We start from the raw sequence: 142,717 nt of genomic DNA on the forward strand, positions 1-142,717 counted from the left end.
AGGTAGACTATGTGAACAGTCAGGAAATCCAGCCCTAAATAGATCATTAGTACCCTCATACAGAACAGTGTAGATGTAGCCAAGAATGTGAGTCTCAAGTTTCCAAGGAATACAAAACAAGGGATGAAATTCATCTTTCCAGAAGACAGCATCAAAGTTCACACATCATTTGGACACCATTGTTAGGCCTGAAGTTTATAGTTTCACTGACACAAGGCACAGGTGAAAGATCACTATATAAGAAAGAATACTAGCCTTGCTATCAAACTGGATGGGGGGGTTTTACATTTTTGCATATACTTGACACCTGCAGTGTCCCAGTAACAGGAAGAAAAAAAAAAAAAAGAAAAGAAAAAAAGAAGCTAGTCCTCTGAATTCTATTTGTAGAGTGTTCTCCGGAGAAAGATCTATTGATTATATGTTATTAGAATATGCGATAAAATGTTTTTAAGCTTATAAACTCTGTATAGTTTATAGGAATACGGGAAAAAAAAAACCCACAAGGACAGCTATTAGAGATTACATGGTATTAAGTCTCCATTCTCTGTCTATACAGTGTGTAAAACCATAAAATCAATTTAGACAAAAATCAAAGTTCTTCTTTTAAACTATGAATTACAGTAATCAATTACATGTGAGGACATGGAATAATTCTCACTGAAACCTTGAAAAGGTTGCCTTTTACCTAAATACAATTAGGTTAGCAACAATATTTACCAAATAGGAATGCATCTGACAGTGATGCTTATTTCCTTAAAATTATAATTTACTGCAAAATATATGAAGATTTTAACAAAAGACTCAAAGATAAATAGTATTTTTTTCTTTGAGAAAACTGTTTATAGAATTTTGAATTTTTTTATGATTTGTTAATAGACTCCGCATAAACTCTTAACTGTTTATTTTAGTCATATTAGAGAGGAAAAATTTTTTTTCATGCCAAAGTTACTCTTATGGTTTATTTACTAAAGCAAGCTAAATATTTGGATAACCATTTCAGACAGAGGAAAAAGATTTGCAGTCAGGATATAGCTATAGCATTTCTTTTATACAACAGCCTTAATTTTTAACTAGTTATGCATCTCTGATATTCACTATTTCAGTATTTTATTGATAAAGGTATGCAATGTTGTCAAATTCATAAAATCTTTATATACTTGAAAGGCAGATTACTTCACATTTGGGAAAAGAAATACTTCTAGCACTGTTCTTTAAGTTTTTAATTCTTCATAGGATCTAGGATAATTTTGAACCGTAACTTATATATTTAATAGTAATGATACCCAGGGAAATATTTTCTGTGATGAACATAATACACATTAATAGCTACACATTCTTTGAGAAAAACTGTGCATGTGCATACCATCCTGCATTTATAAATGTCAGGACTCATACAAGAGATTTTTAGTTTGTTAGTACCTGCAGGGCTGTTTCATGTTCTGCTTCTGCCACACACAGAGAGATGCCATAAACACAGAGATTTGATAAACGCCCTCTTGCCTTTAATTCCCTTCAATCTCAATGAATCTGTTTAAAAAAAAAACATAACAAAACCACCCATAAGCGGTGTATTTACTCAGTAAAACTGTCCGAAAAGTTTCTCTCTCTTAATTTTCACTATAGGAATCTCCTTGTTTCCGAACTGCTTTTCAAGGGCTATCTCATTGGATCATGGAATTTAGGCTGGAAAGGATTCCAAGAAATCATCCAGCCCAACATCCTCCTGCTCAAAGAAGGGTTGACTATCAAGTCAAACCAGGTTGCTCAGCGCATTATGTCATCAGGTAAGAAACTCTTCAAGACTGCCCAACTTCCCTGGAAAACGTGCTCTATCAACACTATCCGCGTGGTGAAACGCTCTGTCCTGTAACAGGCCTGATCCACTTGGCTCGTTTTTCGCCTGCTGTCTTTCCTCCTCCCACCACGCACCACAGCCAAGAGCCTGGCTCCCTCTTCTCAGCGACCTCCCCGCAGGCACTGGCGCGCTGCTCTTTGGTTGCCCCAAGCCCCGCTCCTCTCCCGGCCCAACCAGCGCTGCTCCCTCAGCCTCGCCTCACGGGGCAGCCGCTCCCGGCCCCAGCCACCCCGGTGGCCGAGAGCGCATGCGCCGCCCTCCGCGCAGCCCCGCCCTCCCCTCGCGCCCGCCACCGCCTCCGTGATCGGGGGGGGGGGAGGGGGGAGATCGCGCATGCGCGCGCCGCCCGCCTGCAGCTGCCTTGCGTCGCGAGCGCGGAGCCGCGCGATCGGCGTGGCGGCGGTCCGCACCCGGCTCGGGAGCCGCCCTGGTTGCCCCGACGCCATATGAAAGCCCGGCGGAGGCGCGGCCGCCGCGCACACTAGCCTCCCGATCCCGGGGTTTCTTTCCCTTGGGGACCACGGGCCCCGCGGCGCGGCCCGCACGGGGCCGCCGCGCTGCCCTGCCCTGCCCTGCCCTGCCCTCACAGCGGCGCGGCAAGAGCGGCCTCTCGGCTCGCTGCGCACGCCGATCTGCGCGTCTGGCGGCGTGCCCGCGTCTGTAAGCCTACCCGGCATGCCGAGGAAGCCAGGTAGCGGGCAGGACTTTATTTATTTTTGAAAACTGTATGAAACTTAAAACTTAAGGTTTTAAGTACTTTAATGGAGAAAAACGGGGGTCCAAACAACTAAGATCGTTGTAGGCCTCTTGGTGTATCTTTTCTTTCACACACGCCCTTTTCTCTTTCTTGCGGGCTGTGCCTGGCGTGGCTCTCCCTCCGCCCACCGCTCGCTGGGTTTGCCATCGCCGCTGCGAGGGAAAGCGAAACCAACCGCCGCCGGCGGCCCCGCCCCGTGACGTCACAGGCGGTTGTTAGCACCGTCGCCATAGCGACGGAGCTGCCCGCCCCTTTAAAGGTTCCGCCCCCAGGGGCTGCCCGGCTGCAGTGGCTGACGGGAGCGAAGATGGCGGCGGCAGCGTCCGAGCTGCTGACGGGCTGGTGTCTCTTCGGCCTCGCGTTGCTGGTAAGAAGTGGCTCTCCGCGGTCCTGCTTTCCTCTCAGGCGGGCCGGCCAGCCCTGCCAGTGCCTCCCTGCGGCCGCTCTGGTGCGGGCTCCCCGGGCGGCCGGCCGCTTGCGGAGGGAGAAGGGGAGAAAGGCCATAGAAGAGAGGGCGAGGGCCGATTGGAGGCTGACACAGGTCTTCACTCGTTCTTTGCTGCTTCTCCACAGACTGGGGACAGGTCGGCACTGCCCTGGCTTTTCCCACCTCCATGCCTGCAGTTCCCCTGCCCAAGGCCAGCCAGGGGAGCTTGCTCACCTTTTCCCTTTGCCCCACATAACCCTGGCTTCCCTGGAGTGCTTCCCTGCTTCCCCTCCCAACTGGGCCCAGGGTGCTTCCTTGGCCCTTTTCTTCCTTGTACTGAGCCTGGCCTGGAGAGCTTCTCTTGGCCCTCTGTTGCCTTCCTGGCCCCCTCTGGGCTGGGGAGCTTCCCTTGGCCCTTGGGAAAAGACTCAAAAGGTGTGTTGATGCTATCCTGGTAATCAGTGCCAATAATAGGGTCCAACTTAAGTAGCTGACTTCTATCATCCTATTCATGCAACTTTATCTTTTTCTGTTTATTTCAGGCTATTCTCATTTTCTGCTGGGTTTATGTGCGCAAGTATCAGAGTCGACGGGAAAGCGAAGTAATTTCTACCATAACGGCTATTTTTGCACTAGCAGTTGCTCTTATCTCATCAGCACTATTACCAGTGGACATCTTCTTGGTTTCGTATATGAAAAACCAAAATGGTACATTTAAGGTAATGGCCTGTTTTAAAATATAACTACTTGAGGAAAAGTGATTCTTATTATGTTGAAAGAGGGCATATCTTGCTTTACCTTAGGTCATACAAATGTTTAAAACTGTTAATACCTGTTCTGTTGCTTGAAGTTCTTAGGAGGCATGGTACTAGCACTGCAAATACAAGAGTATATCTAGTTTGAGTTAGATTTCAGTGCTCACTTATATTTTCTGTCAGACTTCCCAAATTCTAGCTCTCTTTGAGCATTATATTCTCTGCTTTTGTGCTAAAATGAGTGCTTATTATCATCCTTAGGCTTCAAATCCAACTTCTAGGTATTATTCTATGTCATAACACAGCAATTTAGAACAGAATTTGGTGCTATTGAAGAGCAGACTGGATCGCCTATCTGCATCAAAATGTTACTTCAGTTCTTTTTGCTAGCTTTCCTTCTGGTTCTGAGGCACTGACATGGTAAATCTGTATTGGTCTAAATCTATCTAAATGTGGACACTGAGGTAACCTATTGGGTGTGTACTTAAGCAGGAAGAGCCAGAGAACTCTGAAGGAATGGAAAATACAGTAACCTCTTTTCTTGGTTGATAGTGCCTTAACTGAACTACTGTCTTTATAAGCTGTGGGGGTTTGCTCTGCAAACTGATATGTAATGTTTCAAGATTGTCATGAACAATTACAATGATGATGCATCATCACAACACAGTAGTGATTCTTCAGGAAAGTTTTCTGCTGCAGAAGCTTTAAACAAATCCCAAATGCACATGCAGGTCTTCCAGCATCTGTTCTAGGGAGTGATTCCAAGCATTTTTTAGCTTTATTGGAAGTAGTTTTCTTTGTCTTTAGGCATATGTTCATAGTTCTAAGCAACTTCTGCAGGGAGATGGCAAGAAAGAACTTATATTCATTCTTTCTTTTTGTGAAAACCTATTTTTGATTCTGAGGCTACTAATTTCATGTAGGGAAAGACATGAAAGTGGTGAGGGATTGACTATGAAATAAATGAGTGGGCAGGACACTAGACTTAATCTTGAGTACCAGTATGTCTTGTTTTATAGCAGTGCACTTAGTGTCTGGTACCTGTAATAGTTCTACATTCCAGTTTTAGATAACTTTGCCACTTAGAGAAGGTGGTTGAAGTCTCGCTCTCAATTTTGAGGTTTAGATGGAGATTCCTGACTCCTCTCTTTACCTAGCTTCTTTCTAGTGCTTTACAATCTTGAACTAATATAGCCTGAAAAGAGTATTCTTATGATGGATTTGTATGTCAAGGAATACTTGTGATAAACTCATTCTTAAGTGATATGCTGTTCAGTACATCCAGCTAAAGGCAAAATTTTTTTGATTACACTCAGAGCACCCTTACATTGTATCAGAGAAGCTGTTTAAACAAGATGTGAGGAGTAAATTGATAGTTTTACTAATTTCCTTTACCTATTTAGATTCTTTAGCACAGCAGTAGTCAAGACAAAGTCATTATCTAGTAGTAGAATAAATGCAGATGTAATTAAAAAGCATAGGTTTGCTTACTATCTGTCTACAGCTGAACTGGTACCTGTACCTTGAACTTAACAATATTGTTACTTTTCTCGAGTCCTGTGTTTAAAGCTGAAGTAGACATCGAATTGCTGCATATTCCTCAGAAATTTTGATTCACTAACTGGTCAGTGGTAGGTGTTTCATTGACTAAATGAATCTGATTCTGTGCTCATTTCAAACAAGTACTATTTGTGTTCCCTGCCTACTCTATCTACTCCCAAAAGTGAAACCAGGTCCTGGAACCTTGCTAGTGTCTAGAAACTAGCCTGCAGCCAGCATAATGCTTTTTGATTGGAGTTTTTGCAAATTTAAGTCATAAGAGGCTTTCAGAATTAACTATGGCATGTTTTTGTGATGTTATTGCTAAGTATTAACAGAGTAAAGCTATTCAATGCTTTGGTTAAACTTTATCTTCAAACATTATTTGTTCATAACAAATGCATGTGGAACTTGGAAGACACTTTTCATATTTTCAGTAGGATGCTTGCAGATCACTGGGAATGATAATCTAACTAGCCACCAAAATGATTTGAATTGGCCAAGCTGAAAAATGCCTGAGTAAGTCCTAGACATGAAGTGGAATTTTGCATCGAAAGGAGAGAATTGGAGATCTAACTTGCTAACATATGCATTCTTTGAGAAATTTTGGAGGGAAATAGGCCAAATGTGGTAGTAAAATCACTACTGTCTTATTTAAGGAAATAAGATTAGCAGAATGAATGCTGTGTACTTTACTGATTTTTTTTTTCTAAACTATGTTTGTTTTAATGGGTACATGCTGTGATATGAATAATAACCTGAAAGCAGCAGGCTTCCATGCTACTTGTAAAATCAGTCTCATTGCAGTACTGTTGTGTATGTTTTTGAGACTTCACAGTCCTAGTCACTTCCTGATGCGTGGGTGGTATGGTTCTGATGTCCTGTCTCTATTGAACTGAAAGTTCCATGCAACCTTGAAGAAATTTGTTCTCATTTCTGTGGTTCAGCTTAATGAGTTTCTTTTTTTTTTTTTTTTTTTTTTTTGTAGTAGTAATGAGGTCTTCCTGACTACTAATACACTTTATACCAACAGGAGTCCTGAAATCTGACCTTCTGGGTAAAGAGTGATCTGAAGTCAGAACCACAGGGACCTACATGTTAAACATAGTTTTGATTTGGTAACTCTTGACATGAGTTCTTCATGAACTCTGAAGATCTTGGCCATGTCCTGGATAGTGTTTACTTCCTTTCTCCTATTGCTTTACAGGTAGAATGGCCTAGTTTGGGCTCAATATTTCCAAGAGATTGCCCCTTTCTATTCACTTCCTCTAAGGTGCTCTCTGGGACCTACTGAAGGCCCATGAATTTGGCAAGAATAAATTGTTTTGGAAAGCCAGAGCTGAATAAGTCTTCACTAGGTTATTTACCTTGTTCTTTGGATCTGCTTCAAATACTTCCCGATAGCACGTGTAGCTAGTGTTCTTACTAGATAGTTAGTTCTTCAAGCTTCCAAAACATCCAGTTGAAAGATTCTTATTCAAAAAGAGTAGCGGTAGGTATCCAGATACTGGGTAAACAATTCTTTGCTGTACATACTCTACTCTTCCATCCCCCCGTTAATTTCCAGTGTCAGTGCTGAATCCTGTCAGAATGAAAAAGAAACAAGGATTCTCAACTTGTATTCAAAGATACTCTATGTGGACTTTTGTTTCAGGCTTATTAGTCTGATCCTACTGTCAACCTGTAGAGAGTTTCGAGAGCTTTTCTTGAACAAACTTGTACCTAACTCGCAGAAAATCTTTTTGTACTAATGGCGGAAGTTAGATTGAAGTCAAGGCTTGTCAGACTACTGCAGATGCTTGTTGAGTGCTCATTGATTTTTATGCACCTTCATTAAATAGCAGGATGTGTCCTGGATTTAAGGTTTGGCATTCCTAATTATCCTAAGTGTAGTAGCCAGACGGATGACTGTTCTTGATGCTGCTTTCTGGATGCATGTACTTAAAGCTGCTTGTTCTGCGTCCTTTTTCCACTGAGTGTTCTGAAGTCTGCTTTGGTGTGGGCCATAACTTGGCCAGACTTGGTTCACTTTGTGGTTCTGTCCATTTTGATGATAATGTCTTCTGTCTTAGTTGAATGCCCAATTAGTATATGAAGTCTATCCTTCACTATGAACAGTGGCTCCTGGCATCTGGTACCTGTTGGTTTCTATCACTGTACTTCTTTTAAGGATTGGTGCTACAGTGCTTTTATGGCAAGAGATTTGAGCAGATCTGAGATTAGAAAGTTTTGTACACTAGTTGTGTAGTCCTTAGGAAAGGAGTAATCCAGGGATCTGGCAGACTTGCTTGTTCATGTATGATGGAATTTATTGTAACACTATCTGTTCTAGAAGCTGAGGTTGCTTTGATTTGTGTGTGCTTGTAGAGTTGTTAAGCAAAACAAGTTGTTAGTGCTAGTACTAGTCAAAAGATTTCTTAGTCTTTTTCACAAGCTTGAAAGTCTTGATGGTATTCAGCAACATTTCATCCTGAAAGATTCTGCAGTCTTCGTTTGATAGTGTTTTGCTTGTGCAATAGACTTTAGTTGGAGGTGATCTGCTGCTTGATCTAAAAGCTTGTTTGATTTGATAACACTCCATGAACAGAAAATCCCACTCTCATTTAAAGACTTGAGATTGCTTTAGGAACACATGATGTCTGACCTATGAACCTCAAATAATTAAAAATTGATCCTGCTTTGCAGCAAAAAGACAAATTTGAAATAAGGAAGCTTTCATAGATGTGTTCTGCTCTTTCTGCATTGTTGAGACTGCAGAAGGCAGGGGAGATGGGCACAACTCTTTTGAAATGTGTGGGTTTTGAAATGTATGGATTTTGCTATTATGAAATTAAAAGCCAGTGATACTACTTTTGGTCTGGCTTAGATTGAACACCCCACAAAAATGGATTTATGCTTGATCAGTGTTCCTCCTTTAAACAGAAGCTGTCAGAATCCATAGTCTCCTTAAATAGATACTACTTATAGAATGTTTGGGAGATGACTTTTGTGAACAGTTCTACTAAGATAGTACAATATAGACTAGGTAGTACAGTACAATATGTACAGATAGTATAATTCTACTAAGCCTCTTGGAAGCTTATTGTATAGCTGCTAAAAGACTACAGGAAATGTTAAATTTTCTAGAAAGAAGCCTAGAAACACTTAGACTGGAACTATGCTTCCTATTCTGACTAGAAATTACATATGATATGAAACACTTGTCCAAAATGTTCCTAGTGACTTCTGTTATATTCTGTTCATGTTATTGGGGAAAACAAGTGTTTCTCAATGTTCCACAAACATAACTAAAAGCTTCTTGTCAGAACTGAGTCCTTATTAACTGATAACAGTGAAGTCTTTCGAAAGATTTAAAGGTATGTTTGTCTTAAGTTTCTAGAGTTGTAGTAATTGTGCTGACTAAATATACCAGAGCATGGGTAAAATAAGAGTTTCTGCATCTGTGCGTAGAAGAAGCTTTTATTTTTTAGCTTTTTGGGTGAACTAAAGCTGTCTTAACTTTGTTTACATCAGTGTTGTAGCAACACTGTACTAATATGCTTTTAACACTTGTAACAGTGTTTGAATTTTGTGAATGTTATAACTTGTTTTGTGTTAAGGAATGGCTACAGTAATAGTTCAGGACATTGGTCTTGTTACACATCCTTGAAATATATTGTTGATCACATACCTGTCAATGCAATACACTTTCAAGTATTCTAAAGCTAATATGATACCTGTTCAGTAAACTAGAACAGGTTAAACAGGTAAAATTTGAAAGTAATGGTTTCAGTGACCAACGTTATTCAAAGAAGTTGTTAGAACAAAATGCAGCAGAACAGTGCAGTACTAAAATTCTGCTGGTCTTAGAGAATTTCGAGTCATCTTTTCATATCTTAAACTTCAATTGAAGACTGAAATTTCACCTTAATCTATTGTGCATTGAATGAAGCTTTTTCCTGTGTGTCTTGCAAGTTTAATGTGCCCATATTCATGGAAGTTAAAACACTTGGGACTTTATCACCTCTTGGCTTTAACAAGTGAAGAGGAAAACAGACTCAGTTTAGAACTCATTTGAAGAGCTTCTAGATCAGTCTGTTTTACAAGTACAGTTCTACTTAATGTGTTAGTAACATGTTACATGTGTAAGCTGATATGTTGTTGGAATTCTAAGTGCTACTTTTGTTTCCTGTTCTAAATCTTATTAACGTTTTTCTGGTGTGTTAGTTACAGAAGCAGGAGTTGTTTGGCAGTTAAACTCATAAGTTTCAGTTATCAGGTACTTCTTTCTCAAAGTGCCTGTACCACTTTAACCTTAACCTGTGGATTTTACTGTTACTTTTCTTACTCTCTTCTGGCATGGATTTTGAATGTTACTGTTGCTCATAGGAAAGACTCAAAGATTTATGAAAGTAACTTCTGTATTTTCTGCTAAAATATTTTTCATCCTTTAAGTCTGGAAGCTCATCCTTTCTTGGTTTTTGAACACCAAAAAGTGCATGTATTTCTTCAAAAAATACCAACTGGGTTATGCCACCCAGCTTACTTCAGACAGTAAACTTTAAAAGTTTCACTTGAAGTGACTTACTGGGAACCTTATTGTATAATGTGAAAGAAGGTGGTACTAAACTTAAGATGATAGCATTTTTGTTTTCTCAGGAGAACTGTTATGTATCATCCAGTTCCTATTCCATAGGAGATAACATCATATAAGAACTTCCAGTTCAGTTCTCTGAGAGCTATCCTGTGCAATCTTAAATCTTGCTCACTTATGTATTTTATGTAACAGTGCATGCCTTATGCCTCTCTACCCCAGTTGATGGGGTTTGAACTTGTCCTTTCTCACCTCTCTTCCCCCCCCCCCCCAAAAAAAAAAAAGACATGACACATTGAAATAGAAAGCAGCTTTGGATCCCCCCACTCAAACTAATTCTGCTGTGTTGGCATGTGCAATGTTGCTTCTGGACAATTACTTTGACTGCAAGTAGCCAGAGTCCCTCAAAAGACTTACGTATGTTGTAGAATTGATCAGAACTGATTACATATGTACAGGTGGTCTTAGACCTCTGGATGCAGTCCTTGAGCTTGGCTGACAATGATCATGCTATGAACTGTCAAGCTTCCTTAATCAGTAAGTCCTGGTGGGCAGTAAGTGGGAGCAAGAATCTCAGCCTTCTTGATGGGTTCAATACAACTAGAATTATTTCCCCTGTTCTGCTGTACAGTGCTAGAATTCAGCAGAGCTGGGATAGCTTAGTTTTAGTCTGTATTGGGATTCTTGCTGAAGAGGTAAAAATAGGGCTATTCCTGCAATTTAAGCTGAAGGTAGTGGCTGAGGTTGCTTATCCTTAATGGTGAAAACAATTCCCCAGAACTGCTATGTAACTCAGTTTTGGAAAAAAAAAATGACTTCATCAAATAATAGATATTGGTACAGTTAAGTTTGAAGAACTCTAAAAATCAAAGTCCTAAATGCCTTTATAGGTCACTTGCATTCTGTACTGTGTCAAAAGTTTTCAAAAGGATTATCTGCTAATTTCTAAAAATGAACTCTAGCATTTTAATAAGCATGTTACACTGGATAGGAGCTGCAGGAAAGCAGTTTGTCCTTTGCTACTCTGTATAGAGCTTCAGTACTTGGACCTGGAAATTCTGTTGAAGTGCAGTTAGTGTCTGAGCTTTTTAGTGTCCAAGAGTAATCAAATAACTTTTATGCTTATGATGCAAGCCTTTGTCAAACTAGTTAGTCTAATAGTTCTACTGAAGAGATGATGATGGCTTAGGTTAGCTTTGTATTATGCTCTGTAGCTTACAGTCTCTGTATTTAGTCTGCTATCTGCTATTCTTGTATTTCTGCTGCTACATCCCTGCAAATTTTAGTGTCTGTTAATCTGTGGATAAACTGTGGTTAGTTACCTTAGGCACAAATATCAATGTACTGTGGGAATTAGTACAACATGCTTGGTAGCTTCCAAAGCTACTTCCTCTTCTGGTCTGTAATATCTTTAAAATCTTTCCTTTATAAAACTATCCTATACTTATTCATGTATGCTCCACTCACATTTATTTGTACTACTGCTAACAGTTCACCAGTAACTTTTTAGAAGTAGCCTTTTTATCTATTTTGGTTTTGAGTGATCCTTTTGTAACATTGTAACAAATAAAATACTGTTAGTTTTTTTTTTCAGTCCTGTTGAACAGGAATTAAATACTGGAAACATGGAGAGTTTATATAGGATCAGTATCTAGACTTCTGTAGAAACAGATGTTTTTCAAATATGCATGGCTATTTTTAAACTGTCAATTTTTTCAATGTAAAGTCCTAGCAAAGCAGTCTCTACTTGTAAAATAGATTCTGGCTCTTTCTAGTCACAGCTAGCCAAACACTTGTCTTGATCTTCTGACTTCTGGGGCAAGTTCACAAACCAGCTTGTGACCCTGTTTCTACAGCTGAGATAGTTGAGCAGATACCAAACTCGGTGTTTTGGAGCTGCAATCTTATCAATTTCCAGTATCAGCCTTACTTACATAAAACTACCTATGTTTGTGGGGTTTTGACCTAAAACAAGTTGGTCACTTCATTGGGTAATTCCATTGATGCTTTACATGCATATCCTAAAGAGCTGCAAAACAGGCCTTTAACGTCTTCATTTTCTATCTTAAGAGATGTTTTCCAGTCAAAACTAGTTTTGTTGGTGAGAATGCTAATGCTTGAAGCAACTGTATCAGATCATGGTATCTAGGGAGAAAGTGGGCCACTTATGACTCCAGGGTTTAAGATGAACAAACTTAGTGCCCACCACTTAAGCAATTCATAAAAGCAAGTTTTCCAGTTCTTTAAGGATGCTGTTGAAGTGTTCTTTTTTAAAATGCTTTTATCCTTTATTGCTAGGACTGGGCTGATGCTAATGTTTCAAGACAAATTGAAGACACTGTACTTTATGGATATTACAGTAAGTATTTATAGTTTCTATTAATTGAAAGATTAGAAGTTAATTCTTTCAAGTGAAGGCATTAAGTCATGAAGCTTTTGGGTATCATACTGGATTATTCCTTTTCTTGGCCAAATGTTAGTTTTACACTTGGACCCCTTCGATGAAGTTCTTACATTCAAGATCCCTGTTTAAAGTCAAATATACTGAAGACAATACAGGAAAAGGCAAATGGCTTTTGTCGTATAATCAGCTGAACACTTGCTCTGTGTATGTGTATTTATAGATCCATTAGGGAAAACTCTTGGTTTTCATATTTCTATGGCACTAAGCATATAGCACTGTCGCAGCTTTTTACATCGGAGGCAATCAAAAGTTGCCTACTGTATGTGAAGTCAGTGCAACTATTACTGCATCACTTTTTCTGAGAGTATTCAGCTTCAGCAACTGTATTCAAACTAAGAGCGACTGTAAATGAGTATAAAGGAGCTGATTCTAGGATAAGGTAAGTCAAATCTAGTAAGATTCACCAAACTTCTTGTAAACTTCCAGTCTTTTAAAGTTGTCTTATAAACATATCTATTATTAATGAAGGTATTTAAGAGGTAGCTTTGTAAAATGCAGTTTAAATATACTGTCTCAGCCAATGCTACCAACATCAAAACAATAGTTACCTATTAAGTTTCCTAACAATTGAAATTTTTCTCCTTAAAGAAAGATTATTAGCTCTTCTGAATATTTTTCAGATCAAGAAATACTTAATTTCAAATAGTAGGATTTTTTTGTACTAAAATGTGAAATGCATATTGCTAGAGAGTGATATTCAGGCAAATAGACTGAGAATGTGTGGTTTTATGCTGAGTGAGGTCTAAAGCCAAAAGTGATAAGCACACCTACCTTCAGAAAATGTGAACTTTAAATATTAGCTTATCTTTCATGAAGACTTTTCAGTACAGAACAGCTATATAACTTTAATTTTAATTTTTAGTTAAGTTGTTAATGGTTTGTCTAACAGCTGCAGATTTTCAGATCCTTATGTAAACAGCATTTGAACTCTTCTGTGAACATTTTTTTATAGATCTGAAACTGATAGGGTAAACTTCTATAAAAATACAGCTTAAACTGACCGTTATTCCTCACCTAGAAGGCTGGGAGTAGTTGTCAGACTACAAATGTCTTTTCTCAAATTAGAACAAGTGTATAATTGATTCAGAATCAAGCTTCAATATTTGGGTGATATGTCGAAAGGCTCTGTAACACACAAGTCAATCTGTGTAAGTTGAACTTTATTTTCACTACTCTAACATGGAAAACTCTACTTTTGCCTTCCATTTAAAGTACCATTAAGACTCAAACCTAATTTAGAGCATTCGGGATTTTAATAAATGAATCATGTGACTCAGGTCTCATGGTTATTGGGGAAAAGCAAAACATAATTTGAGATACAACAATACCCAAAGAACTGCCTGTACTTTTAAGAGTTTGGGGAATACTTTAACTCTTAAACTAATACAAGGTAAGATCTACAGAACCTGCTTTGTAGATGGCGGTTCTAGTTCAAATATGAGATTGTTAGTTTACAGAAGGCTAGGTTTCTCATTTGGTTCTATCCAAAATATCAGATTGTTTTAAAGTAGAATGCCTCTTGGTAAATTTTGAACTTGCATACACTTCCAGCTTAAACCTAAAGAACTTAAAGGATTTTTTTAGATCTATTTGGACAAGTCTACTCGCAGTTTTGTAGGACTAATATTTCACAGTATATCCTTCAGATGGTGGTAGAGATTTAGAGATGCTTTTGAAAAGTCCTCTCTTTTGTGATCTTAGTATGAGGAAATAGTAAGTCTTTTGTAACTACTTTGATTTTTGAAGTGAACGGTAACTAATGCAAGCTTTTGAAAATAAGTTACCTTTTTTATTGTCAAAAACCTGAGCCCTTCATTAGGTCTTGTTCCCTGCCGCAGTTGTGTTGTAGGAAAATAAACAGAATAGGTTCAACAAATTGCTATTCTAGTCTTCTGTAGCACAATTCCATTTTTCTACTAATCCACTTATAACAGTGCCCTATCTTGGCATTTGCTAATATCTTTGGAGGAGATGATCCACTCTGAAATTTCCTGTTGTACCCAATCCTAGTACTGAGAATGTGAATACCACTACTTTCCCATCTCTCCATAAAATGCACCAACTATATAGCATCTTAATTGACTCTTATAGCTGTATTGTACTTGGAGCTTACTCTATGGCCCATTAATGTTTAGGCCACTACCCTTGAATCTAAGTCACTAATTGTAGAAAGCTTGGAGATTGTAGATCAACCTGATGCTTTAGAATATTAAGGATTACTACCTGTATCACAATTGGGAGATGCTGTCATTAAATCTAGCAATTTTGCAGAAATCTTTTAGCCTCCTCACAGTATTCTATTGATATCATGCACCCAGTTGAGATTGCTTGGCTAGACTCCTATGGGAAAAAAAAAAAGGCAGCTTTCAGAATGAAGCTCGGAATACCTGTACTCCGAAGTAAGTAAAGCTTTCTAGAGTACTGAGGTCTTAAATGAATCTACTGATAACTTTAGTGGAATATATGTCAGTATTCTAGTAAATGAAAAATGATCAGTGGTTGACAGATGCTCTAAAATGGTCTGCCAGCCTCATTTGGAAGATATTCTTTCTACTTACTGGATCTTGCTGTTCCTAGGGTCCTTTGACCTTACGTAGGGGAAATACGATCAGAATGTGCAGCCATACAACTACTCCAGGGTTCTCTGGAGTTTAACTGAAACTTGATGACTTAGCATCTAACATGGGATTACTGAAGTTTATATTAGATTCAGAATACATTAGAACAGTCTTTCTAACACACTTTTATCTGAAATTTAATAGATAACAGCTGTGCTCACATACTTTTGAAGGTTAAAACAAGACTGTTGCTTTAAGAGCTGGTAATAGTCTTCAAGTAGCCTTCCTCATAGTTAGGGTGTCTTTGTACTTGAATAAGGTGCAGTGCAAAACAGCAGAAAACTTATTTTGGTCACTGAGATTGGAATGTGAGACTTGTTTAAAATAAGCAGTACCGAGGAATTCTTGCTGAAGTTTGTATAGACTTAAACTCTCTTGCCGGGGTTGCTGTTGTGCTGTGCTGCCTAGACTGTGGAGTCAATTTCCAGTGTTAAATTGTCTCAGTTCATTATCTAATTTCCATGCACTTTAACAAAGTTGAGTTGGTAGGAAGGGTAGACCAGGGGAGCTGGAGTTGGGGGTGCCTTTTCTTGTTTGAATATTTGCTGCTACTAGACTTTTGATTAGTTTTGAAGGTTAGCTTTCCAGGTAGATTTTTTTTACAGTCTTTAAGTAGGGAAAACAATTGGCAATTAAATACCTGCCTGTAGGTAATCAACTTATGAGCTGATTAAAGGTGCTGATCTCTTTTCTTGGAAAAAACATTCTGAAAAATAAAATCAAATGCTCAGATAAATCATCTTTGTTTTGGCAGGGGAACTTTAAGATTTGGCAAGGTTTCTATATGACAAAGCAGGAAGAAAAATGTTACTGTTTTAACTATGTAAACTGCAAGTTCCACTTTCAGTTCTAATTGAAATTTCTTATGAGAAATTTTAACACTATCTTGCTCAATGTGTGTGTTTTTTTTTTTTTTTTTTGGCTTGGGAAAAAGACATGAAAATTTGTCTTTGAAATTTATCCAGTGTATGATCCTGTAAAGTTACCATGGTAACAGTATTCAACTGAGCAAGCAACAGAGCTGTTGCAGCAGTAAGCTTATGTTGGAATTTTTTACTGCAGGTAAAAAAAGTAGTACTAAATTCTCTTAAAATGCATTAAAAGGCAATCTAGCTTCATCCTAGAAAACATTTAGGGTAAACCTGAGGACTGAGTGCTAGTAGAAAATCTATGATGGATGGAAAATTCTGGAATGAGTCTCATGCTGTATCTTTCTTGTTGCATGTTTGCAGATCTTAGCTAGTAGTATACAGCTATCAATTCTCTCAAGTTCTTTAAAGTATGAACAGCTGATACACCTTGATGCAGGGGGTGTGTCAGTGTTGGCTGAGAACTTCAATTTTTCTAGTGAAGTATAAATTTGAAGAAGTTAGGGCTGTTGAGTGGCCTCAAATCATGGCTATGGGGCAGAAAACTGCAGCTATAGCAGATTGTCAGTTTAGGTGGAGGGAAACAGTTGCCAGGCTTGTGAGCTGCCTGAAGGTACTGGTGTGTACCTGAGGATTTCCCTGCTCTCCATGGGAGAACCCTAAGGACAGTTGTTCAGAGTTCTAGAGCCCACAACTGAGCAGGAACAGTATAGAGCTAACTTACACTACCTAAGTTAGTTCTGGAAGCATCTTTGCAATACATCACTTAAAACAGTCCAAGCTTTAGTATGCAAGTGTGATACTGATGACAGAAGGATTTCCACTTCTAGCAATGTGCTTCCCCCTGCTTGAGCTAATGTTGGCATTTGGTGGATCATTGAGCTGTGCTAACCCAAAGCTTTAAGTTGGTAGAAATTCACTTTGTAATTGAATCTGAATAGAGGTCTCCTTCCAACCTCAGCTAGAGATCAGTCTAGTTACAGCTGGGTTAACTAGAGCGGGAATGTGTCTTACTAGGCTTTGAATATCTCCAAGAGCTAGAGGCTAGGGAGTCTCTCTGGGCAACCTTTTCCAGTGTCTGACCACCCTTAGTAAAAGCTTCTGTTTAAACAAATTCCTATATTCTTGTGCCTTTTTTGCTTTTGTCTTTTTGCTGGGTACCACAGGAGCTGACTCAGCTGTATTTGCCCCCTTTGCTGCCCATCAGTTACATTAATTGAGCAGATCACCCTGAACCTCTTCTCCAGGCTAAACAATCCCAGCTCTGTCTCTCTATATGACAAATGCTCTAAGTCCTAAATCATCTTCATGGCTCTTAACCAGGCTTGCTCCATTATGCCTGGAGGGCATATGGAGGTCCCAGGACTAGACACTGCATTCCAGATGTGGTCTTACCAGTGCTGAGTAAGGAGTAATTACCTTCCCTAGTCTGCTGGTGATGCTCATCCTAATGCAGCCCTGACCAATATTGACTACCTTTGCTGCAAAAGCATATTGCTAGATTTGTGGATACACTTTCTGCCAGGGTTGAAAGTTAAGCTGACTCAAAGCAAGATTTAGTAAACAGTGGAGCTGATTTAAGGGAGAGTGATTGTGGCAGGTTAATGGAGGTAAAAGGGAGATGGAACTCTTCCTTTTCTTGGATCGGATGTAACTATCATAATGCTCACTGTAGAAGGCATTTCTGCATCTGTCAGTCTGCTGTGGTCAGTTGAATATTCAGAATTCTAGTTTTTATTTTCTTATCAGGGTAGAACAGTATCAAGATGCAGTTCTGGTTCTCAAATGCTTATGATTAAAGAGGTTATCACATTAAATAATTTAAGCTCTGCTTATGCAGTCTGAACTCATAGCTAAAATTATGTTTAAACTTTAACTCTGGAAGCATGGTTTACAGTTCTAGTGCACCCTAGCACTGCTTGTACTTAGCTCTTAAGCATGGGCTTCTGTTGCATGTGTATCATAGGGTGGGGGGAGTTTTTTATATTCTAAAAATAATTCCTGTGGTACATGTTACAGGTTGAGTTCCAGTGTTAGGGATCTAGCTTAGCTGAAGACCAAGCCAAGTGCTATAAAGAACCTGAATCAGTCCAGTTTCTTGGATGAGGAAGGGAAGTGAAGATTTTACACAGATGAAACAAATGACTAAATGAGATCAGGTGATAAACATCAATATCCAGATACACTTGTGACTTTTCAGGAATACTGAATATTGAGTACTGCAATGATATCACTGGCTCCTAGCTTTGTTTTTTAATGTCATCTGCCTTCAGATGGATTTTTTTCCCCTCAGGAAAAGGGAATAAAAAGGATTGTATCTTCTAATGTTCCATTTAGTAGTTCAGGTAGTCCTGAAGGTAGACCCTGCAGAGAACCAAGCTTCTGTGCTTTCTCTGTGTGTCCTCTCCTATTGCCACTGTTGGGAGGCACATACTGGACTTGACAAATCGCTGGTCCAACTCTACTTCTTGTGTTCTATGCTGAGTGTTACAAGATGGTTTTCCTCAAGTTTGTATAGAGACTTGCAGGAACAGAAGGAGTTGGTATTTGTAAAAGCTTGAAAAATGTATTTGAAATTCTTCCACAAGTGTAGTAGCCAGTGTCATCTTTTAGTTTGAGCTGTACACCTCTGGAAAAGGAACTATGTGAAATGCCTTAATTATCTGTAATGAGATCGACCCACTGCATGCTTTTTTTTTTTTTTTTTTAACTGCACTTCTGCTTGGCCAATCCCACATCTTAGGAACTATGTCTTAGTTTTAGTCATTCATTAGATATACTTGCTTTAAGCTAGCAGCATTATCTTAAACTAACACTTTAACCCTTATTCCGCTAATTTGAAGACAGATATTTTTGGTTAAATGTGGCTTGACTATTCTGAATATAGATCAGAAGCTACCTCTCTCTCCCTCTTGAAGAGGGACAGTTAAGTGACATCTTCTAAAACTTGAATTACTTATCTTTCCTTTAGAGTTTAATGTAGCTACTTGGTGTTTTCCAGAAACTGCTGGTATTGCCAAGTAAGCTTTCAATGAGCTGAAGCATTCTGGTTTGGTGCTTGGAAGCTTGTACAAAAGGAAATGGGTAATATTTAGCCTCAGATTACTAGGGAGCTGTCTTGGCTTAAAGAAGGCTCAGTGGAATCTTTGAAAGGCTTTATCCTTTACCATGCCTTGCTTTACTCTGTTTTTCAGAGATTTCAAAAGTCTATGACTTTAGGTTGCCCAAAAGCTAGGCTAAACACTTCTGTTCTCCTGTTGATGTGACTTATTGCTAAATCAGGATTTCTTTTTTTAATTTAATAAATTCCTGGCTGCAATAATAAAATGTATGCATTGCAAGAACTTGGAGAAAGGATTGAGTTAACTGACTCCTTTGAGTATTTAAAGGATGCCACTGACAATGAAAAATTTGATGTTCTTAACTCTGAAGATATTAAACTTAGGAAGTAAGGAGCTTTTAGCTTTATCCTTTCACTTAATTAAACTCTTCTTCCTAGCTTTGTACTCCATCATATTGTTCTGCGTCTTTCTGTGGATTCCCTTTGTCTATTTCTATTATGAGGAGAAGGAAGATGATGATGGCAACACGTGCTCGGTAAGTTTGCTATGGCAAATATATCAAAGTAGTGAAAAAGATAACTGAATATGGCAAAAATGACAGATTGCCTAATTCTAATACTACAGTGGTTGCAACATTTCTAAGCTTATTACTACAATTTCTTCAATTCCTTCTGAATAATGACTCAGCTTTTTCTAACACTGTTTAATATAGTCTATTAAACGCAGTTTTACTTGAAATGAAACTTCACATATTAATTACTGAGTATTCCTAAGAATTTGCTGGTAGATCTCATACAGATGACTTTAAGCTTAGTTTCATACACAGAAGCTAATTTATGTAAGTCTTAAATTTCTGGGAACATCTGAACAGATTTTGGAGTAGTGGGCAAGAAGGCTATGCTGATTCTGAGTTGGAAACTGTTTCTAAGTACCTCCTTTCTCTGAGGTTGATACTTTTTAAAATAGGCAGCAATAACTTACCTAAAGCTGGTGCCTTTTCTTTAATATGCATGGCATTCCAGTGCACTTTTGGGAAAACTGCGGGTGCATACTATTAAGATACTTTTTTTTTAAATCAAAATCTAAAAAATCATTTTAATCATAGATCAATCCCAACTCTTAGTCTTGCATTAAAATTACTTAACTATAGCCATAATAGCCAAAATATAAAACCATGGCAATAAGGCTATGCCTGTCTTGTTTCTGTTAACTTTAACTTTTTGTTTAATATACAGCAGGTTAAAACTGCACTCAGATACACTCTGGGATTCCTCACAATTTGTGCAGTTCTTCTCTTAATTGGGTAAGTGATTTATTGAATGTTAAGGAGAATATAGCAAATAGAAATTTGTTCTGTGCAAGAGTAGAAATAGGTAGATTCAATATGAATATGATTACACCATAATCTCTTGAACTCTAATCAGCTTTAAATATCCTGAGTATTAGATACCTGAAAATCAAGAGTTTTAATTGGGAGCTAAAATGATATGCTTTCTTAATTGTGGAGGTACTTGTGCTTTGAACTTCTCCAGTTTTGTATAGTGTGAACATCGTTCAAGGATATGGCTACAATATTCGTTTACAGCTGTCTTCATGTTAAAGTGCGACAGGGATATAATAAAACTTTATTCCCCCATGTCTCTGCTTCTGCAATCTAATGCCTTCGTGAACATCCCAAATCAATGTTTTGGAGTATGAATGGATGTTGTTTGTACTTGATACCCAAATGGAAGTGCTCTGGAAAGGACCTCCTTAGTATAGTAAAGTGTTGTACTTAATGTACAAGTACCTTATGATCAGGGTTTTGCTAGTGTTTGAGATGCAGGTGTTAAACAAGTGGGGAAATAACTTTTTTTGCAACAAGTAGTTTTATTCTGAAACTCCACCCAGTATTACAAATGCTGTTGAACAACATTAAATATGCATGCACACTAATATTTAATGTTTCTAAATTATGCTTAATCATAAGCTTTCATTCTGTTTTGACTACAGCAGTGAAGTTGCTAAATACCTATAAAATGGATGCTAAAATCCAATATTTGTCTAATTGACTTGCATCATAGGCATGTGTGTTGTACAGCTTAAACTGTTTTGCAGTATTTCTAGTAGGTGATACAACTGACCACAGCCTGAAGACCTTGATAGCTGTGAGCATGTTTGTTCTTCTCCCAGTAAGATGGACCACTTAGTTCTTTTTTTCTAATTATTTTATGCTCTTATTCCTGCTACTTAAAGTATTCCAAACCTGTTAATTATAGCCAGTAGTTTGACAGCCTTTTAATGCTGTACCATATGAGAGTGAGATTGACTTGCAAACCAGATAGCTGTTGTGTTTGGGCTGGGGATAAGATTGAACACTACTGACTACTATTTTAAATCCTCCTGTAGAAAAGTAATTTAAATACACATCTGCATTGACCTGGAACTACTTTAGATCCTCATAGGAATTTCACTCTTTTGCGTGTTCTTCATAACTAAGGAGTGCATGGAATTTGCCCATCTGAGTCTTTCCTGCTCATCTCCTTTAGTCACCACATAGCTAGTTGCTAATTGAAGAGCATGCTTATTGTCCCTTGAGATGTTGGTTATAGGTAGTCTCAGCAAAGAATACTTTTACTCTGTAGTTCTTGAAATAAAAGCTAATTACAAATATCCTGGGGTGCTGTTCCACTTCATTTGTACAGTATGGTAAACCCATACTGATTTTAAAGCAGAAGGACTTGAATTTAGCTTGACAGTATCTATTTTGCTCTTGTGAAAAATGTAAACTAATTTTTTTTATTTGCTGTTGTAGGTAGACAGTTTTGCCTAATTTTTAGCAACTGATTTGATCTTGTCTGAATGCTATTCTACTGTAAGAATAGAGAAGGGCAATTATAAGAATGAAACATTTGTTAAAATCAGCAAACGTATCAATTTCAGTCAAGACTGGTCTTAATTTACCTCTTGCATTGTCAAGAAGCTAAAAACAAACACTTAAGTTGATGTTTTAAGAACAGAATCTCTTAACTCTGCTTGCAGGGCAACAGTCTTATTCTTGCAATGGTAAAACTTACAGAATGTATACACTTATTCTGTCTTGCACTAACCTCTGAAATGCACGCTTATGTTCTCTACTGGAAATTTAATGCATACTTGGATGGAAGATGCATGTTCTACTGGGATATGAGGCAGGAATTGGAATCTCCTCTGTACCTTTTCTTGCAAAAGTCTGAGACTTGTGATTGTTCTGACTTGTAGTTCTAGTTCTTACAGTCTAAATTTCTCTTTGTGCCCTTCCATGTCTTGCTTCCTGGGAGGCTGTAGGCTTTCTTTTGTCCTGAATGTATGGTTTCACTTTTGGTATGGAGGTATCTGTTTTCTGGCTGTTCCAATATAATTTTTTTTGTCTGAGGTTCTGATGAGTTAAATGATCTTAATATATTGGACTTTAGATGGAGAGACTGATGATAGGAAGTCTTCAGCTAGGAGGCTGTTATACTTTTCTCAAAGCACTCTTAAATCCCTGCTCACTGGAAGGTCACATTTATTGAAGATTTCCATCTTATAGTTCAATGTTCTCAAAACTACTAAACAAGAAACTGAATTCAGAAGATTTTCATCACTAAAATTGTAATTATGGATTATGAAAATGTTTCTTTAAACTTTAATTGAATACTTGGCATGGATATCTTGAGTTATTTTATTATAGCTTTCAGAAGTGTGAATTTGTGACCTAATTTTTAAGTGCCTTTTGGTCTTGGTGCTTTTTGTTCTCTGCCCATGAATTAACCAGGTTAGTAAATCAGAATATACCTTACTTAATGATGCTTGAATACAGGATCTTTACCTCTGTAAAGACCAGTAAACAAAACCATTTATTCATTGAACACAGTCCTGATTGTGCACAGGTACAGCATGTGAGGGGGAACGCCTAGTGAAGGGAACACTACCTTTAGAATTTTTTTAAACAACCTCATGTGATTTTTTTTTTTCTTCAGGAATAAATGGATTCCCATGGAAGTAAAATTTACATTACATTTGACTAATCAGGGTAAATGAGATGAGACCTTATTTTTTTTTTGTTACAGTGCTTTTGTCCCTTTGGATATTCCCAACAAGAAGAATTCCACAGAGTGGGAAAAAGTAAAGTTGCTGTTTGAAGAATTTGGAAGTAGTCGTAAGTTTGAGATTTGTGAGCTTTGCATGCATTACTGATTTATTTGGGCATGCTTGCCACTGATTGCAAATAAGAACTTTCTGATAAGTTAACTTCTGTAATTGTTTCTTAATTGCTTGCTTATGCTTACTTGAAATAATCTTATTTTCCTTTTATTCAGACCAAAATTTCTTTAAAGCTCAGAAAAGAGACATTGTTCTTTAGGTAGATGTAGCCAGTCCAAATTTGACAGTAACGATGATAAAGCTGTCTTTGATACTTGCAATGAAGGGACAGGGTGGGAGGCAGGCAGGTTCGTATTTGCTTCCATGCAGCCTTCATTTACCACAGCTTTCCAGTGTTATTTGAGTACCTTAAAACTAGTGAAGTTCAATACAGTGAATGTCTTGTGATATGAAAATTATTAGATGGAAGCTGTTGCTTGAAAATTGAGATCTTCATTTCCCAGTATCAGAAGAAAAGAGGAAAAAGGAAAGGATCCTGAGCCTTGCTGTTGTTGTAAACACTTAACAGTGCTTACTGTGGAGCATGTATCTGATGTCAGACAAGATGCTGCTGTTCTAGCTGTTCTAGCACTAATTTATATGCCTATGCAATAATTGAGTAGGCAGTTTAGTGCTCACTTTAGCTATCCTTATTTTTACCAGTACAACAGATGCCAACTTTTAGACAAAAAGTAACTTCAGTTTAAAATCAAGTTTAACTCTTATGGTGGTACTGTATTCACTTTTAGTTTGACAGGTTAAAAAAATTGTCCGCTCTACCTTTTGTTTCTGTTTAATACTAGAAGTAAGTAGATCTACCTATTTGCTTTTCAAAACAGGTATCATTTTGAGGCACTTCATTATCTTAATGATGTGAATGCTTGATGTCATGATCAGTTTAAAAAAAAAAAAGAGCACTTGTTAACAATTCTGGTGTGAGTAGGAGAAGCCATTGGGCTTAATCCTTGAACCAGGAGGGGAGGATGTGAGAGAGAATATTAAACAGTGGCTCAGTTTAGTTACTATGAATGGATATAAACATGAAACTGATTTCTTGAAAAGTTGCTTCTATAATTACTGTTAATGTGTTACTGTTAAGCCAATAAAAAGTTCAAGGAGACTTGCTGAGCTGTTTCCTGCAAGGCAGGTTTAGACAGGGCTGTTGCATGAAACTGCAGGTGGATTCAAGGAGTGTGCCTTCATGGGTGAGTTTAACAGGTTTCTCTACTTAGTTTTACAATCATATGCAACCTTGCTATCACTTTAGAAACAATTCTTCAGTCTCTTGACCTAACCTAGCACTTTTCCTAGTTTCTGCTTGGATATGTGATCAGATTCAAGCTGAGGCCCATGGTTTGTAGCCTGTAGGGTTTTCTGAGGTCCATGCTTGCTTAATCCACTTTGTTATAAATGAAAAAATGTACTTTCTGCAATACATGCTTGAATTGTGGAAACTATCATCAGAATCCTGTGGCAGTCAGAAGCAATCCCTGAAGGGGTAGTAGACACTTGTGAGAGCTAGGCTCATCAAGAGCTATTTGATCACTTGTCTGAAGGCAGCATCTGCGAACTTCTAGCATAGAGACTTCTGTCCTGTTCCTTACTCTGGAGGAGGATCTGCTACTGCTTTGGAGAAAGCAATGTTAGATGAGTTCTCTTCCTCTCAGTTGGTATGGTTGCTCAGACATATGTGTCATTAACTCTAATATATGCTAGCCTTATAGGCTTTCTCCTACTGCTCTGTAGCACTTGTATTTTTCTCTCCAAAATTCCATGGGCTGCTTAGTCCCAGTAGAGTAATCTTAGACTTTTCTGTGGTATCAACAGAAGTGTGATTAGGTAGTTAGTGTGTTGTGAACATTGGTTTTCTTACTGGGAATTTTGTCACTCTAGAAGGATTCAACTTGCTACAGAAAAATGGAATCATTACAGTAAGCTCCTCTACAGTCTTGTTATGTCACACTATTAAACTCCTGTCTGAGAGAACATGTCTGTTCACTTGCTTCTGGGCAGTGACAGTGATCAGTTGGTATGGGAAATCCAGTCTTGTTTCCCTTTTCCCTGCCACTAGTGAATACTGGAGCTGGTTCAAGAGAACATGGTGAATCAGTTCAGGGAGCTAGATGAGCAGATTGCCCTTTCTTCTGTAAGGTGAGTTCATAGCTTTTTAATCAGTTCTTAAAATCCCTGTGTTTGCTCACTTGGAAGTTGAGAAGGAATTCTGCTGCTGGTAAGGAGGGATCAGAGGTTGGCTGCCATTGCTGATGGTAGATGATATTAGAGTTGCTTAGTAATGATGCAAAATGTACTTTGGTACTACTTGGACTACTTGAGGAAAATTCCTGATAGCCTTTCTCAGAAAAGGCATGGCCTATGTAGCCTCTATACATGCTGTGGAGTACAAGCTTTATTTAAATTGTCTTAGCAGTTGATGTAATTGCAGCTCTAGATTTTTTCCATAAGCCTAATGAATTTAATCCTTAAATATCTCCAGGAAAGTAATACAGAGAGGAGTGTTATTGTACCTGTACAGTGAGCATTTTCAACAGGCCTTGCTTTTATTTTGCAGATGGCTTGACTGCTCTTTCATTTTCCATTAGTTCCTTGACTGTGATTGGAATGTTGGCAGCCATCACTTACACAGTAAGTTGCTATGCATATATTTCAACTCTATTACTGGTGTTTGTGGTTATCAGACCACAATTGTATAGAAGACTGTCCTTATATTAAGTAGCTTCATATTATAAACTTTCATGTTTTACAATACTAAGCTCATAGAATGTAAGGAATAGCTTTTTAACTGCAAGTTAAAGAACTACTGCTTCAGTACTTAAGCACAGTTAGATTCTCAGTTTCAATGTCTTCCTGTGAGAAAGGCCACACTATTTGTCATAACTTGGAAGACATTCACTGGCTTTTTCCTCTCTAGATCTCTCTTAATTCAGCAAAGGAGAACCAAGTATTGCTTTTTTTGTGTTAAATTATGGTGTAACTAGATATCCTTACAAAACTTTTGAATCAAAACAGTCTGGCAGAGTAACTTGATATGCAATGAAATAGGCAAAATATTCTTAATCGTAAGAATTGTTCTGTTTTGTGTGTGTGGAGGGGGAGATCTGTTATTTCAATGAAAATGGCAATGCCTTAACAGATGTCACTTATTCAGTTCTGTAATTCTAGGATTTGACTTAAGGTGAATATTTTTACGTCAAGATTCAGTTTGGGGTATAAAGAGTCTGCAACATGTTCAACAATTTAAAAATGAACGGAGCAGTAAAATTAAAGCAAACTGAGTTTGAAACAATTTGACAATATCCCTTGGGCTTTAAACAAGTTATTACTGTGGCTCAGGAGGCTTCAGAAGTATGATGTACACTCTGTAGCTGATTGTGAATCATATGGGTAAGACTAGTTCAACTGCTTGATTCTTGTTTTAGTATGCAAGGGAAAACAATTATTTTAACCCTCTTGGCTGTCACTCTTACTGCTTGCAACTCATCTTCATATGATGGCCCATTCTGTCTAATTCTTATACAGATCTAGGACTTCAGATAGTTTGTTTGACATTGGATATTCTGTAGTCACTTGCTTTTCCATCTATTCCTCCTTTTGGTCACTGTAATACATGTAGCATTTTAAGCAGGTTGATAAGTTGTCTCTATCAAAGTTTAAAAAAAATTGTAACGCAAGAAGTTTTAAAGTCTAACAGTTAACTTCACACAATGCTTTAGCACTTCTAAGAAGTCAGTGTTCTTGATAAGAGTTAGTATTTACATGTCCTTGCTAGGTGCTTTTTTTTCTTTTCTTTCGTTGTAGTCTGCCTCTAAAATAGTGGAGCTGTTTCCACATAGCTTTGTTAGTGCATTGTAAGTGGCTCTGTAACAGTGCTTCATATAGTAAAAGATCCTTTAAACCATTGGTGGTTGAGGAGATGTTTTGGAGTAGGCTGTCAGGCAAAGAGGAAGTAGGAAAAACTATTCTAGAATAAGGGGAGGAAGAAGGAAGATTTTAATTGTAGCTGGGTAAGAGGGTAATGAGTATCTGGTGGTAATACTTTTTGACTGCAAGGAACAAGTTTGAATTTGGTAACGGATTTAACAATTTTATTTGTAATAGTGACTTTCTGCTGGCATAAGTGACAGCAGGATTGTTGGATAGAGTACAGATTTCTAAATATTGTGTCTGAACTTTGACAAGTCAGATCAGTCTCCAAAGAATCAAGAGCAATTCAGCAGACAGCTAGTAAGTGTCCAAGATGAGCAGAATTGCTATCAGCTTCATTGACCATGGGCTTAATCTTGAAATAAATGGTATTATAAGTCTTACTACTTCTGCCTTTTAATGTGGGCAACTAGGTCATCTGGGCTATTTTGATGTTGAAATGATGTCCTGGCCAAAAAGATTTATACCTTCACTTCACTGTGTCAACTTTTAGGTTTCTCTTAATCATGGAAAAATCTCTTGTTCAACTATATTGCAGAGCAGATGCTTTTTAGCACTTATGAAACTATAATTAAGAATAAACTCATTAGCTGGGAGAATGGCAATGTCTTCTGTGATTTAAAACTTGCATACTACTACCCATGTATGTCTTAGCTGCTTGTAAGCATCTAAAATGCAAGACTATACACTTCAGTCTGACAATTTTGATGATACAATACAAATTTAAGTATAGCACTGAAACAGAGCTTCTTTCTATAATTGGAATATTGACCAAAAAAATTAAGTGGCATGTGTAACATCAGTCTCTATGCTATGTAGAATTCTGGTATATCTCTTTGCCTACTTTGTCACAGGACATTCAATGAAAGTTGTAGTGCAATAGTTATGCTAAGACTGTTTCTACATTGAAGGCCTGCCTTCCCTTTAACACAGATTGTGAAAAGTGTACAACAGTGCTGTGCCTTTGGCTGTACTGGTTGCAGATGGCTAATATTAGAATTAAAGATTAAATCAAAATAGAGAAGCTACTATGAAGCACTCATCCAGTAGATTCTCCTGAGATTGCTTGGAATGAGATTTATCCATTCTTACTGAAAAGTATCTGGCTGTGGGATGTGTATTGCTCTTAAGTCTGAACCTTTTTTTATAGTCTTGGCTTTTCACAGAAAAATATGAAACTAATTCTTTGAAGATATTGTATGAGGATAAGCTGAAGCAGGTATCTGATTTGTAGTTGGCAAGCTTCTCACTTATTTAAAAAGTCTATGGCAAAGTAATCTGAGAGAACTTACATGTTACTTGTGCTAGTAAACTTTGTCCTTTTTAGCTTTATTTCTAGTTTTCATTATGACTATTGCAATGAGCAGCTTTTCTAAAATATTTAATTAGGAAGTGTGTACAAAACTGAATACTCTTTTTGGAAATTTCCAAAACGTAGGTTTGTATTAAAAAAAACCAAAAAGCTAACTTGGTTTAAGAACAGAAGAAACTTCTCAGCTGGAAGGGTGGTAAAGCAGGAGACTATAGTTTACCAGCAGGACATATGCCTGAAAAGGGAGTAATTACAGGTTAGATGGATACTGCTACTACTATACCTTATTTGTATTTCTTTAATGTTTTCTAAAGTTCTGGGAGCAAGCAATGCTTTCTGAAAACAGTATATAGTGTCTTCAGAAAAGTAGGTAGTGTCATGTTCTACAAGCTCTTGCAAGACTCATGCATGTGACTTATTTTTCCTTTCTTCAGTGCCAGAAGACGGTACACTAAGTGCTGTGAAAACTAGAAGTTGAGGGGAGTGACTCAAAGCATTTAATACTTGTAATCTAAACAATACTAATTGCTTTATTCTTTGTACAAACAAATTCATGTTTAAAAAACTTGCATGCTTACATGAAAGGATGTGAAGCATTCTCAAAAGTATGTTTACAGAAGCTGTACTTTCTTGTGATTAACTTCGTGCTGATAAGTGAGGATCAATTTAGTCTTCTAGGCTATAATGCTAAAATTCAGACTCTGTGGTGCACTTGCTTGCTGAATACTGTTAAGTATTCCTCTCCTGCATCAATATTTGTAGATTCTGGGAAAGGGAGGAAGATGCAACTAGGAAAGGTGTGTATATTTTAAATTCCTTTCTGAAGGAGAACAAAGTTTTAATAGAATGTAGTTGAAGCCTGCTGCAGCTTTTTCACATGATGTGTTCTTGCCATTAATATGGACAAATTTAGATACCACTTTTCAAGTATATTCAGCTATTGAATGCATCAAGAAACAAGTTCAAACAATTATTCAATTTTCAATATAATCTGGGAAGAGTAGTTGCTGATTTCTTTAAATTTTGTGGTATTAAAGTATTTTTGTTGTATAATGAATTATACAAAACTACAACACATTTCCTACAAAACAATTTTAAATGTAATGTGAACAAGTGATCCTCAGGGGGCTCTGCAAATTTATGACCTTGATTTATACTGACAGCTTTCCATGTCTATAAATGGAGTATAACAGTAAAATGATGAATTAAGTCTGTAGTGATTTTTGATGCAAACTACATCTGTGAAACAGCTTCTATTCTTTCATTAATGTGTTTTGCATTGAAACAGCTTTACATTGCCTTAGGTATTAATACAGATTTGTGTCAGCTCCAGATTGCTATTTGAATTCAAGGCAGAGTCATATTACTTTGTGCAATGGTAGGCAGATTAATTTTTGAGTGATCTTCTACATCTCACTTAGCATGTCATGGAAGGATGACTATAATTATCTTTAATTTTTCCCAAAACATTTAATAAGTGTTTGATTTCTTATGAAACTACTATAGCTTCATAAATAGTTGTCTTTCAGGATAGAGAGAAACATTAGAAAGTTGAGTTTTTCTACAGACAAACTCAATGACCTTTTCATGCCTAATCTTTGTCCAGAGTATAACTTTTTTAGGTTGACTTACTAAAAGGAAAAAAGCCTTAAAGTTTCTTGTAATCTAACCTTAAAGCTCTAGTTTACTACCAATTTTTTTCATGAATAGGCCTCAAACATTTAAAAGCTACAAGTTAGTAGCATTCAAGGTCACTATCGCTTGCTTAATGTTATTTCTTAAGTAACTGCATTTTTGTGTTTAAGTGTTTTTAGTATTTTGGTTATTTCCTGCCTCATGGAGAGGCAAGTGTTGTGTGTATTAACAGTCTGATTTCTACTACACTTTCAGAGCTCTGCAGGGATCAAACTGCTGGCTCAGAGTTTTGTACTTTGAGATTTTAGAGATTAGTTGGAAGATATATTACCCTTTTTAGTAGCTAAGCCAGGAAAAGAGATGGAATTATGAGAAGATGGCTATCGTCATGCTCACTTGCTAGTTTTAGTACTATAACTGAGTCGACAACTTTTACAGGTAGGTGAGCAATGTTTTAAGTGCAAAGCCTGCACTACAGCAGACTGCAGCTATGTACAGCTGTATGTGCAGCAGAGGCTACTGTCTTCAAATGCTGTAGTTTTGGTTTCTGCATCTTAAACCTCAACTGTATTTTTTGTTCACTTACTAGTCTCTTAAAATGTTTCTCTGACTCTATAAGGTGGAGTTAAAGATCTTTTTAAAGATAAATGAAGTGATGAGCTGCAGAAATGGGTAAACAGGTATTCAATGCAGTATTCATGTTCTATAGAGTAGATAACACAGGAAATGCGGAACTGAACTGACATGTTTGGTAAAGTCAATCCATTCTGTGCTTTGGGTTTTCCACCACTTTTTTTAAAAGTTGTTCTTGTAGCAGCTGAAGATTGAATTCAAAAACTTGTCAAGAAAGAACTGAAGTTCTACCAATTAATATAATGAATAGTTGCTATATTCCAGTTGTATGGAATTAAGTTTTACAGAAACAATCAGTGAGATGGTCTGCCGTCTTTAGATACCTTTCAGATGCTTTTCTTTTGACAGTTTGGGGAGGTTGTATGAACAACTGCAACTTATTGCTATGTATAATATTCTGGAAATAAGTTTCTTACATTCCCCATTCTATCTTTAGAATGATAGTATGTGAAAATGGCCAGAAGTGGAGATAGCTTTCAGTCTGCTTTTCTGTAGCAGGTGCTTATTTGAAGTGTCAAAACACTTCTCAAAACTCTGCAGTCATGGTGTGTAGAAAAGGTACAATATCAAGGAAAAAGCTGCAGTCCTGGCTTTTTACAGACAGTGCTACCGAGCCGATGTTGGTGCATGTATTATAAAAGTACACTGGACTTCAGCTAGTATAACTGGATACTCATCTGCTCTAAACTGACACCAAAAAGGGGCTCTGTTTCTGTATGAAATATTGCTCAGTATAGTCATTTAAACTGTATCAGTTGCTCTAGTGGATGGTATGGGAGGGGAAACATAATGTGACTTCCTTAATACATAAAGCTTTTTATGCAGTGATTCTAGAAAACATCTTCTAGAGCAGAATATCCTTGCAATAGACTTTTCTGAAAACTTCATATTTAAACAGAAATGAACTTGTTCTGACTTGTTTTTTAAATTACTTTGTAAGGTTTTGGTTGTATCTATTCAATTAAAAAAAGCCTAACCTTAAATTTAAAGAGGTGGAATTCTAACATTTGGTTGTACCTTCAGTAGAAGTCTTGAAACAACTTGTAAGAGAACAAGAATTTTTTTGCAATTGTGTTGAGTACTGTACTTTTATACAGTAATTTAGTAAGACTCCCTGTTTTCCTTGGCTGTTTTATGTAACTTCACTAGAGGGCAGTGCTATGCAACAAATGAATGTGCAGAAGTTTGACAAATGTTTTGCACAAGATATGTATGCTTTAAAACATATTTGGCAGTAGCATCTAAAAGCCACATCTGTTTAATACATGGGCCTGTAAATAAGTGACAGGGAATCTTTCTGCTACACAGGAAGTACTTTTTGAAGTCATAAGTTTAATTTTCAGTGTCTTAAAGCTGGTAAAGTACCCCATTATGGCACTGATTGTGCTAAGATCAGAAACAATTTTAAAATCTATTTTGTCTGCAACAAGAATTTGTCCTGTTTGTGCCACTATTATTCATTAGGCAATATTAATTGAACATAGCTAATTACATTTCATATTCTAAGTCTTCAAACTAAACTGATACCTTGATGGCTGGAGGCTTTTTGTAGTAGGTGTTCAAAAACTGGCTCATTAACTATAGGTGTTTTTTTAAAGGTGTCTGCTGTATTACTCATTTCACTTAACTTTTTTGTGTGCTTATGGCTGATCTGTCTGCTTGTTAGATGCTCCCACCTCAATGTACCCTTTTCCTATGGAATATTGTGCTAGCTTGCACTGTCTTAAAGAGCAGTGGACTAGTGGTTATGATTCTCAATAGAAACTTTGTAATTTTAATACTCAAGTTTGTAATACTTGCTGCTGCTTCCGTAAAATGCAACTCTACAGTTTCTCATCTCTACTTCATTGATGTCTCTTGTCAGTCTTGTGCTTATGACAGTGACTTAACATGTGGTGTATCTAATAAGGTTATTGCTGATTTCTTATAGCCCACTGATAAAGCAACTCTATGGTGTGTTGTAGATGCTGAGTCTGCAAGAGATGCTTTGAATGTTCCTTTCAAGTCTTTATTGTCATATTCCATAGTTAAAATTAGCTAGATCTACTGATAGAGCATGGGAAGAAACATGTGACTAAAGATTACACAAATCAGAAGTAATGCTAATATATAACTGCTAAAGAGGTGTTTGGTGTTATCTACCTGGAGTATAGACTGTGTGGAGTTGTGGTATAGTATTGAGAATAGCTGGAGGAAGCTTCTTGCTGTTTCTGAATTTCTGTTGATACTGCATAAATGGTATTGAACTTATCTTTGCTGTTTGCATTTGACTTACAGGCTCCTGGCTTGCTGGTGTCAGATTTCTGTGCAAACTCTTGTCTGGTAGCTAGCTGCTACTTCTGTGAATAGCAAATAAAGTATTAGGAGCTTTTTGTGTGCTAGAATGGGCTGGGTTCAATTATCTTGTATTGTTTACTCTAGCTTTCTCCTGTCTCTTTAGAATAAAAGCCTACTGACTTCAAGAAATCTGAAGGGTAAATAAGAAATAGCTGCATTCATCCAGAGAAATTATGTGTATAACCTATGAGTGAATGGGCAAATCAAATGAGACAGTTATAGAATTATGCCTCTTAATTTTACTTACAAGGTGGTAAGCTCTTAATTTGGCTTTCCAGTCCTTTGCAGAGGCAAAACTCATCTGTGGACCATGTGTAGGGGAAGAAAAAAGTTGAACTACAAATTCAGAGTTTTTGCTTTTTTCCCCTATTCTGAAAGATGGATTTTGAAGTTGGTTGGTATTCAATAACAGCAACAACAGCACACTGCATCTTAAAGTGTACTGTCAGAAACCTGCCTGTGTAGTTAGTGATTAATACTTGTTCAGTTAATTCTCAAGAACCTATGGGGAAATACCACAGACATGTATATGCTATAGTCTCTTGTTATAAGAGAAACCACACTAAATATATTGGACCTAGCCTGTCTAGACAAAGACTAGCTAAAGTCCTGGAAACATGTATCAGTAGTATAAATACATGTCAAGGCTTAATTTTGTTGTATTAGATTCAAGTGTATAATTAAAGTCTTAAATTATCTTAACCATTCCTGATCTATTTGTGTTCATATATCGAATCTTGAATCAGTAACACTTTGGGATTAGTTTCTTTATCTTTAGCTTTAATATTTAGCCTCAGTTTTCTTGTTTTGTCTTTGTTTGAGTTGCAAATGCTTAAAATACTAGCCCATGAATAGCTTAACACTTGCACAAACCAAGAGGATTGAAACTTTGAAGAACAGCTTCTGCATCAGCCTCAAGTGCTGTTTCAGCCTTTAGGCTGGACTAATAGCAGCTTCTATGCAGGCTTGTGACACACTTTACATGAATTGACTCATCTTTGTCCCTCATTCTATGCATTAATATCTTGAGGGGCCAGTGTGGCTTATTTTCCTGCGTATGGTTGGAGGCTTATTTAAATATTCACATCACTTAGTATTAGTATCCCTTGTAGTCAAGAAAAGGACTTACTCAGGCTGCCTTTATCACTGGAGTGAGTTTGACCTTCAAGCATGTATTTTATTTCTGTGAAAACAAAACACAGCATTTTACCTGAAGATTTCCAATGTGCTTTGCAGAAACTTATAGAGTTTTAAACCTTAAATATTGCTTAGCTCTTTCCAAAAAAAACTACTAGCTGATAGTTGCTGTTTGAATAACAAATGGAGGCCATTGCTTACTGCTGAAATGTAACTGCTAAGTTTAGGCTTGTAAAATTATATAGGTCTATTGTCAGTCATGTGCTATCATTACTATATTTGTTTCTATATACAAAGTATACTTAGGTTGGAAATGCTTTGGACTCTGGAGGCAGGCTTTTGCTTGGATTGCGAACTTCATTCTAGTGATAAAGCTAGATGTATTAATAGTCACATAATTTCTGGAGTTATACTACTGGTAGCTGGTACAGAGCTGGTTCTTAGGCTCAATATCAGACCAATACTAACCACATCGTAAGTGCCCTGGATGATGGGATTGAGTGTACCCTCAAGGTTGGGATGACATCTGACTGGGAGAAATAGCTGTATCAGACAAAATAGTCTCTATACAGAGACATTAACATGTGGGGAAGATTGGGCCAACAAGATTTGCATAAGGCTTAATAAATGTTCAGGCTGCCTTTTGGGACAGAACTACCCCAAGCAGCAGTTCATACCAGGGTTTGGAGGGGTAACTGCTGAAAAGGACTGGGAGGTCATAGTGGGCAGCAAGCTGAATATAAGCCAGCAGCACACCCTGGTAGCTGAAGGGCAGACTATCCTGGGCTCCATCGAGAAGAGCTACAGCCAGCACATCAAGTGAGGTGCCTATTCCACTGTACTTGGCACTTAGGCTACCGTGTCCAGTTTTGGCCCTACAATATAAGGAAAACCTGAAAACCTGAGGGTTGGGTGGAGGGTTATGAAAGTGGTTAAATGTTTGAAGAACTTGACTATGAAGGAAGGCTGAAATTGGTCAGCCTGGAGAAGAGTACTCTACTCTCTTAGATCAAGGTGCTTTGCACTCTCCTTCAAGGGAGGAGAGAACAAATTCTTCTAGTGGGAGAACTGAACCATTCATATGGACTTCCATACCATTTATGTGAAGCTCAACCAAAGTTAAGTTCTTAGCTAAAGCATCTAATCTTGTTGGTAGAGATTGTGTGCTTATATGACTAAGTTACAGTTGAATAACTTATTCTAGAATGTGTCAAAGCATGAAATTCCTTTTTACCTTTACTAGTGTCTGACAAGAGATGTCTTTTCCTTGAATATCTTCTGCAGCATGAAGTCCTAACATAAGGACTGAGATTACTACTTACCTTTTTTTAGCTGAAGAAAATGGCATTTAACTTTACTGGGAATGGTCTGTAAATGGTACTGAAAAAAGTATTAAGTTGTACTTATGGGTGAGGAATGAGGAAACCTCAACTTTGAAGTCCTGAGATGCTGAGCAGATAGCGAATAAAAGTCAACTTTGGTCTTTAAGAATCTAAGTAAAACTGGTTCTAATGCTTTATAGCTAACATATTGCCAGTTGTTAAAGGTCTAGGCAAATAAATGTGTTCACTAATATGCACTTCAAGAAATGTTTTAAGAAAAATACTTTTCTCCTATTCCTGAATATATTTTACTGATTTACATAAATATCACTTTCCTTGGCTTCAAAGTCTATTTAGATGCATGCTGTATGCTTGTTATAATTAACTCTGGCACTGTTCAAATATCTTATAGTAGTTGTCATTCTGAACACAGACCTAATTCCACAGCAAGTGAACAATACCAGCTCGACTACTAAATGTTTGTTCTGTCAAATCCTTGGAATATCACACAATCAAGGAATACTGGTACTTGTAGAGTGAGCTTTTGGGCACAGTGGAAAAATTACTATTTAACAGTCATTTCATGAGCTACAATACCAGTAAATAAGGTCTCTAATGGTCAGAGGGGCTTGGTAACAGGATATATGGCAGGTTGAGAAGTGCACCAAACCAGATAGCCTCTTTGCGCAGAGTACAATGCCTGGAAGTTTAATTTGTTGGAGTAGGTTTTCAAGCAGGTCAGGTGAGTTTTCCTTACAGAAAGCTACTTTGATATGGGGACACTTAACTGTGTACTAGCACTAATCTTGAATGTTGTCCTTGGTGAATTGTAAAGCTATGCCCAAATGAGGGAATATCCCTTGTATCTAAAATTGTCCAATTCTGAAATTAGATGAGGTTCAGATACAAAGAACTATAACACATGCAATTTACTAGTCTAGACTGCATGTTTAAAAAGCCCTACCAATGTCCCCAGGCAACCTCCCACCCGGCAATAAAACAAAGCCTATGGCTAGTGTCTCTAAACTGTTTGGAGAAGCTTCTGATCTTGGCTTTGATCTATAAGCTTCATGGAGGTGAGGGCAGGAAGTACAGTGACTGTTCACCTCACCTGCTGTACTTATGTTTTCCTGTCAGTGGAAAAGAGCTTACAAGGCTCTACATTAGAAAAATGTGTGCATAGTGCTATACAGAAACTGGAAGAGACTTTGAATGATATAGGACTTATAACATGTAGTAAATGTCAGAGATACCTATTTACCCATAAACTAAATAGCTTTTGAACTTAACTGATTTTAGGTGTTGTCTAGTCTGTGTTTTTTTTAACTGCAGGAATTTTCTTGTAAACCAGGTTTTTGTACTGTCTTGGTAATTTCATTTTAGTCAAAGCTGAATGCTCTAGCCTACAAAAATTGTATGTATTTAACTTCTAAAACTACTTGTCTGTTTAAACTCAATCTTGTTCCTTTACTATGCAGCATCTTTATTACTGTCTAAAGCTGAGAAGTTAAGGTTTTGGGAAGGTAAACAACTTGAAAAACAGACAACCTTGAAAAACCTCAATTAGGTATGCAGTTGGGAAGTCTTAACACATAGTTTCAATAATCCTGAGAAGATTAAGTACTGTGGGAACAATGTGGGACGCTGGAATCAACATGGCATGTTTTAGAGCTGTTCTGCTCATAGAAAGATTGGTAGAATTGCTTCTTTGTTTTAATACCTGTGAAAGGGGAAGATAACTGAGATAGCTTATAGCTGCAACGTAGTAGGCTTATCAAATGAAAACATGTAGCAAAAAAATTGTGTATATGTTGTCTTGTTTTAGGCTTATGGTATGTCAGCTTTGCCTCTGAACTTGATTAAGGGAACTACCAGTGCGACGTATGAACGTTTGGAGAACACTGAAGATATTGAAGAAGTGGAACACCACATATTAAGGATTAAATCAAAGGTTTGTTGATTACTGCTCACTTATGTTTTTCTTGCTTGGCTTACCAGTGAGTTTTTATTCCAGACAAATGGAAAGGACAAGTTGGAAGTGGTTAGGTTGCAATTTTGATTTTAATTATCGGGGGGATAGGGCGGGGGGGAATGCAATAACCTGTGTAGTACAGGTCAGTTTCTTTATCAGTCAGTCCTCCAGCAACAGTTGTTTGTACTATATTCTAGCTAAAGACAGTGCTGGTCTCCAGTTGATAGGTTAAGCTTGTTAAGCTGGGGTCCTCCTTGAAGAGCTGTTTTGTTGTAGAGATCAGAAATACAAGCTTCACTTTAGGAATATCTGCTACCAGATATGGCACCTAGTTTGGTAATACTAATTTACCTTATCAGCACTAGGCATTTGCTGCATGGAGCTTCTGTGAGTTAATCTTCATACAATTTCTCCTGTTTTGAGTAACTGTCCCAAATATTCTTGCTTCTCATAAAACATGCCTTACTATTAAGAATCATTTTTGTGTGAAATAGGTATAAATCTCAGTTCTGAATCCTGAATAGCCTTAGGATGTTAACACAACACCATTTGATGTAAATCATGAGTGCTTCTCAGCTCACTGAAATGCTATATGTAAAATAAGCAGGATGGTTCCACAACCTGACAGTTCACGGTGAACGGAGTTGAGATTTCTCCTGCATTTATAGGATGCTAGGGAAGACTTCCCAACACTGCTTTCCAACACACTAATAATGGTTTGACTAGTGTTTTCAAAGCCCTGAGGGGCAGAGGATGGACAAACTACCAAGTGTGTTTGTTTTCATTCTGGCAGTCCAGGCATGCAGTTCTGTGCCCAGCAGTGACAGCAGAACTCCAGCAGTGCTGAGCCAGTTACAGCAGTCTGATTGTCTTGGTACTGCTACCATGTGAAAGTAATCACGTACCTTCAATGTTATAAAAAATCCTGTTGGGTTATGAAACCTAAAGTAGTATGCTTGGTTTTAAATTCAAAAACTTTGGTTTTGTGTGGGGTATGACTGGCAGATATATCTCTATTGCTGAAACCAGCAATACTAGAGAAATGAGCACTGCCTGAAAAATAGTAATACTTGTTGCAGAAAAGTTCCAGAAAACTTTCTATATTATGTTGTGTTCTGAGCTTGCAAGCAACTTGTCCTGTTAAACTTAACTTGTAACAGTAGGATCAAAAACTACGAAGTTTGAAGTTAAATATTTATTTTAATGTGACCACTTGTACAAACCAGTTTTCCTTAGTTTATGAATTATGGTCAGAACACTGCCTCAGTGTTCAATTAAAACCGTAATTCTTCACAACTGCATTTACATGAAAACAGGAAGGTGAAAGTGTTGAATTTACCTTAATGAAAGCCTGCAGAATTACATTTGTATGCCAGTTAGTCTAATACAAAGATTCAGTATGTAGTCTGGTCTTCCATTGCTAGTCTACCTGATAGCATTGTTTTGTTAGTCTTGAACATAATTGAAAGCGAGTGGGAGCCTGGTCTGTGGGATTTTTAAGTCATTTTCAAGTGCTAAAGAGGAAATGTGGAAGATATGTTCCTATTCTTAAAACTGCGTGGTGATCAAGTTGTTACATGTAGAATGTGATCTTACTAATCTAGCAACTCTGAGAAGTTTCATCTAAAGCAATGGACTTGTTTTAACAACTTCACTGAGATATGCATTGCTGCACTAATTGTAAGAAGGCTTTCAAAATAAGAAAACAATGACTAGAGAATGAAAATCTCAGGTTTTAAAGTGAGTAGTGGTGGATATACTAAAAGAACCTTTCTCACCTAAGGATTAGTTATACAGTAGCATCAGTATGTTAGAAATGCTTGGGTCAGTTACCTGACCCGTCTTTCATTAACTTTACTTATGTGTGCAATGGAGTTAAGGAACATGTTTGCTTTACAAAGGACTGCAACAGAGCCTGCTCAGTGCTGAGGCTCAGAAGTGAGATATAGTCTTAAACATGATAATCAGCCTTGATTCTTATCTGGTACACTCAGTTGATTCTTGGTACCATGGTGCCTTTTGTTTGGATTTCTAAGGCTGTTTTTTCAGATCAGTAAGATGTCTTGTTCTGGTAAATCAAATGTTGTGAAGTGTCTGAAAGTAGTAGAGTGCTGGAAGGGAAACAGATACCAGGCTAAACATACTGGCTTAGTTGGGGAATTCTGGTTGGAACGGCCTCTGGAGATCATCAGGTCTATCTCTTATGTAAAGCAAGGCCCCCCTTTTCAAGTTGGATCAGCATGTTCAGCTTGCATCTGGGCACTTTAAATGTCCCACTATGGAGACTCCTCTCACTAGCCTAATTTTTTGACCACCCTCTTTGGGAACTTCTTTACCCTCTGCTAAGAATTTCTCCTGTTACAATTTTTAACTTGACTTTTGTACCTTGTCCTTTTGTTGCACATAAAGTGTGAATTGTTATACAACAGACTTTTTAGAGCTGTTCTAACTTGCTAAACCAGATGGTAAATCTAATGTTTCTATTCTGTTGTCGTAATCTCATGCATTAAATTTTGATCATTAGTGCAGAGATGGCCGGCCTCTATCATCAAGGGATAGACGGGCTGTACAACAACTTGAAGAGAGACTAAGGACACTTCGAAGGAGAGAGAGACATCTGGAATTTATTGAGAAAAGTTGGTGGACAAAGTTCTGTGAAGCTATCCGACCTCTAAAGGTAAGAAGTTTTGACTTTTTTTCTGAGATTGAATTACATACAACTTCAGGTTTCTTCCTCCCTTAAATCATAAGCCAAATTTACCATATTAACATGCTGAGTCTTTATTTTTTCCTTATACCAGTGACAGCCCTACAGCAAACTCAAGTATTTGAGCTCTTAGATAAGCTTTTGCTTTTTCTGAGATATGACTGTAAGATTGAAAAGGCTAACACTGTCAAGAGGTTGTTTTGTGAAATGTTTTTTCCTGAACTTTCAAGATCAAGTTGGCATATTTTAGAGGACCATTACTTTAAACCTAGCTAATACTTTTTTTTTAAGCTTGGTGGGGAGGGACTACAAGCAATATCTCAATGTTATTGCTAGTGTTCTTGCTGAATACCAGTAGAAAGAGGCTAAAAGTAAAGTTGAACAAAGACCTTCAATATGGAATTCTTGATAGAATTATTGTTCTGTGATACCTCAGATTTAGATTGTAGCCCTTTCATTTAAAGGGCAAATATGCATAACTCCTCGCTTCAGTAGTCTGGGCACTTCTTGATTCAAAGTAACATCTGCTTTAACTCTTCACATGAACCTTTTCGAAAATCTGAGAAATGCACTGGCCAAATTTAGTGTGTCAGACTTACTTTAATAATCCATTTTGTTCTCATAGGGTAGGGTGTAACAGGACTAGCTACTTACAGGTTATCAATTATAGAGATGCTGAAATAGCATTCTCACTTGCAGTCTAAATGTTTATTTTCTGGATAACTGTAGTGGTCATTATTGGAAACTGCTTTGACCTGAGAATCCTAGACTTACAGGGAGCTCCTAGTAGATCATTCTTCCTGGCAGGTTCTCAGAGTACTATTGTGTGGTGAAGCATCTTACAAAACTCAGCTTTAGACAAATTCAGAGTAAAGACATCTTATGAAGGTGATAGTGTAGTACATTAATCTTGTAAGAGTTGAGATGCTAGTAATGAGTGAACACTATTTCATTTGTCTATGTGCAAATACAACTTGTCAATGGTTAAAGTAGTATCCTTTAAAGAAGTAAAGCAATTTTGTAGTTGTGTGTTTCTGAACACTAAAAGTGTGTAAAATCTCTTGGAGCCTTGCTATTTGCTTTTATAACACCTTTGATTTCAGTCTTCAATGTAACCTTTAGTCTTACAAAAAGTTGAGCTTATCTGTTTAAGAATGTGGACCTTTCTCAAGTTACAAGAGCATCTGTAGTGAGTGACTGCTAGATATGGAAAGCATCTTGTTTTCTGTCAGGTTCATAGAGTTATAAGTTCTTGGACTTACGGGACACAATAGCAGCATATTCAGGAATAGCACCGTCTTGGGCTTTTTAGTGTCTAAATTCAGACTTCTATAACCACTGCATCTTTGCATCTCCTTGCATATTTGTCCTTTCATCTCAATCTGTATAGTTTCATCTTAGTCTTGCTTTTCAAGTTTTTTTATTAAATCTATTAGTATGTGACCTTTTCACATAAGGCCAGAGCTTAACCTTACTTTTCAGAGAGACTTCTCTGAACTAAAGTTAACTTTGAGAGTACTGTTACTGCTTTACTCAAGGCTACGTTGACCTTGAACATGAAGCTGTTTGTTTTTCAGTTTAGTCAAAACCAAGAAACTGGAAGATACTCAGATGAGTAACAACAGGGGGTTGTCAAGACATGTCAAACTAATGTGATTTCTTTCTACATAACCTTTTATGTAGACAATTGTCTATGCTTCTTTAGAGTGGCCTCTCTTTCAACTGAACCCTCAGCAGCAAGAGAAATGATGTTTACTGTAGAGTAGGTACAGATGCTGTTTAGGAAAAACTCCAAAGGAGGTAGGAGGTTATACTTGCTTTCCTCAACAGTAGAAAGCTTTGAGTGTAGTATCAGGTTTTCATGGGTTGCTTCAAGACAGATCTGAATCAACTAAAGAGATGCCTAATGTAACTAATAGGTCCTATCTTCAAAATCTATCACTATGAGAACAGAGGAAACCAACTTGAGTGGCTTGCTTTCAAGTCCCTGCTTAAGTTATCAACATCAGTCCAAATACAGGGAAGGTGCTGCAAAGAGGAGAATATAGTGCTCTCTTGATAAGTGGCACACTTCCCTTCTGGCGAGAGGGAGACTGATACTGATTTTCCCCTATCTAATTGTGAGGATTTGGTATTGTCTTCAGCCTTTCTGAAGGCCTTCAGCAACAACTAGAGTAGTACAGTTGATTCTGTCTTAAGTGTGGAGGGATAGGTTAATCTTCTCCAACCCTTTGTGTCTTTCCTGGGACTTTGATTTTTCTTATTTTTGGGGAGAGGTGGAAGGGGGAAGCTGTAGGCAATTTTAGTGCAAGGCTTTACTAACAGTGACTCTGGCAGAGTGTTAGTACAGATTGCAGGTGCTGACAGTTGTCTGCCAGTTCAGCTGTGTCAGAAGTGGTGTGGTTAAATTGACAGAGGCTTTCTTGCCACCATAGCTGCATCTACATCAGGGCATGAGGGGTGAATATTTCATGTCCTAAGTTTCCATTAATGATAACTGTAGAGCTTGTTACATAAAGCAAAACAGCTACTAATAATCTTTAACTCATGTTTCTTAAGTTACAAGCTGAAAAATGTAAATGCCATACAACAGTAATTCTTATCTGCAAGGAATCAACTTTGATTCTTGGTCAGTGTAAAACTGTTCATAGTGTTGCTTTTGTGCCATCGATTTTCCTTACCCTGTTAATGGGTGGTGCCTGCTCCTTTAAGTTCTCATGTTGCTTTGGGATTGGTTCGGAGGCATGGGATGCTATCCCATGCAATTCAGGATATAGTTGCTCCACAGACCCCTCTGAGAAATAATTGGTCAGGCAAGTATTCTTTTGGAGAGGCAAATATTAGCCACCAAAAATACCACTTAAGTTTGTATATCATCTGCTCATACCTGCTCAAAACAGATTAAGTCTTAAATATAATTATTTTAGTAATATTTTGGAACTATGTGTAGCTGAAACAAGTTAGCTTGGCTAACTTTTGGGAGCAGGGATAGGAGGTGGAAAGCTCTCTAAATACCTCAGAAGCAATGATGATGGGAGCAGGAGGAAGCTTAGAAAGTTGAAGGGAGGTACTCAATGGTATAAAGTGAGCATAAATAACTTTAGAAAAGCATGGTCAACTTGTGACTTGAATACATGCGGTTAGTGGTAGAAAAATATACTGTAACCCAACTGATTCTCTTAATCTCTTTGGCCCAGCTTATTAAATCTAATGCAATTCAGTGTTGTAGCGTGATCTAAAAATGACACACCACTTAACCTTTCCATTGTTGAGAATTGCTTATTTTGACACTTTTGTTTTCAGTTAGCTGTATCTTTTTAATCCTATGTTTGTATGTAAGACAAAGCTTTCTTGAGGAAAATTATTTCTTACTGTCCTCTACTTCAATGTTATCGACTAATGTAGAGATTTTCTAATACTAAGATGCCAGAGGAGCTCATCTGAGGCAGCAACACAAGCTTTAGTAGTAGGTGACATTTCTGCTGATTCTTTTTGTAATGACTGCAGTCTTTCATAAAAATATGATTCACTGGCAGTTATGCATGCGTACTAGCTTGCACAGCAGACTGGATCAGAAGACCTAAGCAGATAGTTAATGTAACTGTCATTGTATCATATTTTTTTTGTTGATCAGCTGTGAGAGAAAGGTGGTAGCTGTGCAACCTGTTTCATAGCATGTCTACAAGTACAGAGGGGATGGGTAGACAGGTGTTCTAATCTGTAGCTGGGAGATGTGAGGAAATGGCCTGATGGTGGAGCAGTCTTAAGTTGCCTCTCAAACGCACCACAGCATAGCTTGAGTGGGGATGGCATTGAGGTACTGCTTTCAAAAGATAAAAGTGAGGGAATAGTAGGGTGCCAAGGGAATTAGAGTGGAAAATGAGGTTGTCTTGCATTGAAAGTCAGACCTCTTAATACAGACCAAGGCTGCCTTTTTTTGAATGACCTTGCTGAATTCCTCTGTATGATGTTTAGATGGAGTGTGTGTTTCTTTTTTTTTTCCTAATACTAAAAACTCTTCATCAGTTGCTAGTCCTGTTCCTCAGCCCAAGTAGTCTTGATTAAGCATCATTCCTTGCAATGAAATTAAACATACTAATATTTTCAGGGACTTGAATTCCTCTCATTCCTTTTTTGAAACTGCAGATTTTCCTTTTCAGCTTCACAAACATTTTCAGTTACATTCTGATATCTTTATTTTAGATTGTGTGGGGAGTATTCTTTATTGTTGTGGCACTGCTCTTCACTGTGTCTCTCTTTCTGTCAAAGTAAGTATATTTTGATACTTTTTAAACTACAGTTATGTAGTTTCTATTCTAATTTCAAAATCAGTTATGTAAAGGGGTTATTTGTTTCAAGAGTCAGCATACTTTTCCTATGCTATGTTTCTGTAATTAGTGTTGCATTTCTCATTGTAATAGCATGTGTTGAAATTGAACAAATGTTTCTAAAACAAATTGGAAAAAGACTTGGTTCAGCTTGATAAAGTATATATTGCTGGAAACTTGTAATTCAGCAGAGAAATTAAGCATATATTTTAAAGTTTAATTCAGACAAATTATTTTTGCTTTTTGAATAAATATGTGTAGGTGCTGCTTGGGCTGATGTTCAAATTCATGCAATGAATGGCATGCATACTAAATGCACATCATAGTTACATTAATGATTGTTTCGTGGAGTTGAAAGTAATAGATACAGTAATACGGTGATTCTAATGAAGATTAACACTTAAGATTTCAATTTTGACACACTTGAGACTGGGCAAACAACCTGTATGGATGAATTGGGGAAAAACTAAAACACCAAGAAGATGTAGAAGTCAATATGTTTTTATAGGACAAGTGCAGTTAGGTGTGATAAAACAGTGCAGTAGATGTCTATCTGTAAAAGTGAAAGCTTTCAGTCTAGGCTTAGTTTGCCTTCTTAATGAGCTGACAGTTAATCAAATTGAAGATAAAGCTTTGGGAGGACCATAGTGTATAACCACTTCTTAATTACTGCAGTTTGGACAAGGCTCTACATTCAGCTGGCTTCGATTCTGGATTTATAATCTTAGGAACTAATCTGACCAATCCGTTGAATATGCTTTTACCTGTTCTTCAAACAGTAAGTAAACAACTGGTGATTGTGTATGTCAGGATGTTCTTCTGTTTCCTGGTAAGCTGCCTAAAGGGAAACTACATGTTCTATAAAAGAAAGATAGCTTCCTTATAGCATTAAAATATCTATTTTAGTTATCAGAGTATATTAATGTGAAAATCTTGGGTGGATGGGAATCAGTTGCTGGAGGAAGGTGGTACTTCCTGGAAATTATTGTTGCATTTAGTAAGTTCTTACTACTAAGGAAAAGTGACATTTGTGGTGGTAATGATTAGACTGAAAGGGAATGTTTTTTTTTTTTTTCTGCCTGTACACTTAAGTTTGAGGAGTTTGAGTTGTTGACAGTTCCCCCATTGTAATAAATTCTTCACTTTTCAATACTTAATGCACTTTGTTTTAAAAGTGTAATAAATTCATATCAATACATAAGATTAAGCAGTTCAGAACAAGCCTACATAAGAACAAGCCATTATTAGCATGAGTAGGGTTGGAAGACACCAAAGCCATGTATGAATTTAGCAGTCAGTCAAGAGTAAGTTAACAAAGATGAGCCTTAGTGCAAGCCAGTGCTCTTCTCTCCCTGTATTGCATTGTCTCTGTGTACATTAGCTTGGTACTATGTATTGCTCATCCTGAGATTTCTGTTTTGTAGCATGCTGAGGGAAGAAGTGTTTAACAGTGTTCAGTCTTACTTGCATAGAAAGCTGTTTTTATTATGTCCAGAAATATTCAAGAATACAATGTCTGTTGTCCTAAAACGATTATATCATTGTGGACTTTGTTAAAACCATTCTCAGAATGGTTTTAACAATTTCTAGACCTAAAATGTATAGTATCTTATTCAAAATTAAGGCAAACTTTAAGTTTGTCTGGAAAAAGCAGTTAACTCTGCTTTTCCTAACTGTTACTAACTCAATTTGCAGCTAACAACAAAATATCTTAAAGATCTTACTACTGTAAGTGTTATCAGTAGAAAGTACTTATTTAGCTTTATTTGGGTGAAGAGCTTGTCTTCTAATTTGTACAATTTATCCTTTTTTACACTGACTGTTTCTCATTTTTAGGTTTTTCCGCTTGACTATATTCTTATTACAACTATTGTTATGTACTTTATCTTCACATCAATGGCTGGAATTCGAAATATGGGTATATGGTTCTTCTGGATAAGGGTAAATATCGCTTAGTGAGTATTATAAGCTGAATTCTTTAGATGTTTTAAACTTTGACTTGAGCATATTTGATGTGGAGCTGCTATTTTACTGTTTCATAAACATTGGGTTGTTGCAAACAAGCATTCAGTCTGTTACATCACATCATAATGTGAGTGTAAGTGTATTGCACTACTTCCACTGTTTTAAAAACTGCTTTTTTTGTGAAGTTATGAAGCTAAAACTAATGCTTCAGTGTGGTTAAGCACTGTCAGCTGACTCCTTTCCCAAGTGTTAAGTCATGTGGCACTTGGCTTCTGACTCTTCTAAGCAGCAGTATCTGATTCTAATGTATACTGGAAGCATTTTAATGGATTTGATCAAAATTAGTCTGAAATGTGCATGCAGTAATATCAGACTTAGGTGGGAAGCAAACGTATCTATCTAGAAAAGTACAGTGATGGTATGAGTTAGAAATAAAACACCAAAATTAATTGATATCAAATATTACTATATTTGAAAAAGACTTCATATTCAGTGTCATTCATGCCTATGATGCTTCATTCAGTATTTTTCTTTGCTCGTTTTCCCTTTACTGCTGTCACTCAAATTGTGATGTCCCAGCACTGCCAGGACAAGGTCACTGTTCACAATGAGTTTTTAAAAAAACACACCTGGTTTTGAAGAGCTAGGCAGCTCTTTCCCTTCAGCTGATGATCTTTCTCCCCAGTGTAGTACTGAGTGTTGCAGAATTACAGAGGAGCTGTTATCTACAGGTAACAGCAGGGGATTATATTGTTCCCTATGGTATAAGGTGGAAAAGATGCCACCACTGGATGCACAAGTTTCTTAGTGCCTGGGAATACTATATCAATTATCTCCTCTGCTTCTAAGTTTGATTAGAGGGCTAGGGGTAGATAGCAACTCACTTGATCACTTGTATCAAACTGCTTTGATTTGTCAACAGTATTTAAATCTTGCTGTTAAACACTTTCTAGGAAGCCTGCTGATTTTTTTATTAATATTCTTGGTCATTGATACAAACAATTATAATTTTGGTTAAATAGCTGTGCTCTAAAATGTGGGTAAATATAGCTGTAAACTACTTCGACTCATTGGAATTGAGTTGCCAGAGGACAACTCAGCTTTAAATCCAGTGACAGAAGTGGGAGGCTGCTGCTCCTTGGATTAAAGAGAAATTATAAGTATCTTTGGCATCTAGAATCTAGAGTTTTCATCATGTTAATATTTGTATGTTTTCTTGTTTTAGCTTTATAAAATCAGACGAGGAAAAACTCGACCTCAAGCACTCTTATTTCTCTGTATGATACTTCTATTGATAGTTCTTCATACAAGTTACATGATCTACAGTCTTGCCCCTCAGTATGTAATGTATGGAAGCCAAAAGTACCTGGTACAGGTGAGATTTGACATACTTTTAAATCAAAAAGTAACTTGACCTTCTGATTTTTGATGTAATTTGAAAATGTTTACAGTAACTTTTAAAGCTAGGTCCAAGTGTCAGCAGCTTGAAGACTTGCGGTCATCTTTTTAGCTCTTGATAGGTCTTCTGGTAATGTATAAGCCAGAAATTAGCTGTATCTAATTGTATCTAAAGCAATTTAATTTCTAGGTCATCTTTAGACAATGTAAACCTAGCTATTGCTTTACTCATTTTGATAAAACAGCAGCTAGCATCTTAGATTTTACACTTGTACTAGTACATTTATGTTGCTGAACAATTGCAGTGAGGATTAGGTTTTTTGGAAGTGTCTACAGACCAGAAATAACATGTTGCTGCTCTTAAGTTGATACCTTTACTTGGTATAGCAGAACAAATAATGGTTGAAACAGTTAACTATTTGCTGATTAATACCACTTCAAACTTTTTGGACTGCATCTAATTTCAGTAAACTTACTCCAGTTCTTGCTAGTCTTTTAAAAATCTTACAGAATTAACCAGTTGAATATCTTTGCTGCTTTTGTTCATTATTTCACTTTTGAAATAGTGAAAGAAACTATTGAGTTTCTTGTTTCTGTGGTCTCTCCTGTGCTTGAAGACTTTAAGCTCTTGTATTTAACCTTAGTGAGTGAAGGCTGGGTACCTAAGGGAAAGGCTGCTGTGTAATGCATGCCCATGACCAAAAACATCTTGAGGGTTTTATAGACAGCTGCTTACCCATTCTACAGGAGCAGAAGTTAGATCTGTTTTTAAATATATGCAACTAGCAATCACGAGCTAGTTGCTCATTCAGGCATAATGCTGTCTAGATCTTAGTGTATTGTTCTGTCTTTTGTGACACTTGAGCACAACACAATTGAACTAAACTGGCTGGAATTTGAACAGGGCTATGAATAACAGTAAACTGCTTGAGCATTTGGAATATTTGTTAGACTTCCAAAAGACTACCCTTTGGGAGAAGAATGCCCTTTTTTCAGAAAGGACTTCACTAGCCAAAAATATATAGTAAAATGTGTAATTAATCACTGAGTTTCTCTGGTTAAAAGTAATTGCAGAAACTTTTAAGAAGAGTATAAAGAACTGAAGTTCTGTTTAGTATTCTAGAGAAACAATCTGCTCAGCTTGATTAATGTGCTGAGTGGATGTGGTAGAACTGTCATTGCAGGAAGTGAAACATTCAATAAATGCTACTTTTGCTGTCACTACATCCAAATAATCTGAGGCAATTCATGTTAGCTAGACCAGGACTGTTAGCTTTATTTAATTCTTTGACCATAGGGCTATTCCAAGCATATCTATCTCCAGTTAATCAAGAATATTTCCAATTATTTCTGTAGGGAACTTCAAAATTCTCTTGGGTATAGTGCCTTTACCAGTTGAGGCTCTATATGGGGTTTTGGTGAACTTGCAAGTCATGAGCTGCTGAGGAACTTCTGGTTTAATTTCTTAAGACAACTTTTTTAACATCTACAGAAAAGCCATCACAAGTTTCTTTAGTCTTTCACAAATGCAAAGAATTCTGTCCATGTCAAACTTCTCAGGCTTGTATCAGAAAGTACTCTACTCAGACTTGGTATTTCTGCTTAGGCCAGATATTCTCTTTGCCTAGAAGAAAGACTGCTGTTAGATGATGCTTGACACAAAGAGCAAGTAAGGCTTGATTGGCCTAGACAATAATACAAGGTCAGCACTTGCTGCTGGTGGCCCTGATAGCTCTCCAGTTGGAAACCAAAGCAATAGCACAGTCACTTTCCTTCCACAGCCTTTAGCTAGGTATTTCAGTGGAATAGAAGTGAGCTGTCTAATTGTCATCAGAAGGAATCCAAAATAATCCCTTAGAGCTGGATATGGAGTTTCATATGTTCTTGTTCGTGAACATATATGGCAATAAACTATGTAAAAGGCTGCAACCTAAACTTGTATATGATTGTTCTTTCCTTCAAAGTGCAAATGTACTTCCAAGAGCTGATATACTGAGTCACTATGTTCTTATTTTTTGCCTCCAACTTGCCCTTGGAATCTTACTTTCAGCTTTGGGCTGAATGTGACAATAATAAACATTAGGGTTTTTTAAAAAATTGAATGTTTATGCAGCAGAGACTTGAGTGCTCTGCTGCCTAATGACCACTAAATGATTTTGAGGAGTGATTTTGTAGCTGCATCTCTGCTGTCACTTTTGCTGCTTTTCTACTCCTGATTGGTGTGCCCGTCAGAGTTTCAGCTTGAGTTCCATGCCATGGCTTCCTTGCTGTTTCTGTTCTTGCTGACTTCTCTATGGGAAAGATAGAGTATTTTCCTATGGCCTAAACTCCTTTGCCAAGTCAGACAAGTGGAGTTGAAACAAGTCTCCTATAGCTCTCCAAGCCGTTGGAGTTGTAGAGAAAAGAGCAACACAGGTAAAAATAATTCAAAGACTTCTGCTAGGATAGGAAAAGCAGGAACTTCTTTGCTAACATGTTAGCAATCCTCGTGAGGAAAGTAGCCATCCTTGTGAGGAAAGCTGTGAAGTAAGAATGATGGAGGAAGGAGATGGCCTGCAGTCAAGTGAGGAAATGATGAAATGTAATGGAAAGCAGAGCACTGGGAGGTCAGATGAGACTTCAAACAAAACAGGGCAGAAGGGAGGGCTGCCTCAAATGACTGCAAATAAGGAAGAGCTGGGAGGACGGCATTATGGGTAAGCACTCACACTTTTGTGGGAAATCACAGCTGGGTGCCTCTCTGAAGTTTCTGTCCACAGATATGCACAGCATGAAGAACAAACAAGGAACTAGAAGTCTGTGCAGTTACAGGGCTGTAATCTCATTTGGGATCCCAGATGTGATGAGAACTTGTATAGCTGGAGTGCTGCCCTGGATAAATAAAACCTCTATAGTAAGGATAGGTGATGATGATGAGGGGGAATTTCTTTTATATGAGAGGGTAGCAGGTGTACATGGAACTTTGTCTAATGACAGATTGAGTCAACTAAAATCCTGTGATTTAGAATTAGAGGGCAGACCAACGTGGCTGTTAATGTGAGCGTCTGTTCTAGATGGCCTGACCAGGCAGTAGATGATGCCTTCAGGTGACTGAAGCCTTATGCTTACAGGCCATGGTCCTCATGGGGGAATTGAACTACCCTGATACCTGCTGAAAGGGCAACAGTGAGTCACAAGCAATCCAGGAGATTTTTGGAGTATGCTAATGACAATTGCCTGATGTATGTGATCAGTAAACTGAGAAGAGATGCTCTGATGGACCTGATCCTTAGAACAAGGAAGAATTGGTTGAGGGTGGAAAGATTAAGGGCAGCCTTGGCTGCAATAACCATGAGGTGGAGTTCAGGGTACTGAGAGGAGAGAAAGTATAGCAGGATCATAACCCTGGGCTTCAGGAGAACAGACTTTGGCCTGTTCAGGGATCTGCTTAGAAGAATCCCATGGGGATATGATCCTGGAGAAAAGAGGGGTCTGGGACAGCAGGGTTTGTTTGATTGCTTCAAGGATCAGCTCCATCCTAATGAGCAGAAAAAATAGTAAAGGCAGCAGGAGGCCTGCACTGGATGAACAAGGAGCTATTGACAGTGTGGATATAAAAAGAAAGCAAATTCCATCTGGATTTGAAATGGGTGGGGGAAGTGAAAAGCAATGAAAGGCTTCTACGGGCATGTCAGTAGCAAAAGGGAGAGTAGTGAAATGGGGGCCTACTGCTGAGTGGACCAAGGAACATAAGGTGACAAGGGACACAGTCAAAGTATTGATTGTTGCCTTTGCCTTGGTCTTTACTGATAAGATTTGCTCTTCAGGAATCCTAGGCTCCTGATGAGAAGTCTGGATCAATACAGACTTACCCTCAGGGGAACAGCAACAGGTTATGGAACACTTAAACTGGACATGCAGATTGGACCTCATGGGATGTGCCTATGAGTGCTGAGGGAGCTTGCTGATACAAGGCTGCTTTCAGCCTTTGAAAGGTCGTGAGGAGGTTGCTGACGACTGTAAAAAAGCAAGTGTTACTCCTTATCTCCAAGAGAATAAGCATCCAGAATTTACAGGCTGATCATCCTTACCTTGCTCCCTGGTAAGGTCATAGAGCAAATTCTGGAAGCAATTTTGGAACCTGTGAAGCACAAGATTGAGGGGAGTTGGCATGATTTATGAAAGGGAAGGGAAATCATACCTGACCATTTTGATGGCTTTGTATGATCAGGTGACTAGCTTGGTTGAGCAGTGGATATTTATCTTGACACTAGCAAGGCTTTTGATATTGTCTCTTCCAGACTGAAGTATGAACTAAAGTGAACAGTGAGCAGGATTGGAAAATGACTGAACTGCTGGGTTGTAATTAGTGATACAAAGTCAGCTAGAGGCAAGTAATTAGTGGTGTATTCCAGGGGTTTAAGATCATCTTTAATCTAGATGAGACCAAGTCTGCAGATAATAAGAGGAGTTTGATGGGTTTGCTACACTATGATAGTGCTACCATTCAGAGGAAGCTCAGTACTGCTGGAGAAATGGGCTAATGGGAACTTCATGATGCTCAACAAAAGGCAAATGCCAGGTCCTAGCCCTATGTCCCAGTACCTACTCTAGCTGTCTGACTGGGAAACAGCTTTGCAGAAGAGGCCCTGAGGGGAACCAAGTGGACCATAAGTCAGCAGTGTGCACTTCAGGTAAGAAAGGTCAACAACATTCTGGGCTGCTTTAGGAAAACTTACCAGCAGGTTAAGAGATGTGATCCTTCCCTTCTAGTTAGTACTGGTGAGAACTCTGGTTCTGTGCTCCTCAGTGCAAGATGTGGGTGTACTGGAGTGAATACAGCAAAGGGTCACCAGGATAACTAAGGGCTTGGAGCTTATCTTAATGCAGACAGGCTGAGAGAGCTGGCATTGTTTAGCCTATAGAGGAAAAAAGCTGAGAGGATGGGCAATTTTATCAATGTTTATAAATACCTGATGGAAGAGTTCAAAGTTTAAAGAAGGTGATGCTACTTAGTGGTAGCCAGTAATGCCCAATGGCAATGAATCACAGAATGACAGAGGTTGGAAGGGACCTCTGGAGATCATCTAGTCCAACCCCCCTGCTCAAGCAGGGTCACCCGGAGTGTGTCAGACAGGGTTGCATCCAGGTGGATTTTGAACATCTCCAGAGAAGGAGATTTCACAGCCTCTCTGGGGAACCTGTGCCAGGGCTCTATCACTATCAGTAAAATTCTTTCTCGTATTCAGGTGGAACTTACTGTAGTTTAGTTTGTACCTGTTGCTTCTTGTCCTGTTGCTGGGCACAACTGAAAAGTCTCGCCCCATCCCCTTGACATCCTCCCTTCAGGTACTTATACACATTGACAAGATCCCCTATGTCTTTTCTCCAGGCTGAAGAGGCCCAGCTCTCACAGCTGTTCATCATAGGGCAGGTGCTCCAGCCCTCTGATCATCCTCATAGCTGTATGCTGGACTGTCTCCAGTAGCTCCATGTCTCTGTTGTAGTGGGGAGCCCAGAACTGGACATAGTACTTGAGATGAGACCCCCCCCCAAGGGCTGAGTAGAGGGGCAGGATGACCTCCCTTGACCTGCTGGCAACACTCTTCCCAATGCACCCAAGGATCCCATTGGCCTTCTTGGCTATAAGGGCACATTAGTAGCTCATGGTCAATTTGTCCAATAGACATAAGCTAAAATAGAAAAATATTTAATTGTAAAACTGTTATGAGGATTAAATGCTGGGCAGGTATCCTAGAGAAGGTGGTGGAATCTTAATTTGCCAGCTTTCAGACCCACTTAATTACCTTGACTTTTTCCTTTTTTTGCTATGAGTATAAACAAACTCCTGCTTAATTCACTTTTACATAAACAGTCCCAGTCTCTTTCAGTCCTTCCATTATGTGAGTTTCCTTGGCAACTTGTACAACCCGCATAATTTTTGGAATATTTCCATGTCTCATAGTAAACAAAAAATAAGATACTTTCAAGTTCTTCGAACTCAATGTGAGTAGCAATGAGGAACACTGGTACAGGGTTAGTGAGACTACTGTTCCTCTTACCATGGCAAATGCAATTACTGTTTTTAAACACTTTATGGTATTATCCTTTATAATATTTTATGCCTATTTTGCAATTTTTTCATGTCTTATACAAAGATGCAAAATTATCAATGCACCTATAAGGTTTTGCTTGTGTAAGAAAAAGGATTGCTAGAGGAGGAGAGGCCTGTTTTATGACCTCAAGGTAGAGTCCAATGCCTTGAACTTGTAGAAAACAGTTGAATTTGTATATATGAGGAGTCTAAATCAAGTGTTCATGGACAATGAGAATATTAGACTAGGAAAAAGCATGGGAATCATAAGAGAAACTTGCAGTTCTGGCTATTCATGTTTTACTTTAAGTTTATCATGTCTTAAAGCAAAATGTGAAATGATGAAGGTGAAACTTCAGGATGGTAAGAGTCTGATTGTTATTCTGTATTCTTTGCATTCTCATACCATATTACTGTTCTACTCAGAAGCACTGAGCAGTATAAGCTGTAGTGGTGACAGCCAGCTGAAGTAATCTGATGCAACACTGTGATAAATGTACACTTTCACTGATTGAAATTTCTTCTGTTCTTATTCTGTTGCTTCTATCTACATATTGTTTTTTTTTTTTTACTACTTTGTTTCTGCTTTGGTTCCTGATTTCTCTGTCCTCTCATAATTGGTTTCTTCTGATGCTACAATGGTCTGTACTTTCATGTATTTGTATGAAGTGCAAGTTAGCTGCTTATTCAAACTGGTTCTTTTGAGGATAGGTTTAGTTCTTAAATTCAGCTTTAATTCTGAAGGTTCTAAACATTCAGTAAACTTTGAGTTAACTTATCAGACAGTTCTTAAGTACTAGTTTGTGGGTTTTAAGGACTTTTCTTCAGACTGCAGGAGAAAAGGGAGAAAAGCCCTTACTAATTCTTCAGGAGGGCTTCCCATTTAGGAAATCGTAAGTACAGCAGAGAAGAACCTGGAAGTGAGTTAGTATAAGCAGATATCAATGCAGCACAAAGGGTTTGTGTTCAACAATGCTAAAATTAATGATTCAAAAGCAAATCTGGAAAGTAAAAACTTCACGTAACCTCTAAAATGGCCAGTTTTTCAAAGGTATAAAACACTATCCAACATACTTAAATAGGCAGTGTAGAGGGAGACAAGTTACTGAAGTAAACTGTTGAGGACCTAAACATTCCCATTCAAGTATTCCAAACTTTTCTGGCTTTTAGACTAGGAAGATGCTGCATTCACAGTTTTATTATGCAAGTCTAATGTGTTGGCCTCATCACTAAAGATGAATTCCGAATTCTTGTGTAAAGTTAAGACTCAGTTTTGGAAATGAAGTTTTTGTCTTGAGTGAATTTTGAAAAACAAGCTGTTTTTTTAGATGAACACTTAAATATTTGTGTTATATCACTCTTAAGTGAGCATGATTGCATGTATACTGTTCAAGAACAATCTTAGCCTTCTGCATATTGTAAGAGACTTGCAGCTTTGTTTTATAAAACAACTTAGTGAAAGATGTTTTGGGAACCATCACTGTGTATAGATGAATACTGCTTGTAGACTAATGTATTAATCAGGCTTTTATTTATAAAGCAGAGCAATAAGACAATTGATGGCCAATCAAGGAATGTGACAACATTTATATCAAAAGAATGTGATGCAGATGCGCCTGAAGGTAAGATGCATTTTTTTTTCTTGTTATAACATCCCCTATATACATGCTCTGCTATAGTAAGCTGCTCGATATTTTAATGGTTTGAGGCATTTGATCTAGTCTAATATTAAGGCTTATTGTGACTAATTTCAGAAAACAAACTTTACCTTGCAACTTGTTTTTTTTTTTTTTTACATACGGTTTCTCCTAAAACAGTTATTCAAAAAAAAAAAAAAAATGCTTTCCAATTAATTAGTTCACAGAATCTTCCATTTACTTTAATATGTATCTAGAAACCCTTAAGGGAAACAAACCCTAGACTTCCAGTGAATAGTTTGGCATCTGAAATGTCACTTTAGTGCATGCCTTCCATACAAATGTACAAGTGTTATGCTGAATTGTGTAACACAGTAGCAAATGCAGATTTCCTTAACTGCACTGAAGTTCAAATCTTAAAAAAAAAATCAAGATGTGAATATAAGCTGTTCCATGAGCACCATTCCAATGAAACTTGACCTTGCAGGCTGCTTTTTAGTAATCTTGTCAATTTTGATTAGTTCTCAGTTTTGAGAGCAAGTACAATACTTCATCTACTGTATTGTTACCTATCACTCTATCCAGCTGCTATCTGGACAGAAGACGTGAATAACTTGGAGCTGTTTGAGTAGTGATTAGTGATTAGCAAGCAGAAGGATGATGTTGACTCTTTCCCTGATATTCCATGTATGCAGGTCTCAACAGACTGGTAGCACTAACTTTCTCTGATCTTTATTGCTCTGTGAAACTGCTGAAACTGAGAATGTGTTTGAAAGCTGTTTAATGTCAGGGCAGGTGGAAGGGCCCAGACCACTTTTGGAAAATACTAATTTAGCATGTTTACATTAGCTTGGTTTCTTAATGAAACCAGGTTCAAACCATCTGAATAACACATGGTGTTGCAATACTGATCCTGTAGCTTACAGTCACCATTAGTTTTATTGATCCCTTTAGTCTTTTGTTTAAGAAATTGATCTCAGGAAAAGATTTGTCCTTCAAAATGAAGAACTGACTGTGTTTCTAAAAATGTAGCAGGTCCTCCATTTTTCTTATTTTGTGGGTGGTATTGAGAAAGGTGGTACGTAAATTTAAGCAACTCTTATTTTTTTATACTAATAGTGATACCTAAATAGCTCTTTGTACCTGGAGTAAACTACCTATTCTTTTAGGCTGTGGTCTGTTTTCTTCAGGGCTACCTGCTCTGTATTTAAGCTTGACTTCAAATTTGCTATGTGGGTTTGTTTTTTATTTCTGATAGCTCACAAAATCTCTTAAGGATTTTCTTCCCCTATCTTTCCTGCATACCAGACTTAAAATGAATCATTCCTCTAGCTTTCTACTTTTGATGGCTGTTCTAAAGACTTCATGCAGTCTGAATTGTTTGATCTTTTGGCATAAAAGTAATAGTTCGATTCATATTCAAGCTGCCATATTTTTGTGGTTAAATACAGATATTCTGTGGCAGAGTTTAAAAGCAAAATCTTTCAAAATTAAATCGCTTTCAGCAGGTTGTAAACAGTTTTGCAGCTTAACTAATTTGCTGGAAGTAGAATATATACAGTGGTATTGATAAGCTTAGCCCATTTAAGGGAAGTGGGGGAGAATATAAATAGTCTGACTTTCTGAGGCTTTGCTGCCTAATTGAAGGAAGTGGGATTAGACTGAGAGACTTCCTAAATTCCACCAGTACCTGATACTGTTTTCTGAGGACTTTGAATATTTTCCTTATGTATCTTTCCCTAATTTGCTTTGAGCAGTGAAAAATACAGCTAATGCTTAAAGCAGTTTTCTGCTGTGCTGTACACAAGAATTGGACTGTGCAAATGATGGCTTTGGTTTGCCATTGTTAACATGCATCCTTACAGTGGAGATGAGCCATGTGCTTTTCTTAATAGGAAAGAGGTGGAGAAGTTTGTGTTGTCCTATACTGGCATAGTGTAAGCAGAAGATAAATGGCTTTTTGTAAAAGGTGAATGTTAATGTGATCAAAAGGCTATGGAGTAGTTGCTAACTACAGATAATCAGGTCTCTAAAGTTTTATAAATGAAGAAGTTTCTTTGAAATACCTCAAATTTTAAAAGAAACACTTAGTAGTGAAAACACTTGATTGTTTGATCCAGTCAGCTTGGATGGGTTATGTTAGAAAGCTAAAATGTAGTACCTGCCATTTTTAATACTTATAATAGAGACTAATAGAAATGGTTGTGGATTCTGGTTTTCTCTGCTTTATGGTCAGCTAGAAGATATTGGCAAGTAGAATTTTCAATTAAACTTCTTAATCATTAAAATAGAAACTAGGCTGTTTAATATCCTTAACAATAGAATATTTTAGGTGCACATGTTTCAGATTTGTCTAAGTTAAACTACAAATGCTTGAGCAACCTTTTAACTTTTGGTGCTAGATTTTATTTAATACTTTCATTCATTTTAGTTCAGTATTTGTTATCTTTGTTTTATAAAACTAACTTTGTTTTGACTGGTACTTTTTTCCTTAAATGTAATACCATGACCCTTTAGTAGATAAGTTGATTGAGTAAGCTTTTATAAGTTTGTCTATTATATTAAATACTCAATTGTATTTTCAGATGGTAGAGTAGTAAAGATTTGATCTGATCTGTTTTAGCAACTAATCTTAGAATAACTTCTATATTTTTGAAACTTTAACCTTCAGTGGGGTATGTTTTGTATACATCAGTTTCAAACTAGTGTTCTGGCTGAAAGACATTTATGGCTTTTGAAGAAACATAAGGTAATTTGTGTTAACAGAGGGGTATCCAGGACTCTTTCATATTCCAGGATTAATTGTGCTGAACTAGAGATCATTTGTCAAGTATATGAATTAGATTCTAAACATAACAGATGTTAGACAACACTAAAATTAACAGCAAACAATCTACAAATATAACAAAGCTAAAAGTATAGTGAAGCTAGAAATGCAGCAGAACTAAAAGGAATAGATATATATCTCTATACAATGAGCTCTACTGGTCAAACCGTGGGTTCATGAGAACTTGATATCAAGTTCAGTACTGAATGTTTGACTCTGGTCAGCCTGATAGAGTAGCTGTAAGTTATTTGAATAGTTGTGATTTAAATCCATTTTGCAGTTCATTGTTTACAGACACTTGTAGAAATATATCAGTCCTATAGCTTTTACTGTCCCTCATGGAGGACTGCTGTTAGCTTCTCTGAATTCTACCCCTCTTGTCTCTTCGGTTAAGTTTTCTTGGAAGGAAAAGGCATACTAAATACTCTGAGCTTTTAAATGGGGTTGAGCAATAAAGCTATTACAACCTTATATACTCGTCTGGAATCAGCATCCTAATTCTACTTGTTGGATTTAAGCTCAGCAGTGAACTGGAATGCTCTGGTGGTGTCAGTACTTTGGAGTTGAGGCTTGTAGTAAGTGCATATCCCTCAATCCTGGGGAGCCACAGTATAAGTGCCTTTTGAGGGGGACAACCAACATGACCTACAAAACAGTCCTTTCAATAGTGATAGTTCTAAGATGGTTCTTGAGCCTCATTTGGCCTCTGTGCAAATAGCAAGACATAACCTTTATAACTGAGAAAAATAATTACATCACCAATATTGGGAGTATTGTCAATGTATGTTTGGAGCTGCTTCTGTTGATCTAATCATATTGGTCTATTGTGGCATAGAGAGCTGATGAATTCATTATGTAACATACTCAGAAGAAACATGCAGAAATCCTTGGCAGCACCCTCTTACTACATACAGTGGATGAAGCTGAATAGATGCATTCACTGTCCAGCTTCAGATAAGCTTGCGAATTCTTGAACTGTTTAGTGTAAACATTCATAGTATGTAATTAAGTTACTGAGCCATTCTATGATTATGCAGTAGTTCCTATACTGCAAAGTAAATACACAGCTATTGAACACCCAAACTGTAACTTTTCTTATAAGATAGTTTTATGACAGATCTTATTTTACTATACTGATTCATGTTAGTTCAACTGTGTTTCCTGACTTTGTCTAGAATTACATTAGACTGTTTGACTTGTAGATATTGTGATATCCAATACCAGATGCAACTTATCTATAACTTGAGTCACTGGAAAAGCAGTGGTTCCTAAATGATAATTTGTCCCAAATACTGTACTTGAAATCTAAGTCATATGTATGATAATACTACCACAACTCTAAATTAGAACTAATCAGCACTTTCAGAGGGAATTTTACTCTGAGGCCAGTTTATCCAAACTGAAATATCTGTTGGAATGTGGCTAACTTCATTTAAAGTATTTATGACAACTCAGATATCTTTCAGTGGGAGCAGGATATGCTTCTGAGTACCTTTGCAGATTAGTAGTTCTTTCTTCCATTTCACTGATAGTAAGTCAGATTCCAATTTCCTTATTAGACCTTGATTTCCAGGCTTCCTGGCTGTATAGCTCCTGCTAATTACTTTCCTTTAACAGGGCTTGATTCCAAAGCCAATGAGCAGCTCTTCTTGAAAAATAGTTTTGGATTGTATCTAGGTTGATTAACCTATGCTTTCGCTTGCTTTCTACAATTTCTCTTTAGTTTGTTCTCATGCTTCCAACTGAAAGTTGGAATGAGACAGCAGACACCTTTTTGTGCTTGTTAGGACTATATTTAAAGCAGTCATAGCTGGAAACTGTTGTTTAACATGTGAGTGATTTGGTATCTATCTGAAACTTCTGTTCTGCACTGTAGTACTTTAAAATGCTGTAAACTTGCAACATCAGTGTTAAAGCTGTCCCTTTAAATAGAGCTGTTATAGCCACATACAGCTGGAAAGTGTTTTCAGGTCTTTGCTAGAAGCAAATGAACCAATTTCAGTAGTATATTTTTCAACATGCTTTTCAGTCTGATAAGGAATCAGTGGTTTAAGTTTGTCAAAGTTAACCTTGAGGCTAGTAGTAAGGTTGTATAATTGCTTAAGCTTTCCAGCTGTTGCTCTTTCAGCTTTTTTGATGCAATTTCTGGAAAGAGTTCACTGAGGGAAAGACAACTGGTATGTGATGTCACGAACTAGAATTGTAAAAGCTTTGAAGAGCAGATTCAGGCAATGAAACTAGAGAAACAGTGACAGAGGCACTGAATTATGAAGTGCAAAGATGGGATCAACAGCTGAATGAGAGCAGTATTAGTTATATATGTGTGTATATATCTCAAAGAATATGGGACATAGGGGGAGCTTAAAGTATGATAAACTAGTTTTAATGAGGGAACTACTGAGTAACAGGCAGTATAAGGGCATGACTCAATTTTTACCTGTCTAATCAACAAGAAAGAGCAATTATTTCAATCCTAGAAAAATACTGCTTTTTCTAAGCTAAGGCAGCTGCCACTGCCACTTCATGAAACTACTTCCAGAGAATCTTATGAAAATGATATGTGAATCTTAAACATATTTCTGTGGAAGCCTGTAGTCCTGGAATGACCTCAACACATTCAAACATACGAATAAAGGTGTTATGTTGCTAAATGACAGGTACTCTACTATTCTATGTGCATGAAAAATTGATTAAATTTTTGGTTAAATATCCCCATTGTATAGCAAAGGTAAGAATAAGATGCTCTCCCAAACTCCTTTACCTCAACTTGAACAAACACATTTCCATTGTATGTTGCTTGCTCTAGCTGTTGTAGTGGTCCTCTGCTGGTCTTGCTCCAGTGCCTCAGTTTTTGTACTGAGGAGGTCGAAAATACAGTATTCCACGTGCACTCTCAAATACAGGTGAGTTGAAAAGGAGGGGAATAATCACTTTCCTGGACCTCTTGGCTGCATTCTTGCTAGTGAAGCCCAGATAGTATGCAGTTTTTTTCAGCTGGAAATGCACATTAGCATATGCTCTACTCTGTCCACTGGCTCACTTTTGCAAAGCTACCTTGAATCCAGTCAATCCCTAGTCTGCGCTGTTACATGGTGTTCTTATCATCCAAGATGTGGGACTTGTCTTCTGTTAACCTCATCAGGACTGTTATTTCAAGGAGTTAGAGAAATGGGCTCTCTAAACAGGAGCTTTACTGTCCAGTGTGCTGGGCCACTGTGCCCCCCCTTCCTGTTTGATCTGTGATTGTGTTATCTCATCCAGTTCATTAATGAAGAGGTGAAACAGTATGGGTCACAGACTCCCAAGGAATCCCAGTGTTTTAAAATTGCATTGTTCATGCATATTTAGCACTTCCCTAACAAACTGCTTCCTTTGGCATGCTTTTGCCAAAGCTTATTGTTTGAGGGATGAGATGGACTGCATAATATGCAAAAAAAAAAAATGAGTTGTTAGTATGTGAAATCATTTCTAGGTTCTAGTGAGACTCCTATATCTGCAAGCAGTCTTTTCCTTAAAAGCGTGCTTAGATGTCACTATGCCTAAATTAGTCATACTTCTGTTAATAGTAAACATAAAGTAGCACAGAATGGTTGAGGTTGGAAGGCACCTCTGGAGATCATCTAGTCCAACCCCCCTGCTCAAGCAGGGTCACCCAGACCATGTTAGGATTGCATCCAGATTGATTTTGAACATCTCCAGAGAAGGAGACTCCACAACCTCTCCGGGCAACCTGTGCCAGTGCTCCGTCACTCTCACAGGGAAGAAATCCCCCCTCACGGTCAGACGGAACTTCCTGTGCTTCAATTTCTGCCCATTGCCTCTTTTCCTGTCACATGGGACAACTGAAAAGAGTTTGTGCCTGTCCCCTTGACACCCTCCCTTCAGATACTTGTACGCATTGACAAGATCCCCCCTCAGTCTTCTCTTCCCCAGGCTGAAGAGGCCCAGCTCTCGCAGCCGTTCCTCATAGGGCAGGTGCTCCAGCCCTCTGATCATCTTCATAGCCCTATGCTGGACTGTCTCCAGTAGCTCCATGTCTCTGTTGTAGTGGGGAGCCCAGAACTGGACATAGTACTCGAGATGAGGCCCCCCCCAAGGGCTGAGTAGAGGGGCAGGATCACCTCCCTCGACCTGCTGGCAACACTCTTCCTAATGCACCCCAGGATCCCATTGGCCTTCTTGGCCACAAGGGCACATTGCTGGCTCATAGTCAACTTGTCCAATATAAGGATGAAATTTTATCAGGTACAATTCATGAATTTTACACTATAGAACTTACCCCTTTAATTTTAAAGGTACTTGTCACTGGGCAGTTTGTAAATGTGTAGCAACCATTGAAATTTTCCATGTCTATAGCATGAATTGGCATACAGTTTACCTATCTCTTATATTGATTTTTGTGTTTATAAATTTTTTAATAAAAAGCTATGTATTAATGTAGATACTCATGAGTGTAGATACTCATAATGATGTTTCAAATAGATGAGTGACATGAGTGAGTGAATTAAGCACAACTATAATATTTTCTAATACTAGTATTTTTAAAATGCTTGGTAACTGTAGTGCCTTTGATAAGCGGATTCTGGCCCCTCCTTTTAGTTTTGTGGACTCTTTTCACATTGCCTAAACAAATATGTGGGAGTTAACTATTCTTACTACTTTTGAAACATCAAGCTTTTCCACAGTCCTCAGCTCTTTAGTTAGTTATATGTTTCAAAGTGAGTGCTTATTCAGGTGAAAATGCTCTACTGATTTTGAAAAGGAAAAGTTAAAGCTGACTTTTCTACTACAGTGGGAACTGATCAAAAAGAAATGAGACTTAAATTTTTGAAAAAATACATAGTTATGATGAAGTATGGAAAAATTGTTTTAAATTATTGCTTTATGAAGGGGAAACAGTTTTATGTTTAGTTTGTCTTCCTTAAGTAACAAGCTAATTCAGTTCTTGGAAGAAGACTTTGGTTAAGACTACCAGTAAACTGAGCCTCATGTAAAGTCAACCAATCAACATAGTGCTGACCAAGTGATAATATACTCTATTCTTCAAGTAGTGACAATTCATATATCAATCTTGGTAACTTTCAATGTGATTTTTACTCTAAATGATCAAGATATTATTAAAGGAATATTTTTAACTATCATTCTGGATAAAAGTTACATTTAATTCAGGATTTTATTATAATTTTTGATTTATCTGATATGCAGCAGAATTTAAAGGAAAAACACCATGTTACATCGTTAGCCTATTTACTAAAGTTTTAGTTCAGAAGGAATAACTAAAATGTCATTAGTTGAACCTATGACACTGAAATATTTTTCACTAAAATAGTTTTTCTCAAGGTCAAACTGTTCCAAAATATTTACTGTCTCTTTAATCTAATTACTGTAGAGAGCCATCTGAAGGTCTCTAACTGTTTAATTCAGGTAAGCAGCTGGAGAGCTGCAGATGGTGTTGACTATCCTATTTCCAATTAGGTCTTCACTTTTTTCCTATTTTATTTGAAACTTTTTCACTTTTGTTTTATGGCTGTGTCATGCTAGGAAATAATGGAATGTTGTGAACAGTATTCTACCCAATTTATTCTTCCTCTTATGTAGCATATGTACTACTGAGTGGTGTGGTGGAGGGGGAGGTGAGGGGGAAATCTCAAAGCGCTATTTCTCTTAGCTCATGTCCTTCTTGACTTTCCAAATTGATTCAGCCAAATGCCTGCTTGTGCTTCCATTCTTATGTTAGGAAGAAACTCTTTTACTACTGAAGCTTTATTTTGCTTTTATCTGCAGAATGTACCTGTTTGCATATCATATGCCTTGTTTAGTGTTTGTGAAAACCCAGAAAATAGTAGGTTTACAGTAGGTTTAACCCTAAGGAACCCTAAAGGAAAATGGAGGGAAGCAAAAAGATCATCTCTAGTTACTGCTTGATTTCCCTCTGGGTTGTGGGGAACCTTTTTGTTCAAGATATCTTGCTATGAGCAAGAGTGAGAAGTATCAGCATATGTATCTCAGTAGAACCTTGTGCTCTACAGCATGGAACAAATATAAGCTGTAAGGGACATCTTCATAGAAGAAATATGTCTGCTTTACTCCTAGCTGTTTGTACAGAAACATAACTGTAATCTACTTTGCTAAGAAGATAAGTCTGGTATGCCAACTATATCTTCATTGGTTTAATTGACTTTGGAATTTGTTCCAAAACTTTTGATTCTGACCTTTGCCAAGTAATTAAAATAGTAAATGCAGCTATATTCATCAGCTCTTTTGACCATATTGTTAGAGAACCTCTCAACCATACCTACATTGGAAAAGTATTAATGGACTACATATTTTTCATGTTAAATTTAAAACATCAGACTTTAAAGCAAACAAGTGTTAGATGCAAACACTTGTGACAGAACAAGTTATTCTCTTATATTAAAAAATCAAGGAGGATTTGTGATGTACAAGAAAATGGAATGAGTCTTTTCAGATTGAATTATGTTTTAACTGTATCTTTAGGAGTTAGAGGTAGAAGGCATGTATCCTGTGGAGTCCTGCAATATTCATTGCTTTATTCGTGTTGCACATTCTTTAGCTGCTTTGCATTTGCTGCCTGGGGTATGTACTTCTCTGGTACTATTCTAATTGTAGTATCTCCTATGTATAAACTTGAACTAAGGTAAATTCACTAACTTAATTTGCTTTTTTAGTGATTAATAAACTTTATGTAGGCTCTTGAGATAATAAAAATGCTGTTTCCTATCAACAATGTTGGAGCTTTACTATAAGATGCATTAACTGTGTATGTGTTAACATATCTGTGGAAGCATAAGCCTAGATAAAAGCATATGCTGACAGAAGTGTTTGCTATAAATAGCTTGAACTTCAGCCATCAGAAGCTTCCTTTTGTCACTTTCATTTATAACCAAAGGACTAAAAGTATAACATTGTTAGATGAAGGCATAAGAAAACATGTGACTTGGCAGTGCTGGCAGAAGCTTGTTATGGGCCTACTATATTCATCCAAAAACAGCCTTGAATTTTAGTAACTTCAGTGTGATAGTAGGTATGCAATAGTACAATAGTAACATTCTGACCTGTAACTCTTGAGGCTTTGGCCACACACCAGTCTAGGGGCTTAGTGTATACATATAATAGTGTGGAATAAGCTATGCAGCGGTAAGTGAGCTAAAAAGAAAAACTTAATTCTGGAAGATGGAAAAGAATAGAACTAGATATTCCAGTTTGATCTGAGACAAGCAACAAACTTAAAAATTAATAAAGATAAGAAACAACTACTGCTGATGATACTAGACAGACTTAATCTCTGGAGCAGATAAGTTAAGAGGATAGCTTTAACAAAGATACTAATTATAAGATAAAACTTTACTTCTTCCATCCCTGCTAAACCCTCAGTCCTGTGCTAAGCTCAAACTACTTCTGTCTGCTTTTTCATGTTCATGTAAGTTAAGAATTCTGATTCATGGGCCTCTACTTTTTAAAGCTGCCTTTCCCTTCTGGTAAGGGTAAGGTCTAGAAGGTCATACATGTAGGGGCTGTGAAAAATATTCTACAACTAATGAATGTTAGTTGGATGTTTTTCTTCATTCTGGTTTAATAGTTGACACTTAGTTTTGAAGACATCTGAAGGAATGAATAAGTATGGGGTTTGAGGCTTCTAGTAGCTCTGCTGAAAAAGTCATGGTGGCTGCTTGAAGATGTTAAGGTTTTGTGTTGGCTGCTCTGTTAAGTTTTATATCTACCTAGCATGTGAAAGTGCTAAAATGCTGACTTTGACCTCTGTTTGTCTGGGTTTACTACCTTACAGTCTGCAGGTTATTAAAGTTGGCAATATTGTCCATATAAACATCTACTCTTGCCTATGTTGCTGTTATACAGTTAACTGATTTTCTTTGGAAGGCAGTGATTGCAAAGGAAGTCTGTCTTGCAGGAGAGAGTACTTTGGCAACTCTGAGTTTTGGCTTCTAAAAAGGCTTTTAGATGCCTGCACTGTGTTTGAGTATATAGCAATGTTTGTATATGTATGTTTATGCAACAAATGAAAATAACAGTTATGCTGCAGAGAGAGATTGCAGTTCAGTTTGTCAGTTTTGTCTTATTCAGATTCTAAACTAGAATCATACCCATGGGAAATTATTTGGAGTTTACATCCTACTGAGCTTCCAATTTATCCATTCAGTTCTAGTTTTCAAAGCTGCTGCTAACTGTCCATTTGTAGTTTAGTTTTTAATACAACCTGGGGAGGCAATTTGAAGGCAGTAGCACAGGTGTAACAAATAGCATGAAAAATGTCATACTGAGTTTGACCTGTGGTCTGTTTGTTGAAATCTGTTAGACACTGGCAATAAGAGATGCTATTTAAGGAGAGTATGTGAGATTGGTCACTGTGTGTCACTCCCCATGTACTTCTGCAGTGTCCCTGGGAATATTAGGGGTGTTACTTCCCTTGTGCAGTCTAAGTATCTGTGGATCTGTTGTTCGTGAATTTGTCTAACTTTTTTCACCTACTGATACTGTTTCTGCAACCCCTCATGCTAACAGTCCAAAAATCAGACTGTTGCATAAAGTAGTACTTAACAGAAGATTGACTTAAAATTAATTTCATCAAATTTAAATAACTGGAAAACAGTTGAATGAAGTTGTTGCTCTATTCAGATACAACTGTTTTAGACCCTCTAGAGATTTGGCTTGGGGGAGGTCATCTTGAGGCAAAGTCATCTTCCTGATAAGAGCTATTACTTTTTTTCCCTGGGAAACAGCTCACTATAATATGTGGTATTGCTCAAGAAGATTGTTGAACATTAGTACTTCTAATGTAGAAGTTCTGTCTTTAAACAAAATATCTGCCCTCAGAACTGTGAGGTTATGCCTGCTACTTAAATGACTAAAAACCTAAACTATGTAGGCAGCCTTTATTTTCCCCTTTTAGGAAAGGGGGATTGTCTGTATAGCTCAAGTGCATGCAGAGAGTACTGACAAAACTGAGGCCAGAACTGGGAAAAAAATAAGCAAATTTTGGTTTACTTGTGTTGTCTAGTCCAAACTGTTTGGATGCCAATTTCTGCTGCAAAATGGGTGTTAGGTCTGGGCTGGAGCTTAGATGAGGAATAGGAGACCACACTGGCATAGGAAAGTTCTGTCTTGCATGTCCTGCTGACTGCCCTTTTACATGATCCCTTGAATGTTGCAGGCTATACAAACTTTTATGTAACCTGTCCAGAGTCTCAGAAATGCCTTAACAGAATTAACATGTCAAAATCTGCAGCTTTGTGCTGGAGGAAAAAGTATGCTGTTTAGATGTAGCAACATTTTATGGTGTTGGGGAATGAGTAAGATTAAATGTATCAGGCTTTTGGAATCGAAAGTATCTTCTACTTACTGTTACAGTACTTCTGAAATGGGAGAGGAGTGTAACAGGGCATCTGTGGTCAGAACAGGTGATAACTGACACTGTAGAAGTTATACCTGATAGTGGTGGGGTTATCTGTGTAACTGCCAGCTTCCAGTGCCATCTGTTCTCACGTTCACTGTTCCATAATCTCTTGTATGCATTTTTGATAATGCAGAGTGCATTTAACTTGAGTGGAATCATTCTTCAAGGCAGAATACTGTCTGAAACTTCAGGATTATCTAATTCCAACTGCAGGATAATTTTCATAGTAATCTTATGTTATATCACTAATACATGTTTTGTTTTCAGATCAGTGTATTGTTACTCGGACATACCTCTTCCTTCATAAATTTTGGTTCTTCAGTGCTGTCTATTATTTTGGGAACTGGGCATTCATTGCAGTAAGTACTTTGATTTAGAAATCACTGAATCAAGTTGAATTATGTACTGTAGTTCGTTGAATCACCTGCATCACAACTACATTCAATTTTACATGTATTGCCTTTGTATGATAATTGAATAACAGTAATGTACTATTGATTTAAATTTGCAGGTCTTTTTAATTGGATTAATTGTATCATGCTGCAAAGGAAAGAAATCAGTCATTGAAGGTGAAGTGGATGAAGATGATTCAGACATGAGTGATGATGAACTGTCTGTTTACTATCGTTAACAGTCTTTTGCCTTTAAAGTTAAGTGTAAGTGTAATTTAAAGTTATGTTGGAAGTCATACCCATGTGGTATCCATGTGGAAATTATGGCCAAATGGGCAGCTGTGCACCTGTAAAAATAGAAGAAATAAGTGTACTCATTTAAAGGGGGTGGAAAAACTGAATATTGTTTGAGTATCACTATCAGAAAGCATTAAAGCTGGTTTTGAATAATATATAGAAAATACTGTTTTATAATTAAATGTATATGTGTAACTTTGTACAGTTTGATAAATTGTTTGCAATTATTTCATGGTTGATGTTGCTTTTCTGTTAGCTTAAGGTTCTTATACAAGTTAGGCGTGAAAGTGTTTGACACTCTTATGCAGACTTGTTTATTAATAAAAACTAGCTGAAGTCTGACAAAACAGCTAGTAAACATTGCTAGAAACACTTGGATGAAACTTTCATTTTCAGAAGGATGCAACTTACAAAGCTTTTACTTTTACTGATGTTCAATTCCCTTATAAAACTATAGTTAAAAAGACACTATCCTTAAAGTATTCCAAAAACATCTATTTGATAAAGTGGTGAGTTCCCAGTATGTAAGGAATAAGTAGCTTCAACACATTTTTTTTTTCTCTGTTTAAGTTACTGTGGAATCTTCTCATAACTGTAGAGTAGCTTCTGCTCTACCAGGACATAATTAGTGTAAATGACAATATTCAGTGTTCTTATTATTTAGTATGGCTAAACTTTGAAGCTGCCAGGTGCCTGGCTTCTCAATAATGGAATAATTGACTTTTATATCTTAGTTTCTCTTTAATGTTGTTTAGTTTGATGTTTTTCTTCCAATATTTAGTGTAAACCAACTTATTTACAAGCCTATGTTTATATAAACACAATTCATAAAGACTCTTCATATTCTTTTCATAAAATGTTAACTACATAGTTAGTGAGCTTTATTTTTTAAGGCTGAAAATGATTGTCTTCAAATGTCCTTTGACAGCCTCCAAAAGAGACAATATTTAAAGAGACAAAAGAGACAGTATTAGTCTAAGTAGTAAGTAGTTAGTCTAAACTTCTGGTGTTGCCTGAGGGGAAAGTATGGTCCATGCAAGCACATGGAAATGTAGTTTAACGTTTTATAAGACTAATTGTTAAACAATTATTGAAGTGTACAGAAATCATTAATATATTATGCCCTGCTCGCCTGTTGGCAAACTCAAAGCTGGCAGTTCCCTGCTCTGTTATCTCAAAACCAGTCTGCCTCTTCCTATATACTTTTAGAAATTTGAAATTTTAATTCTGTTCCAGTATTTCAAGAAGTCAGTTGCGTATCTTGAAGAATTCATGAACACAAGGGATCAAAGTTTAGACTGTATTTACAGGAACAAAAAGGCTTTGTCTTTTGTGTCATCTACTCAATGATCCATATTCGTGACAACCTGACATGATGTTGCATTCTGATCAAAGTTTGAAACATAGTCAAGGTTTGAAGTAGCCAAGCAAGCTTGACCAACAGCAACCGATTAGTTCTCTACTGATGAGACATGGAAAGGGGATGAATATTCAAATGCTGATAGCAAGTAGAGACAAGGTGGTCTGTTTGAACTCTGACTAATATTAACTGAATGATGTTTGAACATGACCACATGCAAATTTACAAAGAAGGAATTATTTATAAGTTTAAATGCTTATGGTGGAACCCGATGTTGAGTGTGTGGAAGCTCCCTGCAGTCTGTATCCAGAGGACATCAAGAAGCCACAGAATACTACTTGAATGCCCTCATTGCAATAGTTCTAATCATTAGCTTAAACTTTAATGTTCTTTTTGTTGGTTTTGTTCATATTTCATATTCAGTTTTAATGCTCAACATTACTTTCCTCTTTTGGCTCTATCATATACAGGGAGTTTGTGTCCCAGGGCATAAGATTGGGCTGTGATACCCAGCTTTGCTGCAGAGTCAAGTCACCTAGTATTGAATTTCCTTCCCACTGGGGGGATCACGGCTTGTCCAGGGAAGATGGGGCAGGATGCTATGTTGGTTTCATGCAATGCAGCTGAGTTGTCAGTCCTGGATGTTGCTGCCTAAGGACCCTGGGCATCCCCAGGCATCTGTTACTATGGTTCTTGCTCATCCTCAAGCTTCTCATTGCTAGGCTCTTCGCACTCCAGCCCTGTCTTTTTTCATCTAGTTTATATGCAGAAGCACAACATGCAATCCACCTCTGAATTAGGAGTTTTGTTCCGTGTCTATTTACTGATTAAAGGATGCAGTAAGTACCCTTCTTGTTTAATCCAGGTATTGCCAAAATTTGCTGGAAGCAGTAAAGGCTGGTTGTAGAGACTTGCTTCTTACTAGCTGCACAATTCAAAGTTCACCTTCAGACATTCTCATGCATAAACAATTAACTGTTGCTTCAGCATTTGCAATCCAAATTTTTTCACCTACTATACATTCACCAAAGTTTCAGCAGTTCAGTGAACACGTGACTACATTTAAAAAGACTTTGTATACACTAATACTTTCAGTGAATATATGTCAGGAATTCATCTTTATCCAGCACTACCTTCATGCAGTTGTCACTGTTTTTAACACAGCTCTAGCTTTAAAATAGATTTGAGGTTTCTGGATGTTTGTTCTGTGCAATGCAGTCCTCAGCTGGATCAGTTCATCCAGTATTGTGTTGTGAAGAAAGCTGTTGCAGTGAAATGCAAGAGAGCCCTGTCTATTAATATACTTTTTGATCAGTACTTACAGCAGCCTTAAACAACTTCTGCCATAATCTGCTTCCTTGTCTCTTGCGCTGTCTTCAGTGTAGTACTTATAAGTAAAGCAATGAATTACTTGATTGACTTTTTCAGAATTATTCCTTCTGTGGTAGCTTTAGTGAACTATATACCAGTCCTACAAATTTGACTGCTAGCTATGAAACAGTACAGTGTTTTTTTTTTTTTTTTTTTGGTGTGTGACCAAACTAACTTTACAGTCATGTTATAACACAGTATTGTGCCTTGTAAGTAAACTTCTAACTCCTTGAATTGAATCTTCAGAAACCACCTTTTTGACTAAGGACACCTAAAATAGCACCAGAGTTGTTTTGCTGTATTTTGAAGATAAGAATTATGTTCCAAACTCACCTCTGTAGTCTGAACTTTAGGAACTTCTGAATAATTGTAGTGCTAGTCAGGCATTTTTTTAAAATATAAGCTATGGTTTCCTAGTCAATTTTTTTACCATGTGGAGGCTTATGAACACTTAAACTATTAAGCTTTAATTCTTAATTCTTACTGACAAATCATCAAAACAAGCTGTTGTCACCAGGAGTGAATTTAAGAGAATTCAGCAGCAACACATGCCAAATGTTTTTTTTTTTTCTTGCAGCCTGTTGTGTAGTCATTTGTTTGTCTGGAGTAACAAATCATTAAATACAGTAAATCCTGTAATAGTCTGTGGGTTTTATTTCTTAGCTGGGAGAGTTGACAGTATGGAGAAGATTTCTTGCTGATTGTCAAACTAGTGAAAAGTGCAAGGAAACACTTAGTACTTTTTATGCATTCCTGTCAAACTTCTGGGGAAAAAAAGCTTCTGGGTGGACTTGATTCTACACTTAAAGGAGTAATTCATTTTTAGGTAGAGTGTAATTGTACTGGAATGACGCCACACAAAATCCATTATGTGTCCAGAGAACAGGACAATGTACACTAAAAACTAATGAACTCTCCAGATGCTAGTGTTCTTGCTAGGGCAAGTTCTGGAGTACTACAATGACCTACAATAAAAACCATGAGAAATGTTACCATCTTATAAAAACTATTATACAGTTGATCCTAAAATACTGATATCTTTTGGCAAGTAAAACTGTTATGATTTGAAATATTTAAGAAAACTGGGAGAGACCTGGTTTCCAGGTAAGTAAGTAGATACTCAATCCCTTATTATGACAGAGCACTGAAAAATGCAGCTCTGTTGGTGGGCAGGGAATGAAGCACTGGTAGTGATTTAATTAAGGAAGAGAGATTCATCCTGTCCTGAAATCAGCTCAAATAATGTGATGTACCCAAGTCAGCATTCTTTTGGCTGTTAAGCTGAAGATTTTGGCTTGTATTAGTAACAAGTTGGGTTTTTTTGTTTGTTTGTGTTTTTTTTTTTATATATAGTAGAACTTATATTCTCTTGCAATGCTCTGCAAAGAAGCTTTCCTGTGGATAAAGCAAAGCAAATTTCCCCCTCTTCCCTGACACACACCCTAGGAAATCAAGAATCCCTGTGTTTTTAAAGTGTATTTTGACTATTTTTATTTTTTTAAGCATTGTTTTGCTTGTAGTAAGATACTACTTTTGGTTAAACTGAACTTTAAAGCATTCCTCTAAATCAAGAGGCTTGCCAATTCTGGATATTTCGGTGGATTAGAAGTTCTCGTGTTCTTGACTAGCTTTTTTGAGCTGTGGTTTTTATAGCAACTAGGTGAAAGTTAAAGCAATTTTAACAGTAGACTGTTCAGAGGGTTTGCAGGTATGATAGCTCTTCATCCCTAGAAGTTTATGGCTTTGAGATAATTATTTTGAAATAATGGACACTTTTAAGCACACTCAAAATGAGTTTTCTGGTTTTCTTCTAGATTCACTGCTAAGAAAAGCATGGTGTGCTTTTGGAGAGTATACCAAAGAACTTTTGATTTCTGCAGATCTGATTTTTGACATAAACTTTCCAGATCTGCATAGTTTAAACTCTTGTTTAATACCCAGGAGGGTGCATGAGGCCCTCCCTTACAACAACCTGCTTATCAGTGTTGATTGTTTCCCCCTGCCCCAATTATAAACATGGCTATTTTTCCCCCACAGAAAAAACATACAGGTAACCTTTAAAATATAGAAGTTTAAACTAGCAAGAAAATTTAAGATTTGGTATCTTGAGTGTAAGAATCTAAGCCTTTCTCATAAAGGAAGAGAAAAGGCACTGATTTGATATTAAGGGGAAAGGAAGAAAAATTCAGTTACTATAAAAGCTTCCTTTAAAGCTAGACTTTGAGAGTATTCCAAGTAAATGTGAAGTTGAATATGTGTATAGTTCCTACTGAGACTGATGTTTGAATATGAGGGTTTTCACCAGAACATATCAAGCTTCTTACGAAGTAGTAAAATATAAATTGACTCAGTAGCTATTTTGCTTCTGTTAAACTGTTTAAATATGCATTTTGGTGTTACTATCAGCCATACAGCTTGGTGCATGACTGAAGATCACCCCCAAATTACAAATGTGTCACTTCAACTGGAAGTTCTTCTGAGTGGATTTTGGAGGGGACCAGTGAAGAAAAAACTTTTCTCTTTTGAGATGCATGATCTTGAATGTGTAATGACTTCAGTCTAGAAGTTGTTCTTAACAATACATATTTTTAGTACATAGAAATAACTGATTTTTAATTACAAAGCACTAATCATCTCTAAAGGAACCCTTATTTTCTCAATCATTATGTAAGTACTTCAGTTTTTTCAGAAACTGATCTTGAAGCAACAATGATAGTTTCACTAATATCCTTGACTAGAAATTAAACCTTTTAAGTTGCACAGAGGCTGATCTCAAGGTTGCTTTAGGATTTTTCAAAAGAAAGAGATGCAGCTCCTGATGTAAGGCAATAGGAGTTTAGATCTTGGGTGATTTGGAGAATGCCACTTTGTATGTGAAGTACTAAAGAGGAGAAACAAAGCAAACTTTTCCTTCCGAGCTCATGAAGAAATTAAAGGCTTGAAGGTTTGTCTTAATGAATGGTAGTGTTATACCAGCCTGTTTTCTGTATTTGAAAATACCTTCTTGAAAGATACGAGTGTAAGACATTGCAGAACAGTTCTCAGGCCTAACCACTCACACCTCTTATTCTGGTAGGGATCAGGATAATAGGCAGACAGGACTGGCTTATTTTCAGAAATTGGGTGATGTTTATCCTGAAGTAACTTTAAGCATAATGACAGGAAACAATGATAAAGATACCATCTCCTGTAGGTAGTCTTTTTAAATATGTGACTCCTAGCCCTATGCTATTTAAAGCTTACCCAAATGCAACCTGACAGTAGATTAGAAGACACTGAAATCCCTAGGCTAACAGTGTTCTTGATGAAGCTGCAATTCTAACGGATAAGACTAAGGCTAGAAGAAAAGACATTTCTATATGCTAGATTCATGGCTTGCACCTCAGAGTTTAACACTATCTTAAATTTAAGATAGTCTAGTGTCTAAAAGCTGGATGCTACAACACTGTAGGAGAGAGTTAATGATGAAGGATAATGTGCACAAAGCCAGAGTGCTAAGATAGGAAATTGGTCATTAGAGACAGGACAGTGACATGTTCAGAAATGTCCTCCTCTGTGTAGATGTGGCTAATGAATCAGATTTCCTATCATACTTAAGATATAACTGGGACTACCCACTTCATGCAAACAACTTGCTGTAATGCCTACCCTGCACTGGTAGGTTTTCACATTACTTTCAATTTGAAGGGAATAAGCTTTGCTTTCACACCTAGAAAAGCATCCTAATAACACTCTGAGTGAACACACTATTGCTGCTCTTCAGTTTGGTCTGTTGCAGACATCTAAATACCTGTTTGCTTCATGAAAAAGTAGAAGAAGCAGTTTTTACAGCTGAGGGCTATAGAGCTGTGCTCTACAGAATCACAGAATGGTTGAGGTGGAAAGGGCCCATGGACTTATGGGTGTCAAGTTAGCCCAAAAGATCTTTAACCTGATCCTCCTTGACCAAAGTAGAGTCTTCCTTTCCCCAGACTTTCATGTCCAGGCTCTGATATTCCTGAGGGCTGCCCTTTGCAGTGAAGGCTGAAGCAAAGAAGGCATTCGGTAATTCTGTCTTCTCTCTACCCTTTGTCACCAGGGCCCCTGCCCGACTCAGCAGCAGGCCCATGTTTTCCCCAGTCCTCCTCTTGCTACCAATGTATTTGAAGAATCCCTTCTTGTTGTTCTTAATATCCCTTGCTAGATTTAATTCCAAATTGTCCTCTCACATCCCTACGTACTCTGACAACATTATTATAATCCTTGCAAATGGCTTGTCCCCTCTTCCACAGTCTGTGTACTTTCTTCTGTCTGAGTTTGGCCAAGAGCTCCTTGCTCATTCATGCAGGTTTCCTGCCTCCTTTGCTGGACTTCTTTCTGCTTGGGAGGAACCGCTCTTGAGCTTGGAGGAAGTGATGCTTGAATACTAACCAGCTCTCCTGGATCCTCCTTCCTTCTAGGGCCCTAACCCATGGGGTTCCTCCAAGTAGGTCCCTGAGGAGGCCAAAGTCTGCTCTCCTGAAGTCCAGGGTTGCAATCCTGCTTATTTGCTTGCTTCCTCCACACAGGATCCTGAATTCGACCATCTCACAGTCACTGCAGCCAAGACTGCCCCCAACCTTCACATCTCAACTAGTCCTTCTTTGTGTGTTAGTACAAGGTCCAGCAGGACACCCCTCCTTGTTGGATCCTCCACCACCTTTGTCTCTGCAGGAGCCTTCTGGACTGTTTGTGTCTAGTTGTGTGGTCCTTCCAGCAGACAGCAGGGTGGTTGAAGTCCCCCATGAAAACTAGGGCCTGTGATCATGAGGCTATTTCCAGCTGTTTCTAGGAGGCCTCATGAACTTCCTGATCAGGTGGCCTGTAGTAGACACCCACAACAGTGTCCCCCATGTTAGCCTGCCCTGTAATCTTTACCCATAAGCTCTTGGCTCACTCTTCATCCACCCCTAGGCAGAGCTTGATGCATTCTCGTTGCTCTCTCACATAAAGAGCAACTACCACCTCGCCTTCCTGGTCTGTCTTTCCTAAAAAGCACATAGCCACCCATGACAACATTCCAGTCATGCAAGCAAGCTATTCCACCATGTCTCCGCAACTGCAATAGATCATGACCCTGCGACCGCGCACAGATCTCCAATTCCTCTTGTTTATTCCCCATGCTGCATGCATTGATGTACAGGCATTTCACAGATGTAGTCGTGCATGCAGGTTTCCCAGGGCAGGGAGGGGTACAAGAGGATCTCACATAGCCATGTCTCATGTGCGCATCTCAGGCACGTGCTGGAAGCCTCCTGTCTTGAGCTATGTTTTGTTGACTACCCTGTCTTTATAACTCTCCCCTTCCCCCATCCTTCCTAGATTTAAGCCCTCTTTACCAGGCTGGCCAACCTGTTGGCAAAGACACATGTGCCTTGCTTAGTGAGGTGGATCCCATCTCTCCCCATCAGTTGCTGATCTTCAGATCCCTGTCCCATGATCATAGAAACCAAAACCCCGTTGCCAAACCCAGCAGTGCAGCCAGTTGTTGACTTGGAAAATCCATATACTCCTTCTCCTATCCTTCCCCCTCATTGGCAGGACTGCTACAAGACAACCACAAGTCAAGAATGGTGGTGGTTTGACTTCAGGATGTAGTGGCAACAAATTTAAAATTCGTATGGCCTAGAAGGTATTCTGGAAGCAATTAGATCTGTCTTACAGGATTGAAAAAAAGCTGCATCATAATGTAATCAAGCAAAGCAACATTCATTCATCTCTCATCCTGTCATTTTACTCTGCTCAAAAAAGGCTTTATCATGCTGTAGAACCAGTGCTATTGATGTGATGTGTATGGAACCAGCAATGATGTGATGGGCTTGCTGAGCAGACAAATGATGCCAGCTTTAACTGGTAACAGTAGAAATCCACATCTCACCAACAGCAAAGTTGCCTTCTTCCGGAGATTTGCTTTGGTAGATTTCTCAGATCAGCATCCCTGACAAGCTGACATCCTCCCGTGGTGGAATGAAGAGCTCCTTTAATGCCTTTTTATCAGTTTACACAGATTTCCAGTGCAACTGCAGAAGTCATGTGAGGATGGGTCTGTCTCATCCTCTTAGCTATGTATGAACAGTCTCTGTTTTGACAGGCTTGCTGTGTGTGTCTTCACAGTTCCCAGTAAGGCTCCCAGGTCTCCTGCCAAAGACACAACGATAAGTACGTCATTCTGACTTGGCTGAGCTATGACTGATGGGCTGGATGAGTAATGTGGAAAAGGGCTGCTCTTCACATATGTTGATTTCTGTCCTAAAAATGAATGTATACTTAATAAGGATGTTTCCATATTAGCATCCTGTTTTAGCCCAGTGCCTGAAAAAATTTCTGCAGCAGTAACTCTGAATTATCTGATATATTTTGAACTGAAGAGTTCATCTGATAATAATGATAGCATATTACATCCCATCATGTTACTTTAATCTTCATTCATTTCTTAAGAGCCTTGTGTAGGTTTACCTGTTCATCCTACATTAAGCATAGGACTTAACTCATTCTCATAGGATAGTATTTTAGGCTTTGTGGTTTGGCCTTTGTTTTCCTGCTTATTTTTAAAATTCTATTTCAGGGATTATCATCCACTCAGACAAATGATCTCCAAGCACTTTGAAGAATCTGCTTCATTCTGTACAATAATGTTGCAAAATTTGTCCTCAGGTAGAATCTGAGTTGCACTTCCTAATCTGGTTGCTTATTTTAGTTCTAAGTCATGACCCTCCCACTGATAAAAGAATCTATATGTTCTGTCTTAATTTAGGTGTTGTCTCTGGCATGAGTATGTGGTATGGACTTTCTCCAAAGCAGTTCTCAGTGATTTTTTTGTAAATTCTCAACTATTTAGTTGCAAAGATTATGCTGCTGGTTGGCAAATGTACTTTTTTACTTCCCATACATTTTACTGCAGCTCACCCAGCATCATTATTTTTTGAAATATGCTAGTACTCCCAAGCCTGTAATGTTCCTGTGCGAGTAATTGTGACTATGAAACTTTACATACTGGACTTGATTATTAAATTTCCTACTGGATGAGAGCTGTTCTCCGTACTGCAATGAATTTAGCTAGCTCTTCTTGTTTCCACTCCCTTGAAGGAGGTTCCCTCTCTATAGTAGCTGTCATTGATATGAAGGAGGAAAAATTTATCTAATGTGCTCCAGTGGTAGTGTGGTACAGTTTCTCTGGAGTGACCCAACCCCAGCAAGCTGTGTCTAGGTTTTAAATATTCTTAAAACATTATTAGTTGTTTATTGACATTGTGTTAGTCTCACTCAAGAGCTGGTAATGATTCACGTTGTTTGCATTTTATATGTTCATATGGTTAGTTCTTGTTTACGAAAAATGTTCTTCTATAGTGACAGAACATGTTTGATTAGAAAAGGTTCCTAGAGTGGGAGCTATTGCAGTGGTAAAAATACCGTTTTGTTGTGGATCTTTTGTATGTTTTCAATGAACAAACTCTTTATGGCATGTTTTACTTTAGCCTGACATGTATTAAATGTACGTTCTTAGGCAAGTTGATAACATGACATTTCTCACAGAGGGCTGCAGCAGCTCTCTCTGTACCTTAGCAATGTCCAGCTCCCTAGCACACAGCCTGAGTATCTAAAGGGCAAGAGACTTGCATGGACTAGGGAACAGCTGGCATGCAGCAGGGAGAAAAGCCAATCTCTTTTTGACAAGTAGCCACAAAAGTTTTCTTGGACTACAGTGAAGCGTTGCGGTACGCACTTGAGCTTTGAGGGTCAACAAGGAGTTTGTCAGGTGGATAAGTTCGTTTGTCATCACCCTTAGGAAGAAGTGCATCTGTGTTGCCCAAACAGGTCTGCTTACAGCTAGTTACAGAATAAGCCAGGCTGAAATTTCTTATGCCAAGGAGGGGCTCACTCTTTTGTGGCAAAGGTGAAGATGTACAAGGGGAAAGTCTATCATTACAGAAGAAGGAAGTAAAAGTTTAATGGACTAGTTGATTCAATTGCAGAATAGTGATTAAAAAAAATCTGAAGATAAATATGTGCTCTATGGAAAGCCTGTTATGTAATGGTATTTAATAGCTGAGATCACTCCATGTTGATATCTGTTTTGCAGAAGAAAGGTCTGAGAACTCTTAAATGGACTGCCTCTCAGCTCGTCTGGATCATCCTCAGAATTGGCTTTATTGAAAAGGAATTAAATAAAAATCATAAAGCCAAACTTATCAGATGTAGCTATATGTTTAACTTCTGCATAGGTATCTCCAAATATGTTAACTGATTCCTTTTTTTGTTAAAACGTAACTCTTTAATAACTATATCTAGCAAGAAGACCAGTTCAGGTATCTCAGACTGTGTGGATAAAAAAAAATGTATGTACAATGAAGAGTATTAGCTGTAATACTGCATGTAAGTGAGGGATAAATTAATGGAACTCTCAGTAAAGTAGAACACTTCAATCTGAAAGCTAGTTAGCTGGAGACTGCAACCCCTTTTCTGGGACCAATATAGCCTTAGATATATCAGAATAGTCCCTGCTTTCTCTTTATGAAATGCATCCTTACTTCTACAAGAATGTATTTCAGGTTATAGAACCCCATGAATATAGGGTTGGAAAAGAAGAAGAAAAAACCCTCAAAGGTTGTCTAGACTAATTAGCACAATTTATAATACAGGACTGCACAAACATCTACGTAGTGTCCTATCCGTAACTGATTTTTCAATAACACAGCTGGCCTTAAGTAATCCATCTCAATGGCTATTATCCTTTCAGACATAGCTCATCAAGTTCTTTCCTGCAAATGAAGCTGACATCTTTTTGCTCTGTGCCAAGGATATAGAAAAAGTTGCTCACTGTTCCTTTAACAGTCTCTTCTATTGGAAGACTGCTACCATGATTTCTATCATTTCCCTACTTCCTGAATTGATCTTCCTTTCTCTAAAATAAAGTATATTCTTCTGTCTTGCCCTGTATTATGGCTTTGTGAACCTCATTTTGTTCTTACTTCTCCCCTGTGGATATTTCTGATTTTGTCTATGCCTTTGTTTAACTGTGGTATTAAAAATTTCCGCATAAGGAGAATAAATACTACTATCTTTAATCCCTGGACTCTTTGCCTGAATTTCTGCTTAGTTGTACTATAAGAAATAGCTCTTTGGTCTTCTAACAGAGACATGCTTGGTATCACAAAGTGACACATCTGTGTGTTTTGGCATACAATGTTCACACTCTCTTTTACTGTAGAGCTGGTGGGGAATGTGGCCTCTGGTAATGCCATTAGGGCTTCATAAATCTCAGAGTTAAGACACTGAAAAAAAAAAAAACAAGTTTAGTGTTTATCTTTCACAGAGAGTGTTAGAAGTAGGAATTGGAAAAGTTTAGCCCAGTCAGCTTGACTGTTATTCTAAGAAAAACACTTGAATTAATAATTTGTAAGTATCTGTAAGGTTGCCAGGAGATGAATATTAGTCAGCATGGATTTGCCAAAAACGTATCTTGCAGACTGGTTTAATTTTCTGCTGTGAGAAGGTATAGGCCTTGTGGTCAGAGAAGAAACTGCAAAAGTTCTGACTTCAGAAAGATTTTTGACATGCCTTTTGACATTGCCTTGGTGACATTCTGATAAGTAATCTCAGGAAACAATATAGATGAACCTACTAGTAGGTAAATGCAAAAGAGATCAGAGAATGGTACTCAGAAGATATTCAATGATGATTAATAAATTAGGAAAATATGTCAGTTTGGTTACTGCAGACTTTCCTGTATTCAGTGCTGTACAGTAACATCATTATGGACCTGGATGATGGAATGGAGGGTTGATCTAGTAAGCTTGCAAATATTGCAAGTCTAGGGAGGATTGCAAATGCTATGGAAGAAGAGAATAAAACTTGAAATGCTCTGACAAAAACGATAGGAACGAACACTGCGGTCAGGCAGAAAGCCCATATGAAGAACAACTGGCTACTACATCTAATCTAGAAAAGGCTCTGGGAATTACTGTGCATTGCAATCTAAACAAGTAGAGCTTGTGGCCACTTTTTTTTTTTTTTTCCTCCTCCTAAAAAATTGTTGGCAGCATAAATGAGAAGCTAACTTGCAAGACCTCTGAAATCATTGTTCCATATACTTACCAATATTAAAGTCTTACCTGAAATACTTACTATTGTTTTGGGCACTGCATTTCAAAAATATGCAAGCAAATGGGAGAAAGTTACTGAGGGGGTAACAGGAATGACAGAGGGTAGAGATATGACTTACAAGGAATGAATGAACTTCTAGGAAAACCATTCTAATAGCAAGAACAGCGAAACACTGGAACTTTCAGTTTGGGAAATTTATGGAGTATGTCATGGTGGATCTTAGTTCGTAAGCATCTATTTGAAGGAAAATAAGTGCCTGCCTTTAGTATGTCAAGGACCTGCAAGATCCTGCGTTATGCCTTGAAAATACTTAAGCAGGAGGGTTTGCAGTCATACTAACCAGAACACAGCAGAGTCCTTGTCTCTACTTAACTGTCTTGAAAAGCCTCTTGTTGGCAAGCAATACTTCTAACCTGCTGTTCAAAGTTTTCTGATATTCTGTTTGTTACATTCCACAGGTGAGAGTCAGTGAGGAAGAGATTGTGGAGGAATTTTGAAGACATGTTTATAGCTTGGTGCTATTCCAGTGTTCACATTGTTCCTAAAATAGATGTAGTTATGGGAGCTCAAGGTACCTAAAGAGGCTGAGTTCACACTGCAGAAATAGCCCTTCTAAAGTTAATTCTCCATTATAGCGATTTGTGCAACTCAGTTTTTCAAATACTGTCAAGGAGCAGGATTAAGAACAAGTTATAACACTGAATCCAGCTGATGTCGCCTCTTTAAGAGGGATAACTAAGACTCAATGCCAACTGCTGGTGATTGCTGAGCAATGAAGATAAATTGGGAAAAGAAATAGCTATCTGAAAAGCTGTAAATCAATTATAGTGACATAAAATCACTAATGGAAACAGACTGATCTAAGACAATTTCTGAAACTGAACAGTTTAGAGAAAATCAGAAAGTGATAATGTGCTGCACTTAAGGGATATAACTCGACTTTATGAACTGTTCAGTTAAGAATAGCAACTTTCCTAATTATGGCAAAGTTTGCCATAATTAGGCAAAGTTTGCAATAATTTTAGGCAAAAAGGCAGCAGGGTATGTCTGTGCAAGAGCCGCAGAAAATGGATAAAGCAAAATTATAAGGCTTTTTTGTTGTTTTTGTAGGTTTTTTTAAGCCACCAGTTTTGAGAGTGACTATATGGTGCATTATAGTACCTGATATAGGAGTTGTTATTCAGGAGAAAACAGCATGGTGCCTCAGGTGTTGGTATCACAATGAGAAAACTGATGTTTTCTATTGATACCTCTTGTAGTGGAAACGTATATGTAGATCAATAACTTTGCCAGTGGGAGGAAAAGTCTTAGGGGAAAATTTTCAAGAGTGCAATTGATTTAAACAGTTTTTTAAATGTATTTATGTAGATGCTTACAACTTTTCAAAAATCTGGTCCTAGCAGCTAAAGTCTCAATGACTTTCTAGGATATTAAAATGTCGTTTTTCCTGCTAGTTTTGTGTACCCGTATTTCTTCAAGTGTGCATGCTAATGTTTCCCAAGCTTCTGCTACTACTCCATGGCTCCATGCTTAGGGCCATGACTCTCATGGCATTTGCAAAATAGGTTTTTCATCCTATGTTGCCGGTGTAGCCTGACAAACATCTATTAGACTTGAATCTGTAAAAAAATATAGAAACTGAAATTTGTCTGATGTTCACAAGACAAAAATGCACTGTTTAACACACGTGTATTTTCCCTTGATATATATGGGACTTGCTGTGTATGAGCTGCACAGATGGCATGTGCATGCATAGTCATTCTGATGTGTGCTTGAATCCATTGGCATGTGAAGGCCATCTGCACAGTAGCTTAGATGCATTAGACTTTGATCAACTGGATGTGATCTGTTGTTTTGCATAGCTGGCCATTTGCCCTGCGTTTGTCCTGCAGTCAAGTCAAAGCTATTGCTCTAGTCAGTGTGCTGGATATCTGCATGTCCTGTGCATTGGGCCATGGTCTTCATATTTGATGTGGACAAAATCTGTGATTAGAGAATAACAATTTGTGTTCATGTTTAGGAGTCCCAGATGCATCTATAACACTATGTGCTTCAGACAGATGCAATCTTCCTGTGCTCATGCTTTGAGCTAACCAAAAGCAGTATCGTATCATTACAGTACTAGTATGGCACTAAATTGGCTTAACTTAGCTGATAAGCAGGATATATAAAAAAGGACAAGAACAGGCCTGGAAGAAACTTTAGGAGGTCATCAAGTTCTTTCTTCACCCTAGATTTAATTATTTCTAAGCTTTTGACCTTTTCTCTAAACTGCTCTTACAATAATAATAATGAAGGTTCTATAACTACTTTAGGCAAATCTATTCCAGTACTCACCATTCTTGGTGAGCTTTTAAAATGTTTAATCTAAATCTTTCTTGCTTCAGTTCAAATTGATTATTTTTTGTCCTATTCAAGAGGGAGATTTTTCCCACTCTCCAGAAGCCTGGAAACCTGCATGTAAAGATTGAAGCCAAGTATTCCTTAGGTAAAACAATCCAAATCTGAACAGTCCTTTGCCCTGTTTTTTAGACCTCTAAGCATTTTCCGCTCGACTTTCTTTAATCAATCTACACCTTTTTGAGAATGCAGTGCCTGTAACTGGACAGAATATTTCAACTGGTGTCTGGCTGGGCATAACAGAATAGTTTCTTGTATTTCATAGCTGATAGTCTTGCTAGTACCTTCCAATATGATGTGATCTAGCCTCTTCTCCAGAACAGCTACTTAATTGTTCCACTTACTCTTTTTGCAAGTTGATTTGTAATCACAACATTTAGCTTTTTGTTTTCTTATTGAACTGCAACTTTTTTGACAGCATATTTCAAGTTTGTCAGGAGCTTCCAAATTCTAGTCTTATTCTCCTGTGTGTATGCAGGTCCTCTGAGTTTGTGTATATGCAGATTTAATAAGCATACTTTTCTAATGAATACATCAAACAGTGCTAGACTTAATATTTTAAGCCTGGGAACCTATCTGAATACCTCTGTCCATTTTGAGAATTGGTTGTTAACTACATTCTGACTCCAAATACTTTTACATCCATTCTGTAGATTCATTCAGACAATACTTTTCTAGATTTTTGGAGTGCGCTATGTGATACCTTCCTCAAAAGGTATTCATGTACCTAGTATGTTGTAGAAGAAAATGTAAAAGTGACTTGATGTGACTTACTCTTGCTATATTAAGTGTTTATCTAGCTATCTTGTCATAGTTTACAGATAAGTTTTCTATGTTCCAGTAATTTTCTGAGAATTGAACTTAAGCTCACTATTCTTGGACTCCTTGTTGTACCCCTATGAAATGATCTCTTCCAGCTTTTTTGGAATTCCTTCTCTTCATGGTCCTGATCTCTACCAATTCTAATATTTAAGAAGAGATAAAGAGCACAAGAATATCTGTATTATGTCAGACCAAAAGTCTGTCTAGTCCTGAATGCCCAGGGAAAGACATGAAAATAGGGCAAATGTGTAGCGGTGCTTTCCGAAACATCTTCTCAGGATCCGGTGGCCCATAGGGGTTTTTTTGCCATTCTCTCCATTTCAAGGCCGATTTCTTGCTTCCTTTATCGTTACACTTTCTTTGCTTTTCCTCTTGTTATTTTCACATGTATGGGAACATTCTTTATGATTATTAGCAAGGAGCAGTATCTATCTTACTTTGCCCTGGACTTTCTGATTTGCCTTCCCTACACTTAGTCATTTGAAGTCATTTCGATTTCATGTGCTTCTTTCTCAAATTTTAAATGGCTGAAGACCTTGCAATTTCCTGTTCTTTATCTGCACAAGGATTCTTTTTTTCTATGCTCTTGCTATCTTTAAAGAATTGGATTATCTTGGAAATTGGAACACCCTCTCACCCTCCCCATCCCCCACAATAAGCTTATCCTGTCCACCCAGGTATCTTAGCAAATCTGCTTGTAAAATCTGTGTGCTGTTCCTTCTGTGGCCAACTAAAGACACATTGACAATATCATTTCATAATCACTTGCATACAAGTTAGTCTCTTACATTTGCAGTTGGGTTTTTTCTTCCTGTTTATGTGAATCAATTATATAAGAATCTTCCTTTCTCTTTGCTTACTCCCACTAGAGTCAAAAATAATCTACCTCTTCCAAGTTCTGATGAAGAATCTGTATTCTATTGTATTTGTTTCCATGACAGAGATCTAGATATTAAATTATCGCTAGTTTGAGTACTTTGGAATATTTCACTAACTATTAAGAAAAAAGAAAAAAATGCGTCCCCCTCATGTGCCTGCTTTGGTGCTCTGAAGTAGTCCCTACCTTATCATGAAGGGCTTGCATTTTTTTCTTTCTCTTTTCCTTCTCCTCACCTCCCCTGTTTTTATTGGTTTGGAATCAGTGCCAATCCAATGTGGCCATATGGTGTTTGGTTGGTTTACAGCCTAAACAGAGTAAGGTTGTTATAACCTCATTTACTGTTTAGACATGAGTAATAATAATTGAAAAGAAAGGCATTTGAACATGTGGATTGCATATGACTGTAGGTAAAGTATTCACCTGGAAAATTTATTTTTGATTTTCCTCTTAGTCCTATTTAAGCCACAGCCCTGGTCCTATTTAAGCTACTGCCTTTATATCAGATATCCTAGTTGTATGTTCTAACTTTCAGGCTGGTGGCAGTCTAAGCTTGAATTCCAGCCCCTTCTACCTGAAATTGCTCCACTCTAGTAAAATAAATGATTACTAAATCATGGGCTGCCTCTGTTAGCAGCACCCCTTGCCTCTTACAGTCAATATTCTTTCTAGCCTAGTGAATACTTAAATAGATCTTTTCTGTATCCTTAACTGCCATTTTAGTTGTATATAGCTCATTGTTGGCAGTGAATATTGTTTTTATGCTGGTTTCTGTGTATGTTTTGTATAGAGACCTTGGGCATCTAATCAAGGCCTGAGGATTCTTCCACATACTTAAATTCCTGAAAAAAGAGGTATTGCCACCTGTTAATCTCTGGGGTTAGCACTGGATGGCTAAAGTGAAGTTACAATGGAAATCTTAGAGAAGGACTAAGTACCATTTTCTACATCTCCAGTCCAGAATGTAAGACTATCTTTGCTTTCTGATCTCTGGCAGTGTCAGATTTCCTTTAAGATTTGCAAGTTCATCCTTGAAATTTCAGGTTTGGTCTAAATTTCATTGAATTCAATCAAAAGAAAAATTTAGACCAAAAAAAAAAGAGCAAAACAGACTTATTTTTCTTTATTTTATGAACCGAAAGTCTGAGTCTTTGTCTCTTGGCTATACCCACTTTAGTGAGCACTGTGGAGTAACAGATCTGTGATGGAATAAACCACTCGGTGTGAAGACCCTCATGTCCACGTTGTGTACATTTTGGAGTAGTTTCCTTCCAGTAGGTCAGGTATTGTAGACTGAAAGTCCATTTAGAGTTTGTGTGGTGCAATCTGCTGTGCATTTTCTGGATTTGTTTAATTCAAAAAAAAAAGCCCAGTTTGTACACACTGACTGCTCTGTAGTGTGAACCAAAGAACGGTAAGTGGGATGATCAAGCAATTTACTTCAGAAATGAACTGCAGATCCAACCTAGACTGGTAATATAGTTGCATCCTTTGTCTTTAGAATCAATGATAAAAATGAATTGTTCATTTCCAAGAAGAAGTGGAGCTGTCCATTTCACGTACGTGTGAAAGAGCTAAAGAGGCTAGTATTGGTGCAAACATATTGGCTTGGCTGGCAATAAAACAAACCTTGACTGCAATAAAACACACTGTGCAATAAAACTTGTGCTGGTAATAAAACCTACCTTGACTGTTTCACCTGTATGGGGAAAACAATTGATATCTGACCCATTCTGAACCTCTCTTAGATCAGATTCCAAGAATCCATAAGGCTTATAATCTCCCTCTAGCTGTTCTATTACCTATCTGTATCTAAGGTTTGCTGCATCGTATCTTACTGTCAACAAGAGGGATGAAGAATGTTTCTCCCATCAGCTTTGATTAGCTGTTCTGTAGTGCTGAGTTTAGTGAACTTCCTCGGAAATGTTGTGTCTCTGAAAACTCTTGGGCTAAGGAAGGAATTATTTCATCCTCAATATCCTGCCTAAATTCATTTATTAACTTTATGGTGGTGATGTGTATACTTCCTCTTTTGCCCCAGGTTGTGCATATCTAAACTCCTTTTTTAGATACCTAATTAAAGTGTGTCAGGTCTGAATCCGTTTCCTGTAGGTACCCCCAATTTTCAGGAGGAGATGAATATACCATATATACCTGTCTCTGGCATTTATTGACATCCTTGACCCTAGTTAGCATGCAGGCTACTGTATGTCCCATTCTTAAGTTACTCTCCCTATTCACTGCGCACAGAACTGAAGTATGTAATTCAACCCCACGTATAACCCTCAGCTTACATTAGGATGCTGGAGTGCTTGAATATCACAATTTAAATCTGTCTTTTGGATCCGGAATAGAAGGCTTTTGATGACAGCTTGGTGGAATCATTAAGAATTCTACTAGTTCCTAAAGAAACAGAAGAACACCACATCCTTTTGTTGCAGCTCACAGCGCTCTGTAAAGCCAGAGGATCATTTGCTCTAGAGGGTCAGAATCAACAAAGAAGAAATTCTGTAAAAAAATGCAGCCTGTTTTGCCAAGGCAGCTTGACTGTCCTATTGTCTTAAGGGCTGCTGGATGCTGCAAAATCATTTAATTCTTCATTCTGAGTTACTGAAGCTATGAGGGATGAAAAGTTGTCATACTTCCTTCTATTTGTTTTGAAGTTTTATAAACTCAACTGTAGAGCCAACTGTTCATTTCAAAGCCATAGCTTATATACAACGCTTTTATAAAGTTCCTTTTCTTGAGTCTTTTGAAGTGTTTGTGCGGGATGACTAATAACATTCTCATTAAATCTGCTTTTCCACTATGTGAATGATTTACTCTGAAGGCTAATATTGTTTGCTTTGTTTGGATGGATGTTATAGCTAAAATTTTTGCACTCTTAGGTGAACTGCATTATATTCAAAAACTGTCAAACATACTCAAAATGTTAAGCTGCATGCTTAAATTCTGTTGCCATAGGAATTCATGAGCAGCAAGAATATCTTCTAATTTTAACAAAAATTTCCTGGAATCCCACTTTATAGATAGACATAGCAAAGCAGTATTTTGATACTATAAAATACTGACTGAAGGGTCAGGACTACAGGTTGGCCTCATTGCTCTTAAAAAGGGACAATGACAATGCAAAATTATCTCTGTGAAGGGAGAGAATAAACTTGGCTTTTCCATCTCCTGGGTCTCAGGTCTTTTTCTGAAGGCTCTGCTTTGGTTCCAAGATTCACAGTGATCTAAAAATGTCATGCAGTATTATTTTGTACAGAGATCATGCGTGAATGTGCTGCAAATAAAATGCAGCTTTCATCAGCCATTTCTATTCTAGTTTCTGGAAGCAAAACTAAGCCTAGCTCCACCTCATAGGAGAATTCTGAAATAAATGTGCTTGAGCTCATGTATATATGCTTATTTTCAGACAGGGCATTGAAGAAGGAAGATTGTGATATAACTGTATTTTATACAATTTCCAACTGGCTTGGGAAAAAATCCTATATATCACAAGAGATGACAAAGCATCAGAACATCTGTAATCCAAGGCAGTTTGCCTTTACCTTTAGCCTGGAAAATACCATAGCAACTTGACTGGCCTAAAAGCTTCAGTCTTCAAAATGAAGATGACAAAAACCGGTATGATTTATGGGTGGTTTGAACATCTTGTGTGCCAGATGGTCTTGTTTGCAAGTGAGGATGGTGACTTCTGTCATGAGAAGGTCACTTGTATTTAAAGGTGGCTGGGAGATACTTTATGCATAGTCAGAGATTCTGCTAAGGGTTTTGCAGTCAGTTATTTTATAAAGTGGGAACTCTTGTTTTTTATAAAGGATACCAAAGGTCAATGTAAATGAAGTAGTACCTTTACATTCTTCAAAAGTGGTACTGATGCTTTTTGAAGATTCAGGAGATCTACTGAATAACTTCTAACAGCTAGTTTTAGCAAGACTTTTTCTGAATTGACAGTAGTCCAGTTCACTGTCTCATGGTCTTAAAAATTGCTATGGATGATTTGTTTAATGGCCTGGAGTGGTGCTCCAAAGCAGTGTAAACCACAACCCATAAGACTTGCATGTGTGACCCATGTTTTGTTCATTGGGTCAGAAAGTAATTAAAGGGAAGATCTGAGTCTTGTCATAAAGTGAAAGCTATCCTGAACAAGAAGGACTATCACCACTATGATAAGCCGTATCAACCTTCAAATAGTTTTCTTGCCCTCAGATCTCATCAGTATGAAGGCTGTACTAATCTGAATAAGTTAACTGTCTTAACTGTATTAACTATGCTGCTGCAGGACTAATTCCTGTTCAAAAGTCCAAAACCAGGAAGAGTTGAGGAGTTTGCACATCCTCTTCTTTAACATCTTTCTTCCTCCTTTGTCTCCCTCTTTTTGTCTTACATTCCATTTACTGATAATCAAAAGAGGAAAAAAAATCTTTTGGTTGCCTGCATGTATGTAAGCCTGTAATAATAGTGGTACAGTTCAGATGCAAAAGGTAACAGAAACAAAATTCCTTTCATTTAAGTATTTTTTTGAAAAGTAGAATATAAGTTTTCCCAATTTTTATAGTACTCTTAAGGAAAATAAAGCTGCCAGCTGTGCATTTTTCTATAAGAATTGTCTGGTTACAGTTTTGACTGTTCTATTAGGATATGATACCTGGGTAGGATAAGGAATGAAAAAGAGTTTTCGGTCATAAGAAAACTGAGATTTATGCAGAAGGCTTTACATGGCTTTTAGGCTGTGAATTAGACAAAGCGATAATTTAGTTATGAAATCCAACTAGAGAACTTTTAACCAAGAGCAGTAAACATCCTTACTTGGTTGAATACTTTAGCAGAGGGCTACATCCTTTATTTTTTTTAATAACTTGTAGAGATAGATAATTGCTGTGCTAACTTGAATGCAACTAATATGTCTGCAATCCAACAGAGCAGGAATAATTTACTGCATAAGTGGAGGATTTGAAATTCAAAATACATAGGGTTCAGAGGAAGTGAAAAGGAATATGCTACGGTTCACTGTTGTGACATCATTCAGTGAAGGGCCATATTTTTAAATCTAGGCATAAGATACAGTAGGAGGTTGCTATAGGTCCAAGAGAACTGCTGCAGTTCTCGACTGACAGGAAGGGGGGAATTATAGCACAATTAACCTAATTTTCTTTTATCTGACTGTGGAACGATTGCACTTTATCTTTTGACCAGTCCCTCTCAAGGGAAGTTTGTCTCTGTGTCCAAGAAAAGAAAGAGTGTCCAATGCCTAGTTCCTCTTTAAAGGACTCAACATCCTTCCTCATCCTTCATCTTTCTAGATGCTTTCTCTTCTGGCTAGGTTAATTGAGCATGCCAGACACAGGAGCTCTGAGCTGATGAGACACCATTTAATCTTTTTCTTTCACAATGGTTGAGGGCTTAATCTGCCTGATGATACTCATCATTGCTTTTTCTCTTCCCTGACATCTGCTGAAAGCTGCAACTTCCTTTGCAGGCCCAAATCCTTCAGTTTCTGAGAGGAGAAGCTACTTCAGGTTGCCTTTTCTCTCTTTCCTCCCTAAAAGAAAATGGCATTAGAATGTCAAACATCTGCATTTGGACCAGATATTCTTGCTTTATAGACGGTTTCAATCAGAAAAAGGCCAATTTTTAATCAATCTGTCTGATGTTACCTTTGCTCCATTTTATTACTAGTGCATTCTTTCTGTTGCTGAGCAGACACTTCCTAAGTTAGTGGCTTTCTTGCTGAGGTAGAGGATAAGGTGTTTTTATCTTCCATTTCTTGAGAGAGGCCTGGCTCTTGCCTGTTGGTAATTATATTTTACAGAGGATATATATACATATATATATATATATATTTTTATCATTGGTACCAAGCAGGACTGACTCCTTGCAGAAGGATGTGAAGGCATTTCCATGGTTTTCTGTCCATCACTGGATACGTCCTTTTGCTAGTCAGATAACCAAAGTAGGCTTTTAGCGTAACAAACAGTTGCTCCCTCACACGTCAGGCATCAGTAAGATCATGTGGTAATTCCTCATATGGTGCTCATGAAACCAAACTATTCTGCCTGCCTCAAAGTCTCTATTTCATAGCTACCAGTTTTGGCTCTGGACTGGACAATCTCCCTCCCAGCTCAACATTGTAGTCACATGCCAAAGGTGTGTAGAAAATGGAGTGATTCCAGTCTCGATTGGGTTGCTTTACCCTTATCCAGTGAGGTAGGTTTGCAGGTAGAACAAATTCAGCTCTTTCTCTTCTTGGTGTTGTAGATCCTGTAGCTTGTCTCCTCAAAGCTTTATTTCTTCTGGCACTTTTGAAAACAGAATCTTAATGAAATTTGCCTCAAGGTATCTACTGCTTCTTTGGATGTCATAATAGAACTTCTGAAATGTGATGCTAAAATATTTACTGCTGTAATCTGAAATTATGTTGGTATTTTTCCATGTATAGCGTGGATTGAAATGATGATAACATTCTGATTAAATGATTTGGAAGTCTTAACATGCTTTAATTCTAATTATTTTCCCATTACATTTGGAAATAATTAGAACTGCAGCATTTTTTCCACTCGAGTTCTCTGAACACTTCATTCAAAATATTTCCCCAGCCCTCACTCGCACTTCATCTGGAGTTGGAAGGCACCCATAATAAAAGAATCACTGAAATGTGAAAATTAACTCCACAGAGCTTCCAAGTTCACTTTTAGAAGAATTGTTAAGACATATAAAGCTATTTGCTGTCTCTGCAGCAATGGAATAAAACCTACTGAGACCCTGTGATGGATAGATCAAAAAGAAGATGTACTCATCTTCCTTTAAGTAGCTCAGTATGGTATTTAGTCTCTACTAATGTTCGCAGAATACTCATTTGACTTGAAGACACTGAAGCTGACTCTGCAAATAAATTTTGCTCACCATTGCCTAAATCATGGCAACTTCAAACCACTTAGTTTCTATCTTCTGTGTAAGCACTGTCAGGACTGACAAAATAGACATTTGCTATTGGAGTATAAAAATTCTGATACATACTTTGATGTCACCTAAAGTGATTAAGTGCATGTCTTCCCTTCCCCATCCCCTGCTTTGCAGAACATTGATTTAAGAATCAAGGTGTTGGGCATTTTTCCACTAGTCCATGAGTTTTACTGTCTTGTAATAAATCCACTGGTATATAATCCTTAAATATTCATTGACTGAAAGACAGAAAGCAGAACAGACTGTGGCTGTATAGGCTAGCAGTTAGGGCACCCACTTGGGAAGCAAAACACCATCATTTTGTTTCCTTCTCCAATGAATACTTAATATGAAATACTGAAATATTCATTGGAAGTGGAAATGGAATCTGACCACGTAAGAGGTAACATCCTTGGTTGCATGAATTTAAAATGAACACAGTCCTGCAATGAACCTGAGGAGAAAGGTCCAACATCTGACACAATGTATGTATAATTAGCTGGTTGTTTAGAAGTGTTGGGAGAAAACTTACCATCAGTACTATTATGAAATATCTTTCTGGGTTTTAGTTAGGAATTTTGGGTATCACATATTTGTCATATTTCATGATGAAATAATTTATTTCCATTCTATTAAGCTTGATGCAACCACAAAAATAAATTGCTTTTGTTCATAATGGGTTGGCCAGTATCAGAACTAGAGAAGAGCTTCCATACATGATTTTTTTATATAAATATATAATTGGCTTTTTTTTTAGAAAAAAAATCACCAAGACACTTTCAGTGTGCCATAAAGTGATGAGCACCAAACTCATTTATTTTTGTAGGAAAATTGTTATACTGCACATGAATATTTTGATGTGTGAATCATAAAGTGCATGACAGGAGGCAATATATTACAGTGAAGTAGTGCGAATTGTCCAGGCTTTCTGTGAGTGCTGAGTGGGTGGTAACTCATGAAAATGTGTTACTTAGTTCAATCCAGGTCCTAATCAAAAGACAGGTGCTCAGATATTGGGATGATACTAGTGGTAGATAAGCCATAGATGGATGGGCCTGTCACAAAAAGTGCCATTGAAATTGCCATTAATTGGAAGCCTTTGTTGGTAGCATCAGCTGAAAGATCAAAAGCTACATGGACAAAGAAATTAATCTAGCATCTCTTCCTTGCCAGTTGATAGTAATTTGTTTGATGGATCTTTTCTTCCTTTCTATGAACTGAGGCATTGGCACTCTATCTTTCATGGTATTTTAAATTCACATCGACTGTGGCTTCTCATATGTTTGAAGCAGTGGTAGGTGGTGAGGAGGTAAGGTGAACAACAAATCAGTCATTATGCAGTTCTTCCAACCAAACACATCTGTTATTTTCCTAAAGCAAAACACTGAATACACTTTTGATCCTTTATAAACAATTTGGAGAGAATGTTTCATATAGCACAGGTAGTTAATCTTTACACGTTACACTGTGATTTGGAAGCAATGCAGTCGTTGACTTCACATGTTTTCCTCTTCACAAATAATCTGTGAAAGGTTTAAAACAAAGATACTCCTCTGAAAATGTTAGAGGATGTCATATAGGCATATTTAAAATTATGGCCTTTCATGAAGTTTTTTTAGAATTCAGTATTCAGGTTGTTATATATTCTGAGAAATTATCATTTATTGTTTGAGCTTTATGAGTAGTTGACTAGGTGAGATAGCAATTATAGTCTGTTCTGCTCTCCCTAAAAAATGAGTTTGTGTTTAGTTAACATGATGATGAGACTTTTTATATAAGTTTCTTCTTTTATTCTTCTAATGATTAAATGTGTGCTACAGGACTGTTCTTAACCTTCATATGAACAAAATGTTCATGAATTCCAGATGAAATACTATATGAATGTGATTGAGAAGAAATATCCTAGTATTTGCAAATATATCATATTTGCAAGGAGCTTTCTTTTAAGCTGTTAATCTAGGCAATATATCTCTATAAATGGGCTAAAATAAGTGATACAATAAAAGAGATTTAAATGCCTATTAATGGTAAAAAGAAATTCTGTCCTCTCCTTCTCTAAATGTTTAGGCCACAAATTGTTCAATATTGAATAATAGTAATGAAAATCTCCTTGAATATACTGATAACATGTCAATAATAGTGAATTTTAAAATATGAATATTCAGTGCAAATCTGTAATGATCATAGAATATATGCTGGTAGGAAATGTGAGGGGTCATCTGATCCATCCTCTGCTTTGAGGATCAACATAACCTAACATAAATGTTATCACTGCTGGTGACCTACAGAGGTCAAAACTCCAGAGTTCCTTAGGAAACAAAAAAGGCTCAAAATGAGATGGAGGAAGTTCATGTGAATGATGTGAAATGTGAATCAAAATTATATTCAAAATATCAAAATTATATTCAAAATTATATTATACTCCTACATGTTTCATAGGAGTTGTGCATGCTATTCAGACAGTGCTGCTCCAAATCTCATTGCAACATAACTCTGGCATCTATAGGAATGTGCACAAAAAGAGGTTGTTGGAAAGATGTGCCATCATTTTGAGGCGAGGGTGAAGGGGAAAAGGGCCTTACGGACGCAGGCATAGGAATCTTCTCCTCTGTTAAACTAGCAAAAATGTGCTCGTATCTTTACTCTGCAGATTGATTGTAAGACCCACAGGCGACAAGATTAAAACAAATTCAGATTCAGTCTGAGGTTTAAGTACATTTTAGACCTGAAGACATATACAGTACTATTAGCAATGAATAAATTAATTGGAGATTCGGGAGAAGATTCAAAAGCTAGATGTGCAGAATGTGGGAGGGGATTTGCATGGGCAGAAATAGGAAATGACTGGCAATGTAAAATAGCAGGAGTAGACATGTTTAATTGAATTACTGTGATTAAATGATGTGACTTGGAACACTGAGAGTTGGACCTTGGGAAATAAAAAATATTTAAGGAAAAAATGAAAGCTGATCTAGTTTTTGGAGCGAGAACCAGCATAGAGACAAGTCTGGAGATGTGTTGTGTTTAAATGCTTCTTCTGGTGTAGTCCTTTTTTTCTGTTATTTTGGGAAGGTTAATAAAATAAGCTATCAAGTTCTGTCTAAGCAGGCATTTAAAAAATCTACTTTTTTTTTCTGTCACAAGGTAGACCTTAGAAACACTGCAGATGGCATACAATTTTTTTCCAACTTTTGAATACTTAATTTCTAAAACATTTTGTCTATCTTTGTTAAGCAAAATTTAAATGTTTTAATAGTCTAATAATGTCCTTTAAACACTGGCATGCCTAAACTTCTCAGCTACATCCACAAATTCACAATTTCATAACTTATATTTCCCCTACAGTAGTATGAATGCCAGAACTTTAAATATTCAGCTTATTTATTCCACTTTCTCAAATAGTATTCTGGGTTTCCAGAACACTGGATACAACGACTCCATAAACTGAGAAGTACAAAATAAACAAGGACAAGATGGTCTGAGAATATCTCTGGTTTAACCCACCAGCTGAATAGGGAAATGATGGGCTTTGCAAACATTCAGATGAATAATGAATTTTTGCTCAGAATGAGGGTGAACCACTCCACCATTGGGGATATTTTTATCAGAAGACCTTTTTTCTTGCTTTTGCAATGGTTTCATCTTGGGTTCCTCAGCTATGTATCAGAACATTCAACTCAATCTTACAGTGGAAAGAATTAAAACAAGCTCACAACTTGCTTTAAAATAAGTGTACCCATTGCAAATTTGTCTATGGCATACTATGCTTTCATGGCACAATATTTTCAAAGGTTTTCTAGTGGCCTTAGAAATGAACATCAAATGTAGCCATAAATAGACTCACTTAGGCTTCTTTCAGGGCTTCAATTTAAATGATAAATGTATAGCTAAGTGTGCACAGGTCTAGAGTGAGAAAAATATATATATACTTTTCTTTCTAAATGCAGCTAAATAAAATCATAGAGACAGCTGTTACAGTACATCTCAGAACTGATATTCTGATGTTTACTTGTTTTAGACAAGGTAATTGAACTCCTTTTTACAAAGGATGATGGTTTATATTTCACCAAATGTTCCTATTTGATCTGCCAGCTCATTTGCATAGGGTGCAAGCTTGCTTTTATGTAAATCTATTCTGAATTTTTTAAATTATGCTTAATAATATACAGCAAGCAATTAGTAGTGATATTACAATGCTCACCAACAAGAGATTAAAGCAAAAGAATATTGGTTAATTTGGAGTAGTATTTGCCTTATCTCACTTACCAAGCCCAAAACTGAGACAACTGAGCAAGAACCATCCCTCACTACTGAAGTTATATGTCTGAGCAAGGCAATTTTTCTTTGATGTGAAACCAGATATGATTATAGGTGAGACTGATGACCCGTTCAGTGCAGCTATCATCATAAGAGAAGAAAAGGGATACAGGATGTTTTTTGTCAAGTGAAAAATTGCCAAGAGCAGATATGCTTGAACTGTACTTCAGAGCACTCCAGAAAACGTGGCACTGAGTCTGACAGCAGAGCTGCTGCCAGCTGACTTGTCTGTTTCTGCATTTGCTTTGGCCTCACTGCTCCTGGGAAATATACTTGTGGGACTCCTTGGGGAGCTGATGTGTCCACCAACCATCACAAACAATTGTGAGGCACTTTGGGAAAATTTCATCTCAGTACACAGGAGGATACTGCAAGAACTAGGTATATCCTAGATCCTCTTAAGCTTTATTTTGAGAATTGTATTGTTTGTGTGGTGGATAGGCCTTGTGATACACTTTATAGAGGATGGTTTCTAGCAGCCTTAAATTTTATATTCATTTCTCTCAAATCCTCTTCTTTGTGAGCATGGCAGCTGTGCAACTTCTACAAATGCTAAGTGAGTCTTCAAATCTATGCATTACTATCCTAAAGCTCTGACTTTCAATTTTCTCTTCTAGAAAAATAATATATTTCAGGAGAATCTACACTTAGTCTTTTGAAGCACTGTCTTCCAATATCCCTTAATGAGTGCAGTCTGGCCACAACACGGCAGGGATTCCAGCTTCTAAATAGAAATGACTCTCTTGGGGCACAGCACTGGCTATGCCACTGCAGATAGCTACGAAATTTTCTTGCATGCAAGAATCTCGTAGATTGACACTCTAGAATTGCATCTATGGTAAAGTTTTAGTTCAGATCAGGAATGTGATTTTGATGTGAATCTTCTGACTGCTGCTACTGAGTTGCATTGTGGAGACGTCTTGGAGTGCATGAACTGAGGTGAAGTCTGAGGTGTGCTCCAGGAGCACGCCCAATGCCCTCTAACCTCTAGCGAATGTTCAGTCTGTTGAATCAGGCCAGAGAGAATCTGAATTAAATTGAAGAATCTGAGTCAAAACATATCTACTGTGGACAGTGCATCAGGTTCTCAACACCAAATGTTTCACTCTGCAAATCTCTCCTGCTGTGCAGCATTGCTTTCCAGTGTAAATATAGCCTACAGATCTCTTTTCTTAGATAAACAGTTTACTTAATGTCCAAGAAGGACAGAACACCACAGGCCTGAGTCCTTTCTGGAAATCACATACAGCTCAAACTAAACCTTTTTCCAGGTGGCCCATTACCCATAAATCCCAACCTGTATGTCTCCAGCTGCCTGAGTATGATGCTAGAAGTTTAACAGCAGAACACCATACACATCTATGGGATTTAACCTGATTTCAACCACTGAACACTTAAGAAGGGAGAAAATTGTTTAAAATGAATCTTGTTCAAAATACACGAAACCCCATTTACAGTGATGCAAGTGAAACAAAGTGAAGTTGACATTATAGATGTTCCTATTGTTCGGTAACATTCTTTTGTCACCTCTTAACTATTGGCAAGTTGGTAAAAAGGCATTATGCTAAATTAGTCCTTTAACTGATTTGTTAGGAGACTATTCAGATGGTTAAAAGGGTTTTATTAGCACAGTGTTGATAATTCAGTCCTTTAGCAGAAAGAAAAGAATATGGACACAACTTTCTTACTATGCATGCTTCTACCTTACAAGCACAGTGAAAGCATGCTTTAAAAAATGTGTGCCTTTTAGTAGCTTTTTCAGTAATTCACCTTAACCCTTTAATATAAAGGCTGAAGCTGTTTAATTTATTTCCAGTTCCTGGTTCAAATATTGTATATCACAACATTCTCACTAACAATATGAGGCATCTTGCTGTAAAAAAATGGATTCATGCCCTACTTTAAAAATACCTGAAGCTGGCACGCAGCATGAGTACTGTAATTTTTTAGGATCTCTCTGTCTATACCAACTTCTCCTTGTGTGAGAGCTGCCAGCTCTGCTCCTTTCCATGTGTCTTACTGTGAGAATAAAAAAAAAAACATACATTTTCTTTTTTTAAAAAAAAAAAAAAGAAAGAGAAAAGTAGAGGTAAATGAGGGAGAAAATGGTAGCTTGCTACTGCAGCCTGCTTCAAAATGGGAATCCTTAAAAAGAGGCAACCAGGTAGCCTTTGCCTTTCTCAAGAACAGCCTGGGCTAGTGCTCCCTGGGAATATACTGGAAGGCAGGGCAGGATCAGGGGAAAGGTTAGGTGGGGACAGTATATTTGCTCTGTGCAAATATACTGTGGGCAGGGCATATTTGTTAATATTTTTAAGAAAACATTTTTCTTCCTTAATAGATGAGTTTTCCTATTAATAGAGTTATTTAATTTATGGTAGTTGTGTTCTAATAAGGTTTTGTGTGTCTTACAGCAGGAGTGCTATGGACAAAAGGGGATAGCTGTACTTCAAGGTTTTGGTCAACTGAAGGTCCTTAAAGAAGATATCTCTTTTTTCCTATCTGGATATCCCCTCCTGTGTCAGGTCAGGGAAATTTTAGTCCTGAGCTCCAGTCTTAGTTCTTAAAAGCAGCTGGTTAGTTTTTTACAGAGCAGCAGAGAAAGATGTAAAAGACCTTTTTAGACAACAGGACCAGCCTTTCCCTGTCAGTGTCCTTTTCCTGTTTCCTCAAACCACCAAGAAAAACAGAACTTTTGTCTCCAGAGGATAGAATGAACCACTGAAATTATTTTTGTCTTAATGGTAAGTAGAAGTGAAAACGCTGTGCCTTTAATCCCTTAACATAAGCCTTGGGTTTGTGTTAACAGTGCAGAACTGAAGCTGATGGTACACTATGAGAACTTCCTCCAACCATTCATGTTCAAACCCTGCCTGAACCTGCTTCTGAGCTCCCTTGTACCAGAAGTGCGGTATTTGAACCTCTCTGTTGAGGATTTACAATGCTGCCCTTAGTTTTCCATCTGAGATACTGCCCATTCACTCTAAGGGAGAACAGGCAAAGGTGGCTAGAAGATGTCACTTGTACCCACAAAGTTACAGGGGTAGAAGCGACATATGGCTGCCCGCAGTTGGGCAGTGCTATAAATGGAGGCCCAGTTCCTCCCTTGTGCCTTGACTCAGGACTTGCAATACTAAATTGGGAGAGCACCCTATAAAAGCCTTTCCTGCCCTAAATTTTCCCTCAGCTGGATCCAGAACTGTTAATTCTCCTTTCCCTGCTGGTGTTGTGTACTGCCCGAAGAGACATTTTGGACGGCCCTATGCAGTCAAACCAGAGGCAGCAGATGTTGCAGTTGCACTGACGGTGGCCAGAAATCTGCTGAAGGCAGTGTGGGACTCACCAGCTATGGTGGTGGTACCCCACAGGGCAGGGTCCCCAGTAGCAGCTGGAGCACAGCAGAGGCTTCTGCTCAGACAGAGCACCTGGATAACTGCAGCTCTCCAGGCATCAGATGGCAGGCAGTGCCTGCTGCCTCTTGCTGAGGCTGGGGCAGTCAGAGGTGGTGTCCTCCCTGCAGGATACATGTGCTGGGGTAAGAGTTTTTGTCAGGTTATGAAATTGTGCGAGATAAGCAGACAACACGATGTCAGGGAAGATGAAAAAGGGATTGACATGGTTTTCTTCAAGACCTCGCAGGGTGAAGACCCCAAATTCCCAACTACACAGGAGAGGCAGCCTGAGTCTGTGTTCACTGAAGCAGTAAATGCCATGATGGGGAAAACTGGAAACTTGCAACTTCTGGCAAACGGAGTATGGCTTCTTCTCCACCTGTATATCTGCAACTGCAAAATAAATTCAATGCTCCAGTAGCAGATGAGGACTAAAAGTCCATTGGCCCAGACAAGCTGCACTCAGTGGTGCTGAGAATTGATGCTGTCCTTGCAAGGCTGCTTACTATCATCTTTGAATGATTGTGGAGGTTGGGGAGAAACCTAGTGACTGGAAGAAAGTAAATGTTGTTGCCATCTTCAAAAAGGGCCAAAAGCACAATCTCGAGAACTACAAGCTAGTCAGCCTTACTTTGTTCTCTGAGAAAATCACGGAGTGAGACCTGTTGGAGCACAGTCCTGGGGACATGAAGGAGAAAGAAACTGGGAACAGGGAGCATGGATTTACAAGGACAGATCATGCCTGAATAACCTGATTGTCTTCTATGATGAAACAACTGGAATCTGTAGATCAGAAACCAGTAGAAACTCATATGCTTCTTCTTTAGCAAAGCTTTTGGTGCTGTCTCCCGCCATACTCTTGTATCTAAGTTAGGCTGTTACAATGTGGATTGGTGGACAACCAGATATGTAAAAACTAGTTGGATGATCAGGCTTAGGTGGCAATGGTTAGTGGGCTGGGCATTACCCGGAGGTTGGTAAAACGCGGAGTACCACACAGTCCATCCCGGAACCTGCCTTGTTTAACATCTATGGCCTGGAAGAGGTGTGACTAAGTGCTTACTCATGTAGTTTGCAGGTAATATCAAATTGGGGAGCACCAGTCAATATGCTTGAGGGCAGGCTGCTAGCCAGAGGGACCTAGATAGGGTGGAGGAATGGGCAATAAGAACCTAATGAAATTCAGCAAGGACAAGTGCTGTGCCTGGCACCTGCGAAGGAAGCAGCTCTTGCAATGATACAGGCTGGGGCTGACCAAATGGGGAACAGCTCTGCAGGAAAGGCCCTGGGAGTCCTAGCGGGCAGTGACCTGAGTGTGAGCCAGCAGTGTGCCAGCAGCACAAATGGCCATACACTGGGCTGTATCCATAGGAGCACAGCCAGTGGAGCAAGGAAAGGGATTATCCTCCTCTGCTTAGCATTTGCTAGACCACATCTGTAATGCAGATAGTTTTCAACACTCCAGCACGGGAAAGACATCAGTAAACTAGAGCAAGGTTTGGGTGCTTGCATTGCCTTGGGTAGCTCTTGAATCCTGTCCTGAAAAGCACACAGGTGATGGGCTTGATTCCTGAGCGAGGTGGCAGCAGCAATCCCTATCCTTGCAATGAGCTTAGCTCTTCCCTTTCCCACTTCCACCTCAGCATCTTCTTATTCGGAAAGCTATTTCCCACCTCCAAAGTGAAGTGGAATCTTGTGCTAGCAGGATGTTTTCAACAAAACAGGATTTTTAAAGGAAATGTCGTTTCTCAATTTGCTAACCTATCTCAGTTTGACCATGGTCATAATTTGGAAGCTGGTATGAAAAGATTGGCTTGAAAGAACATTTTAGGGTTGATTACTCTCTAGCCCTGTGGGGGCTGAAATTCCCAAATTGCTCCTTCAAGGCCTTAAAAGCTGTGAGTCAGACCTCAAAAAATCGTAACATGAGTTAGGTAATAGAAGTTACTTGTGGTGATACGTTTAGATGTGTCATAATACATTCAGATTTGTGCCTCTGACAAATACCCTTCTGACCATCTTGGCTTTGTGGCTCATTCTCAAGCTTTTCTCTGTAACCAGAAGGGTTAGGAATGTTAAATTATTTTGGGAGGTACTTTTTTCCAGCTTTGTTTTTTAAATTTCATTTAAATTAGTGGTAACATTTTGGTGTGTTTGAATAATTCCAAACCTAAAATTTTTAAGAAAAAGGCTCATGATTAAAGTCTATGAACTGGCAACACCAAAAATTGGATGCAAATATTGTGATTTGGGTTAATTTTAGTTGTAATTTATAAGAATGTACAATACAATTCTCATGTCTATTATCGTAATTCCTCTTACTTGACTGCTTAGTAAGTGATTAACACAGTAATTCCTGGGGTTTAATATTTAATATTTATTAACTTTGGTATTAATATTTAATATCTGTAATAAAATAATATTTGCTTTTTCTTTTCTAAGAAATTCATTGGCTTCCGCAATTGTGGCATAATTTTTCTGCATAGTGAAGAGAAGCGGCTATCAGTGGAGAATCTGTATTTAAGTAGCAAGCTGTAGCGAGAAATTATCAATTTCCAGGATGAATTATTATTTGAAGATGTATGCTTAGGGCCATAAATTCAGTGTTTGTCTGATGTCAAGCTGCAGGGAAACAGTCCTGACAGTGTTTTCCTTGTGCCCTGCACTGACTGATGGAAATTTACAGCCGACCTCACTGACAGTAATTCTGTCAGAGGATGGGTCCTGCAGGCAAACTGCCAAGTCAGACGTGAAACCCTACAAATGGAAGAATGCAGAGAGAATTTTGCATTAAAACTGTAGAGATGTAAATTTTCTCTGACAAAGCTGGCATTGCAGCTCCTTTTGCAGCTCTCTCCTTTATCAGCTTTCCTCCAAATGAGGAGAGGAAAGTGACTTTTTTTTCCTCCTCTTGGGCCATAGCCAATCATACTAAAATGCTGAGGTACTAAATGCCAAGGACTCATTACTGCTCTTGAAACTGTGTCTCCCTCATGGAAATTTGTGGCCTCTAAGAAAGTTTCAGTTAGCTCCTAATTTCAGATATCAAAATAACTTTGAAATATGAAAATAGGGAGTTTCATTACAGATTAGTCCAAGGGAAAGTTTATTTTCATTGCAAAGGTTTTACTGATAGGTCATGCCCTTAAAAGCCTTATGGCCATCAGCGTACGATGTGCTGTTACAGTGACTCAATAGGACGTACATTTTGTTAACAAATTGATATACAGGACAATTTAGCAGGCATTATGTTGTTGAAGGTGCTCTTTCTGAGCTGGGCAATTCATTAGTCCATGTAACTGCCTTAAGATCCGCTTTTTATATTGTTAACAATTTAGTTCTATATCCATGCTCTCTGCTGGATGATCCTATATCCTGTAGAATAAGTACTGCATTTAAGAGACCAGGGAAATGACTCTAGCATTCAATGAATAATTATTAATTAATAATTAACAGAATTAAATCCAGCAAGGGATGTCAAGGACAACAAGAAGGCATTCTTCAAATACATCAGTAGCAAGAGGAAGGCTGGAGAAAATGTGGGCCTGCTACTGAATGGGGCGAGGGCCCTGGTGACAAAGGATACGGAAAAGGCAGAGTTACTGAATGCCTTCTTTGCTTCGGTCTTCACTGCTAAGGACAGCCGCCAGGAATCCCAGAGCCTGGAGACAAGAAAGAAAGTCTGGAGAAGGGAAGACTTTCCTTTGGTTGAGGAGAATAGGATTAGAGATCTTTTGGGCAAAATTGACATCCACAAATCCATGGGCCCTGATGGGATGCACCCACAAGTGCAGATGGAGCTGGTGGATGTTGTTGCCAAGCCGCTCTCCATCATCTTTGAAAGGTCCTGGAGAACTGGAGAGGTGCCTGAGGACTGGAAGAAAGCCAATGTCACTCCAGGCTTCAAGAAGGGCAGGAAGGAGGACCCAGGCAACTATAGGCTGGTCGTCCTCACCTCCATCCCTGGAAAGGGGATGGAACAGCTCATCCTGGATGTCATCTCCAGACATATGGAGAAGAAGGAGGTGATCAGGAGTAGCCAGCATGGATTCACCAAGGGGAAATCCTGCTTAACCAACCTGATAGCCTTCTCTGATGGAATGACTGGCTGGGTAGATGGAGGGAGAGCAGTGGATGTGGTCTGCTTTGACTTCAGCAAGGCTTTTGACACTGTCTCCCATGACATCCTCCTAGACAAGCTCAGGAAGTGTGGGTTAGACGAGTGGACAGAGAGGAGGATTGAGAACTGTCTGAAAGGCAGAGCTCAGAGGGTCATCATCAGTGGCGGGGAGTCCAGTTGGAGGCCTGTGGCTAGTGGCGTCCCCCAGGGCTCAGGACTGGCTCCCATCCTGTTCAACTTCTTCATCAGTGACCTGGATGAGGGGACAGAGTGCCTCCTCAGCAAGCTTGCTGATGATCCCAAGCTGGGAGGAGTGGCTGACACACCTGCCATTCAGAGAGATCTGGACAGGCTGGAGAGCTGGGCGGAGAGAAACCTCCTGAGGTTCAACAAGGGCAAGTGCAGAGTCCTGCACTTAGAGAATAATAACCCCAGGCACCAGTACAAGCTGGTAGCTGACCTTCAGGAGAGCAGCTCTGCCAAGAAGGACCTGGAAGAGTTGGTAGACAGCAAGATGACCATGAGCCAGCAATGTGTCCTTGTGGCCAAGAAGGCCAATAGTATCGTGGGGTGCATTGGGAAGAGTATTGCCAGCAGGTTGAGGGAGGTGATCCTGCTGCTCTCCTCAGCCCTGGGGAGGCCTCATCGCAAGTCCTTTGTCCAGTTCTAGGCTCACCACTTCAAGAGAGACATGGAGCTACTGGAGAGAGTCCAGCATAGAGATATGAAGATGATCAGAGGGCTGGAGCACCTGCCTTATGAGGAACGGCTGTGAGAGCTGGGCCTCTTTAGCCTGGGGAAGAGAAGACTAAGGGGGGATCTTATCAATGTGTATAAGTACCTGAAGGGATGGTGTGAAGGGAATGGGGACAAACTCTTTTCAGCAGTGCCATGCAAAAGGACAAGAGGCAATGGACACAAACTGAAATACAGGAAGTTCCGTCTGACTGTGAGGGGGAATTTCTTCCCTGTGAGAGTGACAGAGCCCTGGCACGTGTTGCCCGGAGAGGTTGTAGAGTCTCCTTCTCTGGAGATCTTCAAGGCCCACCTGGATGCAACCCTGTCTAACATGGTCTAGGTGACCCTGCTGAGCAGGGGGGTTGGACCAGATGATCTCCACAGGTCCCTTCTAAACTCAACTATTCTGTGATTCTGTTATTCTATGAACCACAGATTTTGGCAAAGTGCCTTAGAAACCCCAGGGATAAAGCACCATACAGAAATACTAAACTAACAGGGTGAATTTGTCTGGAGGGCAGATGTGTTCCGATTTCAATTCCTGCTTATTTTACAGCCTTCTCAAGAAGTTACAGGTAAGTCATCAAAGCTCGGATTCACAAAAACATTTTTGTGCCTGGTGCTTGCAGCAGACCATGGGTGCTCTTCTTATATATGGTTGGGGAGAAGTAAGAGCCCCCACGGCCAGCAAGCCAGAGGAAAGCTGCATCAGGCAACAAGGAGCAGATGCTGCAATCAAAATCTTGTTCTGGGAAAAAAGGAACATGTTATATATATGAGGCTAAGAATTTATTTTCAGGCCAGAGAATGCTTTAACATTAATCAAAATACAACAAAGAGTTATTGTTAGTCCAGCTGTAGGAATACCAAAACTCATCGTCCAAATTAATAGGCTTAAAATGGTTATTACCTACAAATATCAAGCCTTTTTTTGAGTGTTATGCTTGTGCTTCCAGTGTGCACTGGAGTCCCCAGGTGGGTGGCTCCTTCCTTCCTCGTGTGGAAGAGATGGGAAGTGTGAGAGCAAATCCTCAGCATCCCGCAGTCCTCAGAGGGACAAGTGCGGTGCTCCTGCGGCGCCGCCGCGGTTTCCCTTCACCCCTCTTCCCCCACCCCGCGCCGGCTGCTCGGTGCCCGGCGCTGCCCGCGGCAGGGGGGCAGCGGCCCCGCCCCGCCCCGCGCACACAAAGCGCTATTGTTTGCCCGGCGGTGGCTGCCGGGGGGGAGGGGGCACCGCCGCCCAGAGGGGCCCGCCACGGGGATGGGCACGGCCACGGCAGCGCCCAGCCTGCGGCCTCCCGCTGGGAAGGGAGAAATCGTATTTACTGGGCTACAGCAAAGGCACGGCAGAGGGTTGGCTAGTTATTAGCCATCTCTGAGGTCTGGACATCCCACCCTGAGCTGTGCAAAGGTGCTTCCTTCCAGCTAGGAGAGAGTCCAGCGCAGCAAACTCTAAAGACAGGTGCCTGAAAGCTTTCTTTCAGAGCCAGTCAAGTGCCATTTCGCTTAAACAGAAGTCACAAAATCATGTTTTCTCCGTTTACCAAGCAGCTCAGTGAGTTCAGTCGCGATTTAGGGGGCAGTGTGGGGTGTGGGATGCTGTTCCCTTCGGCATTCATCCTTTGCACAGAGGCATAGAAAAGTTGCACTGCTAGTAGCTATGAGGGACATGGGGCAACCGTATCCTCTCCTATTCAAAAGCCCTCAAGAGAAAAGAATTCAAGGGAAGACAAAATGTCACCCTGTGGGATCATGAAACCATCAGCCCTTGGCTTTCAGCCACGACTCTCTTCCATCCTTGCTCTTTCTGGTTGTCCCAGATCCCTTGTAACCAGGGCTGGAGCAGTTATAGCAGGAAGGAAGGAGGCTGTGCCTATACCACAGCACTCAACCTGGTAGGCAAATATGAGAGGCAGATGAGAAGTTTAAACTCATGTTTTCTGTGTGCTGAGTGAGCAGATAACCGTCAAACTGCTGAACAATGTGACAGAACAATCTCTAACAACCGGCTGGGCCATAAGAAAGCCATTTTGAGTCTAGCTTGGCAAGATAATCTTGCTCCAAAATAGTTATTGGATTTAGTCCCCAAGTTGCGAAACTTGTAGAACACAATTTGTGGGTCCTAACAGGTTTAGGCATAAGACAGGTAATATTTTTGAGGAAAAGTCAGCATCAGAAATATAAATAAACACAAAGCATTCAGAGAGCTCCCTTTAGTACTGACTAAGCAAGCTAAGTAGAGACGGTAGAAACGCAGACTGTAACAGCATAAAATGGCAAAGGTGATTAAAACAGCGTGAAAATACCAATGTTTGTGCAGTGGGAAAGATCTGAGTTTAATCAGTTCTTTTCCTTCTTTCTTTCTCTCTATTTTCTGTTATTTGTTTGTAGCTTTTCACAAGTAGCCATGGTCCTGAGCCACAAATTTCTGATAAATTCAGGTCTGCCGATTTGGAGTTATACTTCTGGTCTTTGTCTAGTTTGGTAGCAGCAATGTTTATTTCACTGTTTGGTTTAAAAATTGTCAGTCCTTAGTCTGGAAGCACAAACACTATTTTGCCAGTTAAAAATACATGACAAGTGATGTCCATAAAATGTAAAGGTCATTGCTAACATGAATTGTTTAGTTCTTCTAACCTTCATAGTACAAGTTGCTGAAGGGTAGTGATTACATCCTTCCTGTAAGGTAAAATCTCATGGGATCCAAAAAGATACATGTAGAGCTTGTCTCTTGATAATTGGGTGCATTAGGACGAGCCAGGCTGGATAACAGGCAGATAAAATAGACAGCTGCAGGGCACTTCCCAGGGAGCTGTCTGCATTGCTCGTTCCTGCGAAGCTCCAGCCCTCAGCGTAACATTGGCTTTTAGGGAGTCCACACTCGGGGAGCTCGGATTGCCCACAACTCTTATCTGCCTTTGCAGCAGGTTGCATGCAAGGGAAAGGCTCTTTTACATCAGTGACAGAACTTCAAGGGGAAAGGAGGAGAGCTCTTCTCAAGGAGATAAAAAAGATACTAGAAGATAAAAAGCCCCCAAACAAACCCTAAAAATAAAAAAAAAAGAGTAGCACAAGAGCGATGGAATGAGATTTAATAACAGTTTGTGAAAAATAACTAATTTTCACAAATAGGTCTATTTACTTTTGCAAGACTACTTCTATAAAGTGAAATTAGGCATTGAATAATAATAGCTGCCAATTTCCAAAGAATTAAGCTTTTCCCCAAATAGAAGGCTGTCTCCTCTCTGTGTGTATTACACAGTTAATCAAAATCCATTTCTAGAAATTTTCTTTTTTGATAAGCATTCTTTAAGGTTTGTCTAACTGCATAGGATTAGTTAAGACTACTCAGAAATTGAAAGGAGCCTGTCTAATGATAAACGGTGCTGCTCTTTTCCACACTTAGACAGTGACAGTCTATTCTAGCTTCTTAAGACTGTACCATGCCATGACTGTTCCCTTATAACTGTTCTTTCTGTTCAGTAACTATTTTCCTAATCATGATTCAGCTTTTGAACTTTTAACATTGAAGAAAGAGAAAACAAATGAATCATACAACTACAAACCCAGCAGTCTGAATTCAGCTGTAGGTAACACTGCAGAAGTAATTCTGAAGAAAAGAATTATCGAAGAGTTTGAGGTGAAGAGGGATAAAATTCAATGTAACTTTTCAAAAAAAGATAGATTGTGCCAGACTAACCTCATAATTTCCTTTAAAAATATTTTCTCCTTAGTACCTGGAGATGGAACTTGCTGTCTGGGAAGTACCTTTCAATATATGAAATAATTTTGATTGCATGTGGAAATCCAGTTTGAAGTCTGAGCAATTAGGAAAGCTGTTACTGACCCTTTTTTTTTAATGGAAAATAAGAGAATCAAAGCAATTTGAGATTTCCTAATAGGCAGATGCCATTGGAATGAGAGCCAAGGATGGAATAGGCCCCATTTGCAGTTCAGTTACTTACAGTTTGGAGTATTTTAAGAAAGAAATTTTGTTTTGTTTTTGGAGTAATAAAATATTCTCACCGGTGCTAACTAACAAAAGCATCAAAAGCATCTGTCAAAGGGTCTTTGTAATCTATATCACGACCTGGCCAATAGAATCAGGGAACTTGAATGAGAAACTCAACTTCCAACTTTACAGAAATGTAATCAACCTTAAGATACAAGTCTGATACAAATGAGTTGCATATGAGCGATGTTGACACAGAAGTCACCTGTATTCTAGAATGAAGTAGCAGTCTTATTAAAATATATATATATATTTATGTTTCATTCTGATAGAATTGTTTGTATATGGAAAATTGCAAGGTGAATTTCTAATAATAATATTGACATGGCAGTACGTTAATGTGTTGATATCAACTTGATGAAGATAATTTATAAAATGAATCATATAATTCTTCAAGTATTTTAATGCTAATCAATGCATTAGCTAATAAAACTAAGCGATGTTTAGAAAATCAACATGTTAAAAGTAGACAAGATGGAAAACCACTCAGAAGAGGATGGTTCAGTGGAGCTCCTAGACCTTGTAATGTGTTTCCAGTAGGACATTTTAAGGTAAACAATGAAGCCAGCTCTGGGCTTTGAGCAGTAGATGTGCCACTTGATTTCTGCTAACGTAAGCTTTATTCTGATTGATCAGTGACAAAGCCACCTGGTGAAACAAGTGTTGCACGAGCCCTGCCTAATCTCGTTCTAGTAGGAGGTCAACAGTGATTTGAGCGAGTTTGTTTTCAGAGTAAATCCCAGCCCCAGGCCTTTTTTTGCTGCCAGCAACATGTTTGCAAAGATAAGTATTTTGGCCTTGATATCTAGGCTAGAGTTTCAAGCAATGTGTTAGAAATATGAGGAAGTATCATCACGACAATCTGCAGTGATGTAAGTAGTATGACAGATCTTTACATTATTGGAGAGATTTCTTTGAACTGTGTAGGCCAAATTTAGAAGAGAACTGCTAAAGTTTAAGTAGGAGACTTTGCATCTTCGTATCTTTCTCTAGAATATAATTAGCATCTTTTAGGCCATGTACCTTACAACTTTGATTTATATTATTTTTGAAATTGGACCAGGGCTATATCTGCTCAGAATGGTGTGAAATAGTCAAAGTGCGATGGCGCTAATATAAAGGAATGATCCTCAAGCTTTAGCCTTACTGTATTCTCCTCTAGTATATCATCATATAAAATATATAACAGCAGAGATAACTTTGATCTCATATGTAGTTGGCCAGATTGCAAAGGTCTTGTATAAAGGATGCAATGTATATGAGTCAGATTCTGTGGGAGTAGAAAAGAAATGAAAGTAATAGCAGCTCAGTTTCCCTTGCACCCACTTACGTTCACCTCTGATTTAAGTCCAATGAAGTTGTGTTTTAATGAACCATGCACTCTAGTCTTAAAACACTAATGTAAACTCTTCAAGCTTTGATTAGCAGAGGCAGAAATGTATTAATTTTTAAAAGGGATGTTCTCTGCAGGGAAGCTTTCTGCCAAAGTATATCTTAACGTCCTATTTAAGATGGAAATCTAAACAAGGTGTCAGAGGAAGAAATGAAATAGGATTGTCAGCTAAATTTCAGTAGGAGAGATTATATAATAAAGATTTCCAGTAATATTACATTACAGTGAAGTCCTACTCTAAGAATTACTAATAAAATAATAAAACATTTATTAGATTCAATTATGCATATCTGAAGCCATTTTGTGGAGCTCTTCATCTAACCATAGCTTTTAAATGAGTAAGAGCAGATAGATGCATTAACCCCCTCACCCTCCTCCCAAGCCTTTTTTCCACCACCAGTTTTATTAAATAGAGATCTTTGGTGCTTATTCTAAAAGTCTCTTTTCAGAGTATGGATTCAGACTTAGCTTGATGTGCTCCCCTCTCCATGTGCACAAGCACCTGAGACAGCAGCAGCGGTGCCTTGCAGTCTGCAGCCCTGGGCCACTTCGTCCTGTCCCTTACAGGGTTGGTTTGTCTTGGATTGCTCTGGGTTGTTTTATTGTTCAGAAAAAGGATGACTGTTTAAAAGTAATCTGAGGTTTAATGGCTACCATGACAAGGATTAACTTAAAGCAACTGCTTTCTTCATCACGATATGGAAGATCATATTTAGGAAGGGATTTATTGCCTTTGGGGGAGATGAAAAATACATTTCCCCCCATGATTAGGCAATTATATCTTGCAGTTCGAGGCACAAGTCTGCCTTTGTTTCAATTAGGGTAAAGAATTTTCTTGGTGATTCTTTTATGAAGATTACTATGCCCAATTCAGTTTGAAAATTCCTTAATGGAATATAATTTGTAGCCATCTGTCAGTGGCCTGGTACGGCATAATAACTATCTCCTGTTCTTAAGCATTAATACATTGCTCCTAAGAATCTTTTTCCTAATCCATACAAGTCACTATAATTTACCCTGTATCTGATGATGCTTTAATTGTCTGATCATCTGTGCAGATTATGGATTGGTATTAAAAACAGAGAGATTCATAATGTCTGTCAGAAGCAAGTGACCCTTTCTTTTGCTCCAAATTCAGCTAAGGTTGGTACTTAGAGAAATAAAAAAAGTTGTGTGAACTGAAAATCAATTAAGTATATAGGAACACATGGCAGAAAAAAATGTTTCCTTATAAGACATATTTTTCACCTTTTTATGTAGCTGTAATTATTTATGCTAATTTTAACTAAACTATCTTTCCCTTATACCACACACACACATGCAAGGCTGGCATTTATAAGTGAACTGCAACAAGAGAAACTTGTCAGAAACGAGTTGTAAATACAGTACTAGAAAATACAAGTCTTGTTATGGGAGTTTCTGTTCTCCAGGCCTGTATTTGTATTGTAGCCAGGACTGTATTCTTGCACTGCTGTGTGGAAGCATTATCACATTTTGGGCTTAGCGTGAAGGACTTTTCTCTTGCTACCTGCCTATATTGTCAGAGAATTTGATATAAAGGCCCACTGTTTTCTTTGGGTTGAACTTAAGCCAGATTCTTAGCTGGAAAAATTATCTTACCTCTGAATCCAACAGAGCTGTGCCCGTGCACCAGCTGAAGATCGGGGTGGATTGTAAAGAGTTTCCGTCGTATGGAGTATCTGGGTGCCACGGTCCCTCTGCGGAGCGGAGAGCCCTGCTGGCCGGGAGCCTTCCTCCCTCGCTGCTGGGTGGCAGGCTTTCCTGGTCCCTCGTCCTGCAGTTCCCGGGCTTGGCTCAGGAAGGTGTCTCCTCCTAAAGATTTCGGTGGTGTCACTGTTGAAGTGAAGGGCCAAGTCACCGGCATTTTAGTGCAAGGTCTTAGATGTCTGCTCTGCGGTTTTGAATCAAGTAAGAAATATTCTCTACCTAGAAAGAAAGAAGAATCAGCAGAGGGAAACTCTTTGCTACTTTTTTCAAGAAGCTAAAGGAATAACTAAGGTAATGTTGATCAAACAGAATTTTTATTTTGCTCTGGGCAAAGGTGCTCTGGTGTATTACTCAGGCTGATGCTTCATTTTTTCGGCTCCCTCAGCTGATTTTACACAAACTTAGCTGGCGGGATAGTGATGTGAAAGACAGGTAGAAGCAGCAACAAGTTAAATCAAGCTACTCTTTTGCCTGCTAGCTGTGGAAGCTGCAGCCTTTGAGCTCCAAGCGCTGCCTTTGAGGGGAGGGATGGGGTTAATTTTATTTGAATAACTCGCGTCCCATCTGCTGTTCACTTCACACCATGGCAATAACTGATTTAGAATAAACACCCATGGACTGCGTGCTCACTGTATTGCCGCAGTCATTACCGTTTCGGCTTTTTTTTTTTTTTTTTTTTCCTCAGGTGGGTGTTCGTGGATCATATGAGCTAGATACATTCTGCTGTAAATAGGGAGCAGGGAGGCCACGGTTGTGTCCCTGGAGACAGGTACCGCGTCAGATCTTGCCACGCAGGGTGGCTTCTGCCACAAGTGGCAGAGGCAGGGCTGTGACGAGGAGCTGTGGGCAGGGAGAAGCTCTGCCTGGCTCGTGCCCAGCAGCGGGGCTTCCCTCCTGCCTGAGCGCTTGAGGAGGGTTATCGACCGTACCTAGCGAGCGGCGCTGCAAAAAAGCTGTGCTGCAATCTGAGCGTAAAAATGACAAGTGCTGCAGCGAACAAATGCGGGGCGGGCAGGTCCGCGTGGGGAGGGTGGACTCTCCCTCTCTCTGCTTCTCCCTCTGCCGCTCTTGTGCTGAATGAACAATTGCACTGATGCGTAAGAAAGGAATGAGAACAGTGTTTGGCACTCGTTGTTGTGATTTTGGAGAATAACGAGATTTACTGCTGGTAGAGTTCACGGCAAATCCTGCACACGTGCCTAATGGCACAGTTCTGAGAAATTCCACCGGCTGCAATGCTATTACTCACATATAAAATATCAAGCACATTTGTAAGTATTTGATGGTCTAAGGACCATGTTACATGGATGAAATGGTTCCTTCGAATGTAACGACTGGAAAGTTTCATGGTCAAAAGAAATTCTTAATAGGATTTACCAAATTATCTGGAACACTTCACATTGTCATGTAAATTTGAATGTTTCTTGTAAAAGTGTTTATGGAGGAGAAATAGCACGTGACAGGGCAGTAGCTGATGTTAAGCACTAATTTCAAATCTACCAGACTTTAGACAAGTCATAGAATCACTTGGTGCCTTAGTTCTTCAACAGTAGAAAAGAAGACAAAAGTATTTGCTTAATGAAAGATTGGAGTTGGCAGATACTATGGCAATGAGACATAAATATTCATAAGGTATTCTCACCTTGTTGATCCAAGGACATGTGAGCACAGTAGCCCTCTGAAGTTCAGTAAAGGCATATACAGATTGGGCTCTGCATGAGCCAGCTGGTATCTAGAAGCTGTGTGTGTGTGTGTATATATATATATGTGTGTGTGTGTGTGTGTGTGTGTGTGTGTGTATATATATATATATATATATATATTTTTTTTTTTTTTTAACAAGGCACATCCAAGCTGAGATGGCCTGTTGGCTTGGATGAAGTATCAGATGAAATACTCTTTCTTCAGATCTTGCCTGGATGTCCATAATACATTTGAATGGCACCATATAGACTTACAGCCTTGTTCTACTTTGGTACTGGGATCTTTGTATCACCCTCCCTAGATGAGAGCAAGTGTCTGCAGGAAATGCAGCTATAGATTTATGCATCAAGTAATATTAGCTTGAACTGGAGCATAAAGGAATAGATCCTGACCTCTGTTAGTCTTCTGAAATGAAGAAAAATTCCTGAAAGAATACTACTGAAGAATCCTATCTAAGCTGTGTCCTATCACATACATGTTATTTTGATTTAAATTATATTTGAGGTATTGATAGCTGGTTGTATAAGTGAATTTAAATAACACCATACGTTTACATGTCTCCTTTGATTATATGCCTCTGTATCTTTAAAGGATATTGGATCTTGTAGACACACTTGTGAGACACAATATGAACCATAGGTTAGTGACCTAACTATTATTAAGTGCTGGGTTAGGTTTTAAGGAGAGCTATCACAAACAGATGGAGAAAAATGCTGCAAGAGATTGAGTAACGTACTGAAGAACAAACAGCAAAGCAAAGGTCTTTATAGTTTGTAACCCTTTGGAGCTGCATCTTATATTTGTTTGCATAGTGTCATACTTTGCATCTGTTCACAACTTTATAAACATATGATTAATATTAATTACAATTCATGATAGTCAATGCTAGTCCCAAAAGACTATTTGCTGAGGACAAGTAGCTAAAATGAAAAGACAAGCTCCAGATGAGTTGCTTGCCAAGATAAAATAAATTCATTTTAAAAGAAGGAAATAAAACTTTTGCAAACCTGGCTTACACATTATTCCATCGCTTCCTACAAAAACAAATAACAACAGCACAAAATTCCAAACTTCCCTTTTAAAAAGTCTTCTTCACCAGTTTCAAGGATTTGTTCAACTCCCTAAATGCTGTTGAAAACAGTATGCAGGAGATAATAAATGAGTGATTCAATGCGTTGGCACATTCCTGAAAATGTGAACAGTTGGGACCACAGCTAACAGCAACAGATGGGGAGTTCTCCAGTTTTGAATGTTCAGTAGGAGACCACAGTAATGCTGTCAGATTGCCAAAGAAAACACCAAGCTGGAAGAAATAATTATTAGGTTTGCAGTCTCCTAGACTCTTCAGTCCCCAGACTTGCTGATCAATACCTTCCATTATGTTCTGCTGCAAATCTTCTTATGCATCTGATTATTCGGCCTTCATGATCTTTCCTATGATAGGCAGTGGCAAAACTTGCCTCAGGACATACAGAATCTCTTGGTTTCCTAAAATTTCCTAAAAATTTTCCTAAATTTTTTTTTGGTATATTTGTTTTGGAGATAGGCTGAAGACATTTCACATGAAAGACTCAAATTGGATGGACTGTTTCTGACAGCTTAACAGCAGTCTATGTGGCCATGCTACTTAACTCAGTGCTCCAATCGTGAATGTTCCCAGCAGTTTCATTTATATTTTACCCACTCTGCTTCGTGTCAGACTGTGTGCTAAACACCACATCTCTGTATCAGGCCGCAAGAGAGGGTAACAATGTGGAATGGATTGCAGAGGTTTAACTATTCTATGGACACTCCGCTTTCTGTCACCATGTCAACCAATAGGAATGAAATCCTTAGATCAGTGTCCAGGGGTGACCAAGGCACAGATGACAGCTAGCCAGTTAAAAACCATACTGTGCTGGTGCTAATGAGCTGGAGAAAGCATCAGTTAGGGAGGAGAGGCTGAGATGACACTTCCAACACTTTTTGATCAAAACTTGTGTTTTGATGTTGTGTCTGGCTGTGACACTGAAACCTTATTTTCTCTTAGGTGATCATTTTGCAGCATTCAGGGTAGGATTTTATAGGCAGTGTAGTTAGTGTTGTCTGTGCATGGACCTTGCCCCATGAGCCATGAATCTACCACTTCAAGGCTTCTTAGCCCTGGAGGTAGAACCACAAGTAGAAGTTGTTTGAAACATAAATAAACAAGACAAGTGCAACCCATACATGAAGCAGCACCTTGCAATGCTGCTTATTACAAGGCTCACTAACTGTTTATGGTTTCCAGATGATTGCAAGTTGTCGGTTTTCACTAACAGAATGCAGACAGCTCGGGAGTAGCCAGCTGCAGATAATTAAGGCAGGATTCAGCCCAGATTAATGGAGACCTAGTCAATACTGCTAATCAAGTTTAAAATGCAGTTTAGCTAACCAAATTTAGCTGTCTACATTAAGTGATTTGAACTTCTCCCTAGTCACTACTGACTGTGCTGGCTAGGCCTCCATTGATTATAATGAGAGCTTAGACATAGAGTGCGTCTGTATATATTCCCATGTGAACATCTAAAGGTAAGTGTCTTTGTTTGGAAATGAATTCCACTCTGCCTTTCTGGATCATATTCTGACACAGAATCAGCAGCAATGGTTGATCCCTAATGAAAAAGAAAGGGTCTGCAGCTAGAGCTAATTCTCTTCAGCTTCTTTTCTGGTTCAAGGTTTAGAATATCTGATGTTATGTGAAGCTCCATACATTCTGTAAAAACACCTCATTTAGTAGGAATTGTAAGAAGATTGAGGCAACTGAAAATGGCATTTTTGACTAAATGTTAAAGTGGCTGCTTGTACTTTTTGGCTTAAATATCATTTGAATAGGAAAACTTGAATTTAAGTTTATAAAAATGAAAATCTCAATAACTAGCTCTAGCAAGTCTTCATTTCAACCTATGAAGTTAACAGCAACAATAAGCCTGGATTTGATAGTTTATCAATATCTACATATAAATCTATGTCTATATGTAACTAGATAAAAAAAAAATACATGAATTCCTAACAATTAAATATTGTTATTTTTCCCCTATGGTATTTTGGAAAAACATGATATTAGGTTTAATTGCAGGATTATCATGAAAAGGAAATTCTTTATACTGATCCTTACTTTGTTGGTTAAGTATTCCAAATGGCTAAAATTTATATGAACTCTCCTCTAAAATCTACCATAACTCTATACATAGAGTACATCTCGCGTACCTGGCCCAAAAGCCTCGGAGACTGGTGGGTGCTCTCTGGGTGTGAATTGGTAGAGAAGTGAATTTTGGATCCTCTAGTCCCCTTGTGATGAGCAGAGGGAGACCTACAGGCTACATGTACCTGCCTGACTGCTCAGCTGCTCCTTCCTTCATAGTCATGAGCCTGGGAAGAAATATTTTTCCTTAAAGAGCGTAGAATAAATAGGTATAACAACAGTCAAAAGAAGGAGGATATTTTTATCTTTTTTCTGAGGCACACAGCTTAAGCAATCTTGTACAAGATAGACAGAGGAATTCGGTGGCAGAACAGGGAAATGACTTCTGATACCCTGAATCACAGGGTGCCAACAACATGCTTTTCCTCCAGTGAAAATTTTTCTCTTTCTCCATCAGAATACTTGCTTATCCTGGATAAATAACACGATGTTAATTCCCTGCTGCTTTTTAATATTTCTGCTGTTATGCTGCTGCTGGTCAGGCAAGGAATATCAAATACATGAAAGCACCTCCACATGCCAGTAATGCATTTATTTACTAATCATACTAAAGATAATTACTTTAAATGGGCAAATCTTAGTTCTTCAATTGATGTGCAAAATGAATGATTAATTTCGGATTGCGAAGAAAGTAAAGTACAGGATGAAAATGATCTGAAATCTATATATTCCATAAAGAGTGAGGAAAATAAGCAAGAACACTGCCAATCAGATAATGAGTCTGTAGGAGGTGGAAAATATCAATAAAGAGTCCAGAAAAGCTGATCTAAGCAATGATCTAATGAAGTTCTGTTTTGCAGCATTAGACTGTTTTATTTTAAAGGGACATTGTCAAATAAATAATCTTCAACACAATCATATATTAAGGTCTTTCTAATCTTGTAGAAATGTCCCTAGTTGTACAGGGTTTTTTGTTTGTTTTGAAATCTTTCTCTTTCAAATCTGAAAAGATTGAAACTGCTTATAGGCTGTTATGTCCTTGTTCTTCCTCTAATGTCTGTACAGAAGCCAAGAAATGTTCCCAGACTTTAGTTTTTTTTTTTTTTTTTTTTAAGGAGTCTTAGTAATTTCATTAGGATGAAACCAAATTACTTGCTAGTAGTCAAGTGGGAATTAAATATAATTCAGATATTAGTATTTTAAATAGGCTATAAATTTCTTTCTGAATATTGACTAAACAGTAAGAGAAGTGTTTCATCTAGAAATTTCTAGTTTCAGAAGCACCATGAAAATAAATAAACATGAAAATAAATAAACTTAAAAAATCACATTTTGATTTTTTTTTGTTTGTTTGTTTCATTTAGGGCTTGCTACTGTGACATCTACCAAATGTCTTGAGCTGAAGTTCTATTGCTGCTTCTAAATCCCTGCCTCTCTAACTTTTCCAAGCATCTTTACTTTCTCCCCCCTCTTTTTTTTAATCGTTGCTTCCTAGAGTGTTATCCTTCAGGAAAGGGAGGGGGAGAAAAGAAGTGACCTGGGAAAAATAAATGCTTTTCACTTCAGTTATGACCCTGTTGCAGGAACGTGTGTAATGGTTGCTCATACCAGTTGCTAGCAGGGCTGGAGGCGGCTCTGCTTGCTCCCACCCTTGGCTCTGGACAGCTCCACCCTAGACGGCAGGAACTGGGTGGATACAGTTACTAGGCCCACGGCAAGGTGGGATGGAGATGCTCAGAAACCCATCCTTGGGCTGCGGCCAGGACCCTCCTGGGTGCAGGTCTCATTTGTTCCTCTACCCTGCAGGCCCACGGGTGGCCCCAGCAGTGTGACCGGTGAGACAGCTCCCCTCCTGCACTGAGAAGGTGTAATGCACACCTGCGGTGCTCCTTTCCTTCTTAAACTGGCAGATTGCACCCGCAGGAGCAAAAGGAGATGCACATCGCCACCCTGAGGTGCCCCAGCAGGTCGGCAGGAAGCTGGAGAGCCTTCAGGGCAGCTGGTGGCTGTGGGGATGTGCTACTGCACAGGCTGGCAAGGGGCAGCAAATCAGCAGGGAACTGATCTGTGAGTCTTGTGTGTGAAATCCTAAATTTAATGGCTCACTAAGTCATAGTTTTGTGTCAGGTTAACATATCTTCAAGAAAGCAGTAAGTTTCAAAGACTAAGGGTTATCTTTAACCTGAAAGGCTCGTAAGTGGAAGTCTCTTATACTTGTGCAGGTATTAATCTGAAGCGAGTTTCAGTCTCCCAGACTTGTTGATTCATACATCAAAGCAGGGCTGAGAGGTAAAGGTTTATGACCAAAGGCAGGGTAGGTTAATTGCAAACCAATAAACTGAATCCTAAGTAGTCTGCAATGTGATTTAAGATTTTGGTAATAGTGCTTAATTAATAAAGAAACAGGTTGAATTAGGATCTGCAGAGGAGATTTCCCCCCCCACCACCCTTCCCCAAGCCCCTATGGTAGAACAATAAAGATGATGATTTGCTATGGTTATAAAGAAAAAAAAAAAGATTCTGTTTTACTGAAATTTTTAATAAATCTCTGAGTGCCCTTGCATTTTTTTTGAATAAACATACTATTATTTCTGTTGCAGTTTGGTAAGTATTACTTATTTTCCAAGGTGTTTTAAGTTAGCTAGTGGAACTAGTTATTGAACCAAGATGTGAGGAAAAAAATAAGCTTAATAACTTTCACTTTATAAATATGAATTTCTTCCTCAATTAGCTCTAATTATAACACTTATAATTGAAGCCTCACTACTTACTTTAGATTTCAAGGTCCATCTTGCAGAATCATATTGTGTTTGCTGCATATTCTGCATAATGATACAATCTTGATAAAATCAAGTGGATACTATAGTAATGCAATCTTATTAGAATAAATCTTCATTTTAAGAATAAGAAAAAATTTTACTAATGATCAGTGAATTCCATACAACTTTGGTCTTTTCCATCAGCTTTCAGTTAATATGCAGTTAATATCAGCTTTCCTCTGCTCAAATGAGGCTTTGGAAGGTATAACATGGCTATAAAAATGTGAAGTTCTGCTTTTCATTGAACTAAACTTTCAAAGTTATTTTATAAAACATAATCCCCTCAAGGAGAGGGAAGCTGCTGCCAACCTGCTCTGCGTGGTTGAACTCTAGCCTCCTTGTGTTAGCAGAGAAGGACTTGATCCTTGCTGATCATGGTATGTACTGACATAACTTTAAAAAATATCCCTTACAACAGCTAGAGCACTTCAAAAGTGGTGTTTTCTCCTATTATTCCTGCTTAATTCCTGGTGTATTGCGGGTGGGGGAAAGCAATTATGACCTGAATTCTGTATCTTGACAGCATCTGCATCGGACCAGTTCATGGTACGAGGTCAGGCGCGTGAGACTGCAGGCACAGCACGGTCAGAGGTCATAAACCTCAGTGGCTACGGGTGAGAAATAAGGCTGGTGAGATATTGAGCACAGACTGTCTTTTATCAGTTCCTAAAGTCACCTACTTCTAAAATCGCCAGCGACTTGCAAGCAGTCACTGAAGAGATTGATTAACTGACACAGCTTTAATTTATAGCATTAACAAATAATTAATTTAAGATACGCTGAAAGGAAGGTATATTCTAATGCAGCTTGGCTTTGGCTTCTTTAGATGCTTACACTGTAATTTCTTTTCTTTTCTTTTTTCTCTCCTGAAGGCAATATCTGTAAACATTGATGGAACACTCTTGGTGATTTTTAAAGCAATGGCTTTGACCTCAAGTGGAAATTTGTATTTTTTAGTGCAGCTAAAATCTAAAGTAACTATGAATAAATCAATGCAAAAGAGCTCTAAACTGCTGTGGATATCTATTACTATTTCTTTCTGACTGTAGTCTAATCTATTTTGAAAATATAAATAATGGCTTGTATGGTTTATGTGATAATCTCTCTTTTTTTTTGAATTCAAGAAATATGATATAAAATCAGAAGCTAGATGAAGTAAAGCTTGTAACTCATTCTGTGTCAGTGCAGGGTTGCTCTGTACTGAACAATTATTGAAATTTTGGGTGTTTAAAGGCAGACTGAATAAAAGATGGAGTGCACTCCACTTTCCTTGAGATGGCATTCCCCAGCCAAATAGACCTCAATGTCAGCAATATTTGCTGATTCTTTTATTTTTACACTTTATCTGGATGCCATTACTCCTAATTATACAGACTTTTGCTATTCTAAAGAATTAATCTTCTTTTAAAGAATTTACATGGGCATTAGCGGATGCCAGTTTTTTTTGATAATTAGCTATGCTGTTACTGGTTCCAAATGGATGTACTGTTCAGTCTATAAAGATGAATTAATGAAGTTATACCAAATATTTACAATATATACAAGAAGATAAAAATTCTCAGAGCATTCATTGTAAGACTTGTGTGTCTCCCAAAGCTTTTAGGAACAGTAAACCCCATGTTGCTCAAGGAACTTTGCTCTGTCATTCACAGCCAGTCAGAACCACAGTTCCAGCCTTAGGTCCTTTGTCTCCAGAGCTGAAATCCTGTTCAATTGTGTTTGGAAACTGGCTGATTTCTATGTTCAGAGCAGGCTCGGGGGGAAGACCTTTCTCCTAGCTTGCAGGTGATTCCTAGCTCATGATGCTGCCCTGCAGCCATGCCCCGGCCTGTTCCTGCTCCTGCAGCTAAGCCTGAAGTGCTCGGCTGGTGCCTACAAAGTTCACAGCTCTTCCAGGACGTGGAGTCGAGCACACGCGCCGCTGCTACTGCCTATCACTTTAAAGTGTTTCTTGTAACGCTACTGATGCTTGTAGTTACAGTACATGAACAATTAATCTCAATAGCATTTCTTTAGCCTTTTTAGAAGAATATGTTGCAAGGCAATTTTAGAATCCATACTAAAACAAGATTCATCAAAATTGATTGCTTCTCTTTAATGTATTATGCCAATTATGTTTGCAGACAAGAACATTAGACAGGTTTGAACATGGTCAGTTCTTAACATGCTCAGGTGGGCTGTTTTTTGTCATCTTATTGTCTTCTACTGCTTTTGAATTTCTCGTTTAAGGGTTTATTTCAAAATCTTTCTGGGAATTGAAGTCAACTGTTTTATGATTCTCTGATCTTCTCCCTCTGCACCCCATTTTTTAAAGAAAGTGCTTTACACTTCCCCTTTCCCATCCTTTGGGACTCCTTTGGTTGATATTTGGTAGATTTATGAAAACGTTCATGAGCCCTAAGGAATAAAAATTGTTTGTACTAATTCCTTTTCCTTTGTGCATATGGTGAAGGTCGAAAGGCCCTACTGAATTACATACATTAATTTAGTGAATATTTAACCTCTTTTTTCCTTTTTTGGTTTATTTTCCTACTGACAATTAAACTTAATTTGGTTAAGTCTGAACAAACTGTTTTTGTGAGGACTGAAGCCCAGAATATAAACATTTTTTATGCATCACTTTGTTACTGCTCTTTTCCTGGTTCTTTAACTTTTTAGAGCATGGGACTTCCTTCAGGATTTATAGAAATGTGTTTTTCTCATAGATGAAATAAATCCTATTTGACAGACTGTAATCTTCTTCATCCTCTCTCTCTTTTGCATACCTAAATCTAAGCAGAGAAACAGTCCATTAGAGATACATAAGACTATTTACCCTCAAATGAGGCAAGTGTCTAAGCATCTGGATTAATAGAGAAAGCCATACAAGCATTGGGAGAAAAACTACTAAGTCAAGATTAGGAGCAGTATTGTCTGTTAGGCATGATAACTGACATTGTGCCTTTTTAACACTAACTTGGGATCCCTCCTGTGGTTAAATGGCTGCTACCTCTCTGTCTTTTGAACTGTCATCTTTCATGAACACCAAACTCATGTAGGTATTTTGAATATTTTGGTCATGCTCTTTGTCAGGGGGGAAAGTGATTACAAAAATTATCTCCCAAGTGGAGATTGAATGTGCCTCATAAGAGTCAGAGAAAATTATGTTTCTGGGCTAAACCCTTTAAAATATCACTTCGTATTTGTCTAGCGTCTTCCTCCCAAAGACCTCCAGATGTAGAAAATTAATTGATTCAGCCTTCCTGAGTCCTATGAGGTAGGGAGGAAATGCCTCAAATTTATATCAGGAGAATCAAGCACAGAGGATAAATGACTTATCTAAGGTTACACAGAAAGTCTCTGAAGGACTAGGATTAAAAACCAAGCTCCTAACTCACAGTCCTTTGTCTTGTTAGTCTTCCCCAATATATAACTGCTTATAGTAAAATTAACTTCTTTTAAAGGGAGTTACAGCTTTGGTCTAACAATATTAGAAGAAATATGGAAAAAAATAAATCTCTTTAGTACCAATCTATTGCAACCTCTTTTTGTTCTACTGTCAAGGGCTTGGTCTACAGAGACCACTGGGCATACAAGATTCCTCTCTTTTATTTACAACATTAATATTCTCACTATTTCCTTAGCATCTAACTAAGGCTAATTTTAATTCTTCCCCCTCCAGTCACTTGGCAAAGAATGTGAAGACTTAGTATCAGGATGAGGTTCTATATGCAAAGCTTTCTGAGTCACAAAACATAAGGATGTGTTGTTATACCTGTCAAATTCTTTGCAGAGCTGTACCCATGCAGACAAATGTCACATTATCTCTGCACCACAGCAGGACTTGCTTTGCTCCTTCACTCCCTTGAGCAACATTTTCCTGTATTTTGAACTGAAGGGAATTATGTCATGAAACCATATTTTAAATGGTTGCAATGTAACAAAAAGTTTACCTCTCTAAATAATAATAATAAGAAGAAAAAGCCCTTCAGAAAAGTGTGTTGCTTAGCAACATGATGCAGAGAGCTTGAACAACTGCTCGAGTCCATTTGAATTGACAAGGGATCTGCAGGCGAGTTACTGAGCTCCCCTAGCTGGCAGTTCTGGCAAGGGGCTGGAGAAAAGACATCACATAAAAACAAAATTGCAGATAGAGAGGGTGAGATGACCTTCATGAATAGCAGGATAGTGGACTCCCAGAAAAGAAAAGAAATAACAAAAGGTAGAATGTAGAAGTGAAGGGAAAACCATGACAGGGGAGACAAAAAAAAAAAAAAAAAAAAAGAGAGAGAGAGAGAGAGAGAGAGACTAGGACTCTGTTCAAATAGTTACACAGGCCAGCAAATATGATTAGTGTTCATCACTGAGCAATTACAGAAAACAATTGTACATGGTAGACACAAAGTGACATGGGTAGGAAAGGATTTCACAGAAGGCTGGAAGAGACCTCTGGAGAACATCTCGTCCAATCCCCCCTAATCAAGCAGCATCACCTAGAGTGGGTTGCCCAGGACCCTGTCCTGGTGACTTTACCCCAGTCCAGACAGATTTGCATATGTGCTGTGCTTGCACTTTTTTATATGATCCCAGCTCAAAGTTTTGTGTGCACTTGCTCTGTCTGCCTCTACAGAGCAGACATCCAACCACTAGCTAGGCACAATTTAGCGCGCTGTCCCAGCTCCATTACTCTAGCATGGGAAGCACATAGGAGGGGTAAAATGGCTTAAGAAGTGTTTCTTTATGCTCTGTAAATTTGCTGCTCTTGAATATTTATGTCCTTTTGAATAAACATGAAAATGTAAGCCATATCGGTAGCTGTCAATGCACACACCTTTGAGATCACAATTCAGTCATCACGTGCTTTAAAAATGGTACAAGAATATCAGATTTTCAGCTTCAGTCTACAGGTACTCAGCAACTGAAGGAGTCAGAGCTGGACCAACCACATAGTGCACATTAGAGCAGATGCTGTGGGAATACTGAGCCTGTTTTTATTCCCCATCGTTTCTGAGCTCAGTTGTGCTATGGCTCTCAGAGGCTCTAGACTTCCCTTTCCATAGTCTTTGCAGCTTATGCTCAGACTTGTTACCCTGGAAGTATATGCATCAATAACTCTTACACTTTACATTTCTTGTAGTACTTCTTACATGAGAGCTTTCAAAGTGCTTTATAGTTTAAATGGAAAAGAACAGGCACTGTGACCAAATTCTGCTTTCACTCTCTCTAATGTCAGTCCATGGTAATTACATAGCTTTTAACAGTGGTACCAGATTTACACCACTGTATCTGAATGCCGGATGTAAGCTACTGTGCCTGCACTGACAACTTGGGACGCGCGATGAATGTAGCACATAATAATGGCTTCACCCTCTTCCCGGAAGATAATCATCTCTGGAGACAAGTGTGGCAACTCTTCAACAAAAAACAATTTAGCTATTTAAAATAGACTAAAATCTTTTGGGCAAAGACTATAAAAACAGTTTGTTAAGTTGTCTGACTTGAACTAGCTTACAAATGATATATTTGATTTCAGATGATTAATTAAAGCAATCCCTCTAGTACTTCTAAGGAGTGACATTTTAAATCACATCTGTTATCATTTATAAGAACTGAAATTGATTTAGTATGTTGACATGATTCATTACTTAGGTACTGATATAAATTTACATGTTTCTGGTTTTAATCTCTACTCTGTACTAAAGAAAATATCATGTCTCCTTACATTCATGTGTTACTAGCTACTGCATAAATTTGTGAAAAATGAAAAAAAACAGATGGTTTCATTTCAAAAGCACTAAATACTTCTAGGTCAATGCTGTATTCCTGTTATCACAGGATACATGACATTTAGCTATACTTTCTCATGAATTTTCTGAAAAGGGGATACTACTGAATGCTGAGAAGCTTACACAGAGGGCCCAGGGAAAATGTATCTAGTACCAATCTTGAAGAAAAGGTAATTTTACCAGTTACTGTACTGGTTAATCAGACTTAATTCTATTAAACAGTGAATCCCCAACTGAGTTTTCTTTCTTTTCTACCATGTGTTCAACGCGAGTGTCACAGCCCGTTTGTTTTTTCTTCTGACTCTTCTCTCCTGATAGACTATGGTCATGGCATTTCTGTTCATGATTCATGCTTTCTGCTGTGCCTGGTTGGTTAGAACCATCTGTCCCATCTGAGTGGAGGTGAGTGGGCCTTCTAAAATCATCCTCTATTGTTTTCTCAATGTGGCCTGTGGTAACACAACATATTCATCATCAGTCTTTAGGATTCTCTTATTGATACAAGGCACTGTAGTGCATATCTTCAGCAACATGTGTGATCAGTGTGTGTCCCATGCGCTTCTCATATCAATTAAAACAAGTTCAGTATCCTGATCCCTACCTACAAAGCCCTTGGTGGTCTGGGCCCAGACTATCTAAAGGTATGTTAGCATTGCCCGGCAGAGCAGAGGGCAGTCATTCCACAACTTGTGCCAAAGAGACTAGCAGAGGGATGGATACATGTCTCAGTGTGACAGTATGTTCTAGGTGATGGATTTCATGGATGCGTATGCTGGCATGTGTGTATACCAGATCCTGCAAACAGAGACCTCACTGCTTTGCTCCAAACAGGCATGTTCTGAAAGGTCTCTTACTAGTCTGTGAAGAAGCAACCTTCCTCAGGTACAGGGAACTCCGTAACCCATCTGCTCCCCTATGCTGTAGATGAAAGTTTCATAGTGGTTGTTTGGAACAGGATCTGGTACCAGCAAGGCTTCATTATTAAAAATACTTTTTTTTATGTGCTAGATTTTCCAAAATAAGTACATGGCATGTATATTCCTCAGAAAAACAAGCCTCCAAAACTTGGCACTATGAAATTCTACTCTGCATAAAAAATTTTGCATCTTGGGAGAGATCAAGAGAGTGATCACTTTGCAGCTGACTCACGTTACTCACGTCACCTAATGTGTGATGGCTTGCACTGGACACTACAATGATATGAAGAGGGCAGGAACTTCTGCAAGATGACCTGCCATTGCTCTTGGACAGCTCAGCAGGGCCAACTGTGGCTGCTTTTAGTGAGTGCACGCTACCACCATAGTTGGTTTATCCAGCTCATATTACTGAGCCCTGTGATGTATACTGAGAAAACTTTGATTCCCTCAGCTAAAAAATGGTTTGCATGATATAATGTCTATGGCCTTTTTTCAAAGGGGTGGCAGCCACCGTCTCATGCCACCTAAAATGTTTTTTTTTTTTCAGTTTTGATTTGATCTCTGGTCAGTTTTGAAGAGAAGAGGGAATAGAATGTCCTTGATCTTCTTGGTCCTCTGTCCTCTTTATCCCTTATTATTCTAATTTAAGTGCCAAATACAGTGCCCTTCTCTTTGAAAGTTAGAAAGCTGAAACTTCTGCATCTTAGGGTTCCCGTATATGCTGGTTTGACAACTGCGTTCTTTAGCTTCTTTGGGATGTGTCGACACTGAGAATTGTTCTTTACCTGTTGCACACACTCTCTCATGGGTCTTTTTTTAACTCAGCTGTCACTTCTTTGCTAGAAATGTTCTGTTCTTGGTCTTGAGGGAGCTCTCAAATTCAGATGTGGTGGGTTGCCCAGATGGTGCCTCAGCTGAAGAAGGGGATTCTTGAATACAGTGGAATATAGAACTCTCAGCAGTTTACAGACGCTTGCTGCAGCTTCCAGGTATTGAGGACACAATGTTTTAGCCACTTTAGACCAAATTAATAAATGAACAGAATAGCTGAGGAGAGGGCATAGAGTGCATAATTGGCATCAACATTACCAGGACATGCTTCACGTAGATACAATTTTCAAAAGATGTCCAAGAAAACAACCTGCTTAAAAAGAGGATAAGAAAAAAAGCAAAAACCAGACCCATGCTTGTTTCGAGTGATTATTCAAATGAAATTGAAAGACCCCTTAGTGCTTTCTGAGAAGAATAGAGAAAAATACAGCTTTCATGACCTGTGTTCTGTCTGCCAATAAAAGCCACTTTAATGCCTAAAACATCTTGTAAGTTACCGATAGAGCCACAGTAACTGTTTCAGTTGCCAAAAGAGGCACTTACAATGCTGGTATCTAACTTATTTCTGTGAATCCCTCTGAGATGAAGACAGCACTCCACATATCCCAACTAACCTTTATTGGAAATTACATTTATAGATACAGTTTTATGTAGTAATTCTTTTTTTGTCCCCACTGTGACACATCAGCTGACATCTTGTCATATCAGCCTCCTCAAGGAGCAGACAGAGATGTTCCTCTGCTACCTCCTGTACTCAGAGAAATGTTTTATCTATTACTACAGACTCTGATAACCTGAAAACAGAATTGACAGGAATTCTTTCATCCAAAGGAACGGTAATGATATCCCAACAGCTTAAAACAGTTGTATTGAAACACTTATTTTCCATAAAACATAACACTTATTTTACTGTTCATCCATTTTATAAGCTTTCTATATTTTCATAAAATAAATGAGAAGTATTGAAAACCCTGGCAAGAAATGTTTAACTTACCTTAAAACAGGTAGATAGGGACATATCTCTCTCTGCAAGGATTAGAGACCAAGGATAGATAGACAATTAAATGATCCTTTGCATTGTTACCATCTAGTAAAACACCATTCTACCCCTGAATTTACGATGAGAAATTCATTCAGCTTTTCCAGTTTTAGAGAAGTGGCACTCTGATCTAGTCTAATCTTGCCTGGATCAGCCATTCCCCCAAAACTGTGATGCAGGATTTGTTCTTCTATCAAATGGACCAACTTCTTCTTTTTTTTTTTTTTTTTTTTTTTTTTTTCCAAACTCTTTCTAAATTTGTAAGATAGAATCACAAAATCACAGAATCAGTAAGGTTGGAAGGGACCTCTGGAGATCATCTAGCCCAACCCCCTGCTCAAGCAGGGTCACCTAGACCATGTTAGACAGGGTTGCATCCAGGCGGGCCTTGAAGATCTCCAGAGAAGGAGACTCCACAATCTCTCTGGGCAACCTGGTCCAGTGCTCCGTCACTCTCACAGGAAAGAAATTCCCCCTCACGCTCCGGCAGAGCTTCCTGTGCTTCAATTCCTGCCCATTGCCTCTTGTCCTGTCACATGGGACAACTGAAAAGAGTTTGTCCCCTTTCCCTTGACACCCTCCTTTCAGGTACTTGTACACATTGAGAAGATCCCCCTCTCAGTCTTCTCTTCCCTGGGCTGAACAGGCCCAGCTCTCACAGCTGTCCCTCATAGGCAGATGCTCCAGCCCTCTGACCATCCTTGTAGCCCCACGCTGGACTCTCTCCAGTAGCTCCATGTCTCTGTTGTAGTGGGGAGCCCAGAACTGGACACAGGACTCGAGATGAGGCCTCCCCAGGGCTGAGTAGAGGGGCAGCATCACCTCCCTTGACCTGCTGGCAACAGTCTTCCTAATGCACCCCAGGAGACCATTGGCCTTCCTGGCCACAAGGACACATTGCTGGATCATGGTCAGCTTGTCATCTACTAGCACTCCCAGGTCCTTCTCGGCAGAGCTGCTCTCCTGAAGGTCGACCCCCAGCTTGTCCTGGTGCCTGGGGTTATTTTTCCCCAGGTGCAGGACCCTGCACTTGCCCTTGTTGAACCTCAGGAGGTTCTTCTCTGCCCAACTCTCCAGCCTGTCCAGGTCTCTCTGAATGGCAGCAGAGCCCTCTGGTGTGTCAGCCACTCCTCCCAGCTTGGGGTCATCAGCAAACTTGCTGAGGAGGCACTCTGTCCTCTCATTCAGGTCACTGATGAAGAAGTTGAACAGGATGGGAGCCAGTACTGAGACCTGGGGGACACCACTAGCCACAGGCCTCCAACTGGACTCCCCGCCACTGATGATGACCCTCTGAGCTCTGCCTTTCAGACAGTTCTCAATCCTCCTCTCTGTCCACTCGTCTAACCCACACTTCCTGAGCTTGTCTAGGAGAATGTCATGGGAGACAGTGTCAAAAGCCTTGCTGAAGTCAAAGTAGACCACATCCACTGCTCTCCCTCCATCTACCCAGCCAGTCATTCCATCAGAGAAGACTATCAGGTTGGTTAAGCAGGATTTCCCCTTGGTGAATCCATGCTGGCTACTCCTGATCGCCTTCTTTTCTTCCATATGTCTGGAGATGACATCCAGGATGAGCTGTTCCATCCCCTTTCCAGGGATGGAGGAGAGGATGACCAGCCTATGGTTGCCTGGGTCCTCCTTCTTGTCCTTCTTGAAGCCTGGAGTGACATTGGCTTTCTTCCAGTCCTCAGGCACCTCTCCAGTTCTCCAGGACCTTTCAAAGATGATGGAGAGCGGCTTGGCAACAACATCCACCAGCTCCATCTGCACTCGTGGGTGCATCCCATCAGGGCCCATGGATTTGTGGATGTCAATTTTGCCCAGAAGATCTCTCATCCTATTCTCAACCAAAGGAAAGTCTTCCCTTCTCCAGACTTTCTTTCTTGTCTCCAGGCTCTGGGATTCCTGGCGGCTGTCCTTAGCAGTGAAGACCGAAGCAAAGAAGGCATTCAGTAACTCTGCCTTTTCCATATCCCTTGTCACCAGAGCCCCACCCCATTCAGCAGCAGGCCCACATTTTTCCTAGTACTCCTCTTGCTGCTGATGTATTTGAAGAAGCCCTTCCTGTTGTCCTTAACATCCCTTGCCAGACTCAATTCCAGCTGGGCCTTAGCCTTCCTCGCTGCATCTCTACATACTCTGACGGCATTCCTATAGTTCTCCCAAGTAGCCTCTTACATTATATTTTTCATCAGCATGGATGCAAATGTAAACACATCAAACTATCTTTTTTTTTTTTTTTTTTTTTCTCTCTCTCTTTTTTTTCATTGCCAGGCTTGCTATTCATAGGGGCATATACGAACATAGTCTTGCTGTTCTGGGTGAGAACTGTGGTCCAGTCTTCCATGAAAAAGCGAATACATCTCTATGCACTGTTTAGCTCCTCAAAAGCTATTTGCTAATCTATTAATAAAAGCAGCTTTGGCACAACCAAGGAGATTTTCTTGATATCATAGCAGAACCAAGTGAAAACTTTGTGCTATATTCTGTGATTTTTTCTCCCATTTTGATTTGAAAATTAGCAGAGTCAAGCTCTCAGAACTCCCAGATTTGTAAATACTTATTTAGTCCTGAATTTCTGGAGCAAATAATGCTTGGTCTGTTGATCTCTGAATAAATGACTTCTTAGGAAGTAAAAGTTCATTCTGTTTTGCAGAAAGAAGACAAAACCATTTGTTGTCTGTGGTTGTGAAAACCCTGTGTGCTGGACGATGGAGACTGGGTTGTCGGCTTTGGGTAGTGTTACCAAATGGGCTCCAAGAGTTTTCAGCTCCCCAGCTGAAGTGCTCACATATTGCACATAGCACAGCACTCAACCCTATGCCACGTCAGCTGTTACCAGGATTGTCTGCAGTGGTGTTGGGACATTGAAACCATAGAGAAAACTGAGAGTTGGGCTGAGAGTAAGAAGGGAAATTGGTGCCAGGCAGAAGACTGGATCTGGAAACCTAGTGGAACTGGAGTAAAAAGGTGAGGAGGGAGGAAAAATGCACCTGAGGTAGAGCCAGTTTGTGAAGCAGGGGCTAACAAGCTACTTCTGTTGCTATAAAGCAAACAGGGCCAGTGCCCACCCTCTGGCTGCGAAGCCTCCCCGGGCAGCCTAGCCACGTCTGTGCTTTTTACTAAACGCTTGCATGTTCCAAAACACGCTGGCTGCACACAGCCTGTCTGTTGCCGATCTCTGGCCCATGGCACCTCATGACCCTGTCCAGGGGCTTGTCAGGGAGAAAAGTCGCTGTCACAGACCAAAATGCACTGAGGACTGTTCTGGCAGTTTGAGAGTATAGATGATCAAGTTTCGGTGACAGTGCCCCTGTCCTGGAACATGTTAGTTAACTAGCACAGACACCACCTTAGATGATGCTAGCCTGCTACTGCTATCAGTTATCCAGTTCAGACCACATAAGCTTTTTCACTACTTTAAAGAAATCTGCTGACTCATGTGATTGTCAAAATTATGCCACAAAAAAAAGGAGCTGCCAGGAAAGATTGAATTTATGTTAAAAGAACCTTATCAAGGATGGAGAATCAAGGCTTTGAAAAAATTTAGAAAGATCAGAATAACTTACAGTCTTTGCCAGGTCTCTGGTACATGGACATCAGGATAGTCTTCAAACTCATAATCACATACAATTTTTTCCAGAGGACATTTACCTCACTCAGTGCACACAGTAGATAGCCTTGGTTTCTCAATATGTGGATATCCATCACAGTATCTGCTAATAAATAGGTTCTCTTACAGTCCAAGCATGTCAGTTACTTTTGTTAACAATACTGGTGATCAACTGAAAGTGTTATTTTATTAGACTTTTGTAGGGCAGATTATGAAAACTCAAACAGAAGAAGAGGTTGTATATTAAGGGAAGCAAAGAGCAATCAGATTTACATTGAGTACCTTTAGCTGCATGGATGTAGACACAGATAAATTCAGTTTGCTGTCACTCAACACGGCCACATGCGAGGGTTGGAAGCTGCATGCTCACCTGGATGCAGGAGGAATTGCTGTAGGACAAGCCTCCGAGGTGGCTGTGCTGGGGACTCAGCACTGTGCAGGACTACATGGTAGGCAGGAGAGGACTTAAAAGGGCAATGCCGACATGAGACCAGCTGTATCTATCCTTGAAGAAATACTTATAGTAGCTCTGAAAAAAGTTGTCAGTGTGGACTGATCAGTTCTGTAGCACAACCATATACCATTTGAATTCCCTTCTGGTTTTTCCTTCTCATTGCTGGGGAAGTTAAAGAGGAGAAAGTCATGTGGTTTGTAACTAGTTAGGCTGTCTTCCCTTAGATAGCCTCCTGTAGGAACAAGTGATAACTGGAATAGAGGTTTGTATTTTGTGCATTATTTTCTCTCTGTTAATGATATTATTATATTTCTTAGGCTAGAAATATAGTTTATTACTATTAAAGAAGCTCTTTTTCTAGGATTTTCCCTCAGGGGGTTCCAAACAACAGGAGTTTATAGACAGCAGCACTGTGACCGCCTGCCTCTCGAATTGCATGTAGCATGGAAAGATCATCTAGCAAGCAGGATTTATACATGATAGTACAGAAGTTTATTCAAACTGCCAGTGGCTATTTCACTGACAAATGTGCTTAAGTCTATTGGATTTCTCTCCATCTTTTACCTGAGCACTAGTCTCCAATTTCATTAATTACTGATCGGTCCTAGCAGTATCTTTTACCCTATTAAATTAATCACCTGTTCTTTCTTTAAAGCTCAGTTGGCTTTCTATAGCAATAATGAGTTACTTAATTTAATCTATACCCTTTTACAATGCTTATCACATTCGATCTCACTACCAGACTATCTGTGAAGTTGACCTGCCATCTTAAAAAATACTTCCCCTTTCCTTGGGGTGATTTCCTGAGTAATGCTCCATTTTCTGGGAGCATTCCCCAAGGGCTCCTGATGAAATTAGCCCTCCTCTTAAAGAAGGTTGAAGAAGTCTGAGTAGCATCATCTTTATCTGGCACCTTTCCACTCCCAATGAGTAATGACCTTCTCCACAGGCACTGATTTTGCTAGTTTGATGACAATCTTGGCCTTTTCATGAACTTTTCTTCCATCTGCTGGGAGGTGTGTTTGAAGACTGCTTAAATTTATGATGGTTTGCTTGGCTATGCAGTCTTCACATGCACTGTTTACTCAGGCAAACACCATTAAGCAAGTTAAGGGTCCTTTATTTGCCCTTCTGATTTGTGTAGCATGTAACAATTCCAAAATTTAAAAGAATATAACAGCTTAGAGTTTTCAGGTATTAATTTTTGCCACACTTTTAACAGGATGTGGTAAACAATCTCTCTTCCTGCAAGTAATGCATATATATTAGTCCTCAGTAATAAGGATTATTCCCTTGTTATAACTATTCTTCAGTAAGCACAGACCTTTAAATATAGTTATTCCTGGAATACTTCATGATCTCTAAAATTTCCCCAGTGGTGATACTAAATCGAGGTAAACATGGCCTCTTTACGTAGCCAATATTTAGAGTGTAAAAATTCCTGAGTTTAATAATTCATACAAAGCAGCATTCAACTTAACAATTGCCTGTTTGGATGAATAAACAACATAGACCAGTACCTCAGCTGAAGTAAATCAGTATAACGTTGTTTTAGTCACTAGAATTATAGCAGTTCAGACCAGTAGAGGTTTTTTGTCACACATTTTCATTTATTTATTTTGTTTTTCACTATGGCATTCAAAACTATAATAGATGTCTGCTTCATATATTTAATTAACTGATTCATCCATATAGTTCCCTTGGGAAGTAGGGAGGTATGGTGTTCATTTTACAGATGATAAAGTAAGATACAAAGGGATATTTTTTAAAGTTATTGACATTTATAAAGCTCAGGGGGAGTTCACTGTCTTAGTGTTTTCAAAAACTTGCATTGTGGAATCACAAAACCTTAGCGATGTTTGGAGTAGATCTCTGAAGCTCTTGAGTCCCATCCCCTGCCTGAGGAGGGACTATGGCCAGCATCAGAGCATGTTGGCCACGGCTTTTCGGTCAAGTGTTGAACAGCTGCAAGGACAGAATGCCTCAGCCTCTCTGGGCAACCCAAGTCAGTGCTGCACTGCCCTTTTGATGACATTTTCTTTCCTTGACTTGACTTGAACCTCCTAAACCATAGCTTGGGGCTGTTACCGCTTGTAATATTGCTTGCCTCTTCAAGAAAGGCTTGACTCTATAATATTTGTAACTACCCTTCAAGGATTTATAGGTAGGTATTAAGTCCACCCCTTAGCCCTTTGTCCCTCGGATCAGACCAGCCAAGCTTCCTCCACATCGCCTAGGTCATGTGCTCTTGCCCATGACCATCCTGGTAACCCTCTAGTGGATCCTTTCTAGTTTCTCAGGGTTGGATTTCCCACTGTATTTTACTCTTTGGCACCTTAACATCTTTAAAAATCTGATCCAAATACCAAAAAAGAGCAATTTGCCCAAAGCCAATCAAGATAGTTATCAATCATATTTTCTAAAGAATTTAGGAGACTACAGAGATTTTTTTTCATAAACATCCAGAAGTATAGCATCTGGTATGACCTGCACCTACTTCCTGCTGACTCAAGACAGACGCACTTATAAGACCACAGGCTGAAGCATATAACTTTATCTCCAATTTAACTGCTTATGAAACAAGAAGTAGAAGGACATAGATTGATTTTTTTTCAAGCTCAGGGGGTTGTGTGTAAGGCAAGGAGGCCTGAAATGGTTTGTTTTGAAGGATGTACTTTTGACTGATGGCCTGTCAAGTATTTTCGTTAGTGAATTCACCATAGATTTTCACTGTAAGAATAAGGAAAGAGAAAGCAGATGAGTACAGATAGAAGAAGGAGTACAAGAAACAGTAAAATGATATTGGTCAGAGGGATAAACAGAACTGTCAGGGTACTGGAGGTTATGATGCATTTTTGCAGGCATCACAGTACTTGAGAAAGAGTGAGTGGGGTTTTCGCTTATGGTAGAAAAATGGGATTGGAGAAAGGTTTACAAAGAGAATAACAGCTTTGCTTCGTTTATGTTGAGTACAAGCTGATGACAGGACACCCACCACAAGATGCCTAAGTGATTGTGCAGAGGACACAGTAAAGTGTGGATGAAATTATCTCTACTGTTTCCTTGCTAACTGATATAAAGAACTGCTAGATAGAGGTGATAAGGATATTTGTTTGGAAGAGAAGAACCTGAGGGTATCCCTGGATAACTGTTATTTCTGTAAAAGTAAACTTGTTTAAATTGTGGTAGATAGATAGGAAAAAAAATGAGTGTGTGAGGGATTCATCTGGGAAAGTTCTTCCTGATATCCCAGGAAGAGGTGGGAAAACAGTAGGACTGGCTATGTGGTAGAAAACTCTTCTTTTTTCTCTCTCTCTTCAGCTGTTGTACTTATGACCCTTTCTCCCCTTTGTTTGGTGATTTGGCAATACAAACTAGATGGTGTCTTCTCGTTATCCTGATGTTATGGTTGGCAACTGTTGCATTTATTGGTTCTTTATGGACAATATTAGTTTTGAAGCCACTAGGGTGGCTTCAAGGGCCATGATGAAAGTGCTGAATATGCTGTAGTTTTGTATTTTGGACAGTTGGGGTATTATGTTACAAAACTGCAGTCTCACAGAGTGTTTCCTCTTGGCAAAGATACAATTCTCAGCATGGGAATGTTGGACTGCAGCAATGCAGAGTTCAACATCTGCAAGATATGCCCCTTATTTCTCCTTTAGTCATTGGCTCTGCTCTATAAAGGGGTGGATTTGCAAGGAAATCTGAGTCCTGCGGCAATCTACAGGGTTTTATAGTGTAGGTGACATGTAATGAAGGCAGTCACTTTCATCCTTTTTACAGTTAACTGTTCAGATGGCATTTGGTGTTTGGGAGTTGCAATAAAGTTTTGACCACCTGGGCAGGTTTCTGTCTCATTAACCCCTTCCATTATTCCTCATCGCTTAACAGCAGGAGGTAAGCAATGGGAAGATCATAGGCAAAGCAGCCAGTTAATTAACACATCAGCACACCATCTGCCATACTTCCCTTAACTCACTAGAGAAGAGCTCTGCTCTGACTAACCTTACCAAGAACCTAAATAAGAGCTGAGAGATGGGGTATGCTAGGCGTGAGATGTAACAAAACAAGGGCGCACTTAATATATGACGAATGGCATGAGCAATTACAGTAAGAATTAGGTAGTATTCTAGTAAGGGGAAACAAACGGACAAAGAGGAAAAGAGGGTGAGTGAAAGCAACATGAAAGAATGAGAGTTATCTGTAACGATATATTAATCTCTTGGAAAAGCTGGTGAAAAAATCATTATTTAAAGATATCAGGTAGCATGGAGTCAGGCAGAGTGTTTGGCCTTGGTTTTGTCAGTACAAGGTGTCTAGTTGACTGAAGTACTGTGAGACACCAGAGCGTGTTAACTGCCAGATTCATCTCACATGATAACTTTGGAATGTACAGATAAGATAAAAGGGATTTTATTTTAAATTCTAAAAATTTACTGAAAGGATCTGAAAAGTACCTAGAAAATTAAACATATCCCCCTTACCCAGATGACTTATGTTTGAGAATATTTCCTGTTTATTTTCAGATTTAACAAAAGGGTTTAAACTACACTTCAAGTGTATGTCCTAGTGACACACTGACTACAGCATTTACAATATATTCTATTAGATTTTTTTTAAAAAAGATAGTTCCATTGTGATAGTCTCCCAAGTTAGTTTCTGTATTGAGAGAGGCGAACTTTAATGTATGTTCTCCAAAAGCACCATGAGAGCTCTGAATCTTCAAAGCTATCTTTTGTGTACATGCATGAGAGGAAACAGAGTAGGGCAGAAGAGGTTGGTCTGTAAGCCGATCCCTGCCCACGAGAAGGCAGAGATGAGTTTTTTTTCAAGCACTCTCTCAGGCCAAGAGCCTTTCAATGACTTCCTGAAAGACAGACCCCCTCTGAGCTTTGCTTGCATGTCTGCTCTTTGCCTTTCTCAACAGTTTTCTATTTTTGGCTCCTTTTGCAAGCCCCTTGTTTGCTGAGCTCTCACACCTTCTTGGGCTTCAGAAGAGGCCCCTTGTTGTTCTTGCTCAGGTACTTACAAGGAAGATTCAATCTCCCTGTCTACCCAGAACATTTTGCCTGACCCAGAATGTAGGACATACTATCCTGCCCAGACATATATAGCAGTCTTTTCTAAACAAAAGCATAACATGGAAACCTATTACAAACAACAAAGAAGATTCTGCTTACCATAACCATGAAATAATATTTTTTTATTTGTTAGATCATTTCAGCACAGGACAATCATCTTTGACTAACTTTAGCATTTTGTAGTGAAGTGAGTATGTCAAAATTAAAGAATAACCCCCCTGCTTGGTTTATGTTATTTAAAATATTTTTCATTTAAAAGTAATGTGAAATGTTTATGACAATAAAGTCTAAAGCTGTTTGAACTTAAATATGATGTAGAAAAGCTTAAAATAATGAACATCTTAATATGAAATTCTTAGAGGTCTTGTTTTACTCATATAGCCTCAAAAATAAGATAAACATCAATATACAGGACAACTTAATCAGAATATGTTTCTAGCTGAAAGAAAACTCTTGTTCTCAAAGGTTATAGAAAATGAATTTTTTAATTTTACAAGCCAAGTAATTCTGCAATATCTTTGACATTTTACATACACTTATGAAGCAAAAAAATAAACCTGTTGGATTCATTTCAATCATGTTACTGAGTTTGAGATGATAGATACATGTGACAAGGTTCTGAAACATAGTCTATACTTGTTGCTTAGCCTTATTCAAGAATATCTCAAGATTTTTGATATTACCTTTTTTACAAGAATTCCTTTCCAGACAATCTTTCATTTTTCCCTTTGATTCAGTGCTTCAGAATCAAGGATCTGGCACAAAGTCTTAAGAACTGTCAGCCAAGCACACCTAATCCTAACTCCACCTCACCCTTTGGTTTGTAATCAAGTTCTGGTTCTCTTACAGCTCCTCCATAATTTGTTAGGGATGATTTTTTCTTGCCTGACCCTGATTCTTTTACTCTCATCCTCCAAGCATTTTTTGTGACGTCTGAGGCTATCAGACATGACATTCTTTCAAGTCCCTGAAGCCAACATGCAGTTCTAGTTGACTTTCTCTGTCATTTCATTTTCACCTACTCTGTCTAATTGTTTCTTTCTGTGCCTGAAACAGTCTCTATTTCTGGAGATAACTGCTAAAGGTGTATACTAGAATACCTTAATCTCCTATCTTTTTAAAAAAATCACTGTATTTTGAAGCTACATCTTGTTCACCTGACAGACGAGTTTCATGTATCAGCAAACAGTAATTTTAGGAGCACTCAATTATTTAGATTCAGGAGCCTGTATTTCTAACATAGATCCTAGTTTCTCCTTAATTTATAATGTAATACTCATATTTTAAATCAGAAAATTGATGACAAAAGTCTCCTTTATATTCATTTTTCTGCCTCGGGTAAGAATGACAGGTCTAGAGGTTTTCAAATAGCAGAAAGTAGCTGACTGATTAAAGCTATTTGCTTTTGGGCCAAACTTGATAAAGCGAATGGGCTGTGACGTGTTGCTTTATATGGTTCCATGAAACTGTAGGAAAGATGTAACTACCACTTCATTTTGGCCTTCTTACTTGCAGAAAATATTAGGTGCTATTAATACAAATGCAAAGAAATAATTCCTTTGAGGATTTTGTATCAAATACTACTCCCTTTTGCATCTTTTAAAACTCCAGTAATTTACTTAAGCTCTACAGCAAGTCAGAGCAAGCTGATGTTGTTGAATTACTGAACATTCAGGAGTACACTAATAAAACATCTTGTCATATTCTTGTAACAGCCCCGATAGCCATAAACAAGTCAAGCCCTCAAGTTACATAGCACTTTTTTGATGTCTATGGTAAATACATCAGAAAAGGAGCTCACACTGTTATGAACATTAACATGGGATGTATATAATCATTTATAACACAGTACATAAAAGTGGAGAGACCTCACAGTTCAAATTTTGTTTTAGGGTGTATGTAGCAAGCAGTGCAGAAAGCTACTATAAAAACCTAGATACATTGAAAGAATATTCACTCTTTTATTAATGATCCTATGGAGAGGTTTTGAACATTCTCCCATAATTTTTTCTTCCAGAAAATGTCCACTTGATTTATTATATACAATAAAGAGACCTTGTTTGCATTGACATCTACAATCTTGGAAACGGAACATGAAAACTATCAAAACTAAAGTATTGATAATCTTTATCTTTACATTCTTCTTTTAGTTGCTGTTGTGCCATAATCCACAGATAAGGACAATTTTAATTACTCTCAAGAAAAGCAGACCTTATTTTCCTTTTATGTAGTAATGCTGCAATGCACTGCATCATAAAACAGGAGCAAGTTTTTGCAATGGGCTCAGGTTTCTACCAGTTAGTACCAACTTGTGAACTCTTCTGTACATTGAGACCAGCTGCTCACAGGAGTGGTCTCACCAACTTCAGCCAGTGGTATTAAAAGCAAGTAGCTGGTCTCACAAGTGACTAAGGATGTGAGAAGGTCATAAGCTTTCAGCTTGTCTGCAGGGTAATACCATAAACAATTCAAAATGTAATGCAGACCTATAAAATAAAGGCCGGTTAGAAAGAATTCCAGCTCGAACAAGTCTCCTGACCATGACCATGTTGTTTTATAGCATGTTTTTAGAACAGTGTAGCTCTGCTGAGACTGGAACAGCAATGTGAGCTATTAAGTCCCCAGAGGTTACATAGGTTTCAGATCAGACTTTTCAAAGGCATTTAAGATGGTTTTACTGCCATCCCCTGCTTTTCTTGCCTATGAGGACTCAGACCTTTTCAGATTAGAGACCTCTATGAGGTACATCTATTGCAGATGCATAAGTTGCAAGTACAGTAGATAGACCCAGATTCTGCAGTAAGATAAACAATAGCAATTCAAGTTACCCTTGATTTAAACCACTTCAAGTCAGTTCAGAGCAATTCCCCTTAATCTGTTTAACCTACTGCCCAGTGGATCTGTGTGTGGTTGAAAAGCTGTGTTTAGGCTGGTAAAGTGCAAACACATAGGCACACATTGCTTCTTGAACAATGTAAGTCTGGGTGATTTATAGCTAACAATAAGTGACTATGTGGGCAGGAGAATTTAGTGTCATGACGAAATTACAGACTGAGCCTGCCAACTAGTTGGTTGTTCTGGTCACTTCAAACATTTGGTGTTTTATCTTTGATAAAGTAAATGCATTTATATGTGCTGTTCCTGACTGCCGGATGTCACCGTAGATCTGGGATATGAGGGAGGTTTGGATGAAGAAATAGCTTTAGGGAGACAGTGGTAGAGTGTCGCATGCAGTGTTCGTCATTGCAGTAATTAACATCAGCAGTAATGACCTCCAGGTTGGGTAGATTCTTATACTTAACGACTATCTGAGCATTGCCTCAGACCATTAACTCCTCCAGACAGTCATTTAGGTATGACTTAACTGCCAGTCATTCTTGCTCAGTATTAATATAGACACAGAGCTGGTCTTCCCAGCTTTGAGTGATAAGGGTTGTACACTTTCTTCAATGAGAAATAGTTTAAAAGCATGCTAGTTTATATATTTTCCTTAAAAAGTGATTATCAGATTAGTAGCTGGCAATTGACCTGGATTGTAGGAAAGTGGGTGAGATATTCACCCATTTCCCAATGTCTATTTTAATTTATTATTTGATGAGAAAATATGTGCTGGAACGAAATTATTTTATGTTTAAATAACCTTGTTATGATATTATAGTGGAGAAAATATTTGCAAAATAAACTTCATTATGACAATACACATCTATTCTTATTTACCTTAGCAGCAGTTGTAGTCATACTATCTGAACTCATTTAATTGCTGTTTTAAAAAGTAGATTCTTGTACTAGTCTCTTTTGCTATGTGGATTTAAAAAACAGTTTAGCACTTTATTTATTCCATTATATTATCTCTACAAATCTTCCTAGACATCCTGAAAAGGCCTGGGACGCATAGAAGAACTGCATTCTCATTCTGCAGCAAACAAATTGTAGTTATTTCAATAGACTTAAGATTAGATGGCAAGATAACATTTTCAAAGGTCAGTCACAGTATTTGATATGAAAGAGTCTGCAACAGAAGGCAGTATTTTTCTTATTACTTTGCCAGTTCAGGTTCTACTATTCAGAATATGTACCTGCGTGTTCCCAACTAAAGATAAATAAACAATAAATCCCTTGTACTATACCAGTTCTCTCCTTCTTTTGAAAGGGATCGAACTGTTCTTCTCATTTTGACAAAATAACTCAATATGTCTGCAGATATGTGTCTAGCATAAAATTCAGCAATATATTTAGAAGACAAATTTGATCACCTTCTTTTTCTTAGTGAGGTCATTTTTTTATGATGAAGGGAGGGAAACAAGCATCAACTCCAATTACTAAATTAACTGAATGTTTACATTCTGTTCCAAATAGGAAAACTAGTCAATTATTTATTGCTTGTAAGGCTCACAAAGTTTCTTCTTCTTCAAAAAAAAAGTAGTTTATTGACAAAAAATTTCTTATTGGCAATGCTAGCCTATGCCAGACTTAAGTAAAAAAGAATAGAACTAGATTGTAGAGAGCTTGAGAGTCTTCTGCAAAGCTTTTGGGTGCTGACATGAGCAAAAAATATTGGGAAAAAATATAGTATTTTCATTAAGAAAAAAAGTAGATTCCTTTTACAGAGTGGATATTAAATTATAAATGAGGCTGGCGTTATTCCTGGCTTGTAAAGGGTTGACATAGCATATATTCTAATTCCCAAAGAAAACTAAACAGTATTATATTGACAAATGGATTAGTGTGAATCTTATTTCATGTTCGTTGTGCTTCCTATACTTGGATACATTTTCCCAGCAGTCATAAAAAAGGCAACAGTCGCACAGTATAATGTACTGGACCTGTATTAATACAAATTTTTGCTCATAGTCCTGGTTTCCCTTCATACAGAGATACTTCTGTTCCTTGATAGATCCTCATACTCCTATTCAGGAGAAAGTAAAAAGTATAAAGTATTTTTTGAGTTGTTTTGGTTGCTTGTCAATAACCCAAGCCCACTGTTCTATGAAAATTCCCATATTTGGGAAAAATTGAAGTTTTTGCTGAATATTAATGACTAGCTAGAAATGAGAAATACAGCTTCTCTTATCTCTTTAAATATTGCAATGTGTAGTTAAAATATACATATATATACATACATATACATATATATCTGTATATGGAATCTCCAGTACTCAAAGCAGTAGATGTCTGGGACTGGCAACGGCTCACGTGCATTGTACACGAATTTAGAAGTTTTTATCATGCTCGTAGCAACAGATCATTCTGTAGCATGACCTATCTTGTTTTATAAATTTATCTCCTCTAATTCCTAATGAGATATAGAAAGTAGGGAGA

The 142,717-nt window shown here is 38.4% G+C and overlaps 1 protein-coding gene across 4 annotated transcripts; it reads left to right on the plus strand.

The window, feature by feature from the left end:
• The first annotated feature begins 2,903 nt into the window (after positions 1-2,903).
• On the plus strand, positions 2,904-71,760 carry LMBRD1 (LMBR1 domain containing 1). Of its 4 annotated transcripts, XR_009958023.1 has the most exons (17): positions 2,904-2,979; positions 3,582-3,758; positions 12,205-12,265; positions 19,357-19,454; positions 20,155-20,222; positions 22,990-23,078; positions 25,632-25,705; positions 37,206-37,331; positions 39,877-40,029; positions 44,263-44,327; positions 45,063-45,165; positions 46,224-46,328; positions 47,578-47,727; positions 55,364-55,445; positions 67,988-68,079; positions 68,232-69,928; positions 70,240-71,760. XR_009958023.1 is itself a non-coding variant. In XM_062572863.1 (16 exons), exons 1-16 carry the CDS (start codon positions 2,920-2,922, stop codon positions 68,349-68,351), a joined length of 1,623 nt encoding a protein of 540 aa, XP_062428847.1. In that variant the 5' UTR covers positions 2,904-2,919; the 3' UTR covers positions 68,352-71,760. The 4 variants fall into 4 exon arrangements, 3 of the variants coding, with proteins under 3 accessions (XP_062428847.1, XP_062428848.1, XP_062428849.1); XM_062572863.1 differs by having other exon boundaries at positions 68,232-71,760; XM_062572864.1 differs by having other exon boundaries at positions 55,367-55,445; positions 68,232-71,760.
• The last annotated feature ends 70,957 nt before the right edge of the window (positions 71,761-142,717 follow it).

The sequence above is a fragment of the Rhea pennata genome, chromosome 3, assembly GCF_028389875.1.
Source record: "Rhea pennata isolate bPtePen1 chromosome 3, bPtePen1.pri, whole genome shotgun sequence".
NCBI lineage: Eukaryota > Metazoa > Chordata > Aves > Rheiformes > Rheidae > Rhea > Rhea pennata.

Bases quoted from the DNA above. Each gene is read 5' to 3' on its own strand.
- LMBRD1 (XM_062572863.1), top strand. From the start codon at position 2,920: ATGGCGGCGGCAGCGTCCGAGCTGCTGACGGGCTGGTGTCTCTTCGGC. The intron at 20,223-22,989 runs GTAAGTGATTTA...TTTTTGTTACAG, and splicing joins GCAGTTCTTCTCTTAATTGG to TGCTTTTGTCCCTTTGGATA. The intron at 37,332-39,876 runs GTTTGTTGATTA...TTTGATCATTAG, and splicing joins TATTAAGGATTAAATCAAAG to TGCAGAGATGGCCGGCCTCT.